General features: G+C 38.0%; 1 pseudogene; it reads left to right on the forward strand.

Moving 5' to 3' along the window:
- Positions 1-38,669: 38,669 nt before the first annotated feature.
- LOC128099730 (TGF-beta receptor type-1-like) lies at positions 38,670-80,243 on the forward strand (annotated as a pseudogene).
- Positions 80,244-144,179: the final 63,936 nt, after the last annotated feature.

A 144,179-nucleotide genomic window follows, 5' to 3' on the forward strand; every position in this document is an offset into this window, starting at 1 on the left:
AAGCAAGCAAGCAAAAATAACCAAACCTAGGCCACCACACACAACTCTTAAACCAGATTCAGGTCAATGAGATGGCTCAGGCAGTAAAGTGCTTGCTTTCAAGCCTGATGACCTGAGTTCTATCCCCAGATTCCGTGTAACAGAAGGAGAGAACCAACTCCTGGAATCTGTTCTATGCATTACGTACACGTGCCATGGTACAGGTATACCCCATACATTTACATGCACACATGTAACACAATAAAATAAGGGCAATAAAAAATTTAAATCAGATTCTTTAATGAGGTGGAGTGCAGATGATTTTCAAATAAAATAGCTGATTATGATATTGTATTGATAGCCACTGCCTTAAAGCAGTGACTGCTTGTGACATTACAGATTGCTGTTCTTTCTTGCCCACTTCACTCTCTTGAGTCACTAAACTAGTACACTGGGTTGTAGCCTCAGCTTTTTTATGTCTTCACACTCTCCCAGGTGATTACAGTTCCAGCCTTTGGACTCGACTTTAGCCCATGGACTTAAAGGATCTTGGACTAAGTATGCTCTAATTATCTAGTGTTTGATTAGACATGCCCTCTGAAGACTGAGAGAATGATGGGCTTTAAAGTGTGACACGTCTTTCCCATTAGTGGTGTGCTAGCATAAAAGTCAAGATCAGAGAGAAACAGAGCAATCAAGGAAGGCATCAGGAGGTTGAGAACTGAGATTGGTCTAGAGGGAAGGGAGTGGAGTCAGACACAGGAAGGAACATGGTATCCCAGAAGAGAACAAACCAGAAGGAGAGGCAAAAAGAACTTTCCCCCTCACACCATACACTTACACTTGATAATTAATGTTGAAGGTATGGTTCTTTAGAGATGATGGCTGCTGGTGATGATTTGGTTTAAAATCCTTTGTTCTTTGTTCATAGAACTGACATTCCTTCATATGAATTCCTGCACACAGAATTTGCTCAAAACAAGCTTTTAAAAGTTTAAAATACTTTGTTTACTTATCTTCTACTTATCTATTTTTACATTATGACAGTAGACTTTAATGTGCCAGATATATAAGGGATAAAAAAGAAGATAGAAATGTGTAACATACTGAAGAATTATCACTTCATCTGTGAAGGACCAAAAAGAAAGTACATCAATGGATAATGAGGAAAGTCATGGATAATATATAGATGCCTATATGACCACTTAAATTGATACCATTCTTAGGTCTGATGTACAAGATGAGGCTGAGGCTCATATTTGGATATAGTCTGATTTTGTTGACTCTTGGTATAGTGAAAAAGATAAGAATTAATTAAGTACATGTATAAATAGATGATTGGCTATTTTGTGAAGAACAATAAAGCAAAACATGGTTTCTGTGTGATGACAGAGGGACTGCTCTTTTGTTTAACATGGCACATCTGGAAAGATTATTCTGGGGATGGCTATTGGTATTGATTCTTCAAGGATGAGTCTTGATGCCATGTAGTTGAATACCAAGAAAGGAGTATACAAAGACTCAAGGGAGTAGAGGTAAAGATGAGGAAGGCCAGTGTATCTGGAGAGAATTCACTAAAGTGACCCAGGTAGGGCTGGCCTACAGCTTTCAGGGGCTAGACATGTAATTACCATGAAGAACCTAAGTGGATACCACAGGTTGTTAAATGCCAAGGCTTTGTAGACAGATTACTCATGTTATAGTAAAAAGAAAATAGAGAAATTTGTTGAGTTGGTAACTGATGGCATAGATTGTTTCCCAATGAGAAAGACAACTCCTCATCCTACTAGAATCCACATGTTCCTGCATTTCTTATTTTCCCTGATGTTGAGACAAAATCCTTAGAAAAACAGCTTGAGAGAGAAAGCCTTTAGTTTGACTACAATTTGAGGGTACAGTTCCTCAAGGTGGGTGTAATGCTTAGTTTTGTCAAATTCACAAAATCTAGAATCACCTGGGAATCTCAATGAGATACGTCTAGACTAGGTTGGTTTGTAGAGAATGGTCTTGATTATATTAATTGGCATGGGAAGACCAGCTACAATGGGAGACATCATTCTCTAGATTTTGGTTCTGAATTGTGTAAAAGTGGAGACAGTGAGCTGAGTAGTGGCATGCATGAACACACCCCCTTCTCTCTACCTTTGATTGTGGATTCAATGTGAGCAGCTGTTTTAAGTTTTTGCCTCCTTGAATTCCCTGCTGTTATTGAGTGTAAACTGGAATTATGAGGTAAAGCATCATTTCTCCTCTAAGTTGCTTTTTTTGTCAGGATATTTTATTGCAAGGACAAAAAGAAAGGAATGGTGGGGAAATCTTGCTGGCAGTAGCTTGCGGCAGCTGATGGCATTGTATCTATAGTCAAGAAACAAGAGCAATGGACTCTCGTGCTAGACAGCTTCCTTGGTTTTTTTTACAGTACATGACCCAAGTACACGACACAAGCCCACAGAATGTGCTGCTCTCTTTTAGAGTAGGCCTCCCACCTCAAATTACCTAGTGGAGGTAATTTCTTATTAGCATACCCAGAGTCTAACTATATTAAATAATCCCTCACAGGTGTGCATGAAGGCTTGTCTCTTAGATTCTATCAAGTTGATAATATTAGCCATTGCAGGTCCACAGGAAAGAAGGGAGAAAGTGCAGGGAGGTAAACAGGGCCTACAGTTACTTCTTGACTGTTTAAAGTTAGGTGCCCTAGTTTTCTTTATGTTGCTGTGATAAATACCATGACCAAAAGCAATTGGGGAGGAAATGGTTAATTTCATTTTATAGCTTATACTCTATTATCAAGGGAAGTCAGGTCAGGAACTGAAGCAGAGGCCATGGAGGGATGCTACTTACTGCCTTGCTCTCTATGTTTTGCTTAGCCTGATTTTGCTCAACCTGTTTTTTTTTTTTTTGTTGTTGTTGTTGTTTTTAGTAACTCAGGACCATCACCCCAGGGATGGCACTGTCCACAGTGCACCACCCTCTCTCATCAATCACTAATCAAGACAAAACATTCACATACTTGCCATAGGCTAACAGAACGAAGGCATTTTCTCAGTTGACTTCCCTCTTTCCAGATGACAGGTACATGTGTCAAGTTGCTTTAAAAAACAAAAAAAAAAACCTAACAAGCACATCAGGCATATCACTGTAAATATACAGCATTTAGGAGGAGGTATTGTAACCTTATTAGTAGAGAAGGACATTTGGGCATGGGAAAACTGAGCAACCATCTGAAAGTTTTCATAGTGTGCCATTGAGTTGGGATTTAACCCTCCTCATTTTGATTCTAAAACTTGTGCTGTATTAAGTGAGTAGGGAGAAATGTGATTTGTTTCTTGCTCAAATTAACAAATCATTTTCTTAGAATATGATGTACATCCAAGGTGGCAATTATCTAGCAGACATGTTAATGTTGTTTATTTTTCCCCACATATCTGACAGATGTAATTAAGCACTTCTGCCTGAATTCCTGAGTATCTGAATCTTCTCTGCACAGAGATGTGAATGAAATGTCTAAACATTTTTCTAGAAGATGTGAAAACTAGACTTGCTCTTGATTAATGTATTTAAAGGGTCTGCTGGTGCCATATAAACTTGGCCCAAGTCTGCACATATTTTCAGTTTGTGCATTTTATCTCTTTTTTTCATGGTAAATTTCTTTCCCTCATAGACTAGAGAATGGCAAACTATTTCTCTAAGGTATCATATAGGAAACATTGTTAGCTTTGTGAGACAATTGTTGTTGCATTTACTTATCTCTGCTCTTGTAGTATGAAAGCGATGGAAAATGTATGTGAGAGCATGTGCATTTTGTGTCTGTGTGCACATGTTAATGAATTAATGTTTCTGTGTCCCAATAAAACTCCATTAAAAAAAGTATTCCAGGTTGGTTGATGAGCTGCACTTTGACACCCAATGTAAATGATATGTCTTAAAGCTATGTTATTGTCACTTATCTGTGTCTCCCCATGTTTTGTTTGCTGTTTAGTTCTGCAATATCACTGTATTATCTTTGTGAATCTATTTTTTACAAGGATGCCTTTTGACCTTATAGTGACTTTTTCCAAGATAAATGGTGAACTTTATTAATCTCTTGTCTGCTCTGTGATGTGGTAAATTGAAGATTACATCTTCTAAAAACGTAAAGAGTGTTATTTTTAGATCCACATACTGTTACAGACACACAAACAAAAATCTCTTTACCTTCTGCTTGAACCTAACTAGACTGGAATTTTTTGTTTAATATTTGAGATATATAGAGTTTTGCTTTGTATCCCAAGTTAGACTTAAACCCATCATGCTCCTGCCTCAGCCTATTGACTAGTGGAATTTTAAGGATGTGTCACTATACCTAACTAGATTGGACTTTTTGACTACCTCACCAGAGAGGATGTTGCTAAGTTCACACTGCAGGATACTGAGTCAAAGTCCTGAGGGGTGGAGTAGATTCCCTTTGAGGTACTTTCTTTGTTTCTCTCAAGATCCACATCCTTGGATCTCAGCCTTCATTTTTAGAGGAATCTCGAACTATGTCAAATGCAATGGCTACATATAAGGGCTTCATCTAGAAATACTACAGCACTGTAGTTAACAGTTATCATTAACCTGATCTATAAGTAACTGAGACTTCAGGGCTCAGAGAGCCAAGTCCAGCCTACTCCTGCTTTTTTGAATAAAATGTTATTGGAAAATAGCCATGCCTGTTCATTTATATTATTCATGGCTTCTGCTACCTTTCAATAGCAGAAATGAATGGTCACAATGGAGACTGTATTTATGGCCCCCAAAGCCAAGAATACTTATTTTCTCATTCTTTATAGAACACTTTCCTGCCTCCTGCTTCTCAGCCTTCAGTTTTCTCACTGAGGCCCCAGGCATCTGGAGTACAGACAGCCCTGCCTGCTGTGCCCTGTCTGAATTTCTGATCTACAGAATTCATGATGCTGAAAAATTGGTGGCTTTATAACACGATCTTTAAGAGTAATTTGCTATAACATCAGAGAGCCTGGAATGGAGGTAAATACAGTGCTTGGGAAAGTGGAAAGTTGTGTTTGTTAAACTAGTAAAAGAACTAAACTGTGTATGCTTCTTTCCTTTCTATCCTCCAACAGACAAATGCATTCAGTCCTTGGTTGTTTTCATATACTCTCTATGATTAAGGGACAGGTCCATGTACTCACCCGTTAGTGTTTGGGGTATTTGATTATATTTTCCTTCCAGAAATTAGTATTTGCTGAAGGAACCATAATGTCTTGCCCAGTCATTGCTTCCATATATCCCAAACTAGTCTAATTTCACAATTACTCTTTGTTTGTTATTCTAGTAAAAGTCATGGCCACTATTGGGCTACTGACAACCTCCAGGGTCGCTGTACTGTAACTGTAGACCATTGTTCATGCAGATAGAGGTGCCATTAAAATATCCCAAACCATATTCCTTATTTGTTTTCTTTTGCCATTCATCAAAATGAAAGATTTTTATGAGACGGTTTAAAGGCCATAAAATAAAATATAATGTTCCTTCTGAAATGTTTCAGGCATTTATTAAAAATAGGGCAGTTAGAGGAAAAAGGTCAGTCAGTAATAATCAATTTCTTTAGCATTGATGTCATTCTTATTAAACATTTATCACCGAGTGTCATTTCCGAGGACTCTAGAAATCATTTTTCACTTTCTATATGTTGTTTTGTGGTTGTCAGTTATCCAGCCACAAAAAACATGTCACCTCAATTCTTCTACACTTTATAGCATTTTATGGACTGATTCCTTGGGACCCTGAGTTCTGAGGAATTGCACAGTAGAGGGACATTTATAACCGGCAAGCATTCTCACAGTTTTATATGAATTGTAAAGAATATTGTGTAAATTCTTTGTTTCAGATTTTGAAAAATTTTGGAGAAGCTACATACTGTTTGCTCCTTTTCTTCAGTTTCTCTTATGAAATTTAAAGAATTTAAGAAATGTTCTTAGAAAGATTATTTCAGACCTGCTTTTCCTATATGAGCATATATATATTACATACATTATATATATATATATATATATATATATATATATATATATATGTATGTATAATTTTTATGAATGGGGTGAAGGGCAGTGGAGAGAGAGAGATGGAGCTACCATGACAGCAAAGCACATTGTACCACACAACACACATTTATGTATAAATCTGGTCCAATTTCTGCTGTTGTTTTTTGGGGCTTCCCATAAGCAGTTTACACTATCAGTCTCCTCTTGTTAATTTCATTAATAGTAATTTCTCATTCTTGATTTGTTCTGTTGCCTTGAGGATCATAGAAGTCCACTTCTAGGACAAGACCTTAGCGGGAGAAGAACAAGGGTTTGATTTGCTGACAAGAGTTTTCAGTCTTTGCCTTGAAATGTTTTAGCTCCTAGACTTTGTTGGATTATACCTCTTTCCACCCTTTATTACAAATTCTCTCTCATTTAAATTTTTTTACTTATATGGATGTTTTGGCTGCAAGAATATCTATGAACCATGTGCCTGTAGTGCTTGTGGAGACCAGAAGTAGGTGTTGGATCCCCAAGACTCCAGTCATAGATGCTGTGAACCACTGTGTAGGTAGGTGCTGGGAATTGAACCTCAGTCCTCTGGAAGAGCATTCAGTTAGTTCTTTTAACTGCTGGGCCTTCTCTCCATCACCTCCCACTTAATTTTTGAGATAGGGTTCCCTAGTGTTGTTCAGTTTGGCCTGGAAGTTACTTCATAGCCCAAGTTAACATCAGACTCACGGTCCTTCTGTCTTTAGCTCCAAAGTGCTGAGTATGCAGGCATGAACCACCATACTCAGCTCAGATCCTTTTACTTTCTAAAACATTCACCCTTTTCCTCAATGTCTATAAAATGGGAATGTCAGGGCTTATATCATGGGGCCTTTCTGAGGATGAAATGAGCTACAGTGCTCTTATTATCGTGCTTGTATGTGGCACACGGTAAGTCATGGTAATGTTTCCTTTTTCGACTTTTTTCTTAACCTCCACTAAGAGCTGAACTACCAGTAGAAAGTATTCTGCCACTTCAAGGAAGCCATTAGAAAAATCCATTTACTCAAAAAGTTTCTTCCATATAAGGTTATATTGTTTATAATTTGATAGCATTCTAATGAGTTTTTCCCTTGAAGGACAATTTCTAGGATAAATATTAATCTGTATATGAATGTTATTCATGAATTGTCTTGTTTTAATTCAGAGGTTTTGAAAGCCAGATCAGATAAAAGTTATGAAGGTCATGGCAAAATATTAGGGTTGCATACCCAGTATTGTGTTTTTGTTTTTAATTTATTACTACATACTGTTTACCTGGTCTTTGATTTGTGTGTGTGCGTGCGCGTGCATGTGTGTGTGTGTGTGTGTGTGTGTGTGTGTGTGTGTGTGTGTGTGTGTGTCTGTGTCTGCTATAAACAGAGACATTTTAATTTCATTCTACTGTATTGTTTCCAAAATATGAAATATTGATTTTATGTCTTAATATTTAGATGATGTTGATTTAACATTAAAGTATTGAAGTTTTAGGATGCCAAGGGTAAGAGCAAACATGATTCAAAGACTTTGGGGAGGTGAACAGTAGAATTTCAGTTGTAAACAGGGTCATTGTATCATGTTAGGTGGAATTGTGACCTCATGAATTTCTTTTATCTAAAGAATAAACATAACGTAAAAAGACACATATGGGTGTCGAGTTGACAGAAAATAGAAATATGATGTTTATTTCTATGATTCAACTTGTTCCTAGGTTTTACAAGTATCTGTTACATATTTCTGAAGAAGACTAATTATGAGGCTGTAGGCTAAGAAGATTGCCTTCTCCAGTGTAGGTGGTTTCAATCCATCCAGTGAAGTCATGAAGAAAACCAAGAATGAACATGGGAGAATTTGTTCTTTTTGGTTCATTCTCTTTGAGTTACATCAAATATTTTCTGCTGTCTTCAGTGCAGGTTTGGATATAGGCTGGATCTAAGCCATCCTTCCTGTAACAGGTTTGCAGCTTGCTAACTGCAAATCTTAGAACTTCTCAGCATCCATAACTACAAGCAACATATATGGGTATTTGTTAGAGTACATCAATAATGCATATCTATCTATCATCTTATATTTACTCTTCCCTTGGAGATCCCTAATGCAAAGATTCTTAGCTAGTGGTGTTTACATAGCTCTCTCTTAGGGGTGTCTCCTGTTCCAGAGTTCCTCTGAGGAATCAGGTGGAAGACAGCCTTTGAAAGACTTTCCACATGAGTTTGCATGAATGCTTACCTGGTTCTGTGTTTGCCAGTCTTCTCTTGAATCCCTTCCTTAGTAAATCACCACATTCTTCATTTCCAGGTCTGCGTTAGAGAAATCCAACCAAAATCAAAATGAAAATAAATGTAAGTTTTTGTTTCTATTATTAAAACACAGTTGATGCAAACCATTTGTGTTTGTTACCTTTGTGTCCCTTTGATAACGTGTCTTGGTGGGTTACCTTCGGGAAGGAAAGGTTTGTTGTGGCTTACTGTTTGAGAGTTTTCATCCGGGATAGGCTGGTCTCATTGATTTTCAACAGTGACAAAGCAGGAAACTTGTGATAACAGTCAAAGCTAAGAAAGAGACAGGGAAGGACAAGATAAACCCTACGAAAATGTGTCCTCAGTGACCTTTCTCTAATCAAGTCCCATTAAGTAATAGCACATTCATCCGTGAACTTATCAATCCTCATAATTGAATCACTTCTCCATAGTGTCACCATTGAGAACCAAGTTGATTGAAAGGGAGAAAATATAAATTCACTGGCTGTTTCAGTGAACACAATGAGGGAGCAGGCCACTATCTGTAAGGAGATGTGGAAACTAAGAAGTGGTTCAACTACCCTCTGTAATAACTTTATAGAGTTTTAAATGATGGGGCTTCTAGAAAGAAAAAAGCAGGTAGGAAGATGGACAAAGACAGGTAGGACTAAGCAACACAGGAGGTTGGAAAAAAAATTCCTAGGGAATTCTGTCCTACATTTCTCCCAACAGGTTTGTCTGTCACTCAGTTCTAAGCTGTTTGCTGCAATGTCAATCTCTCCTCTCAGTTACTGCCTTCATCCTTTCTCTATTATTCATGCAGCATAGTAACGGTGGAGTTAGGGAGCAAGGAACAATGATAAGAGGGTATGATGGCCGTTTTGAAGAGTTCTGGTACAGAAATATTTCATTAAAGTGATTCTTAAAATCAACTGATTTGTTAAAGTAAAAAATGTTCAGCCAGAGGGGAGTACGAGAAAGACATGTACCACCTTCCAAATTCCTAAAGCACTCTGGACAGTAGGCACCTTTCCCATTGTTAATCAAAGCTCTAACTGATTATATTCTAATTATGAAAGATGGTGAATTCTGCTGGCATTTGGACTTTCATTTCTCTGTCACAATAAACTGAAGCTGTAGTTAGCTGTGTAGGGAGCAACTATTCCTAGTTCCTTACCCTGAAGTGTTTCCTTCTACCTATGATTTTTTTCTGGCATAGCCCAAGTAAAGTACTAAAAATAGGGTAGAATGGAAAATTCACTTATTGACAGCATGTGGGGAGCAGGGAGAGGGTGCCTAGAAATAGCCCCTTTCACATGAAGAAAAAAAAAAAGAACAGATTTAATGACCATGATTATAGCCAATTAAGTGCCTGATTCTGCATGAGAACAAAAGGCTATTGGTAGGGTTTTTAACTCCAAACACTTAGAAAACTACAACGGAAAACTTCCCATTGACTATTGGTGTTTATGATTTTGGAAGAGACTAGAAGAGAAGTTTCAATGGTGGATAGGGGAAAAAATGTCCCCAAGGTCTAGATACCCTTAAAATTAAGAGCACTAGCCAACTTTTTTATCCCACAGATTATTCATCTGACCATTGGGCAAACTTCCTTTCCTATTTGTTTTACAAAGTTGTCATGATAATCAATTTAAAGCCTGGCTAGATGAATGAACTCTGCAACAAAGCTGCCCCAATGAGTGGCATACAATGGTTTCCAGTGGAGTGGCTGTTCCTTGCTAACATAAGAACTTGAGCATAGGCCTATCTTTAGTATCACCACCCCAATTTTGTCCTCATTTATGTCATAAGTCAGCTTACCCTCCTTTGGGGGATATAGCTATATCTATATCCATTGTGATGTATTTTGATATTGCACACAGTCTAAACATTTATTAAAGTACAAACCACTGAAATAAAAGCATTGGCTAATTATTGCCAAGTGCACTTTGCTGAAGGTTTTTGGAGAATAATTTCTTTTAGGTTATCGTGTAAGAAATACCTATAAACTGTATATACCTCTGTGCAGATCATGCACTCTTCTTTACCAATGTATCATGGAAAGAACATGGCTAATTAATCATGACATTTCTTGTGTTCATATGTATACTCAGAATCTTCTTCAACATTGGTAACCATAAGAAAAGATCAGAGTTGGCATTTGAACAGAGACTGTTTGTAATCCCAATTCTAAAACTTGGCAACTTCACATTAGAGCATGAATGGGGGTTTAAATCTTTGCCAACATGACAGCTAACTGAGAGCATTTCACGGTAGAAGGAAGACAGAGAATTAGAATAAGATTTTGACTCAAAACAGGGTGATAAACTGCAAGGTGTTCTGTAGTGAGATGACACCCCAAGGCATCTTGGAGGGGAGAGGAAGAATGAGAGGAAAAACAACACTGATTTTGGATCATCAGTATGTAATGAAGTGGCCACTATATGTAGATGTTGTTTGAGCCTTTAAGATGTAGAGAGCCTGATCTGAGATGTGCTGTGTCAAGCATCAGATTAATTTTTAAAGACACATGTATTTTATAAAATTTATTTCTCTGCATTTCAGCAAATGTTGTTATAAACAGTTTATATAGCTGCTTTTCTATGGACTGTGCCAAATTGTGTGACTTTACTGAGTTTTTGTTGCTTTTGGATATTGTTTCAGAATATCATTAGCTTAGATTTATTTTATATAATAATTGCACCTTGGTAATATATTGCTTGGCACACTGCCAGTAAGTGACAGCAATGGGTCCATTTCCTGGAAATGGAATCAGCCCACATGACATCAGGGTAAAATGGGTGACTTTCAAATCACTGCAGTTGCACAGTACTGAGAAATACGTTTTAGAAAGATGAATGATCACATAAATGGTATCTTTTTAACAATATACTTTTCTTACTATCTCTGGATATTCTCCAGTTAAACTAATGCACAATCAGAAAGAATAAGTCACTGTGACAAGGCTGAGTCTAACAGTTGTCAGCAACTGCTGGGGATGCTTATCACAAATATAAAACACAACAGGAGTATTTGTCTTCAAGAAGAGCTGCAATGGGTACTAATACAACAATGTCATGATCAGAACAGAATTGAATTTTTGCTGGTCCCTGTATGACTAGAAAGACAATAAGGAGGCTATGCAATGAGCATGGAATCTGGAATTCTGGAAGGACATGCACCTTTATGTAGAAATATAGAAGATAAAATGCAGAACCCTTTTCCTTGGAAACCAATAGAAGAGAAATCTGATTTTATTGTTCTAGGGTCAAATGGTTAAGTAAAGTCAATGGTTAAGTAACTCCTTAGCTGTTTTATTGTTAGTACCTGGAATGTATTGTTTAGCATTTGAGACAAGTTGTGTCATTTAATGTCTTTGAAGTCCTTACCTGTGAAATTTTTAAAGTAATTATTTGTGAGTATGTACTAAGCATAAGTTTGGCTTGAACTTCATGTTGATATAAATACAAAACGTATCTATATCAGGTAGGTTTCTCTAGAATTTAAGGACTTACACCAGTTACATGAGTTAGTGGTGGTTTAATTTAAATAATACAGGAAAGCACTGGTAATGAATGGGAATGTGGCAGGGATGAGAAGGAAGCCAGGTCAAAGGAAGTGAGTGGTGGGTGCCATAGGAGACTGTTGTTATGACTCACAGTGGTCCCTGGTGAGGGATGAGGAAGCCAGTACCTATATGTCATTGGTCTGAGGACATTCCTAAAGTCAGAAACTACCAGATCTGCTGTGTGCTTAGATGAGGGCTGAGTATCATTCTACAGACAAGAAAAGTCCTGAGTCTTGGAGTTGTGGCTGTGTGCCACCAGACAATGACCATACATTTGAGATGAGTGAGTGTGAAGGGGAGACTGGTGGAACTTACAACTTAAAGTAAGCATTTTCTGGAGGAATGCTGCTGGGAGAAGTTACTCTTGAATTATTTAGTAGTGAACAGAACAGACGTGATTAGAAAGTGATGGTTCCAATGCAGTGGGTTTGTAAGATTATATATAGGAATTTAACGCTATTTTCTTACCATGGGTTTGTTTGCATTTAGACCCATGCAAACTAACACTGTTTTTCCAGCTATTGTAATATGAATGAACACTCACAGGAAAATGGATCTCTGAGTGTTGCTGAACAACCATTTGAAAAGCTATAATTATTATAAAACAATTTGGCAAGGGGAAGGTTTGTTGGTGGAAATGAAAAGCAGTTTTGAGGCCAACAGTTTGTTATTTTCCCACAAACAAGCTTAATGGAAGATAAAATTATTTTCTTTCTTTGGCCAACTTAGAGCAGGAGCTGCAAATTCTATTCCATTAATATAGACAAAAGCAGTCCATGCTTCATATTGACAATCCTAACTTTTATTTTTTTTTAAGGAAGAACTAAAATGCTAATCAAACTAGAAGGGGAAATTCATTTGATTGATTGCCATGTTTACTTTAAAAAATTTGTTCCCCATGAGAAAAACTCAATCATGAGAATGAAAATGGTTTATAAGTAGGGTTGTTGTTTCTTTGTCAATTGGAAATTTGAAAGGAATTGTTCCTCTTTTCATGCATTGTTTTCTGAAATTGCCTCTCATTTTCTTGTCCAAGCTGTGCTGAACTTACCTACTTAGGCTACCCTCCTGCTACAGCCTCCAGAGTTGCTGTGGGATGTTCTGTATGCTCTGAATGTGTTGCTCTGATTGGTTAACAAATAAAGTGCTGATTGGTCAGTAGCCAGGCAGGAAGTATAGGCAGGACAAAGAGAGAGGAATAGGCTGGGAAGTGAAAGGCTGAGTAAGGAGATGCTGCCAGCCACCACCATGAGAAGCGAGATGTAAAGTACCAGTAAGTGCTGTGGGATGGTCTGTATGTCAAATGTGTTGCTGATTGGTCAATAAATAAATCACTGATTGGTCAGTGGCCAGGCAGGAAGTATAGGCGGGACTAACAGAGAGGAGAATTGAGAGAACAGGAAGCTGGGGGAGAGAGACACTGCCAGCCGCCATCAGGACAAGGAGGATGTAAAGTACCGGTAAGCCACAAGCCACGTGGCAAGGTATAGATTTATAGAAATGGATTAATTTAAGCTGTAAGAACAGTTAACAAGAAGCCTGCCACGGCCATACAGTTTGTAACCAATATAAGTCTCTGTGTTTACTTAGTTGGGTCTGAGCGGCTGTGAGACTGGCGGGTGTCAGAGATTTGTCCTGACTGTGGGCCAGGCAGAAAAACTCTAGCTACAAGTAAGCCACAAGTCACATGGCTGTGGTGGTATTGTGTTCCCCGAAATATTGTGCACCCTAATAAACTTATCTGGGGTCAGAGACAGAACAGCCACAATATTAAACATAGAGGATAGGCAGTGGTAGCACACATCTTTAATCCTAGCATTCCAGAGGCAGAAATCCATGTGTTCAGGGATACAGCCAAGCATGGTGACTCACGCCTTTAATCCCAGAAAGTGAGCCTTTAATCCCAGGGAGTGATGGTAGAAAGCAGAAAGGTATATAAGGCATGAGGACCAGAAACTAGAAGCATTTGGCTGGTTAAGCTTTCAGGCTTCTAGCAGCAGTTCAGCTGAGATTCATTCTGGATGAGGACTCAGAGGCTTCCAGTCTGAGGAAACAGGACCAGCTGAGGAACTGGCGAGGTGAGGTGGCTATGGCTTGTTCTATCTCTCTGGTCTTCCAGCTTTAACCCCAATACCTGGCTCAGGTTTGATTTTATTAATAAGAACTTTTAAGATTCATGCTACACGTGGCAACTTATAGATTAATAGAAATGGGTTAATTTAAGATATAAGAACTAGATAGCAAGAAGTCTGCCATGGTCATACAGTTTATAAGTAATATAAGCTTCTGAGTGATTATTTTATAAGTGGGCTGCGGGACTGCGGGAGCTTGGAAACTTCAGCTACACAGAGTAGATAGGAAGACAGCCAGGAGCCATTGTATCTAGCTTCAAATTATTTTTAATTTTTCATTTAATTTGTGAGATATATATATATATATATATATATATATATATATATATATATGTGTGTGTGTGTGTGTGTGTGTGTGTGTGTGTGTGTGTGTGTGTGTGTGCATTGTGCTGGTGTGTTTGCCTATACATGTATAGAAGCCAGAGAAGGACATCAATGTCTTCCTCTATTGGTCTCTACTTTCCCTTATTCGCTTAAGACAGAAACTCTCACTGGACCTGGAGGTCACAGTGTTTCTTTAGGTTTTTTTTAGGCTGGCAGCAACAGCTCCCAGCAGCCCTGCTGCCTGTGTTTCCCCACCACCAGTACAGGTGTAGTGCTATCTACATATGTGGCAACTGGGGATCTAAACTCAGGTCCAAATGCTTACCCAGTAATCTCTTTATCTACTGAACGACTTCCTCATTACCTGTCAGTTTTACTTTTAAGCCTAGAGAAACACATAGATAACCACTGGCACTTGTTTCATTATTTTCAGGAACGTCTCCATGTTTGAAAACTTAGTATTTCAGACACAAAGGCATGGTGCAGTTGACTTGAAGTCTTTGATATAAACAGGGATGTTCAGACTTAAATTGACTGACCTCTAGCACTGAATTTGTACAAGGCAATGGACCACGAAACTAGAAAGGAAATGACCAATAGCATTTTTATTTTATTTCTCATTTATTTTCCCATGAGCAAATTATAAAATGTAATTGCTCTAGTAGTATAACTTTAATTTATTCTAATTAGAGTATCTGAAAATGGTCTCCTTCTTTTTGGAATGAACATTTTACTGGAGCATCTGGAAATATCTATGTGGCATTTTGAAGCTGATTAAACTATGATAATAAGGTTGCTCTCCAAAAAAAGTGGGCATTTCAGGTTTTCTGCTAAGCATTTACTCTAGTCCCCTACCTAGCTCTGTTACCTTCCACTTGGTTATCCTTGGTTTTCTGATGATATTCCAGCTCCCTAGATGTTCTCCTGTTTTCTGTTACTCCAAACGTTCTCTTCTCAGGATTTGCATGTACAGCACTGTTATAAGGCAATTTCCTCTGAAGATTATCAGGGCATGGAGAGTTCCAGGCTACTCTAAGTCCATCTCTGCCTCTACAGACAGGAGGTCTGCCAGCAGGCATGGCTCCAAGCCCTCTCTGTGCCTATGTAGGGTGCCGCCGGGGAGTGTCGAGTCTATTTTAACTAGGTGAAACTGTGGAAGCCTTGGGCTAGAGCAGGGAGTCGGCACTCGAGGAGGGGAAATGCCTCACTCATAGCGGTTTTGCTGGTCTGGAGGTTAAACTTGCCTTGGAGCTGAGATCGGACTAGCTCTTTTTCAGGAATGAAACCCTGTAGGTTTTGCCTGGTTTTATGGAGTTCTGTAGGTGGTACCCTGCAGCTTCAAGTGCCCGCCAACCAGGGAGGAAGCTAAGGGTAGGAGCCACCCAGGCCTTTAAAATTTGCCCCATGTTGGGTGCCAGATATTGGTGAAATTATTAAGGCTACTCCATATAGTTAAAAGGGAGGTTTATTTTGTGGGGTAACTTACAAGTGAAGGGATAGGTTATAGGGTCTGGGAAAGGTGCAGTGCAGTCCAGTGGTGTTCTCTGGAGAACTCTGCTCGGTCTACCTCCAGTGTCCAGGGTCCAGGAACCAAGAGAGCTGGCCCATCTGGATCTCGGGTTTTCAGGGTCCTCTCTAGGTCCCACCTTGTAGGCATGACAGTTACCAAAGCCTCAATGGGGGTTGGAACTTCCAGATCAAAGCTGGAATGGCTACCCACTACAGGAATCAGAAAGTGGTAAAGGGAGGCACATTAAGACTCAAGAAGTAAACAACTCAGAAGATTCAGGAAGTCCCTGAAACTATCCAAAGGCAAGTTATGTAGTGAGCTCCAGAGGTCCAGCTGTCATAAACTGTCACCAAAGTTGGTGTGGGTTTTTGGTGATGTACTGCATTTGGGTTATTCTTGCTCCTATAAATGACCTCAATAATATTGCTTCTAGGTTCAAAGAGTTGGATTTTGGTGGTGTCTTCACTTTAGTTTTTTTGTCAGTTCCCTATCTGGGTCAAGTACACATTTGTTCTCATTTCCCTGGGAATAGTGTCACACAACATATATGCATTGATTGGAATGCTGTCCCCTCTAAACCCCACCCTGACCTCTGCCTCCTGCTTGTTTTGCTTACTTCCCCTGGCCTCCTTTTACTTCCTGTATTTTTCATTCATTTTTGCTTCACACCATTGCAGTTATCAGATGATATATAATGGCCTGCCAGTCAACAAAGGACTATGTATGTGATAGTTATTACGTTACTGATTTTTTTTTCTTTGCTACAGCAACCAACTTTTAAAAGGGAAGGATTAATTTGGTTCATGGCTTTGGAGGTTTAGATATGTAGTTAGCTTTCTCCATTGCTGTGATCCTGTGCTGAAGCCAAAACATCAATGGTAAAAGGAAAGCTGCTTGCCCCATGACAGTCAAGAAGCAGAAACTGCAAGAGTGACCCTGCACTAGTAGACTTCCCCCTTCTTCCATTTTGTTCCATCTGGACTCCTGCCTATTGGATGCTACCTCCTGCATTCAGGGTAGATTTTATTCTCAGTTGTTCTCCCAAATACCTCTCATCTCTGCAAACACCCTCAGAGACATATCCAGACATGTGCTTCACTGATCTAGGTATCTCTCATTCAAGGTGACAATCACAGTCATCCCATAAGATTAGAAGAGTTAAAATGTCCTACCATCCAGGGACATGAAAACCATCATAACATTATAGGACAACATGTTCCTCGTGTGTTTATGGCAATGCTGACCTAAACAACCATTGAGCTGTCAGACATAAAAATGTTTGAAAGGAATCTTTGATCTGGGCAAGATGGTTCCTTTCTATACTCCAGCATGTGAGGCAGGAGGACATGCAAAGGGTTCCCTGGGCTACAAAATGTGATGCTATTCTGAAAAACACAAAGTGAAAAAGGGATTTCAGGCAAATAATCTTCAATTTTCTCTATAATATTTGAACAATATGATGAGTGTCACTCCACTTGGGTGTCAGGTATAAGAGATGTCCCAGAAAAATGTGTGCCCACCAAGAAAGTATTGACTTTATTATTTACATCCATCTAGAAAAGATGTAAAGGGATTTTCATTTAATGGCACCTTTGGTTTGCTGCTCTAGAACTGTTCATTTTTAGTTACAAGATCTGGCTATATGACCTTAATTCTATATCAGAACTTTATGGTTACTGCCTTCTTCATGTGAACCCCTCATCAGGTCTACCCCAAAGCTCTTTGATTACTCGAATCCACTTGTTCTGGTTCCCAAGCTCTTCTCTGAAACCAACCCAAATGAGTGCTGACGAATCCTATGTCCTGTTTTTCCATTTCCTTTACTTAAACCATTTGTAAGCCTATCCATTTCTCTTAGAAAAAAATCTCATACACTAGTCCCTCCAGCCTCATTATTCATGGAGCTTTCCTTGTCTCCTGTGTTTTAGCCACTTGAGCTTTCTTCCAGAAGGATTTTGTTCCTAAGGATGTGGGCTACTCTCTTCTTCACCTGGTTTACTACTATTCCTATTTAGATCTTAGCTATCAATTATCTGTTGAGTGGAACTACGGGATGGTGGATTTTCTGTGTCATCTTGACTAGATCACAAAGTCAGAGGATCACTCATTGTGTCTGAGGGGTTGAGACTGACATTTGAACAGGAAACTCAATAGAGCAGGTTGCCCTCCTGGTGGTAGGTGGACATCCACTTGATTGAAAGCCAGATAGAACTTAAAGTTTAAACAGCAACTTTTGCTTGAACTGGGGCATCTGTCTTTGTACTTTCACTGAAACAGCAGCATTTTATGGGCTTTCTTTTTAACTTGCTTTCTATTTGTAGCATTTCTTTGTCTTCTGTCCAAGAGTTCTTGCTTTGGTATTCTGACCTGTATTCCAAAAATTTAGGATGAAGAATCTTCTTGCATCCAGCAGTCCAATCAAGAGTTCTTTTGTATCCCCAGACTTCAGCTCAATGACTATACTTTGATGTATGTCCTAGAAACACATTCTGAACCAAACTACTTGCTACCTGCCCTCTAGACTTCTCTTCTACTAGCTACAGCCTGGACTTTCACAGGCCTAAAAGTCTCAGGGGTCATATGGAGACACTTGACTTAGTATAGTTTCACTGTTCAAGTTGAAACTTCCAAACTTACAACCTATTCTAGGAAGCAAATTTCCTCTATTCCTGAGACTATGTGGAATGGTCTTGTTTGTTATCAACTGAGCTGCAAGTATGTCAAAATATGCTTCAAGATTCTTCACTTGCATCATATTTTAACTCCTTTTAGGTCAGCATGACATTCATTTAGATTCCTCCAAAAAGAACAGCCTGTTCCCTTTGAAGTTTGCGTATTTCAGGGTGAATGACTTTCTCCCCCTTCATTTCTGCTTTTGGAATCTTAACAAGCCAACTTTGAGTTTCAGAGACAGTGACCTTGTTTTTGAGTGAAGGCATTAATTACTTTTAAATGCCACTGCTAAGGGAATATCAACATTCTGATCTTACTCATGAATTATAGTCCATTTAAAGTATCAGAAAGATTCTATCACTTTCTTTTAATGAATCAGAGCATGGTTTGAGATGTTCCCACATTGCATCAAAATCATATGTATGGTGAAAGGTGGTGGTTAAATCTATATCTTAGAAGTGTGCTGCTGTCCAGGTTATTTGGAATTGACGGGGTCTTGGAATCTGCATTTCTAAGAAAGTATTAGGAAAGTCAACTGACCAAAACCTTCAGTGTTTTCATTATGTGCTGTTGTTAAGAAAGGAAGGCTGGCACCTTTGTATTTAAAAACAATTTTGGTACTATTACACATATTCATCCTCAAAATTAATGGGTTTCATTATGAAGTTTCAGTACATGTGAAATGCAGTTTCTGGCATGACTCCAGGAACTGATGTGACCAGGGAGGCAAAGGAGTAAAGAAAGGACAAACACACAGACATAAAAAAAAACCTGGAATGGGTGGTCTGGGTTCCCTTATAGAGAAATTATAGCACTCTGGAAACAGCATGTTTACTATGTACATGGATCAGAGAGACAAGGTTATTGCATATGGTTGAACGAAGAGGAAAAGTTATTACATATAGGTAAATGAGGAGTCAGGTTTAACTAATGTCCATAGAAACTATCTTTGTAGCCATCATCAGGATATAAATAATATCTGGGCTAAGAAAACCATGTAGGACATTTTCTGTACACACTATTCAATATCCACATGACCATAGCAAGGTTTTGCCATCCTTCTTGAGTCTTACCCTTCCTGTGTGTGTGTGTGTGAGAGAGAGAGAGAGAGAGAGAGAGAGAGAGAGAGAGAGAGAGAGAGAGAGAGAGAGAGAGAGAGAGGGAGGGAGGGAGGGAGGGAGAGAAGAGAGACTCATGGCTGGCTCATGTCAGCAACACACTCCCACTCAGGTCTTTACACACTCAGTACTTTCTCTTTTTCCCACAGAGAATATTGTACTTTGATCTTGACATACCTTCAATTCTACTCTCTTTCCCCTTCCCTCTTCTCCTTCATACTCCTTCCACTTCCAAACTTTCAAGTCATCTCCCCAATCCCATTAGTTTCTACATGTGAAAAAAAAACATATGAGATAGTTGTCTTATGAGTCTGTTTTGTTTTGCTTAACATTATAATCTCTCTTTTTGTACATTATTTTGCACATGGAATAATTTCATTCTTCCTAATGGTTGAATACTATTCCCTTTATCTATTGATAGACACCAAGCCTATATTCCATGTCTCCGAAATTATGAAGAGTGACATGATAAATATGGGTATGCTGTTATCTCTTTTGCATGTTGGCTTCATTTATTTCAGCTAAATACTTCGGGTGGTATATCTGGACCATACATTAGTTTAATTTTATTAAAGAAACTCTGTAATATGTTCTACAATGGCTATACTAACGTATATCCACAGCAACCATATTATACACATGCTAAGGGCTCCTGTTTCTCCATATCATTGCCAGAAATTTTGTTTTTGATTATAGACAGTTTGACCAGGATGAAATATAACCTATATGTACATTTTGTTTGTTTAATTTACAGTTTTTCTCATACTGAGATTGAACTCCGAGACTTAGAAATGGTAAATGAAAGCTCTCTAACTGATCCACATCCCCAGACTCTCTCATGTTTCAATTTTCTTTGTAGACCGGGTTTTGCTCAGTTGTCCAGGTTTCACTGTAGTTTTCATTTGTGTTTCCTCAGTGGCTAAAGATACTGAACTTTTTTTATTGTACTCCCTGCCCCCATCAGTATTGTTTTCCTTAAAAAAAAAAAAAAAAGAGTCCCTCTGTACAGAATCTTGGAGTCTGGCAGTTCTGCATGGCAATGGTAAGAGCCACTGAAGCATGTGTGTGGAGTACCTTACCATCTTTTAGCTGCTTCTCAGCTGCAGCCTGCCAGCAGTCCACTGTTCTTTTTTCCAGAAAGCTGGCTCCCTTATTCTCCTGTTGTTTTCTACACTGAATGGACAGTCATGACTGATTTCATGTTTGCATCTTCCCAGTGTCTTCCCTAAGCACCGCAGCCCACCCTGATTCTTCGTCTCTCAGCTCTCTTTTTATTTATTTATTAATTCCTTTAAATAGCTCTCCTTTGGCACAGAAACAGACAGCGTTTTGAGCGCTCCCTGTGAGTATTTCACCTCCCCACTCAGTGTAAACTCCTGAGGACACAGTCGATGATTTATTCATCCTCTGTTCTAGCCACATTGCCCAGAACACAAGACACTGCAAAAAAGAGTTTGGGGCTGAATTTCACTTTTAGATGAAAGACTAGTGAGCTCTTCAGTTTCTGCTTTTTGAGTCATGTTTACTGCTTTGACTGACTAATTAATTTGCAGTTTTGTTGAACCCAAAGTTTTTAATAATAATATCTGCCACACCCACAGTGGGTAGCATGTATGTACCTTGCTCTGTGCATTTGACAACAAAGGCAACAGACAACAAAGACAGTCAAGCTGTTTCATTGATGAGGAAACTGATTGTAAATAACTAAGCAACTACCTGAAATAATAGACTTAATTAGCAAGATTGGGTCAATTTGTACTTAGGATAGCTCCAAAATTTCAGACTTTGGACTACTGTATTATGGTGTCTCCCAAATTTAAGAGGTAATAAGAAATTCTGAAGTATTAATATATTCACTCACCTGTTAGTTGAATTATCCAGCTAAGGAAACACAATGCTCTCCGAGTTTATCTTGTGTTTAGACTGTGTTGGTCAAGTCAAATGAGAATTATTCTTTGGAGATAATGTGCAGGATCTTTTGGGGGAAACTCCTCAGAATAAAAATTACTTTTCCTTTTATTCCCTGGCCTTCTAAATCCAGTGCATATAGTTTGATGGCTGGATAAATTACAACTCTGGAACTGTATATACTGCAGAATGATATGGAGGCAACATACATACACATTTTTAAAAAGAGTTATTTATTTTTCTTGTGTGAATGAGTGTTATGCATGTATGTATATCTATGTTCCATGTGCATGCAGTGCCTGAGGAGACCTGAAGAGAACACCCTATGGGTGAATGGAACCAAACCTGGATCCTCTGCAAGAGCAGCAGTACTCTTAAGCACTGAACCATCTCTCCAGCCCCTAAATTGTTTTCCATAAATACAGAAACATATGCTATTACTACATGAAGAAAATGTTTTCTTTTTCCTGTGGGGTATTTTTCTCCCCTTTTCTTGAGGGTCAGCCTAGGAGGCACAGACCTACCTTTGTCTCTATAGTCCTTTCTCTCATTGACATTTCCCTTATCACCATCATGACATATTGAAAGCCTTGTTCTTACTGATCATGCTTTCTCATACCCATGATCTCTACCAGGACATTTTCCTTTCTCTGAAGCACCTAAACTCTAGAAAGGCAAAGCGGGCAAATATTTTCTTGTTCAGCTTGTCTTCTCCTTCCCTGAAACAAGGACTACTGCAAGCTAGCCCCATGAGGCTTAATAATGAAAGATGATAAGAGAATAGATGAGAGTAAAAAGTGCAATATTTAGTGCATCAACAAATAGCATGTGTGTGTGTGTGTGTGTGTGTGTGTGTGTGTGTGTGTGTGTGTGCGTGCACAAATGCAAGCATGTGCATGCACACATGTCTCTGTCTTTACAATCCTCAGAAATTTATTTATTTATTGTTTCTGTGGGTGAGCAAAGATTGATCCTCTTCTGGTCAGAGTAGAAAGTAAACATCAACAAAGAGTTGGAAACTATTGAATTTTGGATGAAGCCCACTTTTTTTTATCTGATAGGTTTTATTTTTTTATTAGTCTACCAGCACCCAAATGCCCTGATCCAAAATACTTTCCAAAGATGGAATTTGGAGTTCAGTCTTGCCTGGAATTTCATTACCAGACCATCTGATTAGCCTTCTGAACAGTGTCTTGAAAACTATTACTGAGTTATCTAGAATTTTCTGAGCAGAAAACATGACAGTGTCTCTTAAACATTTTTTTTTGTTGCAATACACAAAGAATCAAAATGGCTTTCTTTGGATAAGTATAATTAGGATCATTTTATTTTGGAGACAGACCTTATTTAATAGATTTTTTAAATAAAAGAAACATCTTGCCTTGGACACAAAGGATCCCAGAGGAGTAAAGGCCAAGGGGGTTTAAGGAAAGGTAATGTATGATTTGCTGAACTTTTCAAGCAGTCAATAAGTAAAGAAACTCCAATGTCAGAAACTAAGGTGATATTTTCTCTGTGTAACTTAAGCCTTTGAAGTGGCTTGAGAGATCTGAAAATGACCAACCGTCTGTTTAGTGTTCATCTCATTAAATTGTTCTCAAGGATTAACAAGATAGGTCTGCCTTCAGCTTTTGTTCAGCTCTGTTCCCAGCCACCCCCTCCCCTGTCTGTGTCTGTCTCTCTTCCCCACTCCCCTTCTATCGTGCTTCAGCATGGGTCCCAGGTGAGCATTCCTGCTGAAATGATGGCCAGTCCTAGCTACAGATCATCCATTACAGGTTATCACTGGCAGATCTTTACACTGAGAAGTTTTCCCACCCAAGCCTTAATGGCTGTTTCTAAAACTATTGACATTTACCAAGCCAGGGGCAATTTGTCTTTTAAGAAAGTGCCAAAATAGCCTCCTAAATGGCACTCAAGGATGGTCCAGAGCATGAATTTGCATTATGGAGAGAGCTGGCACCAAAGTTAGCTAGGAGAGGTGTACAGTTTGGCTGAGGATCCTTGTCATAGATGGGGTCTGTGAGTGAGAAATCTTGAAATGAATGTTGTCAATTCCTTGTCTTATAACAGAAATAGCTCTCTTCTTGATATCTGTGTATTCCTTTTTTTCTATAAGGTTGCTAAGGAAACCTTATTAAATTTTATTGGTTTATTATTTTAATCGTGTGTGATGTGTGGGTGCTCACATGCTAAAGTATTCAAGTGGAGTTCAGAGTACCTCCTCTGTGTCTCCTCTTCCATCTTTGCCTTAGTTCTGGAAATTGAACTTAGATTGATAGGCTTGTGTCAAAAATACCTGTGCCTACTAAGCCACCCCACCAGCCCTATCTGTGTATTTTTATAATTAAAGGAAAGTAAATGAAGAGTCCTTTATTTTGGGGTTCATGTCCACCCTTTGCTATGATATGGCCAGGATTTTATGCAATTAAAAATCTTATTTTTTTCTTTAATTTGTTAGTTCATTTTCCAACAGATAGTTAATAAGCCCTATTACTACAACAATCTTTGTGTAAATCTTTGGGGATAAGATCCTGAGCTCAGTAGTCACACTAACAAAATATTTGGGAAATTTAGTAATTCCTATACTTACTGAGTAAACTGCATTGGAGTAAGCAATAAAGAATTGAACCCAGCATTAAACAAGTTTGCTATTGTGTGTGACATTCACATGACCAAGTTGTCCTTGTAGCAAGGCAAGTCCTTCATTTTGAGGGTGAAGTTTACTCTGCATTGGCCAAACATTAGGCAGCTCTATGAATTCATTAGACCTACAGAAAATGTGTGACATCCACAAGATGTCAAGTAACACTGTGACAAGGCAAAGCCCTTTGGACTGAGGATGAAATTTACTCTGCTCTGGGGAAGATAAGAGTAGAGAGTTTACCTTTGCAAAGTGGGCATGTCTTAAGGATTTTCTTGCTCAAGTTCAGAAGGTTTTTTGCACAACTTTTAAAAAATAACTTAGGTTATTTTAATTATATTCATTCTATGCTTTTCCCTATTTTGTCTCCCTTCTCCTTTCTTGTCTAATTTTTATAACATGTGAATTGCTAAATAAGAACTTATAGTAACATTCATGATCAAATTTCAACAGTGAAATTTACTCATTCATTATTCCCAAATGCATCTGTGGTGGTTAGTTTTGTCAGCTTGACACAATCAGGAATAACCTTGGGGAAGGACTTCTGAAAATATCTGTGAGGGATTATCTTGATTACATTAATTAAAGTAGGAAGACCTACCCACTGTGAATGGCACCATTCCCTAGGCAGGGGGTCCTGAACTATATGAAAGTGGAGAAAGTAAGGTAAGTGTAGTTATGTATACATTAATTCCTTCCCCTCTGCTTCTTGACTATGGATATAATGTAATCAAATATCTGAAGCTTCTGCCACATTGAATAAAACTGTAAGCTAAAACAAACCCATTCTTTCTTAAGATGATTTTTGCCAGGGCATTTCATCACAACAAGAGGAAATGAAAATGAGATATAACCTTAACTTTTTCTATTACATATTTTCTCATGCTAATCCCCCTTCTCATCATTCCTTACATAGCCTTTCCCATCTAGTCCTCCTATGGTCATTTTGAAAAGTGTGATCATAGGCTACCTTCTCTGGGAAAACTTCCTTTAACTTACATTCATTTTGGATACTCCAGCTACAATCTGTTTTGTTGTGTGGACATGGTTATTTCTTACATGTTTCTATGTTCGACTTTGAGAGTGTTTAATGATCTCATAATGAATAGATTATGACTTTTTTTTAAACAATGCTTTGTTTCATAGACTTAAGCTCTTGAGTTGATACTTGCTCATGATTAAGGACTCCATTACTATTTATTGATTATTTTTTAGTCTTAAACATTAATATTCATTTTTATTTTGTCATTCATAGATTAAAAAACAGGTCTGGAGCTGGGATAAAGTTAAATAGCGGGTATTGAAGGATAAATATGATAAAGTATGTTATATACATATTAAAACATTTTAAAATCCTATAACACTAAAATAATGGGCCATTGGGCATAAACTTAAGTGGGAGTGTTTCAATTGTAATGTGTAGGATGGGGATGTTTACAAGAATTCAGTTAGAAATAAAAATAACTCAATAGAGACACAGGGGCATAATTAAAAGACATGCTAACCAAAGCATTAAGCAGTCAGAATTCTAGTTACCATCCAACAGAATCCCACTATACTATACATTTCATGGTTAAATCCTCAGTGACTGCCAGTGCTTAGTGGATACCCTTGAAATATTTGCTGAATGAATGAATGAATGATGAATAAATCATGAATGGGGATTCCAGGAGCTACAGGGAAAACCATTAATTCACAAACTGATGAGTGCTTCAAAGCTTAAAATTTTCTAGTACTACATCAAAGGAAGTGGATCAGATTATTTTTTCAATATATTTGAGATCATTTTCATGATCAATATGATTTCATACTTACAAACAAAATGTCATGGTTGTGAGATATGATTTATGGACTGTTAGAAAGCTTCTGTGTTCTGAAATTCTCTTGGTCATAGTAGCTGGTATTTCACAGCTGAAATGATATACTCTGTGCATTTTAGATCCTTTTCTTTCTTTTGAAATCTGCTCTGAAACAATTAGGGTAGTCTCTGCCCTCATCTAACAAGGCCATCTTGGGGAACTGTGTGGCAAAGGTTTTAGGACTGTGTCTCTGAGTAGGTGAAGCAGAGATGCAAACCTACCCAAGGGTTGGGTTGTGAGTGGGTGGGTGGAGCATAATGGTCCGGGAGTCTAACTGCTGTCCGTGGAGATGTGGGTGTGTTAGAACAGTGTTTCAGGCCAGGGTGCATTCTCTTCAGCAGCTGAATCTGTTGGATGGATTTCTGTTTAACTCGTATTACAGTAGCAATTGAATTTTTCTTAAGCTGGAGTTTGCTGTTGAACATTTCTGTAAAGGAGAGATAGTGTTCTCACCGACCATTTATCTCAAGTAGAGACACTGTTATTGGAAGTTATGGGTTTTTTTGTTTTGTTTTTTGTTTTTTTTGTTTTTCGAGACAGGGTTTCTCTGTGTAGCTTTGCGCCTTTCCTGGATCTCGCTCTCTAGGCCAGGCTAGCCTCGAACTCACAAAGATCCGCCTGCCTCTGCCTCCTGAGTGCTGGGATTAAAGGCTGCGTCACCACCGCCCGGCGGAAGTTATGTTTTAAGGGGGGAAATTATTTGGGACTTACCCTTAAAGCCTTGTTAGAAACAGGATTTCCATGTGCTTATTTCTAGTGCCTAAAAATAGGGTTACATTAAATGCAAAAAGGGATTTTATGGATGTGATCAGAGTTATAAATTTCAAACTAAGAAGATATTTTAGATTATGTAGGTGGCTCCAGTATAATTACATGGATTCTTCAAGGGAGAAGAAGAAGATTCTTCCATGCTTCATGACTCAGCAGAATTAATGTTGTGAATCAATCTACAACTCAACCTAAAAAGTCCTATTCACATTATACCCTTTCTTAGAGCTCTGAGAGTTTCTTCCACAGCAGTCTCCAAAGCTCTAATTATTTTTATGATACCATTTTATTTTTATTAATTTGCTTTTGCATGTATACATGTGCACCATGTGCATGCAATGTCCACAGAGGCGAGACGATGGTGTTAGATACTCTGGAGCTGGAGTTACAGTTATTAGCCACCATGTGGGTGCTAAGAATTAAACTGGATCTTGTACTAGAGTATCAAGTGCTCTTAACTGCTGAACCATCTCTCTAATCCCCAAACTTTGCATTAAAAATTTAACTATAAGTTGGGTGGTGGTGGGTGGTAGTGCATGCCTTTACTCCCAGCACTTGAGAGGCAGAGGCAGGTGGATCTTTGTGAGTTTGAGGCCAGCCTGGTCTACAGAGCAAGATCCAGGAAAGGCACAAAGCTACACAGAGAAACCCTGTCTTGAAAAACCAAAAAAAAAAAAATTAACTCTAACAAATTTTCATATGGCATTTTTATACATATTTCATTTTGGTTGGTTCTCCTATCCTCATTTCCTTGTCCTGCCTTATCCTCTATACCAACTTATCACCAGTATTCTACCTTTCACTTTGTTCTGTTGTCTTCCCCGACTCCCCAATTCAAGTCCCCCCTCTTTTATGTTGCTAGAGTACCTTTCTAGTTTCCTAGCTTTAACCCATATTTATTCCCATCTGGATATGAACACTTAACACTTGGAGCCTAGAGTGTCCATATGAGAGAGAACATATGGTATTTGTCTCTCTGGGCTCAGGTTGTCTCACTTACTGTAACATTTTCCAGTTCCATCTATAGTCTTTATATTTCACAATTTCATTTTTTCTTTGTGGCTGAGAAAAGATCTCTAGTATACATACACCATATTTCTATATCTGTTTATCTGTTGATGGATATCTATGCTGATTCCGTTTCCTTGAATTGTGTAATGAGTAGTGATAAACATCGATGAACAAAGATCTCTGCTTTGGGCTATAGAATCCTTTAGCATATGCCCAACAGTGGTGTAGTGTGGTCATATGGTAGTTCTGTTTTGTAGTTTTATGATCAGCCACTGCTTACCATAGTGGCTGTACCAGTTTACACCCAGTAGCAATGAGTAGAAGTTTGCTTTTTCCCATTCCCTAGCTGCCACTTGTAATTTTATTTTGTTTTTTTTTCCTTTTCTCTACTTTTTTTTGACAGAGTCTCCTTATGTAGCCCTGACTATCCTGGAATTAACTATGTAGACCAGGATAGCCTTGGACTCACACAGAGCTGCTTGCTTCTGTCTCCCTAATGCTAGGATTAAAGGTATGCATCACTACACCCAGAACAATTTGATTTCTTGATACCAGACATCTTGACAAAGGTGAGATAAAATCTCAAAGTAATTTTAAATTTCAATTTTCATTATTCAATGGCTAGAGTTGGTAGAAAAATCTTCAACATACTTAATGGCCATTTGCATTTCTTCTTTTGAGGGGAAATGGCCTGTTGATTGGCAGTTTGTTTTCTGGTGTTTAGTTTTTGCAGCTCCTGTATATTCTAGCTATTACTACTTTATCTGAAATATCACTGGGAAAAATTTCTGTCCCATTCTGTAGGCTATTTTGTCATTTTGTTGATAGTTTCTTTTTCTGTGCAGAAGCCTTTTAATTTTAGGTGATACCATTTATCATGTATTTGGGGCTGTTTCCTAAGCTGGAGTTCTATTTAAAAACTTGTTGCCTATGCCTATATCCTGAAATGTATTCCTTTAGTAGTTCCATTGTTTCTTGTTTTAAATTTAGATGTCAGAATCAGATTGAATTAATTTTTTGTGAAAGGTGAGAGATATGAATCTAATTTTAATTTTCTGCAGGTGGATATCCAGTTTTGACCAAATCCACTTGTTGAAAAGAATGTTTCTTCCCAGGCTATGTTTTTCATACCCTAGTTAAAATTTAGATGTTTATAGGCGTGTGGGTTTTAGCTGTAGGTGTTTATTATGTTTTATTGGTCTGAATGTTTGTTTTTATGTCAGCACTATGCTTTCTTTATCATTATGTTTCTGTAGTATAGAGGTCGGGTAGTGTGTTGACTCTGGCTGTGTTGTTTCTTAGAAATTCTTTGGATATTGGTTGTCCTTTGTATTTCCATATGCATTTGAAGATTGGTGTTGTGGTTAGGGATTTTATTGGTGTGATGAAACACTATGACCAAAAGTAACTTGGGAAGGAAAGGGTTTTTGCTGTTTGCACTTCTATATCACAGTTCACCATCAAAGGTAGTCAAATCAAGAACTCAAACAGGGCAGGAACCTGGAGACAGGAACTGATGCAAAGGACATGGAAGAACACTGCCTATTGGCTTTCTTCTCATGAATTTCTCATAGAACCCAGGACCACCATCCCAAGGTTGCCACCACTCAGTGTAATCTGGGCCCTTCCACATCAATCATCAATTAAGAATATATATCATAGTCTTGCCCACAGGCCAATCTAGTGGGATAATTTTCTTAATTGAAAGTCCCTCTTCCAAAATGACTCTAGCTTCCATCAGGCTGACATAAAACTAGGCAGGGCAATTTGCTTTTTACTAGTTATGTGAAGAAAGTTGTTGGAATTTTGATGGGAATTACACTGAATTTGTAGTTTGATTTGGTAGTATAACTCTTTTCACAGTCTTAATTCTGCCAAACCAGGAGCATGGAAGAATACTAAACTGACACTTCTCCATCTCTTACTCTGATAGTTCATGTGATTACACTGGAGCCACTCAAGCATCTAAAACAATCTCTTGAATTTAAAATTCATGACTTTGATTACATCTACAAAATCCCCTTTCCCATTTCATGTAAGTCCCCTTTACTCTCCAGGAAGAAAGATATTATCTGTCTACTGTGGACTGCTAAACAAGAGTTGTTTATTTCCTTTTCTTCTTTATAATCTAAAGAAGGTACATTGTGCTCAACTTTCCTAGGACAAGTTTTTATGTACAGATACTTTTGAGAGGTGAGGACCAAGAGGAGAAAGGGCAGCAAATGGATCTGTGTCCTTTGCTGATCACCCTTACCCCAGGTAATGGAAGAAAAAAACATGTTTTTCTTGCAGGAAAGTAAGCAACGGATACTTTCATAAGATGTTTAGCTGCTACTTAGAAGAGGTTTAGAGTAAAAGTACAGGTAAGCCAAATAAAGAATGGCAAAATTCTTGTTTTACTTCTAGAAAAAAAAAACTATGAATTGTCAACTAAAATTACAAATAGAACCAAATCTCTTCTTCTATTTGGAGCATGAAGAACTAAACATTGAATAAAAATGTAATCCTTGGTACTGCCAAAGCAATGAGCTTCCTGAAATAGCTCATTAAGATGTCATATCTCCTTTGGTGGGCTGCTATTTTGACATTTTTAAGCATGGAATTTGCCTTTTGTGTATTATACAGTATCTCATCAAGGGACCAACAAAACCTTGTTACAATCAAGCGGATGTATTAGCACCATCAAAAGTAGATTCCCTTGGTTTTTCCGTCAACACTTCATATAAGTAATTAACTCCACTTTTCTAGACAGCAGGCTGGTTCTCAAAGCCAGAGATGCCCACCCACTGCTGCCTTCAGATGCTGTTTTCTGCAAATGGAACAGAGCAGATGGAAATGATGCAGGGATGGAGTATTGAAAAAAGGGAGAAAATTCAATTCAAGTGACATTTGGGTGCTAGGGATTTGAGTTGGTTGTTATTTTTCAGTTTCTTACACAGACAAGCTGTGTACTGCATATAGACTTAGAATATAATTGCTGGTTCAAAGTCACCTTATGCCCCTTAGGTATCGAGAGAGTGTCATTAGTTACCCTGAAATTCTGTACAGAATGAAGATGGCACAAAAATCCTTCTTCTTCGCATCTTAGGAAATTCAAGTTTTTTAAGAAAAGTTGAGACTTCTTAAGAAGTTAGCATGTGAGTCTCATATGGCCTAAGTCCTGTCAATGTTTTGAAGCCTTTTATTTTCTGTTTTACATTTCCAACATTTTTATTATGATATATTTCACTTCATTTTTACTGTATTTAATTTACTTAAGTTTTATTTAAAAGATCTATGGATTTGAAAATCCCTTATAGGTTTTGAAAATTCTCAGCTCTTGGACTTTTCAATACTACTTTTGTTCTATATTTTGCCTGCCATTTTACATATACTATTTTCTCCATATCTTTTATGATAGGGTTTTCTCTAACATTTTCCTCATCACAGTTACCTTCCTGGGAGCGGTGGTGTTGGGAGAACTCTTGAGATATACTCTCAGTATATTTCAAGTACAAAATACATTGTTATTATCTGGGATTACCATATCTTGTATACTCCACCAGAACTCACTCATAAACGCATAATTTTTACCACCATGTCCCCCCTTCCTGCCCTGTGCTCCTTACCTCCCTATTATGGGTAATGACCATTATACTCTGTTATATATTCAGTCTTTGCTTTTACTCTTTCACTGTAGATTCATGTATAACAAGATCCTGCAGTATTTGTTTTTGTATTTCTCACTTATCCTTCTGCCAAGCTAATCCATGTTGTTTACAGTACTTTGACAACTAATCCACTGGTGGACACTTACATTGTTTCCATATCTTTTCTATCATAAATAAAGTGATTAACATAGGACTGCTGACATCATTTCAGTTTACCAATTTTGCTTTTTGATTCTATGAGGTAACCAGACCTTTCAAAGCTGTAGAATGGTATTTGAAATAAAACTCATGGCACTTAAATATGCTTTTTGCTACTTGAAAGTTGCTTCTTCTAGTCTTAATTAGGGTTTCTATTGCTGGGATGAAGCACCATGATCAAAAGCAGCTTGAGGAGGAAAGGGTTTATTTTGCTTACACTTCCATATGTCAGTTCATCTTGGAAAGCAGTTAGAACAGGAACAGGGAAGGAACCTGGAAGCATGAGCTGATGTAGAGGCTATGCCTTGCTTCTCACATTTGCTCAGCCTACTTTCTTTCCCTGCCCACATTTAGTAAACATAGATTCTTTCCTCATACAATATAAACTGATTAAATTTCCCTTTCTTCTATGTCTCCCAGTTCCTCCCCACATTTTCTCCCATCTGTATCCACCCCCTTTCTGTCTCCCATTAGATGAGAACAGGCTTCTAAGAGATAACAACAAAACATAACAAAATGAAATATAATAATATAAAATGAAAACCATCATAAAAGAAGTTGGACAAACCAAGTATATAACAAAATAAAAGAGCCCCAAGAGAAGGCACAAGAATGGAGATCTACTCATTTACACATTCAGCAAATCCCATAAAACTACCAAACTTTTGAAAGCTATAGTATGTATGCAGAGGACATGGTGCAGACCTGTGTAGGCCTTATGCTTGCTGCTTCAGTCTCTGTGAGTTTATATGAGTTTTGCTCAGTTGTTTTAGAGCACCTTGTTCTCCTAGTTTCCTTGGTCCCTTCTCTCTCTCCGACTCTTTCTGCCTCCTCTTCTGCAGGGTTTCTTAATGCTCTGAAAGGAGGGGTTTAATAGTGACATCTCATTTGGAGCTGTGTTTTCCAAGGGCTTTCTCTGTTTGTAATGCCTGGCTGTAGGTTTCTGTGTTTTTCCTATTAGCTGCAGACGGAAGGCTCTCTAATGATGGCTGAATATGAATATAGGAGTCATTTTATTGGTCCTTTTTTGCAATAGTTTTTGGTTCTACTCAGGGTCCCTGGGATATCTAGAGCCTGGTTCTTGCTCACCCAAACAGTGTTAGGTATGGGTTCCACTCATGGAGTGGACCTTAAGTCAAATCAGACATTGATTTATTACTCCAACAAGGTTTGTGCCACTAACATATTTTGCAGGCAGGATGAGGAGGGTGTTGGAGGAACAGAGTATGATGAGAACTGAAGGATCAGGTGGGAAAGAGGAAGTGAGGTGGGATTGAGGGAAGGGATGAGGGGAAAAAGAGCTAGAATGGAAGGGCATTTGAGAGGTGATATGGAAACATAGTTCAGTGAAAACAGCCTATAAATTATGAAGGTGAGCCTAACAAAGCCTCTTAATGATTATGGGGGCAGAACCCCAAATGACAGTTTCTTGTCACCAATCAAGCATCCAATCCCTGGACTGAGTTTCATCCCATTGAGCTGTTTGCCAGAGGAGCCCATGGAAAGCTCCAAACAATGCAGGCTGTTGCCATGACTGTTCTCCAACAAACTGAAGACAATACCCACACAACCCATTGAACATGGAGATGTTGAGTGCTGTGGAATATTAGTTAAAGACGGGTTACATTCGTCTATGCTGTGGAGTATTTGTTTAATGATGAAAAGGTGTGCTGCATTCTTTTATGTTGCATTTGTTTAATTCTGTAAAGCTGTTTCTTTTGCCTGTCTAAAACACTTTATTGGTTTAATAAAGACTTGCATGATCCATAACTAGGCAGGAGAGAGAAATAGGCGGGGCTGGCATACACAGAGAATAAATAGGAGGAGAAATCTAGGGAAGAGAAAGAACAGCAAGGAGTAAGAAAAGAGAAGGGAGGAGGATGCAAGGGGCCAGCCACCCAGCAACACAGCCACTCACAGAGTAAAAAGGAAAGAAAAATATATAGAATAAAGAAAGGTAAAAATCCCAGAAGAAACTGTAGTTAAAGAGAAATAGGATAATTTAAGTTGGAAAAGCTGGTTAAAAACAAGCCAAGCTAAGACCTGACATTCATAAGTAAGAATAAGTCTCCATGTATTATTTGAGAGCTGGGTGGCAGGCCCCCAAAGAGTAAAAAAAAAAAATAACTACAGTTGATCTGGTACCTACATAAAACTGTCACCCCATGTTCTAGTGTCTGTGACATGAAAAGGTACTCTGCAGGCTACCAAAACTAACCCAGCCACAAAATCTTTGATCTACAATCTGTCCAGCCTGCTTTCTTATAGCTCAGAACCTCCAGCCTAGGGGTGGAACCAACAACCACGGACTGGGCCCTTCCATGTACATCACAAATTAAGAAAATGCCCTACAGACTTGCCTATAGCCTGGACTTATGAAGACATATTCTCAAATGAGGTTCCTTTCTCTGAAGATTCTAGCTTGTGTCAAGTTGACATAAAACTAGCTAACACACACATTTATGTAACAACGATCAATGAAAAAACAGGCCGTGGATTTGAAAAAGAGAAAGAAGGGGTCTATGTGAGGATTTGGAGAAGGTAAAAGAATGGTGGGATGGTATAATCATTCTAATCTTAAAAATAAAATAAATTTTTCAAAAAGATAGTACCTGGGATTCTCCAGAGTGATAAAACTCAAGGTTTTATAAACATAGGGTTTACTTCAAGAATTAGCTTCTGTGACTATTGAGGCTGAGAATTTTTTTTTTTTTTTGCTTTGCTTTGTTCTGTGTTAGCTGTAGACCAGGGAAAGGTAGTGGTAAAGTGCTACTACCTGAATGGATGATGGTTTTTTTTTGTCTTAGGCTGAACAGTTTGGGGTAGATCTGTGTCCCAGCTCAACCAACCTGGCAGAAGGAGGGAAAACACAGCTTCCTATACATGTTGTTCTATGCATGTTCTCAATAGATGGAATGATGCCCATGTGCATTCAAGAGGTGATTCTGTTTGCTACTGTTCTGCCACCTATTTGCTGATTTGTTCCAGAACTCTTCTCACAGACACATCTAGGCATCCTCAGCATAGTAGTTAATAAGATGCCTGGGAATGCTCTGGCCCAGGGAAGTTGAAATACAAAACTAACTATTAAAAACTACTTGGTAACTTTCCAAAATATTAAGGCTGCAAAAGACCAAGACAAGCTGAGGAGCTATCCATATCCAAAGAGACAAAGAATGTGTTGTAAAATGATATATATAACCTAACATTAGATTTTGGGTATGAATTTTACTTTTTTCTACTTCAAAAGAAACTCCTAGAAAATTAGTGAAATATGAGCAAATATGTAAATAATTGTGCTATTTTAATGCCAATGTTGTGATTTTGATTGTTTTATTCTGATCATATAAAAGAACTTAATATGTTCTTTTGTCATCAAAGATTTAATGTTATTATTTTATTATTATGTGTGTGTAGATAAGTAATTTTGTGTATGGTTGCCATCCAAAGCCAGAGGCATCATATCTCCCCACAGTTGGAGTTAGAAGTAGTTCCTGTCTTATGTGGATGCTGGGAACTGAGCTCAGGTCTTCTCAGGGAGCAATACATGCACTTAACCATTGATCCTTCTCTCCAGCCCCAGCTCCTTTGTGTTTAAAGGTGCTTTCCCTAAGCACCCTCTTTCCCCATTAATTCCTGCTTTTAAACCTATATTGAAACCTTTTCTTAATAAACTCCAACTTTGTTTCATAAACATACAAAGTACACAAACATTTAGGAATAAAGAGGCATCAGTTTTCAATTTTAAACCCATATGCCTTACAAAAATAATGTTATAGTAATATGCATCAATACATAGACATAAATAAATAATGTCATTATTTATTAGTTCTTGGAATAGAATGCATTTTGCTCCTCTTTCCCCATCTCTTCCATATCCACCTCCCTCTCTCCTACTGACCCAAATTTTTGTCCTCTTTGATATACAAGAGGCCACACTCTTCAAGGAAACATCTTTTAACAATTGCAAAAGTCTTCTTGAAATGGAGCTGGAATTAGGGGTTCTTTGAGCCATTTTACTGCTTTTGTGTCAGTCAATTACTTTCCAATACAATTCTACAGAGCAAATGGTAGGGTTCTAAGAATGAGATGTATGTCTGATGGAAAAGTAGAAGGATTAAGTGAAAGGGGAGAGGAAAGAATATTTGATGAGTCTGCTATTCAGTACATAATCATTTGTTACTCTTCGTGTCACCGTGTCACAGGATTTACTCTATGTGACAAGAGTGCAGCAGTGAGCACAGGGAGAAAGAGTGTCTGTCTATGTGGATCTCATATGCTAGAGGAGCGGTTCTCAACCTTCCTAACGCTGCAACCCATTAATACAGTCCCTCATATTGTGACCCCAACCATAAAATTAATTTTGTTGCTACTTCATAACTGTCATTTTGCTCCCGCTATGAATTGTAATGGAAATATCTGCATTTTCTGATGGTCTTAGGTGATGCCTGTGAAAGGGATTTTTGACCCCCAAGGGGGTTATGACCCACAGGTTGAGAACCACTGTCTTAGAGGGAGGAAATAAATCACAACACAAATGCACTACTAAGATCACTTCTAGAAGACCTGCTTGGAGTTGATTTTGTTGCTTCAACCTGTAATTCATTTTCACCTGGACCACAGCCTTGGTGGTAGACATGGAGGAAAGTAAATGGATTTGGTGAAGTATTTAGTAAATAAAACAGTCACAGATCAATTTACTGGTGTGTGTAGTGGGTATTATCAAGGATTGTTGAAGGACTATTGGTTCCCATCTTTTGGTACTTCTCAAATATTCAATCACCAAAATGAACATAGTACTATAGCATCTAAGCTGAAATATATATATATATATATATATATATATATATATATATATATATATATATATGTGTGTGTGTGTGTGTGTGTGTGTGTGTGTGTGTGTGTGTGTCTGTGTATTTGCTTCTGCTCCAAAGAAACTTTAAGTAAGTTAGACTAGTGATTAAGTAAAATTTGAGATCAGTTGCTATTCACTGAACAGTCTACCACAATGCTCTTTTATTAGTTAGTTTAATTTATTTCTTTTAATGCCATTTTAAAATACACGGTCCACTCAACTTTAAGCTCTCATGTTTCTCAAATATCTACCTCTTTTCTCATATCTACCTACCACTGAAATCTATGGGCCTATGAGGCCATGTTTATACAAACCACCACACCCTCCAACAGAGAGACTTATGTGGAGTGTGCATCTATCAACAGAATTCACTTTCTTATGACAAAAAAAAATGAGGTATTTATAATTGCAATGGTTCTTTAAGGTCATTCTCTCTTCCATGTGGTACCTCAGCAATTCATACACTCCATTCTCCTACAGTTTGACATTGGGAAGAACAGTGAGAAAATCACATACTGATTCTCAGACGCCACAGTGACATATATCCCTTCAGCTCCTAGACCTATTCACACAGTGACACTTAATTACAATGTGACCATGGAGGTGGAGAGCACATGGGTATTTCATCAAGAACTACAGAAAAAAAGGTTAATAGACAAAGTTTCAGGTTGTAATACTATTTAGTCATGAAACAAAATATACTTTTGTTCTGTTTTGCAACCCAAAGAACCTTCATCCATGCCTTATGGAAGCAACTTAAAAACCATACCCAGTTATTACACTGAATTCAGGATCCAGGATCTGAGGGATGGAGCATTGCAGTCTGCCAGTTGTCACCAGCAATGAAGCCTTCTGTTATCTAAGAACCAAACATATGGTGAATATTGGGAAATAAGCCCTGGTAGACATGGAATCCTCTTCCTTCTTCCTGCTTTCATTATGGTGAGATCCAAACATTGCTTGAGTTTTTGGAAAATGCTAAGTTTAGTTTAGATCAAGTTTATTTGCTTAGTTAACATAAATTTCTTAAAACCTCTGACACTTCTCATCTATCTGTTTCTAGCTACTTAACTATAGCACTGACCACATTTCTTCTTAAGAGTTTTTACAGTCCTTGTTTTATTATATACTTTTCACAAAGCTTCATTTTCTTAACTTAATGAGGTTCTTTCGATGATGCCAGCCTTCAGTTAAGGAGTTACTATTTTGTTGACAACGTTAGAGGAGTTCCTTTTGGTTGTACTCAGCACAGTTTGTTAGTAAATATAAGACCTTGCTTAGTCCTGATGTGATCTAATCCATGGAAGTAGTACCTGTGATAATCACCCAACCCCCACCCTACTACAGTCATAATGGTGTCTGATTTTAATTATGTGTAGGTAAGACTGAACAGCATAAGGTCTGAGTCATTCATTCTATAGGATGGCAAACATACACTGTGGTGATAGTTTATTTGTGCTCTAACAAATTAAGCTTGCCTGGGGATCAGAGGAAAAAGCCAGCCACTATATTAAACATAGAGGTCAGGTAGTGGTAGCACATGCCTTTAATCCTAGCATTCAGGAGGCAGAGATTCATCGGATCTCTGTGAGTTCAAGGCCACACTGGGAACAGAGCCAGGCATGGTGGCACACACCTTTAATCCCAGCACTAGTTAACCATAGAGGTCTGGAGGTCTGTACAGATAGACAAGAAGTGATAGAGCTGGGCAGAGAGAGGAAGTAAGATGGCAGGGCACAAGAAGGTATGTATATAAGGCTTGAATATATAGGAAGTAGCTCTATGGGGTTGAGGATTTCCTAGCGGTAAAACTTGTGGCTGGCTTTTTCTATTCCTCTGGTCTTTCAGCTTTCACTTCAATATCTGGCTCCGGGTTTGTTTTGGTGCCTGTCCTGGATCTCGCTCTGTAGACCAGGCTGGCCTCGAACTCACAGAGATCTTTTAAGTTTTGTGCTACATTTGGCACCCAACATTTGTGACATGAATTCATGAAAAAGCCACTTGCCTGTGGCCTTGCAGTCCCCAGCTGAGGCCTAAGCTGTACGTGGACAGTTGTGGTGGTGCACACTGGTAGGATTTACTGAAGGAGGCAGAGGCAGGAGGATCCTGAGTTGAAGGTCAGCCTGGGAGACTTGTTGAGGAGAGACTGCAGCTGGGGCTGGGCTGGGCCTCAAACAGTAGTGGCAGGACCATGGAGGAGGCAGCTACTGCTCTGCTTAGCCAGCTCCTTCTTATCTTGGTAGAGGTGGAGACACAGCTGCTGGAGATGAACGGTTTACTGCTGCTTGTTCAGAGAACAATTGGTAGGACCATCGTGGTACAAGAAAGCATTGGCAAAGGTTGATTTGGAGAAGTTTGGCGAGGCAAGCGGTGGGGAGAGGTTGTTGTGAAGATATTCTCTTCTAGGGAAGAACATTCGTGGTTCTGAGAGGCAGAGATTTATCAGACTGTGATGTTATGCCATGAAAACATCCTAGGATTTATAGCAGCAGACAAAAAAGACAATGGCACATGGACTCAGCTGTGGCTGGTGTCCAATTACCATGAGCATGGATCTCTTTTTGATTATTTGAATAGATACACTGTTACAGCTGAAGGGATGATCACACTCCTCTGTCCATGGCAAGGGGTCTTGCCCATCTTCACATGGAGATTGTTGGTACCCAAGGAAAGCCAGGTATTGCGCACAGAGATTTGAAATCAAAGAGTATCTTGGTGAAGAATGGAACCTGTTGTATTGCAAACTTAGGACTGGCTCCGAGACACGATTCTGTCACAGATACAATTGATATTGCTTCAAACCACAGAGCAGGCACTAAAAATTTTCTGCGGGGAACCATGACCACGCCTAACAGCGACTTTGAAGTCTCCAAAAAGATGATAGGGCCCCACAATGTTGATTCCATCATGACAATGATAACACCAACAAGCTGACAAACACCACCCAAAGATTGGCTTTAGACTACAAACTGCTCAGGATAATTTCAAGGTGGCTAGTAGATATAATCTAGCCTCACAGACCACTCAAGCAAGGACTTGAGACAAGCCTGCATTTTCCCACTATGTAGAGACTGGACAACAAATGATATAGCTAACTCTCCCAGAACTTGACAATTAATCCAACAATTTTTCTTTTCAGGATCCCCTAAAGATGCCTTTGTCCCCAGACAGCAGGAAGTAATTTTAAGAAAACAACACCCACATTCTCAAGAGGTGGAGTGGGTGGTTTTTGGTTATTCAATGGGTTATGGATAATTGTCATTGTTTAGGATAGCTGGTTACAAGTTGTTAATTGTTAATGGTCAGGGGAAAAAGCTAAACAAAGGAAATTAGATTCAAGGTTCTTGTTTGGAAAAAAAGAAAGAACAGAAAAAGAAAAAAGTGGATATAGATAAGAGGCAGATTATTGAATCTACTCTGAAAAAAGATATAGAAATAATAGAATAAAAGGGTAGATTATTGAATCTAGTCTGAAAAGAAAAAAGAGAGGATGTAGATATGTTAACATAAAAAGTAGATTATTGAATCTATTTTTAAAAGGCAACTACTAGTTTTAAATATTATACATTGGATTGGACTTTTGTACATTGTATATAAATTATTTATATTGATACAAATTTGAGATTGATTTTGTTAGAAAATACTGTACATATATTTCTAATCTTGTCCAAGGTATTATACCTATGCAGTTCATTTAACAATGTAGTGCAATTTGCTAGTCCTTGAAAGTTATTATTAACAACTATTTAGGATAATAAAGAAACGTAAGTCAGTAGTTAGTCATTACAATTGAACTTGTAGTCATATTAGGTATGTTTTCAAGGTCAAACAGAGATGTATTTAGATAAACAGATAATCTTCAAACACTTCAGAAATTTACAGAATATGGCATTTAAGATGTTTTAATAACATAGAATTTTTTTCTTTTTTTCTTTCATTCTTTTTTTTTGGGTGGGGAACAGGGTTTCTCTGTGTAGTTTTTTGGTGCCTGTCCTGGATCTCACTCTGTAGACCAGGCTGGCCTTGAACTCACAGAGATCCACCTGGCTCTGCCTACTGAATGCTGGGATTAAAGATATGTACCACTGCTTCCCTTTTTCTTCTTTTTTTTAAAAAATTTATTTATTTATTCATTTTTTGGCTATGAGACATGTCTGCTCCTGGCAGCACCAATCTACTTCAAAGAACATGATGAGCATTGAAGAAACTCCTTATGGAGTTTACTTTCTTTTTGGCAAAAGTTAGCCACTGGACAAGAAAGTGCCCTTGCCTTGACTGCTGACAGTATGCTGTCCAAAGTGGACAAGCAGGACACAAAAGAAAGGACCGCTGATCCTTGCCAAGACAAGGTAGGAAAGCTCTTTGGAAAATCCTGCTTCACAGATGAGTCTGTCAGATATGCTAGGTCTGTAGGCTGAAGATGGATGCCCCAACCTTGCAGAGAAACCTTGGGTGACTGTCCAGACAGCCAGCTGCTTCTGTCATTCCTCACATTTTTTGGAAGTTGTTTGTTTGTACTTCCTGTTTAACTAGGTAATATTATTTCCTTCTCAAGTCTGTAAGAGAGTTGAATATTAGATAGTTATAGTTTTCCTTGTTAACAAATTCAGAAAAGAAACTTACTAAAGAGGTATAAAGTGTATAAGTTTGAAAGACATCAAAAGATAGTTTTGTGTTGGTAATATAAGTTAGGATAGAAAGTGAATTAGGTACAACATTTTGGACTCACCAAGTTAGTATAAATAATGGCGTTTTTTTTTTTAATTTGTCAAATGTTAATAGACTGGACATTGTTAATGTAATTCTTGACTGTATATATTGTATATTCTTATTGTATATAGTTTTTCTTATATTAGTTATAACCTTCTTTTATTATTTTAGAACAAAAAAGGAAATGTGGTGATATTTTGTTTGTGTTCTAACATATAAAGCTTGCCTGGGGATCAGAGGAAAAAGCTAGGCACTATATTAAACATAGAGGTCAGGAAGTGGTAGCACACGCCTTTAATCCTATCATTTGGGAGGCAGAGAATCATCGGATCTCTGTGAGTTCAAGGCCACACTGGGAACAGAGTCAGGCATGATGGTACATGCCTTTAATCCCAGCACTAGTTAACCATAGAGGTCTAGAGGTTTATGAAGACAGGCAGGAAGTGAGAGCTGGGCAGAAAGAGGAAGTGATTTAGCTGGGCAGAGAGAGGAAGTTAGGTGACAGGACACAGAAAGATATATAAGGCATGAGTATATAGGAATTAGCTCTCTCGGGCTGAGGATTTCCTAGAGGTAAGAACTTGTGGCTGGCTTTTTCTATTCCTCTTATCTTTCAGCTTTCACCTCAATATCTGGCTCCAGGTTTTTTCTTTTTTATTAATAAGACCGTCTAGCAATTTGTGTTACAATACACCATGTACTCACATTGCTGGGGAGATTTAGGTGACTTTCTCAAAAAAGCAAAATCCCACAAAAAACACAACTTTGAACTAGGAGGATATCATAGATGGGGTAAAAAGAGGATAAACTGCAGGCACATTTCAAGGTAAATCAGCACTAAGTATCACCTGATCTGTGTTATGACATAGATTAAAAGGGAAATTAGAGTTTCTATGACTTCCTATTTGGTAAACAAGGATGTGGCTTATACAAGAGTAAATAGAGTGGCAGATGGAATATACATTTATTTTACTCTTTGCCCATAACACAATAAACAGCTACAGATATTTTAAAAAGAATACATTTATAGTATTTGAAACAGAAAAGAGAGAGATAGTCTAGGAAGGCACAATTAACTACATATGCCTGAGATAGTAATATTCTGAATTCATAAAGAACTAAGAATGCTTATATAAAGAGTAGAATCCTTACTTGGAAGAAAAGCTGCCATATTTATGTAATTAGAGTTTAGAGAAGGAGATTTAGCAAGGTGGTGACAGTCACATCCTTATTTAACAAATAGAAAAATCGAGAATAGATAAATATAACCATAGCAATTTATATAATTAAAATGATCCATAAATTCCAGAGAATCTTCTGAATGAAAAGATGAATTTAAAAGTAACAATTTGTATAGATATATAATATCTGTAGATTTTGTAGGAGTTAATTAAGAAAAGTTATAGTCATTGCATTTGGGGAGAGGCTAGAGGTTAATGAGGGTGGACAACCTTGGGACTTAAAAGCCAATTAGTAACGTTTGACTTTTAAAACTGTGTGTATATATTACTTTGAGAATATGGATAATTAAGAGGATGTTCATAAAGCTTTACATTTTTTTGAGTTCCTTAAACATTATAAGTATGACTAGAAGTGGAAACCATCCAGGAGAAGAGCAAGCCAATGTCTATGTCATCTTTTGACTGGTGACAGCCATAAGTCATAGCTGTGTCTAATTTTATTAGTTCTTCTGAACAGTCACTGTGCTTGTCTGAATTAGTTTCTGTTCCAACTGAAGTCTCCACTAACCTAGAAAAGTGCTATGATGTGGTCATGGCAATTTAACACCAGTGCAGTGCTGACTTCTTGGCATCATGTCATGAATGGTAAATTAAACATATTAAAAACAAGGCAGGCAGCATTGCCCAGTGATTAACCGTGGCAACTGTCAGGAATTAGGCTGAGGTCTGAATGCAAGAGAGGTGGGATGTTTCTGTATGTCAATGAGAGAGAATGTGGAACATCGTGTGTATAGGCTAACGTAAAAGCATACTAATAGGAGTGACAGTAATGAGATTATATGTATTATAAGCACTGACAATTATGCTCTCATTACTAAAATACACAAAGGGAAATGAGCACAATTATGTTGCAGACACTATGCGATGGTGAACTTATTATGCCATTCTCACTGTATCTATAAAAGTTTGCTGCTAAGTTTCATGCATTATGTGTGTAAATTTAATATTTTTCCTTTCTATAGCCCCATGAGATTTGAGAAAACTAATATTGGAAGAAGTTATTCCAGAAATAGTTTTCTAGGAGCCATCTGGTTCTGTTTTTTTTTCTCCTTAATTCCTTAGATAATTTGAATGAGATATGAACGGTGGGAGAATGAAGGGCTTCCAAGCCCCTCCAGTCAATATAATGGTTGTCTTTACTTTATATAACAATGCCATTCAGCTTAGACAAAGCAGTGTGGAATTCACTGGGCTTTTTTTTTTTTTAATTTATTTTAATTTATTTTGCAATACAATTCAGTTCTACATATCAGTCACGGATTCCCTTGTTCTCCCCCCTCCCGTCCCCCTCACCTTCCCCCCAACGCCCCCCCCCCCCCATTCCCATCTCCTCCAGGGCAAAGCCTTCCCCACAGACTGAGGTCAACCTGGTAGACTCAGTCCAGGTAGGTCTAGTACCCTCCTCCCAGGCCAAGCCAAACAATCCTGCATAGGCCCCAGGTTTCAAACAGCCAACTCATGCAATGAGCACAAGATCTGGTCCCACTGCCTGGATGCCTCCCAAACAGATCAAGCCAATCAACTGTCTCACCCATTCGGAGGGCCTGATCCAGTGTGGACCCCTCAGCCATTGGTTCATAGTTCATGTGTTTCCATTCATTTGGCTATTTGTCCCTGTGCTTTATCCAACCTTGGTCTCAACAATTCTCGCTCATATAAACCCTCCTCATTCTCGTTGATTGGACTCCCAGAGATCCACCCAGGGCCTAGTCATGGATCTCTGCATCCAGATCCCTCAATAGTTGGATGAGGTTTCTAGCACAACAATTAGGGTGTTTGGCCATCCCATCACCAGAGTAGGTCAGTTCGGGCTGTCTCTCGACCATTGCCGGCAGTCTGTTGTGTGGGTATCTTTGTGGATTTCTGTGGGCCTCTCTAGCACTTTGCTTCTTCCTGTTCTCATGTGGTCTTCATTTACCATGGTCTCCTATTCCTTGTTCTCCCTCTCTGTTGTTGATCCAGCTGGGATCTCCCGCTCCCCCAAGCTCTCTTTCCCTCGACCTTCGCCTTTCATTACCCCCACTCATGTCCAGGCTGTTCATGTAGATCTCATTCCATTTCTCTGTCATTGGGCGATCCCTGTGTCTTTCTTGGGGTCCTGTTTTCCGGGTCAGAACATGGAAACAACCCAGATGCCCTTCAACTGAAGAATGGATAAACAAAATGTGGTACATATACACAATGGAATACTACTCAGCAGAAAAAAACAATGGCATCATGAGGTTTGCAGACAAATGGATGGATCTAGAAAAAATCATCCTGAGTGAGGTAACCCAGACTCAGAAAGACAAACATGGTATGTACTCACTCATAGCAGGATACTAGACATGAAACAAGGATGAATTGTCTGCTACTCACATCACCAGGGAGGCTACCCGGAAAACAGGACCTCACTGGGCTTTTTAAACTTTGTTATTTAGAGTTTAAGACCCTAAGAGATGAAGTGGCTTGCCTGAGGTCAAACTGAGCTAGAAGGAGAATCAAACACCTGACTACAGTGTATGCTTCTGATATGGCACTCTGTTTTACTGATTCAATTACAAATGGCTTTGGGCAAGAGCATGCTTATGCTGACCAATACAGGGAAGGACTATTCTGATATTACAGAAGCTGGAAGTTGAAATTATTCTAGAGCACCAGATGAGCTGCACTGTATAACCTGGTGAATGATCCACAAAACCATACTTCAAATTTTTCGGTGTTCATTTATGTTTCACATTTTTATTCTAGTGATAGTTTTATTTTTTCCTTTTATTAAACACAGATTCTTTTCTCATACAATATTATCTGAATATTCCCTCTACCCCTCCCAGTTTCTTTCCATCTCTTCTTACATGTGGATTTACTCCCTGTGTCTCGCATTAGATAAGAACAGGGTTCTAGGAGATAACAACAAAACATAACAAAAAATATAGTAAGATAAAATGAAAACCATCATATTGGAGTTGGGTATGAAAAGCCAAGAGAGAAATAAAAGAGCCCCAAGAGAAGGTGCTGTGGGATGGTCTGTATGTCAAATTGCTCTGATTGGTCAATAAATAAAACACTGATTGGCCAGTGGCCAGGCAGGAAGTATAGGCGGGACTAACAGAGAGGAGAAAAGAAAGGAGGCAGAGGGAGACACTGCCAGCAGCCACGATGACAAACAGCATGTAAAGATGCCGGTAAGCCACGAGCCACGTGGCAAGGTATAGATTTATAGAAACGGATTAATTTAAGATATAAGAATAGTTAGCAAGAAGCCTGCCGCGGCCATACAGTTTATAAGCAATATAAGTCTCTGTGTTTACTTAGTTGGGTCTGAGCGGTTGTGGGACTGGTGGGTGGCAGAGATTTGTCCTGACTGTGGGCCAGGCAGAAAAACTCTAGCTACAAGAAGGCACAAAAAACATAGATTCACTCATTTGCACATTCAGGAGTCCCATGAAAATACTGAACTGAAAGCTATGGTATGTATACAGAGGACCTGGTTCAGACCCATGCAAGCCCTGTGCATGCTGCTTCAGTCTCTGGAGTTCATATGAGCTTTGCTCAGTTGTTTTAGAGGACCTTGTTCTCCTGGTGTCCTTGGTCCTCTCTGACTTACCCCTACTCTTGCCTCCTCTTCTGAAGGGTTCACAGCTGTGTGTTCTGAGCCCCTCAACTACCCCCAGTGCAATGTCTGGCTGAGGGTCTCTGTATTTTTCCTGTCTGTTTCAGGAGGAAGCCTCTCTGATGATGGCTGAATAAGATATTGATCTATGAGTATAATATAATACCACTAAGAGTTATTATATTATTATATACATATATTTTTTTAGACTAGTACTTGATTTTATCCTAAATCTCTAGCCTATCTAGACTCTAGCTCTTGGTCATCTAAGCAGTGTCCAGTATGGGTTCCATATCATGCATGAGGTGAGTCTTAAGTCAAATCAGACATTTATTGGTTACTTCCACAGGGTTTGTGCCACCATTGCCTGAGCATATTTTGCAGGCAGGACAGATTGTGGAACAAAGGTTTTATGATTGGGTTAGTGTTTAGTTTTCTTTCTTGGTAGCCTGCAGAGTACCTTTCCATGGCATAGACACCAGTACATGGGGTGAAGGTTCCTTGTAGGCACCAACTCAACCTCTCCATGTTCAATGAGTTGTGTGGGTGTTGTCTTCAGCTATAGGGGCTTGCTGTTGGTTTTTGGAGAGTGACCTCTATCTTGGCAACTGCCTGGGTTGTTTGAGGCTTTCCATGGGACCCTAATTGGCCAACAACTCAATTGGATGAAACCCAGCCCTGGCGAGACAAGCTTCACTTTGTGACAAAAGAGGGCCAGTAGCCTGCCTCCCTCATCATTATTTGGATACTTCATTAGGATCACTTTCATATATTGTAGACAGTTTCCACTGCTGTAGGTTTCCATACTGTCCCTCAAATGCTCTCCCCTTATTCCCTCACTCAATCCCCTATTCCTTGCCCCTTCCTACCTGATCCTCTAATTCTCTGCCTGCCCTGTCCTGATCCAGTCCACCCATAAAATCTATTCTATTTCTACCTCCCAGGTAGATCCATGTGTCTCCTGTTAGGGTCTGAGAGAAGTCCTGCAAAACACGACCAACAGTCACATATGCAACCAGCCAGAGCAGTTATTAAAAAGACTGACAACATATTGGAGTACCAAACGGGACCCCCAAAGAAGGTTGTAAGCCCCTTTTAAGTGGAGTTAGGGGAAATCCAGGGATGAGGGATTAGTCCAGGCCTGATTGGTAGAGGAAAGATTAGTCTGGGGATGATTGGTTGGAGGCTCTAGTGGTTAGAGTCTTTCTAGCAGCAGGATAGGGAAAACTATCTTTAGCTAGCAGAATGCCAGGAGGGGTACTTTCTGAGCCAGCAAAGGGGTTATGGGGTGCCTGCTAAGCTAGCCGAAGGCTGTGGAGCACCTGCTGATTGGTTGTCCCTAAGTAGCAGTTTTTCTGAGAACTGCTTGCTTAGCTCCTGCCCTTTTCAGTGAACCAAAACTAAGGCCTGGTCTCTGCAGGGCTACTAGGAGTCTGTCATGGCTCTTGTCTGTGCTTCCCTTTCCTCACAGTCCCTCTCACTCCCTTTGTCCCTTCCTCTATGCCTAACCCATCTGTGTCTACAGATTGTAGCTTGGTTATGAATACATATCATATTTATCTTTCTGAGTCTTGGTTACCTCATTCAGGATGATTTTTTTTTCTAGGTCTTTCCATTTGCCTGCAAATTCCATGATGTCTTTTCTTTTTAATTGTTGAGTAATACTTCATTGTGTAAATGGATCATATTTTCTTTATCTATTCTTCTGTTGAGGGTCATCTAGGTTGTCTCCAATTTCTGGCTATAAGGATAGAGCAGCAATGAACACTGTTGAGCAAGTGTTCTTGTGGTAGGATGAAGTGTCCTTTGGGTATATGCCTAAGAGTGGTATTGCTTGATCTTGAAAGAGATGGATTCCAATCTTTCCAAGGAACTGCTGTACTGATTTCCCTAGTGGCTGTTCAAGTTTTCACTCTCCCTAACAATGGAGGAGTTTTTTGCTCCACATCCTTGATAGCAAGAGCTGTCACTTTTATTATTGATCATAGCCATTCTGACAGATGTAAGATTATAAGATAAAACAAAAAACACCATGTAGTGATATATTGTGTACTCTAATAAAATTTGCCTGAAGATCAGAGAACAGAACAAGCCACCAGATTAAACATAGAGGCCAGGCAGTGGTGGCACATACCGTTAATCCTAGCACTCGGGAGGCAGAGATCCATTTGGATCTCTGTGAATTCAAAGCCACCCTGGATTACATGAGATTTATTCAGTATAAGAGAGAAACAGAGCCATACAGTGGTGACACACACCTTTAATCCCAGTATTTGGGAGTCACACGACTTTAATCCCAGCACTTGAGATCTCATGCCTTTGCTACCAGTATTTGGGAAGCACACACACCATTAATCCCAGCACTAGGAAGGAAGTGATGGCTGAGCAGAGAAAGGTATATAAGGCATGAAGTGACAGGAACTAAGGCCTTTTGGTTAGAGGCCTTTCAGCTGAGGACTCAGAGACGTTCAGTCAGAGGATTCATGAAGTTTGCAAGGTGAGAAGTGGCTGTGGCTTATTCTTTTGTCTCTCTGATCTTTCAGCATTTACTCCAACATCTGGTATCAGGTTTTTATTAAAAGACCATTTAGCAATTTGTGTAACACCATCATATTGAAGTAGGACAAGGCAAACTGACTGAAGGAAAAGAGCCCAAGAGAAGGCACAAGAATCTGAGATCCACTCATTTGTTCACACATTCAGGAGTCCCATAAAAATAGTAAACTGAAAGCTATAATATATATGCAGAGGTACTGGTGCAGATCCATGTAGGCCCTGTTCTTGCTGCTTCAGTCTCTGTGAACTCTCTGCCATCTTGGTGCCTTCCTGGAACAGGACTTCTAAAGGGCAAATACATCTGGAAGGCTATGGTGCAAGACCATTTTTAGTTGGCTGTAAGCAAGGTCTCCAGAACCAAAGTGAGCACATGGCTGTTCTTAAAATTGAAAGTGTTTTTTCCAAGATGAAACTGAATTCTACTTAGACAAGATATGTGCTTTTATGTGTATAAAGCAAAATCAACACAGTAACTTCTGGAGGCAAACAAAACAAAACCAGAGTAATCTGGAAAATGTTAACTTGGGCCCATGGAAACAGTGGCAGAGTTCATGTCAAATTTCAAGGCAACTTTCCTACTTGTAATTTTTTGATTATGTAAATGAATATGTGTGTGCACATGAGTGCAAATCCCCACAGACTTTAGAAGAGAGTATCAGTGTCTCTGGAGTTATAGGTGGTTGTAAGACCTGACATTGAGTCCTGGGAACTGAATTCCAGTCCTCTGCAAGAACAGTAAGTACTCTTAAACCAGTGAGACATCCCTCCAGGCCCCATAGTTTCAGTTTTGAAGAATGAATTTATTAAATATGTAGAAAGCCAAAGTCAAAATCATTGAAAGATGGCAAAATGTCCAAGTCCTGTATTCAGAACATCTAGCAGAAATTGACTGGGGTGGTCCTTTTAATGCACTCAGCTGGAGCTGTCAATAGAGAGAGTCCCAGGTAGAGCATGGAATTCCCCTGGGGTGAGGATTCCAAGTAAAAAGAACAAACAAATACAGATAGATAACATCATCAAACAACATCCAGCAGAAGTCCTGTTGAGACATCCCGCTGGAGTTCTCATTGAGGGAGCCCAGGTATCTGCTCTGATAAGGCTTCCAAGTAAAAGAATGAGTAGCAAGAGGTAGAGAGAGCCTGTGTTCACAGCTTCCATTGGAAACTGACTGGGGAAGCTGAGTAAACTGAAATTCCCATTTGAATTTTGCTCTCCATGGATGAACTCCCCAGAACTGAACTTCTGCCTTCTCTTTCCCACTGCAGGCTTGCTTAATATCATGGGATAAACAATAATAATGCCTGTTGGAAGAGATTGTCCCTCCAGCTGTTCTGAAGGATGCAATATCTTTACTCTTGGGTTGTTTGCTATTCTTTATTCCTCCTCTTCACAGAATTAGGAGTTATTATCCTTTCCCTGACAAGAGGTCTGCAGTTGCTTGGCCTGTGCATGCTTGGATCCAAAGTTTGGGGGCAGTCCTTCTACCATAGCCAGTTTCCCAGTGAGCTCCAACAGCATGTGGCAATTCATCCACACAAAGTGCATGATGGCAGTAGTGGACGGTTTTCCAGAGCACACCTTTCTGAGTTATTTTCATCATTCAAATTTTTGAATATCAAAATGGGACTCTGACTTATATAACCTGTGAGTTTCAAGAGAACCTTTTTGTGTGTGTGACTCAAATACCAGCTCTGATGTCAGTGTCAGGGGTAAAATTTCCACAGTGCAATACACATTGGAATGTTCTTTTTAGAATGACTACTTAAAGATAGAGCACATTTTATTTTGATATACAAGGACAAGTATATCTATCAAATCCTTTAAATTTTTTTCTGTATTATTCTTCACAAATAACAAGCTTAAAGACTATCTAGAAGTTATATATGGTGCTTTTCATTTTCAATATTTTATTAGTGTGAGTGCTATGATGCAATGTGGAGGTCAGAGGACAACTTGTGTGAGTCAGTCCTCTCCTTCCACCATGTGGGTCCTGGGATCAAACTTAGGTCTTTAGGCTTGGCAACAGGTATCTTTTCCTACTGAACTGTCTTACTGCTCTTATATATGATACTCTATTTAGAAAATGTCTTTCTGTGTCTTAACACAGAGTAGTGTGGCACATTTTGTAACACATAGCCCTCTTGACTAAGGCCAGGGGCCTGGGTCTCTGTTTTGCTGTCTGAAACTGACCTAGCTGGGTGAGCTTTCAGATACTCTGTTTCTTTTGTTCTTTTTCCTTTAATTTGTGATAGGAGTCACTGGGCTGTTTCTCCCAGCCTTATAGTTTCCTTGATGCTGTGTTTATTTCTAAATGCAAAAATGTTTATAGATGTGTTTGCCTGCTGTTTCCCTATGTTTTAAATTTACAGGGGTTTTCTGGGCCCAAATAGCAGATCTTTAATGGAGGGAGGAAGGAGATGCTGAGCAGACTGGCATAGTTTGAGGCTATACATCCTCTTGGAAGCTGGGAGCAGGGGGTGCATGGCTTGTGTGCATCTGCCTTCCTTTTGCAGGTCTTTGGGGCAGTATTTAACTCACAAAGCAAGCAGTGCCTCCGATGGCTGCAGATGAGACGCAAAAATAGGTTTCATTAGAAGCACATGGCTCATTTTCAGTTGTGCTTGGTGTTCAAGTCGGTTCCTCTCCTCTGCCCTTCAGGCTGCAGGCTCCCCTCCCTCCCTCTCTAGCGATTTCTCAGGCACTACTAGAGGGAGCTCCAAACGAAATTGCTTTCGATTCTTGCATCTTTGTATGTGTCAGATGAGATCAGATTCAAACCAGGTTCTATTCTCTACAGTGCTGATTCAAATCAAACCGAAACATCCGTAACGTGGGACATGATTGCAAGTATATTTACCTTGTTTCGTCCCCTAATGGTGCTGTCATGCAGTTCCTGAGGCAGAAGGGAGCAGAGGAATCTGAATTGCTCTCCCAGTGGGTGGAATCAGTTGCCTTCATTCCGCTTCCAAGTGGTTCTCTGCTACAGCACAGCAGCTTGATGTGACATGTCCAGAACAATAGGGGGGAGATGAGTCCATGCAAAATTCTGACTTTCTGTAGCTTTTGACTTTGAAGTTTTAACTGTAGAGTTTTCTCATGTTTTGCATCGCTGTGCTGCACAGTATGGGAAAAATGTCCCTGAGGCATTTGTACTCAGGAAGGTATAGATCTTGTCCATCTGTGCTGGTTACCTTACTTTCTAATGGGTCTTTGAGAGTCATTATGCTATCTTCTCCTAAACAATAATATTCTTCTTTGTACATCACCAAAAGTAAATGAACTTTTCTGGGTTTTCTTAGAAATCCACAGGGTGTCTCTCTTTCTCTGGAAGGAAAAAAAAAAAAATAAAAGCTTTACCTAAAGTCTGTTCTTTTCCCTTTATTCTGTTTTCACACAAGCACTTTGTTTGTTTTTTCCATTTTTAAAAGTGACTTTTGAGATCCTAAGAAAACTTTGATGTGAATTCCTCTCTTACAATATTCTGATAGAGCTTTACCTACCCCCACCATGTGAGATTGTTTTCCAAAGGGATATATGTGCACACGGCTTTGTGGAAGGTTAGCAAATGTCTGGGGGCTTTGCAGAAAAGTTGGCATCTGTTAAGAGACCTCTACTTCTTCTCTCCTAAAGAGATGATTGCCCTCCTGTGAATGAGGGCAAAAGGTATTGCAGGCCAATCTCCTTGTCAGTTATTGGAAAGCCTCATTGCTTACACGGCCCCGTATTTACTAATGTCACATACCACAGCCTGGAGATAAGAGAGAAGAAAGGGGAAAGTTAAAAACATTGTTCTTTGTTGTCATGGCTGCTGAGCTGACAAGTGAAGTGTACAGAGGCCTCCTGTCCCTGCAGAGGGGAGTGATAAGAACCCCCTAACAGAGATGACTGGCAGGGATAGCCAACTTGTGGTATTGTATCCTAATAAATTGCATGAAGATCAGAGGACTGAGCCAGCCACTAGATTAGACACAGAGGTCAGGCAGTGGTGGCACACACCCTTAATCCTATCACTCAGGAGGCAGAGATCGAGATCCATCTGGATCTCTGTGAGTTCAAGGCCACACTGGAAACAGAGCCAGGCAGTGGTGGCACACACCTTTAATCCCAGTACTGGGAAGCACACACGTCTTTAATCCCAGGAAGTGATGTCTGGGCAGAGATAGATATATAAGGTGTGAGGAAACAGGAACTCACTCTGTTTAGGCTGAGGATTTCATGGAGGTAAGAACTAGTGGCTGGCCGCTCTGCTTCTCTAATCTTTCAGCTTTCACCCTGGTATCTGGCTCTGGGTTTTTTATTATAAGACCATCTAAGATTCGAACAACACAAACTGATAGTACCAAGTAGGAAGTATGCCTTACCTCACTGTTCTTATGAATGGAATCCACTCATGTGTAGACTTAGGATCACACTAATTAATTTCTTGTCTATCAGTACTGGGGAGGCCAATGGGAAGCATGTTAGATTACCCTTTTCCAAATTCTTCAGCATGGGTTTTTTTTTTTTTAACTTACTTAGTATGGTATCTATATTTGTTTTTTTAAGAAGAAGAAAGAATCAAGTAACTTGAGAAAAGTAATTCTAATGGGGGCTTGGTATCTTGATTTATTCTTTCTCCTCTAAAATGGTATGCATAAAAATAAGATGCCACCCCTTTTCCCTTTCTGGTGTACTGTTCTTCAAATCTTGTACCAATTTGATTTTCTAACTGACATGTCATATGAACCGAGCCCCTTGGGGCGGAAAGCAGCACATATCTTGTTATATCTAGAGATGCCCTGAGACAAAGAAGTTCATTTATGACAATCTTAACAGTATCTAAGCAAGTCGAGTAAACTCTTCCCCAGGAGTTGTAGTCTATCATCGTGTTTGTTCTATGAGTTGACAATTCTTGATGCTTTCACACTTGTTCTCTGAATCTACTTGTATCATCCCTCATAGAATTTAGCTTTCTGTTCCAAAGTCTCAAATTTTATCTTCTTTCTGTATTCCTTCAATCTTTGATTGCATGCCTACGTATTATATTAGTCTAGCAGATGTTTAAGGCCTTAGTTGGACCAACGTAAGAAATTAGGAAAGATCCATTGCTTATTTGAGAAACTGCTTCAAGTATTTATGTTATGTACTGTTGACCTGGAAATACTCTTTTCTGAGAGCAAAAGGCTGCTATTTTGGTATGTATCATTGGCCTCTTCTCATGGCCCACTCTTTTATGTTAAAGAAGTTGCTTTCTGGATCTTAGTTCATTTAACTATTGTTCTTGGAACTAGAAAGTCATTTAAGAAAGAAATATTTGTGTAATAAGGAACATGAATTTGTTGACTATTTTCATGATAAACATGTGATGGACAGAAACACAGTCACAGTGATGGACAGAAGGCATATTTTGGCTTCATTTTCTCCTCCTGCTTTTCAATTGCTTCAACACTGATGAGTGAGTGGGGCTTCAATTTCTATAAAGAAGTGATTGCATTTTGCAATGGTCTCTTTTTCCTAGTCTCTAACACACACACACACACACGCACGCACGCACGCACGCACGCACGCATGCATGCACACACACACACAAATCCATTTGCTTTTCATGTTGTCAAAGTACTTTGTCTTTTACCTGAAAACATATATTTATTTTCATCCTTGGGGTCATGTGAATGAAGTCATGTTTGTATTTGGAGTTACACTGATAGAAGTCACTGCCAAATTTCCCACATTAACTGATCGATGCAATGTCAGTCATACAATGAATGGAGAGAGCTTTCCATTTTTTCTTTCATTTTTCTTTATTAAGAAATTTTCTACTCACTCCACATACTATCCACAGATGCCCCCTCCTACCTCCTCCCACCTGAGCTTTCCATTTTCAATCTAGTAGACTTGATGTCATTCGGGTTAACTAATTCATTCACCTTTTGGTTTATAAACTAATATTTGTTGTGTATCTACTATATAACAGTCTCTGCAGTAGACTTTGGCTACATATTTGGTGATGGTTATAAAAATCAAATCTGGCCCTCTTTTAACTTGATGAAAGACTCTTGCATAATCATTATAGTTACTTGTTGGCTTACAAAAATTATCTGAACTTTGCTTATGAAAATAATATACCATATGATGTCATTCAGATTCTGATGATTAGGAGCTATCAGTGCCTTAGTTCAGTGTTTTTGACTCTGTTTCTTGTAGTCAAGCTGTTGGCCAGAGCCACAGGGCTGATGACTTGACTAATACTATGGTGTGTGTCTGCGAGCTAATTCCTGTGGCTTTTAGTGAGAAGCTTAGTGCATCACACTGTGGGCCTCTCCATGAAATATCTCATGGTAGAACTTCCCCTAGAGGAAATGATACTAGAGGAAGAAGGGCCCCAAGAAGGAGTGATAATTCTGCATCTCAAATTTGACTTTGCAATAGGTTGTGTGAGGGCATTAGGAACAAAGTGAGGGGAACAACTAATTTCAGACTAGAGTCATTTATTAAGCCAAGGACTGCATGTTTAATCCTATCACACACACTGTAGCAAAGGAGCTTGGGAACTGGTAACACTCATAAGGAATAAAGTTTCTGAGTGAAAAAAAAAAAAAACAGCACTCTGTTAAGCACAACAAAGAGCAAAGTGACTGCCAAAGGCATCAGCGAGTTTCCAGTGAATTGAGGGCAAAGTAGTAAATACTTGGGATTCTGGCAATTCAGTGTGCATGTGTTGCAAGTTTAGGAGATTCTGCTTATGTGAGCAAAGGCTCCTTTCCCTGCAGGATAACGATTTGCCTCCAGAGTCCTGATACGAATTTCATTTCAATTTGTCTCAGTGTGTAACTAACCATCCACTATGTTTGTGGCATTAATGTGATCTCAGATGATTTCATATGTAAGTTTGAGTTCATAGTATTAGAAATCAATTCTGAGGAAGAAAGTCTTTTGTACTTGTAACTACTTCATCTCTGTCAATTACTCTTGGTACAACCAAGTTTATTTTTTAAAATTCAAATTTTAAATGTAAACATCTATTAAGACAATGAAGTGAAGCACATAAAAATATTAATTTTTAAAGTATTCAGCAAATCAGATATTGGAGACCTTTAGACAGGGGGCAAGGGATGTTGGAGTGTAAAATCAAGAATAGACAAATAAAATAATTGGATTAAGGGGAGCAGAAGTCTTAGCTGAAGCACATAAGCAGAAGGCAACAGTTTCTGATCAGTTAAGCTTGAATGGTAGAAAGTCCTCAGAGTTGATTCATGATTTGTCTAGAATGGAATGGAGTTCTGTTTTGATTTATTCAGAGTCCAGGGTGCTGAAGCTGTCTCTGTCTACTGACTTCCTTCTTAATCTTTTAATACATAAAATAAATGAAAATTTAATATATTTAAAAATTAATGCAAATGTATCATCTTATTCAAAAGCAAACACTAAATAAAATTCTGAGTGGTAATTAGAAAGTAGCCAACATATTATGGGGAATATATGTCCTTTAAGAAATATGGAGATAGAAAGGTTTTCTTTTCTTTCTTCCTTTGTTACTTTTATGCCCATTATGTTTGGAGTTAGCCTTTCCTGCTTAGTCCGTTCCTATCTCAGCTGAATGTACACTTTTGTGAGTGTGTGAGTTGGGGTGGAATAAGCAAATTGAGGTCTTTAGAGTCTGATGACAAGGAATGGAGAAATTTCCTGGTAGGGAAAAGAGCCTGAATTTTGGAGTGGATTTTTTACTTTTTATATAGTATGACAAATAACCTCAAACTCAGTGCCTTCATATGAATAATGGTGTCAGAGTATCATCAGATCTGTAAGTTGGACTGAACTTACAGAGAACAGCCTGCCCCTCTCGGAAGGGATAACTCGCCATTGCTAGGTAAATCTATCTCTCTTTATGTAGTCTCCAGTCTTCCCCTTATCATCTTGCCATCCTTCCCTCAATAAAGTAGCCTCAAGGTCAATGGACAAGACTACTTAGGTCCTCAAATGTGAGTATTCCAGAAGTATAGGTGGAAGCTGCAGATCTTTCATAGTATACCCTGGGGAATTAGCCTACAACTCCTCTGCTGTGTTCAACACGTTGCTTGGTGGCAGCTTTGGTTCATGTAGAAGGAAACTGGATGAAGGAATTGATTGCAGAGGTGGAAATCAATGGAGGATAATGTTGAAGGATAGATATATAGTAGTTACATAGTAGGACTATGTATGGACAGAAGGCATATTTTGGCTTCATTCTCTCCTCCTGCTTTTCAATTGCTTCAACACTGATGAGTGATTTTCTGCATCTAAAATGCTGGCTCTGGACTTTAGGACATATGGCTGTTTGACAAAGCTTGATATCCTGATCAGAAAGATGATAATAGATATATCTACTTCATATTATTATGAGAGTTAAGTGAGGTAGAAGACAATGTTTGGCATAAAAATTACTCAGAGTGAATTCTCACCAATACAGCAATTTACATGGTCATGTGTCTTCTTAGAGACTAATTCTTGTCACCAGCCTCTGAAGACCTATAACCATCCCTTTATCCTGAGTAGGACTCACCCTGCATTTTTAAAGTTCTCTTTGTATTTCTCTCTCCTATTTGCAGTGTTAGTGAGGATGGATTTATCCTCACAGTTTGAGGATACAATCCATCATGGAAGGAAAGGCATGGTGGAATGGATGACTCTGGGCTGAAGTGGCAGGAACATTGTGCTGCTTACGACATCTTTGTGGACAAAAAAGGCAGAGAAGGGACAGGAAATGGGGATGGGCTACAGTCAAGGCCTGTTACTTAGATTTCCACTTCCCTAAGTGAGGTCTCAGATCCAGAATTTCCACAATGTTCTCAACCATCCCATAACGAAGTGTTCTACTATTTTACCTCTAATCTATAACCTTTGTCATTTAAATCAATATTGGAAGAGGTGTTCTACTTAAGATTAACTAGGATGAGGTCATTAATTGAGCATAAGCATCATGATAATATCCTCGAAGACACCTTCTTGGTCTCATGCTTCAACAATATAGACCATGGCTTAATGTAAAACATTCATTGAATATAAAACTCAGGCCTGAGTATTTTGCATGAACTGTCCAGTGTGGAGATGGGCATATTTTCCTGCTCTTTTTAGAGATAGACACTGTGATTTTGAGATACTTTGTCTGAAGCATATACCATTTAGTGTGGGCAATTATGTTTCACACCACATTGAGCATGGCTTCTGATATCCAATAGCACCAGACCTTCATGTGGTCCAGAGTCTTTGTCTTGCAGATTATGTGAACTTGATGCTGAGAATAGTCAAATCCAACTTGAGCTCATTCTGTACTCTGTGATGTTCCAAACACAAACAAGGGCTCCTTCATTGCACCAGCTCTAAGGATAGAGCAGTCAAACCAAATGCTCACTGATTTGTCAACAGCATAGATCAATTTATAGTTCAAGTTACTTACTGATGGTCAGTATAATAAACATACTGCAGTATCACCTGCAAGCCAGCTGGAAAGTATGAAGGAAGAAAATATGAAAGGGATTATGTAACTACAAATTAGATTTTTTTTTGGAGAAAAGGGACTTGATTTATGGATGCTATTCCTTTAGAAGCCTATTGATTCTACATCTGAAAATTAGGACTTAGAAATTATTCTTAGTATCACATAATTTATGAAAAAAAATATTTCTCAATCTCCCTTCCTTTACTTTTAGACTTCCTAGATACCCAAACTTTAAAACATTTTAGGATTTCACATTTACCTGAAATAAAAGCATATTTCACAATTTTATCTGACATGTGCTAGAAATAAAACAAATGGAGCTCCTAAGATGGGAACTCATACAACAATTCATTGTAGGATTTCTGTTTGTCTTTAGCAAGATTCTTCCTTTGCTTTTCCAGGGGAAAAAATGGACTTGGTCAGGCATTAATACTAATCAACCCTAAGTATAATTTTTTTCTCCATAGCTAAGGTGAAGACATCTAATCAAAGTTGTTAATGAAGTGCCCAAGTCCCAAGGGTATCCTGAGCTGGAATAGTTCCTAAAATGAAAAGCCTGTGAATAATTTAGTATTGTGGTCTTCTGGTTGTATGGTTTCCCTTAGCACTATGCAATAAAAAATTTAGTGTGCTTTATCTTAGGAATAGGCAGACTGATGGACTGGTACCAAATGAGAGCCATTGAACTTGCTCCAAGGCTTTTGTCAGCTCACATCCATCAAGATGAAGAGGTTGTGATTTTTTACTTTTTTTGATAAATCCTACAGATAATTTTAGTCAGAATACACAACAATGTTGCCACTATCTATATTAAAAATTAGGAAGCATACAATTTTATAGATGGGATTAAGAATTAAAGCTTGCCTGATCCTCAAATCAAATAATTGGCAGATCATTTATCCAGGAAAGAGCCTGAATAATCATGTTCATGTAAACAATGGGTTTATGACTTTGGCCATGCGTGACAGTCCAGTTTCCATAGACCATCATTAGCATGTGCAGCATGGCTTTCCCTGTAGCTTACTGGGACTGATCCAAGATTTGTTAGCTGGTGACCACATGAGAAAGCATGGGTTTGTTTTGATCAGCAAATTTCAGAGTCTTTTCTCAGTTTGGGAGTAGATTCCCATCTGGCAGAGAAAGATTGTAGGACATATTCTTTTTAACTTGCTAAAAATATAAGCTTAAAAAAACTTAGTTTATGCTGGTGGTTCTCCTTGAATCAGAGCTTCAAGGGGGGTTGAAGATCTTTATCAGTTTTGAACCTGAGGACTGAGATTAATTTTTTATTTTATTTTAGTCTTTTTTTTTTCTCTGACAGAATAATCTTAGAATATTGGGCCTGTGACATAAAAACAACATTTGTGTGTGTGTGTGTGTGTGTGTGTGTGTGTGTGTGTGTGTGTGTGTGTACAAAATGATGGTTGTATTCTTGGTTCATCTGATGACTGGCAATGAACATTCCTAAGAGTGCCCCAATTAGATAGTTTTGGAAGGCCCCAAATGAGTGTTCTATATCTGATCACCTATCTGTCTGTCCACAAAACACTTAACTATTCCTTTTCTCCTTTTTCTCTTGGTCTAGTTCTCACATAATTGATCTTTCGCTTGAATCAGCTTGTTAGGCTTTGTTGTGAGGAATGGAACCTCTGATCAAAGTCAAGAACCATATCACCATATCTGCAGATCCAAAAACATGTATTATAATTTGTGTATTAGTCACCATAGGCAACACCAAGCAGCAGTAACAAATAGACCCAGGAATATATCTATTTGCTGCCTTTGCTTTTCATTTTTAGTGATGGTAAATCCAACATTTCTGGAGTTTCCTTGTTCTTTTTCTCATGTGTATCCACCATAGTTGTGAAGATCACATGACCTTGAGTGGATAATTAGACTGAATATAAAATCAAATATAATGGCCCAGTTGTGTATTCTCTGAAGCTGGATAGTAAAAATGTTAGCAAAGGTATGAAACTAGACAATTATTTTCATAATTATTTTTTGGCTTTATGAAATGTTTGTTATTACAAGTACTATGTATGTTTATATTTGATGTTGATTATTACTTTTAAACATATTGAAAATAATTTTTAAGTGTTTTTCATTTAACTTCTAAAAGAGTGATCATTCATAAAAATGAAAATTCTTTATATTTTTTTCCATGATCCCTTTCTTAGCATTTATTATTGTTTTTATTATTAGTGTAAGTATATGCACATATGTGTGTGAGCATGTATATGTGTGACTGTGTGTTTGGCACATGTGTCCCAGTGCACCTGTGAAGTTCATAGGACAACTTTGGAGCATTGTTTCTCTTTTTCTCCCTTTAGATGTGTTTCAGGATGGAACTCACTCTATTAGGCTTGGTGTAAAGTACCTTTACTCACTGAGCCATCTCTGTGGCTCCAATGATGAAAGTATTTGCTTGTTGTGAGAGCTGTTGCACACGTGAACTGATGGAGGCTGTGATCTTACACAAGACCTGAACAAGATCAAGGCAATGAAATTTCCAGACTATATGGGAGGGGGGGCACACTCACGAAATCATGCCACTAGCTGAGGGGTTATTGGCAACTGATGGCTCCTGGGCAAAGATGGGTCAGTTTTCTTTAAGGATATGGCCTTTGAGACTGCACCCATGCTCCAGGAGATGTTCCTGTGCTCATGTACATATTGGCAGCATGAAATGAACTTAGTGGATTATTAAAAAAATACTATGAAGTCTAGAAGGAAAAGTGGGCGGCATCGGGAGAGGAGGAGTAAGTGAGGAAAGGGGGGTTTGCCTGAAGATTTGCCTGAAACACATTATATGCATATTTGAAATTCTCAGTAATAATCATTAAAATAAACTGTTGTATAATAATAAGGTATTATCAGATTTACTTTGAGAATTTCATTATGTTCTTCCCAGCTTTGTAAGACTATGTAAATAGGTTTGCTTATCATAATACCAATAGCCACCTTATTTAAGCATATCCATCCCTCAAACATCCAGTTTTAGGAATTTCTGGTTGCTCCCTTCTACACTCTTCAACCTTCTCTCTCTACCTTTTACAAAATGCTATGCATACCATGAGATTGTTATGGTTCATCTTTTTACACTGTAGTAACATGAATTAGAAAATCTGAGAATGATTCATACTCATCTTTCCATTACAAATGTTTAGAAATTATTGCCATGTATTCTGTTATTCTTATTTCTGTGGATTTTTTCCATCCTTTCCATACATTCATGTTTCTTTTGTGCCTGTTCTTTTCTCTTTTGCTCATAGAGTATCTTAACTAAGAGGAACCAGTCCAAAACGAATTGAGGTGCTATATTGATGCTTGGGGTAACCATGACGTGATATATGCCTGGAGTACAGACAAAGTGAATTATCATGAAGCCAGTACAATCTTTCAAAAATATTTTAGTTCAAACATTATTCAAAATTGTTTGGTCTATACAATTAGTATCATCCAGATTTGTGAGAGAATACACAAATTTAGATACTTTTTATTCATGACATTATTTGATCTTTCTATTTGATTCTTTGAAATAAACAGTCACTTTGTATTTAAATTTTTATGGTGTTTCTCTTGCTAGTGCAAGAAAGAAATGGACATGAATTTTTAAAGGCCATGTCAATACAATGCTTACCTATTTAACATGAGATTTCATTTAACTCAATAAATAATTTATTGAAAAGAGGTACTGTTAGGAAACCAAGAGGTTGGATGTTACAAATTTAATGCAATTTTTTAAATAAAATAATTCATATAATTTTTTGAAAAAATACCCCTCTCAAATCTTGGTGATTTGAAAAATATATAAATGATGCTTTTCAGTACACATAGATAAGTGATAAAGAGCATTAAATCATGTTTGAGATTTCCTTCTTTCAAAAATAGAGGCATATGTTATATTTTTGAAGTTTCTACCAAGTAGGTCACTTCCTGAATCAGAGTTTAAAGACAGACAGCTATAAACATTCACTGGTTTTTCTGAATGCGATAACAAGTTCTATGAAAATACATACTTTAATAAAATTCTATTTTCAGAATGTTAAAGTTCCCTTTGCTTTAGGTATTTCCTTTTTTTTTTTGGAGACAGGCTTTCATTTTTAACTTCCTTAATTAAAAATATTTTTATTAATTCTTAAAGATTTTATACAATGTATCTTGATCATTATTTACTCCATATTCCTAATCCCCAACTGTTCCCAGGTCTGCCCTCTTGTCCATCACCTACATGTTTTGTTTGTTTGTTTTTAAGAGACTATCTCACAGGAGTTGTCTTGGTCCTCTAGCTCTTGCAATCTTTCCATCCCCATCTTTCACAATGCTTCTAGGGTCTTAAGTGTAGGGCTTGTATTTTAAGTATATTAATTGGGAGTATGCATCCGATGGTCAGTGGACCTCTGTATTTTGGCCAGTTGTGGATTTCTGTAATAGTCTCTATCAACTGCAAGAAGCGGTTTCTATGATATGAGATCCACACTTATCTGTGGGTGTAAGGATGAATATTTAGAATGAGGATAGAGATTATATGGTTAGGAAAGTAGCACTAATAGTTTCTCCTCTAGGATTCATGGCCTTACCAGCCACAGGTAGTTGACTAAATTTACACTGCTAGGCACAGATCACCTCTTATTAAGTGGACCTTAAGGACAATTTTGTAGCTGTTAGTTTCCCCCAAGATATAAGTGCCACTGTTGCACCTTTGAGAATATATTCCTATGCTGGTCATTTTGTTATGATTTATTGACATTATAAATGGATAGGACTATTGATGTTTTTTTTTTTTTTTTGGTTGACAGCTTATATAGCTCCTTCTAAAACTATTAAAATTAGCTTTCTATGAGGACACTTACAAGTCAGATCCAGATTGATTCCTCCTGTGTGTGAAGTATGTGGTGTCTTCAGCAAGAAGCATACCTTCTATTTCTGGAAGGCACCAGGGCAATGGCAATGGCTTACTTGTTTTGAGGTCTCTTGAACTTGGACCAATAGCTTGAAAGGAGATTTCCTGTGACTGACATTGGGTTTTGTTAAATAGGCTATGATTTTTGGAGTAAGCATTGGCACCCTCTCTATTGAGAAAAGTTAAGTTAAACTATATACTTATATATATATATATATATATATATATATATATATATATATATATATAATTTTTTTTTTTTTTTTTGGTTTTTCGAGACAGGGTTTCTCTGTGTAGCTTTGCGCCTTTCCTGGAACTCACTTGGTAGCCCAGGCTGGCCTCGAACTCACAGAGATCCGCCTGGCTCTGCCTCCCGAGTGCTGGGATTAAAGGCGTGCGCCACCACCGCCCGGCCTATATATATATAATTTTAAGGAGACATCCAAATAATAAAATCCCATGCAGCTTTTTCAGACTTCCTTAGCTCTACTTTCCTCCCTCCCTCCATCTCCCTCTGTGTTGCCATTCCTCTCTCTTCTCCAGGTAAGTCTCCCTCACCTGTTTTTTCCATTTCTGCCTTTATAGCATCTGTGTCCTAATCTTCTTCTTTCAATTATTCCTGTATTGCCCCCACCTCCTGCCATGATTAACTTCCATAATTTAAAAGAATAAAGAACTTCAGTTCTGAGGTTTATTGATTAAAAAAATCGTAATTGCAAATGAAATTTGTATTTTATTAAACAATTTTCCAAGAAATTGACTAGTGTTTTAATGGCTTTGTTTATTTAAACAATTAAATTATCATTTAATGAGAAATAAAACTTGTAGCCAATTAAAGACCAAAGTAATATACATGGTGCATTTACCAGCAATTAACTGATAACTTGCTTACTATGGGCTATCTAACAATTAACCAGGGAAACATTCTCAGGAAATAGGAAAGCATTAATGCAAATGTGTTTTGGATTTATTCTTTTCAAATCCATTTACCACATTATCTAATTTGGCATATGCAGAAAATCCTCAAGAAAGATTAATATTCAGAAAACACTTTTTAAGCCTTCTGATGTTAGAAATTCTGATTGTTTTGGCAAAAACAAATTACAAAAGCCAGGAATTTATAATGATTGCTCTTAGTCATCACAGGTACCCGAAGAGAGACAGAACAGAGTTCTCTAGGCATGGCTCTGTATGTTGTAGACCAGCAATTCCTAGGTTATTCTTTACCATTTGGGTTTTTGATGTGCTCATGGCCATTCATCCACAATGATGCTTGGAGCATGAGTGGCTGTGGGAAGCATACCTACACATCACATGGCATGTAAGCATGCCATAAGTAACTTTGGCATTATTAACTTTGAAGTTTTCTGCTTAATCTTTTAAAACGTCATTTATAATTTTTAACTTGACCCTTTAACACATATTAATTCAAAGCTTAATGAGTCTCAAAGTGAGCCATTATATGATGAGAAATTTTGAAATAGAATTTATCTTTCCAATTCTTGTGACTGGGATACATGATTTTCCAGTAAAATATTTAAGACTTGGCCAACTGCTTAATTTTTTTTGGTTTTTTTTGTTTTTGTTTCTTGTTTTGTTGTTGTTGGTTTGTTTTTGTTTTTTGGTTAGTTGGTATAATATTTAACTGCTTGTGAGGAAAATACCACTGGTAGCATTTAAGTAATTGCCTGAACTCAGGGATTCTGTCTCCACACTTGGGGTAGGATGGATGCTTTTAAAGTACTCCCATACATTTTAGCACAGTTAGTATTCCTGGTTTCTGTCCTCTGTATGCCAGGAGCTACCTTCAATATGCCAACCAAAATGTCAACAAAAGTAACTGGGTATTCTCTGTGTGGCAATAATGACACCCCGAGAACTTGGGCTCTAGATTATAAACAAGAACATTCTGCTCGTCTGCATCTTGTGATTGTGTAGGTGAAGCCCCAAGGGCTGGTCACTCAGGATGATTTTTCTCTTAATAACACCTTAAACAGTTATATAATTTCTCAGTTTAAAAATAAAGAAATATACATATAGTTTGGCAATCAAGAAAGTATATGCTATGACAAAAATCACCACTAGGGTGGCTGGTTTCTCTTGTCTCCTGAGATAACAAATAAAGACTTTGACAGTGAAATTTATAGTTGCTAAATTTGGGAAGACGTATTTAGAAGAAAACTCCACTTTTAATGGCAAATTGAATCTGTTTTTTTTTTCCCCTTAGTGATGTGACATTAATCACCAGAAAAAATGTTCTTACACACAGGAGACATCCTTACCTTGAGCTTTTGAGAGAGCAATTGCCAGTTTCTGCAGGAAAACACATCTTGTGTTGACTCATAGTTCATCTGTCTATGGTCATCTTCATCTGGGAAAACAGTGGAGAGGAATTACATGGGCTCTATTATGGCTTGAAGACTACCCATCTGCCCCAATAGCACAGTCACCAAAAGAGATAATTTTTCTCAATATCACCATTACCTTCAGTCTGTGTGAAATTATTACCTCCATCTAAGAAAACCAATGGACCATTTTAACTATTTATTCCACTCAAGTTGTCAAGCTAAAACAGAGTGGGAATGCCAATAATTTACAGCCAGGCCTTAACACACTGGTAGCATATCACAGATGGAAACCTAAACACACAGAGGACAGCTTTCATCAGTGGAAGAAAAATAGCTGTCTAGGCTAAGGCACACCAAAGTCTATGTGCACAAGACCTTACCAAGTGGAATTCACATTTATGTCTTTGAGTAACACATATTTTCCATCCCCTTTTTACTGTTAAGACTTTCTGATACTGTTATGTTTGCACCGTGAAACGTCTAATACTGAGCCTGACACTGAGAAGTCATAAGGGTTAACTGAATAAATTTATCAATCAGTTAACAGGTAATTCTGATAAAACCACCAGTTAAGGTAGCATTGACATCATGGCAGTAAGGCAACTCCAGTTTAAGGAACAGGATAATAGAAAATATATCTGTCAATATTTGTAGTCTAAAAACAGTAAACAGGAATCTACCAGAACAGTATCTTTTTTTTTTGAGTTTTGTTTGTTTGGTTTTTGTTCTAGAATTTCTCAAAGTAAAACTCTTCATATGTATAAAATCCTCATAAGGAGAAACACAAATGGGGGTGAAATGAAGATTGGCTTAGGGATGGAAGTATTTTAAAAAGAAGTATTTGAGAACATCTTTAAGCACAACTTAAATATGTAACATAGTCACAAAATGCCTGGAAAATACTAAGGAACTATTATTAAGAAATTCTACTAATCCATTTTCCAGACTTAATCTATTTATATATCAGCCACCTCTTTACAATATTCCTCACTATCAGTTCACAGAACTCAACAGATAGATCTGCTTTAAGTTCACAATATTAAATGAATTTTCTAATATCATCTAAACATGCTTTGAAGCATTGTGTAAAATTTCAGTATAATGTACATATCAAAACAGGAATCATGGTGTGTCTGTTACTGGCTGATTATGGTATTTTATTATTTCTAAGCTTTAAAATATGGGTACTACACTTGGTAGCATTAAATGCATTTTTGTGCTTTGAACTTGGATATATATATATATATATATATATATATATATATATATATATATATCCTTCTTCCATATCTCTGCTGAGTGTCTAATCTCTCAAATATCTATTTCAGAATGTGACTTATCTTGAAAGCAGCATCACTGCAGATGTGATGAGGTAAGAGCTAGCCCCTGAGTTGAGTGGGTCTTTAGTCCTAGAAGAGTACTTACTGTTTTATTAAAAGCAGAATTGAGGACTCAGAGACAGAATGGAGGGAGATGTGAAAAGACATGAGATGTCCATCCATGAGCTATGAAGAGAGTCCTGGAACAGACCCTTCTCTCAGTGTTTAGGGGAGACCAAACTGGTACACATCTTATTTTCAGATCTATAGGCTTGAGAACTTAGAGGCAATATATTTCTCTTGCTCTTTCCTTCTGTTCTAATGTGGCGGCCACTGAAAGTAAATATACTAATTAGCATGGTATAAAGGAGTCTCCACTCTTCCCAAACAGTTCCAGCACATCTTCACCAACATTTGTAGTAGTTTGGTTAAGACTTCAAAATCTTTCATCTCTAGCTCAATGTACATCTGTTTTCCTTTTCCTGGCTCATGATCTTTATAGTGGTCATTGTGTTATCTAATGATGTCTATGATCTTGAAGTAATTGAAACTAATACTAATAACAACAGCTCAAATTGAAGATTTGTTCGGGCTTCATACTAAATTAAACTCTCCATGTTAATTATCCCTTTAAATACCACATTTATGGACTCAAGGAAATGTGTCCTTTCCATCTTCCACTGTCTTGTTTTGGCTTTGTCTTTCAAATATTTTGTTTTATTTATTTTAGGTATTCACTATCTGGGAATCTGGCAAAAAGTCCTTAATAATGAGAAAATTGGGACAATCAGATTCTCACACTGGTGAGAAAAAACATAGCTTTGAATTGTCCTTTTTTTTCTAGAGGTTGGAGTTTTCTCTGAATGGGTTAGCATTCCATTGGCATTCCCAAGAAATTCGCAAAGATTCCAATAGTATTTCTGCTGGCCGAATGTTATGGCTTAAAGGTGCTTTGTCCTCTTTTGAAACTCAGGTTGACATTTGATTATTTCTGTGGCTGTGATTGGAGGCAGAGCCTTAAGAGGGATGGATGACTTTCTTGCTGACACAGCTCACTCTCATTAGAGTGTTGTCTATTGAGAGAGCAAACTGTTACAAGGCACAAAGCAGAAAGTCACTGTGTCTTGTCTCTTCATCATGTGTCTGCTTTCCTTCCACTCCTGAGCACTGTTATGGTGTAACCTGGAACCCACATCCATGTGGCCTCATTTTTTTTTATTTCCAAACTTCTAGAATTTTGAGCTAAATTAACTCCCATTTATAAGTTACTCAGTTTCATGTACTTGGTTATAGAAACCTAAAACAGACTGAAATACTGAATGCTTCTCCCAACCACATCCCCATGTAGAGAGAGGAGAACAATGGTAAAATATGACCATTCAGATGAAGAAAGTATCAGGTAAGATGCAAGCTTTCCTAAATGATGGGAAATGATAAGGGTCATTGTGCTAATAAATGGATAGATAGATAGATAGATAGATAGATAGATAGATAGATAGATAGATAGATAGATAAATGGGCTAGAAAAATCATACATCAGAGAGCTGAGAGTGTCTAAAGCTGGAATTTCAGAAAATGAAATGTTGATCAGCTGACTGAGGGTGGAATTCAGCAACTGTGTAGGGTTTGAACAGATGCGAGAATACTTAACAAATGGAGCTGGCAGGGTGGGTCAAGAGAGGCAGAACAGAACTTGTCAGGAGTCCATGTGGGTTCCTTTCAAAATATCAGGAAAACTTAATAAGAGGACTGGCTGATAGTCAATGGGAAATGTTGCCATCAATGTTACAGTGGTGAGGAAATCTAGCCACTGTTTAGGGTAAAACAAATGTCAAGGCCTGATGCTAGCAAACCTCTCACATAAGCACACTGTGCAAACACTGCCAAGGGGAGTTTGATGGGGTCAGGGTGGGGTAGAGGTGGAGAATTTATTTTTCCTTCTTTGTTGCTCACACCAATCCATTTCTTACTATCTGAGAATGAGCATTGATTTTTTCCCTTTGAAGTTGGTAAATGACCACATATGAAATGTATGTTCTCATGTCTATAGTGAATGAAAGCTTGACAGAGCTTAAAGAATTCTGATATTTTAAATAATCCAAAGCCCTGAAGGGGTAAGTTCATGAATTTATTTATTCTAATGGGAACCTTCTTCAAGCCTCTGGCCTCAAGTCTGTTAGGTTTAGCTTGAAAGAGTTGATGTTGCTTCATGGGTACCTTTGGACTTTTCCTTGCTATAAAAACAAATGAACAAACAAACCAAAACAAAAAACAAAACAAAAACCAGTAGTACATTTTTCCAAGGATGTGGAATGGATATATGATGCTTACTTGTCTATTACAATGGATCCAGGTTTCTGTCAGGGGCAATGAACTGTCCATTTATGTGTAAATTCAAACATCAAATTTGTCTAAAATGCAAATGATGGCAAAAGATGCAACTCATCTTTGCTTCTACTCTGAGATTGTTATGTCTACTTTCTAGTGGAATATTATGCACTTCAATTTCTCTAGTTTAAATTCCACCCACCTTATTTTATAGTAATCCTCTTACCTTTGTCTTTGTCACTGTTTTTAATCACCCTTCTCTAGTCATATCCAATCCAAGCCCAAACCTTGCAAAATACTTGCAGACTTACCTGTTAGATAACTCTGTTATCAAGAAATACAAGCCGGGCGGTGGTGGCGCACGCCTTTAATCCCAGCACTCGGGAGGCAGAGCCAGGTGGATCTCTGTGAGTTCGAGGCCAGCCTGGGCTACCAAGTGAGTTCCAGGAAAAGGCGCAAAGCTACACAGAGAAACCCTGTCTCGAAAAACCAAAAAAAAAAAAAAAAAAAAAAAAAGAAATACCAATTCTATAAACAGTTGCATGTAGCTAATTAATTACCCCCCCCCTCTCTCTGTGTGTGTGTGTGTGTGTGTGTGTGTGTGTGTGTGTGTGTGTGTGTGTGTGTGTGTGTGTGTTGCTATGCTAAGTTTTGGGAAGCTGGTGTTGAACAAACAGTCTGCCAGCCTGGACTCTTCACTCTAATTTTAGTTAACTGTAGGCTTAAAAGTCTCCCAGGATTTCTGCTGGCAGAAATAACTGCATGATCATTGGCTGCTGGACTTCCTTGGCCATTCAAACTCTATCAGCAGCTCTTCTGGGGAATGTTGCTGTGGCTAACAGAAATGCTGGCCCTGATATATCAAAGGTCTGTATCTGGGTTTTCCCAATACATTGTTAGTGTTTCTATCATGATCTTCTGGCACCTTGCTTGTAATTGGGCACATCTCATAGTATCTTCTCTCTTCTTGCAGCCTGAGAATTTGTCCACGGTAACTGAATTCACAATAAGGAATGTGTTGATGAGGGTCTGCTTACATCAATGAATGTGCAGGATCAAGGTCAGAGGTCATAAATCCCACCTTGGTTTAACATTCAATCATGCTATTATCTCCACAGGGAAGTTCATGGTCTCAATACATAGTAGGCATGCCATTTGACTACAGTGTACTAATCTTGGGTGAATTTGTTGAAAGAATCTATCCATTTGGCTGTTTAGTTCTGTGTAACTGCAGGGCTGTCTATGGGTATATGTTGTTCTCTTTGTCATCATCTTCAGTAAGGATGCAACCTCAGTATGAAGTCCATGAGTAAGAACAGTCCCCTCACACTGCTGGTTCTGTGTACTATAACTTGGAGACACAAAACAAAGAACGTATAGCTTCCCTGTTTTAGTGAGTACAATTGCAAGACTGTACTCTTTGAATAGAACATAAAAATTCAAGAAATTACAAAGAACACCAAAGCCAATGAATTGAAGCTAAGTCTGTGGGTTCCAGTGAGGTTTGATGATCAGAGAGATTCTATGAAGGGTAAATGTTTGCACTCACTAGTCAGTAATAAAATATGTTTATAGCTGGAAGTTTTCCTGAGTCCTGCCTGGTTCCACAGATGCTTGGTCCCAAGTAAATATATAGAGGCTTATATTAATTATAAACTATATGGCCTATGGCTCAGGCTTATTATTAATTAGCTCTTATAACTTAATTCAACCCATTTTTATTAATCTTTTTTGCCATGTGGCTTCATGGCATTACCTGTTCCTCACATCTTGCTTCTCCTGGAGGTGGCTCACAGTGTCTGCCCTGACCCCATCTTTCTTCTATCCCTCTTGGATTTCCTGCCTGGCTCCATTCTGGCCTGCCATAGGCCAATGCAGCTTCATTTATTAACCACTGGGAGAAATATATATTCATAGCATACAGAAAGACACCTCATAGTATAGGTTTGTGTATTTTCTGTAAATATAGAGGGATATTTTGAAGTTGACAGTGGAAATAGTGTGTGCAGCAAAGTGATAGAGGGCCTGTGACAGCAGTTGCCCAAAGCTGGTGTCCTGTGGAACATACAGGATTAAAGAATTTTTGAAGATGTGAGAGTGGAACCCAGACTTGTGAAATCAGATGTCCAGGTAAAGGTATATACAGTGTATATATACATATATAAAGGACTGAAACATTGTAATTTCAGATTGTTGTGACTGGTGGACAAAGATATGAAGGGAAGATTTTAAGAAAAACAAGGGATGTGGGATCTATATCCTCAGGGGCTTCACATGCAACATTGTGCCAAGGATTTGAGTGTCACTTGTATTCACGGAAGTCAGGGATCTCAATATCTGGCTATTCTAATAATTTAAAGATTACAACTAATTATAAAGCACATGTGAAAATAGAAACAGAAAAATCTTGGGGCCATTAATGACATTCTTTTTGTACTTTCTTGCTGAGTCAAGAAAGTGCTTTGCTGAAATCAGCCAATTAGGTCTTTAGTGTATGTGATTCCATTGTTTATACAGAAGAGAGCTTTGGACCATTAACTATCTCAATTAGAAGCTCATATTGTTATGTAAGTTACTGGACATTGTATAGGGCCTGTATTCCATAAATCCATAGTATTCTTGATTTGTTACCAGAAGTAATTCTAGACAGAGAATACTTAATCATAGACCAGGCTACTGCTTTTAAGAAATAATCATGTTATTTCCATATTTACAAAGATAATCAGCTTTCTGTTTTCTTTCTGTTCTGTGTGTCCTTGCCTACACTCTCTACCTAGAAATGGAAGAAAATGAGTCAAAAGCTTCTTACACAACATTTCTTTCTTAATTTGTGTTTGCTACCATGGAAATGGTAGCTAGTGATGTTTACTATATAGTCCAGAAGCTATAAGACTCTCCTAGAATTATGGGTAAAATTGATCACACATGGGTACACCTCTTAAACCATATATCCTTGAAGCTGACACCCAGAAATTTGCTATTTAAAGTTCTTCTTTGAGAGCCTGTTAGTAAATGACTAGGATATTTGAAGTAAGTTCAAATATTTGAACTGGAGAGAATGTTTGGGATGTTTAATCTTAATTTTCAACCTGACCAGGTTTAGAATCATTTAAGAAGTTAAGGGCTGAAGAGATAGCTCAGCAGTTAGCTCTTTCAGAGGACACAAGTTCAATTCCCAGCATCCACATGACAACTCAAAACTGTCTGTAATTCCAGTCCAGGCTTCTGACACTCTCACACAGATATACATGGAGGCAAAACACAAATGCATATAAAATTAAAATAAATAAATAAATAAATAAATAAATAAACAAACAAAGATGTTTAATAAAAAGAAGTTGAGACGCACCTTTGGATGTGTGTAGATGGGAAGCTTTCAGAGAGGATTATCTGTAGGGGCAACAAGATGTCCTGAGCCTGGGTGGTGTCACCTCATTAACTAGGAACTTCGGTGAAATAAAAGAAGGAAAAGGAGAAGGCAGCTGAGCACTGGCCTTGCCTTCTCCCAGTTCTGGCCCCACCGTGTTATGAACCAATATGTCCCACAATGCCTTTCCCACCATTTTTAACTGAATCATCAGAAACTGAGGCAAAGGAGTCCTCTTCCAAGCTGTTTCTATCAGATATTTTATCACAACAGTAAGGAAAGTGATTTTTAACACGGTAACTTAAACTAATGAAATTAATATTGAAAACTTAGACATAAAAACTTAAAATAAAACGTGCATGCCATGCAGCCTGAGACTGTTAGAGTGAACAAAAGGGAGTGGTTCTCATTCTATTAGAATTCCAAGGATTCCGGGGATCTTGGCTTTTGGGGGAGGGAAGGATCCCACATTTATAACTGACTTTATATTCTTATTCTTCATAACACATTAAACTGTGCTACAGCATAAAACTATGTTTTAATCTCAATAACAAAAGTAAATATGCTTAAAATACAATTTTAAAATATTCCAGGTCATATAGTTCTAAAATGTCTTTATTTGATCATTTCTAGTGATTTTGTTTTTTTTTTTTCCCTTGAGGAAAGTTGGTGAGGGAAACAGGAACTAGAGCTCAGTCCTTAGTCCATTGTTGTTCTAGTCTTGAGGTGATGAAGTAAGACAGCACCAGGATGGGGATTTGTCATCAACAATGATATATTCTAACAGTCCAATTCATGGGCATTATAGCTGGTCAGGCTCAAACCTCACTTCCAATTTGAGATCTTCCATACTTTCTTTGTAAGACATGAAGCAATTTATTCAACTCTTCTCAGCAGCAGTTCCCATCCGAGTAAACCGAGGTTAATAAAATGTAAGCAACTGTGTCATGCAGGGATGTTAATGAAATATGTAGAAAGTATTCAACCAATGGTAATTATAGTTACTAAGGCATTGACTTTTAATCTGCCCAACATGTCTTTATCCTTCAGTAATAAATAATATGCTTTATTTTTAAAGCCTTCTCTCACTTCTGTTGCCATTTTGTTTGAAATTTGTACTGGAGATTTAATCCAAGCCCCATATATGTTAAGTATACATTCTCCCATTCACTTATATTCTCAGTACCTCACTTCATGTTTTCTCAATAGGGCTGCCAGTAAAGTCACCTTATCATCTCTGGCTAAGATTGAATACTTGAGCACACAAATGTATCCAGAGTCACTTTCATAGAAATTGAGGATTGGGAGAGTTAAGTTAGGAGGTACAGGCTAACTGGGGCTACATAGCAAAAATATATTCCCAAAATCTGAAAGAAAAAAGGAAATAAGGAAGGAAGGGTGAGAGAAAGGGAGGGAAGAGGAGGGAAGGATGGGGGAGAGAGAGGTAGGGAGGAAGGAGGTAAGATACCTTTAAGACACTCCTTGATGAAATTGTCCATAATTCCTCCTACCTAATTTCTATCTTTTCTCAGATTTGGTGAGATATGAAGTTCACTTTAATACCCTCTTTTGCATCTTGAGAATTGGTTTCTTATATGTGTAGTCAGAAGATCGTCAATGGTGTGTTAGTGTGGTACCCAACAATTCTTGTGTCTCTATATTATGTTTTACAGGTCTTGGTTTTTCATGAAGTTTTTCTTTCTACTCTCTCCCTTAATGTAGTTCATTCATCCTAGTGGTAAAATGTTTTTGCACACATCACTTTTAGTGGCTGTGTGGTATTCCACACAAGGTTCTACTTCAGTTTAACTAGCTTCCAAGATGGGAGATTCAGATGTTGCCCATTTTTGCCATTGTAAGTAATGCATAGGAATGTTTGGTGAGTAATTTCATTGCTGAGTCAACTAGACAACTACAAAATTTTCTGTCCTTAAACCCAATTATGCCCAGAGTGAGAACACTGGAAAGTCATTAAGCTAGTACAGAATAGCCCCACAAGCTTTGGTCATCGAACACTTACCTATATACTTTTCAGTTTACCGCAATTAACTATTAACTACGTGCTTTCTCTCTTCAAGATATGATACCTCAACAATACGACTGACTAATCAAGACCCGAATAATAACAATACAAATAGACATACTAAGGACTGCAGGGGGAAATCTCATGGAATCATCACTAGTCAAAGACCTATAGGTAACCAAAGACTGCTGGAGAGGGAGAATCAATCTCTTCCATGGATAAGATCCATAACTAGTTATCTAATACAAAGTAGTCAGACCTGAAGTCATTGACATACAGGGAACACTAAAGAGTCTCAGCAGATTGTATTTATATTAAAAACAATGATTTAAAGAAAGAGGTCATCAGTCTGAAAGAGAATGAGGGAGCATGGGACAGGTTGGTGGGAAGAAAAGATGGGGAGAAGTGATGTAATTATATCTTAATTAAAGATTTAAAAACAATATAAAAATTGAAAAGCCAAAAATACAGAGAGATGTTTATTTTTCTGAGAATTTACAATGATTTGGATGTTTCAATAGACCTTTGTTGAGTGTTGAATGCTCCTACTAGTACTATTGGAAGGATGACACAATTCTAAAAAAATTATGCTACAACAAATAAGGTTGTTTTTCAAGATTTTTTTTCTAATTCTACCAATCCTTCCAGCTGGCTCTATACTAGGAAATGTAGTTGCATCACTACAGAACCTGAAGGAAATCTCCTGGGGGTTTCACAAAATCACAAGTATCGTAGCACCCACGTGGAGGTCAGAGCACAACTTTGTTGATATTCATCTCCCTCCTAGTTTGAGACAGTCTCTTTCCCTGCAGGCTGCTTCAGATGCCAGGATAGCTGGCCTGTAAAATTCTCGGTATTCTCCTGTCTCTAACTTCTACCTTGCACTGAGAGTGATGGGAACATGAACCTAGGCTTTACGTGGTCTCTAGGGGTTTAAACTTAGGTCTTCACACTCACACAGCAAGCACTTTACCAACTGAGCCATCTCAATAGACCCAGCTTGTGATAATTTCATGCACGACTTTATAAAATTAGATTCCAGAGGGATTATTACTCATACAGAGTAATCCCCAGTGTTCTAGGATTGTGCATGTGAAATCACGGAGTTCTGTAGACATTCTGCAAGGTAGTGGTTTTATAAAGGACAGAAGGTTGAGCTTTGTGTTCAGTGAGGGAAAATGATTTTGCTTTGTTTAAAAAAGTTCTAGAAGTGTTAATGGTACATTTTATTAACATGATGAAAGCAGTTTCTGGAAACATGACTCTGGTACTCTGTTTATTTACAGTGTATCATAAATTCATTTTATTATGAACTCAGATTCAAATTAACTTCATTATCTTCTGTTTGAGAAACAATAACACTTTTATGTCCTGGGATAGTTTAATGAAACCAAATGATTCCAATTTGATTTGATTATTAGAGTTCCCCAAATGAGCATCTTTGTTTGCAACCAGCTTGTTTCCTCTTTTGATGCTTGAGAATTTCCTTGATTACAAGGGCATCATAGCCGTAGCTATGTTTGCCTACTTTAACCAAATTTGACAGTATGTCCGTGATGTTTGTCAGTTTGTTATTTTAAAACATCTTTTATTATTATTTTTAGAATATTTATTATGTTTATGTATGTATCTCTGTGTGTGTGTGTATGTGTGTGTGTGCGCACGCGCATATTATGTGTATCTGACTATCGTTGGCATGTTCTGCAGAGTGCATGTGGAAGTCAGAGTACAACTTTTTAGAGTTTATTTGCTCCTTCCATCCTGGGTTCTAAGAATACAACTCAAGTCATCAGGGTTGCATGGCAAATCCTTGCTGAGCCATTTTGTCAGCCCTAAAATATCTTTTAATCACTATTAGAGAGTGTTGAACATCTGGTGCACTTTGGAATATGTTGTTCCCAAGTATTTTAGCTCTAACAATCCTTTAGACTGAGGAGATGGGTCAAATGTTTGCCAGGTAAGAATGAGGACCTGTGTCTGATCCCTGAAACCTGCATAAAAAGTCAGGTGAGGTGGTGGTGTACGCTTCTAATCACAGCACTGGGAAGGCAGAGACAGGCAAATCTTTGAGACTCACTGGCTAGACAGCTTAGTCTCATTGCCTATCCCTAGCCCATTGAAAGATGCTGTGTAGCATGAATCTTAAAAGGTCTTATTAATAAAAACAAACCTGGAGCTGGGTATTGGGGTGAATGCTGGAGGATCAGAGAAGCAGAACAAGCCACAGCCACCTCACCTTGCCAATTCCTCAGCTGATCCTGTTTCCTCAGACTGGAAGCTTCTGAGTCCTCATCCAAAAGGATCTCAGCTGAACTGCTGCTCAAAAGCCTAAAAACTTAACCAGCTCTAGTTCCTGGTTTTCACACCTTATATACCTTTCTGCTTTCTGCCATTACTTCCTGGGATTAAAGGCATGAGTCACCATGCCTGGCTGTTTCCAGTGTGGCTTTGAACTCACAGAGATCCGGATGGATCTCTGCCTCCCAAGTGATAGGATTAAAGGTGTGTGTGACACCATTTTCTGGCCTCTATGTCTATCTAGTGGCTGTTCTGTTCTCTGACCCCAGACAAGTTTATTAGGATGCACAGTATATATGGGGACACAATATATCACCACAATGCTGCTCAAAAATCAAGAATAGCTCCTGAGGAAGAACATCCATGATTGATCTATGGCCTCCACATACATGCACACACACATGGACATGGAGAGTAAACATAGACATGTGCACATATTTAATACACTACATGAGTATTGTGGGTGTATATGTGACTCTTAGTGTGTGCTCCCACATACCAAAACACCCATGGGGGGTTGGAGGGCAATTTTGGATATTGATCTTCAACACACACACACACACACACACACACACACACACACACACACACACACACACACACACGTGTACCCCCTCCCCCCCATGTTAACAAATAGGCATACACATACATATACACAAAAACTCTAAGGACTGTGTAGACCTTCATGTGAATTTTGATTTTATCTGTCTAATTAAAAATTAACTTGAAAATTTAGAATTTTTCTTTAAGTAAACCCACCATATGCTATTATTAACAATATTGTTCTGTGGAAATCAAACTCTTGTATTCTAAAATAAAAAAGTAGAAGACCATTGTTTTATATTTCACAGCTCTCTTAAATTGGAAGGCAGCTGGATTCTGATCTGTGCCATGGACAATCTGTTGCAATATGTTGTTTTGATGTAAGTGTGTGAAGAGAATCTGACCTCACCATCACATGAGTAGTTAGACAAGAGAAAAGAGTATTTTAATACCCTATTTGTAGACAATTCTGGGTAGTTATTGAGAGTATAATGGAATTGGGCAAATGGCAACAGCTTAAAGGTTAGCGGCAGTGAAATATGTAGAGTTTCATCAAAGAGGTTTGTGTCTCTGACTCGTGAATTTCCTTTGGTCTCTCTCATGTCTTGAATGGATTTTTTATCTTCATGATTTTTTGTGGTGCCATATATTGCTCTTCTGAAGGATACTGGTTTACACTGCTATGGACAGAGTCCAGCAGAGGAGAAAGATTGGGCTCAACTCTGAATATAGCAGAGACAGATGGAAATTTTTTGCCCCAGACTAAGTCAGTGGATGGAAAATTGCTGAGAAGGAAGAAGGCAGATTGGGGGAATCGAGATAACTGACATAATAGTATTCTTAGTGGATATGAGTCAAGAACTTACACATAATATATTGAGGTTATTAAATATGGAAGAATTCTTACTGGACTGACTTAACACTAAGGATACTTGCAAAACCTAGGCAATGTGGAGACCGCGATTAAGGCAGTTGAAAACAGTCCTTATAGGATTTTGACCAAAGTTTAGTTTAGAGGAGAGAGTTGTCAATGTCTTCCTAAGATTGAACATATTTTATTGTCTTATTTCAGGGAATCCAACTCTTGGTGTTCAGCTAAGCTCATGGAAAAACAGGCTTTCAAGATTAGGGAAACTGTCAAGATGACAGAGACTGTAGTTGCCATTTTTCTTATTTTTACTTCTGGGCTCAAATTTCATTAGGTGACATTGAATACTATCCTTTATTTTCCCTTGAAGTGATAAACTCACTTTATTATTTCCATAGAAAATACCAATGAAATGTCTATTTTCTACCTGCTTTCCTTTAGGTGAAAGTAGTGTTCAGTTCATCTGACAGTTAAAATAATTATGCAAGAGCCTTCTCTCAAAACAAGCATTACATGTAAGTTTTGAACTTATGTATATTTTAACACATGCCAAATTAAAAAGATGTGTACTCAAGGGTAAGATTATGCAACTTTTGCTTCTTCCTCAAGGACAGCCTTAGATGAACTTGGTATTTCAAAAAGAATGACAGGGCATTTGGTTGAAGATGCAGTATTATTAGTGTTGGTTTCTCCTACTTTTGGTTTGTTCTACATCCCATAAGCATCAGCCACTGTTGCTTTTGCACAAATTAATGACTATTACCAATTTATTGTTATTAGGAAGATAATTTTGAATTCATGGATTCCATAGAAGAGTCGTAGAGACCCATGGGGACTGCAGAACAGTTTTGAATTTTTTTTAGGTTCATTTTATAAAAATTTGGTAAATGATTTATAATCTATTATATCTTAATCTCTAATTAGTTTATTGAAGACCTTTCTAGAGACCTACCTACCCCAGTCCTATTGATATTAAAAAATATGTATCTGTGTGTTTATTTGAAGTGTGTATGTGTATAAAAAGAAGAAAATAAGGGAGAGAAGAAAAGAAGGGAGAAGAGAGAAGTACATAAAGTGGAGGAGGGGAGAGGGTAGAAGGGAGGGAGGGGGCACAGTGAGGGAGAGACAGAGACAGACTGAGATGAGCAGACAATCTATGAACGGCTGAGTTAATACTGTCTAGGAAAGACATACACAGTTTTATTTTTATTAAAAATAGATTCTTCTCTCATACAATACACCCCAACCACAGTTTCCCCTCCTTTCACTCCTCTCAGCCATTCCCACCTCCCTTCTCCCCCAGATCCATCCTCCCTCCCCCCCCCCTTACCTCTGCACAAAGAGCAGGCCTCCAAGAGACAACAGCCAAACAGGACAAAACAAGATACAATGAGATAACACAAAAGCCCTCATATAGAGGCTGGACAAGGTAACCCAATAAGAGGAAAAGAATCTCAAGAGCAGGCAAAAGGATCAGAGATATACCATTACTACTGTTAGGAGTCTCACGAAAACACTAAGCTAACAATCCTAACATATGTGCAGAGGACTTGGTGCAGGCCAATGTAGGCCCTATGTTTACCACCTCAGTCTCTGTGAGCCCATGTGAGCCATGAGAGAATTGATTGAGTGAACCATGTTTTTCTATTGTCCTCTATTTCCTCTGACTCCTACAGTCCTTCCTCCCACTCTTCCACAGGATTGCCCAATCTCTGAGGGGAGGGACTAGATGGAAACCTCCAGTTTAGATTCTCTTTCCACATAATGTCTGGCTGTGGGTCTCTGCACCAGCTCCTACCCTCTTGCTAGAGCAAGCCTCCCTGATGATGACTGGACATGGTACTGATCTGTGACTATAGCAGAGTATCATTAGGAATCATTTCATTGATTTTTGTTTTTTTAGAGCGGTTGTATTTGGTTCTGCTCCCAGGTCTCCAGACTGTTCAGTCTCCAGTTCCTGGCCATCCAAGCAGTGTTGGGCAAGAGCCCTGTCATGGAGTGGTACTCAAGTTAAATTAGACATGGGTTGGCCATTTCTACAAGTTGTGTGTCACTGTTGTCTGAGCACATCTTGCAAACAGGATAGACTTTAACTAGAGGATTTTGTGACTGTTTTGTGTCCAGATTTTTCTTTCCATAGCCTGCAGAGTACCTTCTTGTGCCAAAGAGACTAGAACGTAGCAGTCAAGGCTCCAAGTTCACACCAGCTTGACTTCCTTACGTTCAATGAGCTGAGTGGAAGATGTCCTCAGCAATGGGGTCCTGCTGTCAGTTTTCAGGTAGCAACCCTCTGTCCTAGCATCAGTTTGGGTTATTTAGGGATCTCCGTGGGACCTCCTCAGCCAACAACTCAACCAAATATAACCCAGTCCTACCACTAAAACTGGAAGACTTGACTGTTTATAAAAGATGACCAGTTCAGATTCTGTATCCTCCATTACTAGAAGTCCTCTCAACAGTTACCCTCATAGATTCCAGGAACTTTCTTTCCACTGCACTAGGTTCCCACACCAGTCCCCAAATGCCCCTCAACTGCAGTTTTTAAAGATTCATTTAGATACACATTTTTAGCACAATTTCTGAAAAAGGTGGAGTTAGAGATAAGTGCTTGTGTTTAGGCATCTGGTATCTGATTCTCTGATATGTCTTATAGAAGTAAGAGAAAAGAAGCAAGGTTTGATTATTTTTTTGATGAGCCTTAATTGTCCCTTCTAAGAGATGGGTGCTGTCTCTGCCAGGGCATTCTGAAGACCCTCAGACCCATTTGCTCAGGAAGAGGAAGGGGAGGCATTTATTCATGGATTTTATTGCTTATTGTTCATGTGTTGCCCCATAACCACACATCACTACACCTCCATGCTGCTTCTTGTTGAGTATTAATGAAATAAGACAAGTTTTACCTAAGTTCCATCATATAGCATTGTAAGCATCTGAAAAATGAAGAAGATCTGAAGGGGCAAGGGTGAAGCTGTGTGATAGTCAGGAGTAATCATGAAGCCAGGTGGAAAGATGTTATACATGCTGCTTTGAACTTTTGGTGTTGGTCCTGCAGAGTGTGTGTGTGTGTGTGTGTGTGTGTGTGTGTGTGTGTGTGTGTGTGTATGTGTGTATGTGTACAAACAGACAGACAGACAGACAGACAGACACACACACACACACACACACACACACACACACACACACACACACACACACACACACACCTGTAGAGGTAAAAAGCCAATGTCTACTATATTCCTCAAGCGCTTTCCATGCTTTTTGTTTATTTGTTTGTTTTGAGAAAGGGTCTCTATGTGAACAAAGAGCTCATCATTTGGGCTCAACTGGTTGGCCAATAAGATCCAAGGATCTAAGTATATCTCTCAGATCTCTTTGCACAAATATTATAAACAAGAGCCAGTGCTCCCAGGTTTTCATGTGGGCACATGGCAAGCACTTTTTTCAGCAAACTGTCTCTTCTCAGTATAGGCCTGTAGCCTTTAGAAGGATAACCTATTGAAACCCATATCTGTTGCTGAGTCTTGGCTTGGCATTTTGGAAACATAGGTGAAATCTCAAAAAATGACTTATGAGAACCTGCTTGGCATCAAGTAAGCATTCTCTTAACCTGAACTGTGGTCTGAATCTCCAGACCAAGGTGCTCTGGCATGACTGTTACAGAGTTAGAGGAGAGTTCGGCTTTCAACAGTTTATGACAACACACAGGAAAAAAAAAACAACAACAAAAAACCAAACAAACAAAAACAAACAAACAAACAAAAAACAACAACAACAAAAAAAACCACATCTGCCAAAGCAGCCAGCTGCAGTTTCCATACCTAGCAACTTTCTGATGTATTCTTAAAGCTCTTTGTTTCTGACTTTCTAAATTTACTTAAGAATCTCACAATTATGGATTTCTATTGATAAGAGGCCCTCAGGGTATAATTGAATTGCCTACAGTTTACATTTTACATTAGTGTTTTCATTTAAAAGCCTAGTCTTCTAATTTGAAGGGCTTAGAATGGCCATAGTCTTTGAAACATTAGTCCTACTTTAGGAATTTATTCTATGAAATCATTCCGAGATAAGTTCATAAATTTATGTATGAGGAAGAATTATTTCAGTGTAACTCATAATCACAACAATTTGAAAATAACCTAAATGTTCCAATACCAGTAAAAGTTTTAGATAATTTATGGTAAATGGCATCATGAATTGTTTTACAGGCATTAAAATTAATGTTGTCAAGGCTGTGGGAATTCTCCTGATATACATGACCTGATATGCACATGGATATAGAAGAGAATATTGAAAGTAACCATTGTGCTAAAAACATAGGCATGAGTAAGAGAAAGAGAAAGACCACACAGCTTCACTCTGCACACCTCAGAGAGGATTTGTGTTTTATATTATGTCTGCCAAAGGCCTCTCTATTTTCATTATGAATATTTTATACACTAATATTAAAAAAAAGACATTGTGAATAAAATACTAGAGGGAAATGCTTTTAAAATAGAGAGGCATTCACCTGGATACTGTGATTGAGAGATCAAAAGCAATCAGCAGATATTAAATATTTAACACATTAGCCTACTTTTCATTGACTGCTTTCTGTCACCCATGGCAGGCTTCAGCTTTAAGATTTTTTTTTTCTTGCATCAGAATGCGTTGTAGTAGAGAAAAGGGGGAAAACACATACTCTGCTTTTCTTGGAACTCTATGTTTTTCTGTGTTTGCTGGGTAGGATTCTGTCACATTTCTGAACTTACAGACTCCAACAGGCTCTCTGGCTGTGTACTAGTCAAGAGGAAGCTCTAGAGCCCAGGGTGAAGACTTTCTCTGTGAAAACCCACTGGGTGCTGATGCTGCAGTCTGAGATCTCTGGGGGAGGCTAAGGATAATCCATAGGCTGGGACAAAGCTAGTGGGGACAGTATATTATGCTGAATGTCTTTGGTTCAATTTCCCTCTATATTTGCACACTGACACTCTACCCTGTGAAGGGGACTACTCTCCTTCATTACCCAAATAACAAGTAGAAGGGCAAGTAGCTCAATTGTTTGATAAGAATTCTTTGATTATCCTCTTGTTCTAAAAATTCAGATTAGATTAAGCCTGCCTTCATTCTTCTATAGTTTACCTTTTCATCTATGCCCTACCTGCTTCTCTGGGAATACACTTATCCCCCCCTTTTGCATGCCATTCCTTTTTTTTCTTCCTCCCTCCCTCCCTCCCTCCCTCCTTCCCTTCCTTCCTTCCTCCCTTCCTTCCTTCATTCCCTCTTTTCCTTTCCCCTGTGGACCTGGATCCTTAATCATACCGCGATCTTTTGTGGATAGCTGGGAAACTTAGTGCTTGCAGTTGCCCCATACAATCAATTTCCTGTGAGTCTGCATATCCTTCAAAAGAGACCTAGGAAATAGGCCCCTCTTTTGCTGGAATTAATTAATTTCTCCCAAAATATGTCTCCAGAGAGCAAGGATGAAAATTAATACAATAGCTGAGAGCACTTACAGAGATCATAACAGCATTCCACTCAAAACATGACCTTGGCTTCTATAGTCCTTCACCTCCTGATCAAATCGTAATTAATGTTGCTTTAGGGTGCATAAGCAGAATTTGTTATCAATTTTCAGCTATGCATATTTCTCATAAATGCTGAGGCTTATGTTTTTTAAAAACCTGCAAGAAAATGCAGGAATCAAGAAAAAATACACACAAAACAGACAATCAAGATACAACAAGAAAGAAACTCAATCTCAAATTAGCAATAGTAGTTACTGTGCTATTAATTTCTGTTTATTAACTGGCCCTTGAGTTCTTATCTTTAAACCAGATATTGCTACATTTCTCAACTCTCATCATAGAAGCTGCTTCTTGCAGTAGATGATGATTAATACAAAGGCCAACAAATGGTCAACTCACAGAGAATTAAGAACTGTAGAGTTCTCAGCTCTGAATAGGACATCTGTATTATATCTCCACCTCCAAGGCTCAGGTGTCATTGTAGAAAAGGGCACAGAAAGATTGTAAGAGCCAGGGATAAAAGACATATTCAGGGGAACAATATTTGCTGGACATAATAGGGCAGAACTCTGAGGAAACTGCAGCAGAGGCACTCTGAGAGGCTGGATTACCTGGACCGCTCATTTTCATTGGTATCAGATCCCCTTTTTCTGAAAACACACACACTTTTAAAGGTAACATACATGTCTGCATTAACACAAGTATGGAATATGTGGTATGCACAAGTCAGTTAAAAATAATTTTGTTCTATATCTGAGTAGCTAAAAGGGATCTGTAACTTTATAAGTCAACTTGGACTACATAACCTAACTGTAATATGTCTGTCCATGCCACATGAAAGAATGGCATATAATACTAGGTCATGAGGACTCTGTAGCCAGCAAGACTGATCATGTCTCATCTTGTCTCCCAGCTGTTCCTATGCAGAGGGATCAGCTTACATGTCACCTGTCCTGTAGTCTTTTATGGCCTCATCCCCCATGTCTGTAACTAAGATATTCAGAGCTCTCCCCCAGTCAAATCTGGATCTCTTTTAATCTGGAAGGAATCCACAGTCTTTCCTGTGGAAACAAAAGCATAACCTCTTCCCCAACATAATACATTTTTTGACTTCCATTTTAAAGTCAAGGCATTCCTAAAGTATATAGGTTAGTTTAATTCAACAGTGTCTTCCACAATCCAGTGTCTCTAAGCAGCTATTGTCTGTTCATTAGCATTCAGAAATTCAAAATTAACAAAGTGCCATATAAGGTCCAAACTCCCTATGTTATAATATTTCCCATCCATATGTGGCTTATTCTTTTTTTATTACCGTACTTCTCTTTTTAAAAACTTTATTATTTTTAAACTATTTATATTTTTATGACTGTCTATACTTTTTTCTTTTTTTTTTCTTAAACCTATGCACGTTGGTAAACACACTGTAATCTGTTTAGAATTTTTTTTTGTCTGAATCTGTTTTATTGTATATATGTAACCTTTTCTGTCTACATGAGCAAAACCTTAAACCACCATGCAGCTTAACTCATGGCATGCTGGTGGCTCAAACTGGTGAGAAGTGGCCAGGAGACACATCTTTTTATTGCAGCAAGCATTAGAGACTGTGGGACTAGGAAGCTGAATTTGGCTGTTTTTGTGTGTTTGGAACCACTTTTTAAGCTTTCTTGGGTCTTATGAGGAAATGCGTGCCCCCATGTTGGATGTCATTTATAAACAGATTTTCCTTTGGGTCACCAGCTCACAAAAAATGATATGGATACTTATTATTAATTACGAAAGCTCAGCCTATAGCTTAGGTTTGTCCCACTGGCTCTTATAACTTAAATTAACCCATTTCTATTCATCTACATGTTGCCATGTGACTTGTGGCTTTTACCTCTCCTCCTGTATGTCTGTTTCCCCTGTTTCTGGCTGGTGACTCTCCCTTTCTTCCCAGAGCTCTCTGTCCCCAGAAGTCCCACCTATACCTCTTGCCTAGCTATTGGCCAGTCAGCTCTTTATTAAACCAATTACAGTGACACATCTTCACACAGTGTAAAGGAATATTCTACAATACAGATGTCATGGCTCATGTTTGTAATTTCAGTACTTGGGAGGCTGAGGCAAGAGGACTGCACTAGGTTAGATGCCAGGCTGAGGGATAGCATGAGACCTTGTGTCAAAGTGACAACAAATCCTTAATTTACCTAGTCAAATCTTGTCTATATAATGTTTATTGACTGGCTTTACATTAAATACCTCATATAATAGGGTTGACAAAATATCAAGAGGCAGTCTTCCATGGTGAAAACATCACATTTCAGAAATATACTGAATTGACCTCAATTTTCTTAAAATTTCTAGCTAGAGTATCGGTTTTGGCTGTGATTATAAACAGAATGTGCTGGGTCCCTCTTTGTATATCCCTAAATTATAATTAAGGAGAATCGTCATGCTTATACATTCTTCTTTCTTTTTCACACTTATCAAAGTTATTCCTTTAAAGCCAAAGAATTCCCATGTTAATCTAGTGCTCTCCATATCCCACCTACAGGCTTGAGCAAGTCTTTCTTAACCTGGAGACCCTCATGTTGGTATGGTAAAGCTCAGAAAACTAGTCCCTAAGATTATACATAAAACTGGATGTTGGCTTAGCATTAAATGTGGATGATAAGACCTCCTGGTGAACGGTAGTTTCTGTTTGTCGTCCCTGACTAGCTATGCTTCCCACTTAGTATTTTTTTTAATTCTTCTCTTATACAGTACGTCCCACCCGTAGCTTTCCCTCCCTCTGCTCCTCTAGTCCCCCTCCTCTGCATACTTCCCTCTCTCCTAGATCCCCTGCTCCTCCATTTCCCATGGGAGGCCTTCCCAGGTAGTTTTGATAAAGACTTGTTTTAAGAACATATGGCTTTCATGTCCTTAAATCATCCATCATAAAAAGATTTGTTTTCCTTCTAGAAATATCTTCTATCTTTTTCCTGCTTTCTTTACTCAGTGCTTGATTTTCAGGTTAAATGTAAAGCCAGTTTCGGTTCACAAAAAGGCAAGACTTAAGAACAGTGCTTCCTCAGTACTACAGATAGGAAATTTAACACCTGCTTTGCTGCTACATCTCTGAGCTTGGAGAATTGTTTCATGTCCCTGAGTTCAGCTGCCTCATGTGTAGAGACTCCAATCCCTTTCTTTCTGTGCTGCTCATTATACATTATAAAAGATAGTTTGCTAAATTCTGATATTAGTGTGTCACACATGATGAGAGGCAACATAAAAGATGGTAATTGTTTCTTTTAATCTAATAATTGCACTTTTCAATAACTTTATTTCAGTAACTGGCTTCTATTTGAATATTCAAACAAATGTAGGTTATAAAGAAATTGACACAGTCCCAAAGTACTCATCAATCATAAATTTCTGTAGCTTGCTGGTATCAGGAATAATATATTCTCCAAGTTCTCAGGGCTTTGGTAAAGAGATACCAAGCAAGGTTCCTGGGGTTTCTATTTCTTCGTTCTCATATCAATGTTACTTACTTACTGTGTTTTGTGATTTTTTTTTAACTATTCTTTCCTAATTAGCCCGCACAGTGATCATGAAACACCACATTAAGAGTGTGCTAGGACTCAGCTGCCATTTCCAAAATCCAGGATACTGTTGTCTCTCTCCTGGGCTGCAGCAAAGATTTGGTTTATAAACTTATACATATTCCTCTGATTCTCAGTTGCACCAATTTGAAATGAAAAAGATACTACCTATCTTATATGGGTGCTTAGGAGGATTAATTAAAAATTTACATACTTCGTAGCTGATTCTTGACTCAAGAGTTTTAAAAACCCTAAATCCTTTTCTCTTGCTAATTATGCGTACTTTTAAATAGAAATCTGCCTCTCTCCTGTATGACCAGCTATCTGGCATACCTACTTATATATAGTTATAACTTGATGTTGATATATACATATTCTGTGACTAGTTCCAGTTCATTCAGCCTTCGGAATTCTCATATTCTAGTGGCAACAGAAGGCACATGTGCTATTGCACGATGCAGTCTGTGGTTACCCCTTAAGGACCCTTACTCAGATGTAGCTGGGATGTTGGCTTAAGCCACAGAAAGAATTTCAAGATAAGTTAGCACCAGACAGTACAAAGGGTTTATTAAGGAAAGGATGGTACGCAACAATCAGAGTATGGACATTAAGAAAGAGACACACTTAAGTGTCTCAAAAATAGCTTTGTATATGGTTGTGTGGTTTTTTGAAGCTACATCATCTAAATAATGTAATTTATGACTAAGTTCACAGATTAGGAAAAGTTGGAAAAGTAAGTAAAATTCTAGAAGCTAACTTAAACATTTCTCTTATCTTAGAGAATTTCCTATGGTGAATGAAATCATAGAGAGTTAGTGAGGCCTATTCATGTTTGCAGATGAGGGGGCATAAGCATAAAGGCAAAGATCACCAGGGTTTGTGACATCCACCTTGGCTTTGAGCATAAATTCTTCATGAGCTTTAAAGCTTTTGTTTGAGACTCTTCTCAGAGGACACGTTGTTGTCTCTGTGCAGGTCATTTTCACAACAGTTTTGATTTTGTCAGTTGTGTCTGAATTGTGACTTCACCAACAACAAATACAAAACAAGTCAATCCTGGTGTGTGTGTGTGTGTGTGTGTGTGTGTGTGTGTGTGTGTGTGTGTATTTGGTGAGTATGTGGTGTGTATATATGTGATGTGCATGTGTGTATGTGTGTGTGTGTGTGTGTGTGTGTGTGTGTGTGTGTGTGTGTGTGTGTTTGGTGGGTATGTGGTGTGTGTGTGTGTGTGTGTGTGTGTGTGTGTGTGTGTGTGTGTGTTTGGTGGGTATGTGGTGTGTGTGTGTGTGTGTGTGTGTGTGTGTGTGTGTGTGTGTGTGGCTTGAGTTTTCCTGCCTGGCCCACAGTCAGGACAAATCTTTCTCACCCACCAGTCCCGCAGCCTCTCAGACCCAACCAAATAAACACAGAGACTTATATTGCTTACAAACTGTATGGCCGTGGCAGGCTTCTTGCTAACTGTTCTTACAGCTTAAATTAATCCATTTCTATTAATCTATACCTTGCCACGTGGCTTGTGGCTTACCGGTACTTTACATCTTCCTTGTTCTGATGGCGGCTGGCAGTGTCTCCCCCCTCAGCCTTCCACTTCCTAGAATTCTCCTCTCTCCTTGTCCCACCTACTTCCTGCCTGGTCACTGGCCAATCAGTGTTTTATTTATTGACCAATCAGCAACACACTTGACATACAGACCATCCCACAGCATGTGTGTGTGTATGTGTTTGGTGGGTATGTGGTGTGTGTGTGTGTGTGTGTGTGTGTGTGTGTGTGTGTGTGTGTGTGTGTGTTTGGTGGGTATGTAGTGTGTGTGCGTGTGTGTGTGCAGGTTCCCATTTAATGCCCCCTTACTTCTCCAAGTCTTTCTCACTTACAGAACAGAGAGGGTGAGGACAGAAAAACAAACTTGTTTCCTCACAGTGCTGTATTCCTAATATTCCCAGCATTTGACTCCTGTCTTGAAACAAGGCCCTAAGGTTAATGGCAAGAAATGATTAGCATTTACATTCTGCAGAGATCTGTCAGTTCCTGTCAAGGAGGAAGGCTGGGGAGGAGTGATTGATAAGCAACTGATTTCCCCTCCCTCCATATTGTAATTACAACTGCTCTCAATGAGTATCAAGCATGTAGCATATGCCTCTCTGGAAGACAGACCCATAGTTCTCCAGACATCGGTTGCAGTAACATGACAGAACTAGTAATCTGCTTTCAGTCTTCCTAAGCACACATGACAGTCACATTCATTCCAAATGATTCAACAAGATTAATGCTATTAAAGGCAGTACCTAGAAATTAATCATTTTGCTATTATTTTAGTGTTAACAAGACCCTTTAGTGGCAACATCTGAGAAAGACTATTAAATTGAGAGGAAAGACACACATGCCAGAAGCTAATTAGCAGTAGAAATTCGACATAGGATTATGAGTTGAGTTTTAGGATTACAGTCTACATTTAGAAACCTCTCTTTAAATTAGTTTTATCTGTTCCTGGCTTCTGTTCTTTTAGGAAACTCTGAAAACCCATTTAGCATACACTATCTACCTGACACCTTTATTTTAAAAAGATAGTTTCTGGGCTAGAAAGATGGCTCATTGGGTAAAGCACATATCCCTGAACCCATATAAAACTGGACACAGCAGTTTGTGTCTGTTATTCTAACACTCCTATGGCAAGATGGGAGGTGAGGTGGATCCTGAATCTTGGGAAGCTTGTTGGCCACCCACACAGTGAGAAACAACAAAAGACCATTTCTCAAACAAAGTAGAAGACAAAAGACTGCTCTGATATGCAAGATTGTTCTTGCACTTCCATGTAAACACTGTGTCATGTGTACACCAGCAATCACAGCAATGCATATGCACATATACATACCATACTCATTCACCCATGGTTTTTAACGAGAAAGGAAAAAATCATTTCCATACGATTAGATATCATCATAGATGACATTTAATGAATTATTATCATGTTGTAGGATTGTGCTTACAATGTGAGATAGAAATAGTGTTAATATCTACAGTCCTCAGCTAAGAAGAAGAGAGAACACTGGTAAAATAATATGCTAAAGCCCACCTCACTTGGTTGACAGCTGACATGTATGAAGTGCTATCCTCAGAGTTCCTTCAGGGCTGTTTCTGTCCATTGTTGGGTTATTCCTTCTTTGGTAGGAAGAAGACTTAAGTTTTTAAAATCAAATAAACAATGAACCAGTAGGTGGCAAAGTCTAATTCTGAAGAGTCACATCTTCCTTTGAACTACTTTATAATTCAGTTCTAGAATCTCTATTTGGTTTGGTATTGCCTTTTGATTTTTCTATTGTTATGAAGATACTTCCCTTTAGCTCACTAAACTTAGTTATGATAGGTGCAATTCAGTCAGAAGTTAGGTATTTGAGGGTGTGGTTGGTTGTCCTTTTATTGAATATTGATTATATATTCCTAGATTTTTATGTTGGGTACTTTTGAACTGCATCCTGGAATTTGTAGACAGGATGTATTCTGAATTCTGTTATATTCCTAACCAGAGTATGTTAACTTCAGTTTAGCCAGCAATTAACTTAGATGGACTCAAAGAATAAACTATCTCCTGGGCAATTACTGGAAATTCAGTTCTGTTGTTTTACCCTAACTTGGTTATTTTTTGTCTGCATTTCACATGTGTTCAGGGGGAGCCAGAGGTTTAGAAAAGAATTTGGTTGTTTCTTTATTTAGCATTTTACTTTCTGTTGTTCTCACCCATGCATCCTGTTCCTGAGGTGTTATAGATATTCAAAAAACTGTCTTCTGGATTCTTAGGCCTAAGAGATAAAAGATACATCTACATTAACACATATTTATGTGTATATGTATGTATGCATACAAACACACACACACACACACACACACACACACACACACACACACACACACACATATATATATATATATATATATATATATATTATATGTAATGTTTGTTATTTGTTGGAATCAAAGTATAGTTATAACATTTTCCCTTTCCTTTTGAGAAAAGCTTTTTAATAGGAGTTGTTGGTTTTCTTCTTATATCTGACTGTGGATTTCCATTAGCATAAAGGCTGAAAGAGATATTAAAAACATGCTTAATGCTGTTACTTCTTATGGGTTTTGATTTCTCTTCCATAACGGCTTCTCCATGCTTTCTTTGCTTGTTCTAATTGTAGTTGAGGAATAACGAGCTTGAAAATGATCCCTTCTCACTCCAGATCTCCTGAGTAGAAATCACAAGATATGTGCAATCAATGAGAGTATGAAAACGTTAAAAGCACGATCAATAATTTGGAAACCTACTAGCATTGATAACTATGGTCTAGACTTGTGCCTAAACAGTTCTTATCCTCTTGACATACATTCAGAATACAAGTTAGTATAGTGATAGTAGTTGAGCTCAGACTCTTGGTATTATATTTAATTGAAATTTAAAAAAACAAAAAACAAACAAACAAAAAACAACAAAAAATTGTGAAAAATTTTCTCTCATTTTCTCATTTAAATTCTGATTTCACTAGGTTTAATTTTTGAAGGCTTTCAAAAATAAAGGACTGAAAAATATTAAAACATCTATAAATATGAAGATGCTTGAGGAAATTTAATTTATCTTTTCTGCCTCAAATAAGCCACATATTTCTAAAAGAAATTAGGCATTTTGTTTTGTTTTGATATAAAATGTATCTGTTGTACAGTATTCTAGTTTTAATGTCACATAATAGCTGAATTGAAGCCTTGAGCATGTGAGGAGGGAATACATGGCACAATCTGCAAGAAGATGACTATTTTAAAATTTCAGCATCTCTTATGTGGGTGTCCATCAGTAACTCTGTAAGTCTGCCATCATTCATTGGCGTATTATTAGAAATATGCTGCACTAAACACCCCTACAGATCCTGAGGGGCTAGAGAGCTTTGGCAATTTCCTGGATAATTCAGGCAATAAGGGAAATATGCAATTTGGGTTTTGAATTATTTGTTCAGGTTTCCTATGTTGGTGCACTCCATCATGGTCATCATTCAGCTTTACTTGTCCTGTGCCACTGTAGGCTGTCATTTGTTCCGTCAGCGCATTGCTGGCAGATTCACAGTTAGTGGTCTGAATGGCCTTTCCCAGTCTTCTCATTTGTATGCGGTGATGATTATGGTAGTAGTAAACATTTATTGAACATTTATGTGCCAATCACAGCTCTAATTACTTTACTGCTCATTCATCCTTTATAACAGCTCTGTGAGGTAGATATTAACATTTCTGTTTTATAGACGAAGGGACTAAGGCGCAGGCAGCTTAAATACCTTACATAGCTAGAATGTAGCAGGTCCAGGACTCAAAATCACTTGTCTAATTCTGCAGCCCTGTTTTGATCAACTACACTGAGAACTGTGAAAAAGAGATTTGATTCAAAGGCAACCTCGGTGCTGGCTTTGGTTTCCACACTACAGCTTGATTGATAGCAGGTAGAATGTAATAGAAAATGATTGGAATACAGCAGCAGCACTGGGTGTGGGATCTGGCTTCCTGCCGGGTCTCATAGGAGTCAGAGATTGCACCCTGCAAAGATGTGAGCCGTGAAAATTGCCCAGTGAAACTAGGAAGGAGAAGAAATCTGTCAGATTACTTTCTTCTCCTTTTTCTTCCATTTCTCCTGTGGACTACCCCAAGATCTGCTTTTTCTTTGCAGTACTTCTGGAAAAGTCCTATGAGACAAGCCAGCATATCTGCTGAGTATCTTATTGGTCTCTTGGCAGTATGTTGTGAAGTGGTGCCAGTGTGGAAACATCAGTTCACATCACTTTCTTTCTTTGTCTTGTTATTTTTTTTCTTATAGCTTGCCCTTACATCCTGAGCTTTTATGTACCAAACGAAATGCTGGTATTCTGAATTGATAGCTAATGTAGTTCTGTGGGTAGTACTTCTTGGAGGGTCTGAGTTAAAATGGCATCAGAATCAGACTCAATTCTAAGTGCTTCAGATGGACCAGGTCATACTAACTCATTCAATACTGACAAGTAGGTACTGTTGGTATTGTCATTCCCATTCTACAGATTAGGAAACGAATGTAAAATGTACACTCTTCTGTGGGATTTAGCACAAAAGGTTATTCTCCGCTCATTTGTTGTATATGAAAAATAAATGAATTACAGCATCAACAAAAGAGAATAAGATAGCAATGTAGAAATTGAACTTCAGTAATTTTCTAAATCTCACCATGTACATTATTGTGTTTACTAAAAGACAAACATAATACATCAATGCAATATTTAGACATTGCATTTGCTGGAATACTCAACACTTATTTAGTTTCATAAGTTCAACTATGAATGAAAACTCTCTTCCAGTATTGAAGGGACATAGATACATAGGAGATAGAAAATGTTTTTATGGCTCCAAGAGCTCAGGTTATAGAGGAGAGAAAGATAGGACCTTAACTTCAAACAAGTCTGGTATAGCTTTTGCTTTGTTTACCTGAGGAGGCTCAGTTGTTGAAATTTGAAGTTCCTTTTGGTAAGACCAGCAAATAAAAGATAAATAAAAGAGTGCTATGAAAATCATCTGGTTCCCCAGAAAAATAAATAGCTAAAAACAAAGCATAATTTCTGTGCTATATGGATTTTCCTTGTCATAAGTTGACCCCTTGTTCATGGTCTTTGTTTCCTGCTTGATGTGTGGCTGGGGGAGTCCTGGCTCCTGTTCAGATATCGACTAGCATATCCTGAGATCTGAGGAAGCTTAAAGATTCCAAGAGAACTGCACACTAATGACTGGCTTATAAACATGATCCAGTGGTTACAAACAGGGTACTGATTCCAGCTTTCTGATGTGAGTCTGCCTTAGATTTCCTCAGATAATTCTGTACTGCTTTTTTTAAATCTCCAATTATTGCAATTTTAAAGGAACAAATTGATTTTTAGAAGAATTGATTTTGTATAAAGAAATACTAGAGTTTGGAGTGAAATTTCAATAAGTCTAGATTATTTCATTATTTTATAGATGGTTTCTTCAAATGGCTTCACCACCCCAGTGCCAGGATTCTAAAGCTTGCTGTTTTCTAGGACACTACAGTCAGGTGTCTAACAGATAGACCACCTTTACACCTGTGAGCATGAGAGGCTGTGGTTGTCTTTCACCCATTGCTGGATATCAGTTGAATCATCTAGTAGTACAACTAGAATATAAATGTTGGTGGGGACTGGCCTATAAATATTTGGATGACAGGGTTGCTCTCCTTCCCCTTTTTGTCCCTTTGAGTGATGTCTTTCTTACTGATAGTGTCAGTAACAGCTGTGCCCATGGCAACTCTCCTGAAATCTTTCCAGAGAAACTGATATCAAAACGCTATCCAGGTGATACATTATCCAATGCCACTCTAGTGACTGATTTGGGAATTTGGCAGATATTCAAAGCAACAAACATTCTAAGACTTCTTTGGCACTTTTCTGTTGGAGCTAGCAAGAAAGGAACAGAAGACTCATAAATATGTAGCTATCCCTACAGTTAACAATTCATTAAAGATTTATTTATTTTAATGTGTATATGAAGGCCTGCATGTATCTGTGAATACCATGTACATTGTTTTGTGTACATGGAAGCCAGAAGAGGGTGTCAGATGCCTTGTAAATGGAAATACCGATAGCTGTGACCCGCCATGTGGGTGCTGGGAAATAAATCTGTGTCCTTTGCAAGTGCATCAAGTGCTCCTAACTACTGATCCAACTCTTCAGCCCCAACTAATTCATTATTTTAAAAGATGGGTTTCTTGGGACTGGAGTCAAGTTGTCAAATTCAGTTGCCAAGAACATTTGTTGCTTTTGCAGAGAATTGAGGTTCGGTTCTCAGCACCCACGGGGCAGCTCACAACCATTTATAACTCCAGTTTCAGAGGATTTAATACCCTCTTCTGATCTCCATGGACACCAAGCACATTTGTGGTGGCATGCATACATACATGCAGAATGTGGTGGGTTGAATGAAAATGGTCCTTTATAGGCTCATATATTTCAATCCTTGGTCCCCAGATGGTGGACATTTTTGAGAAAGATTAGGATGTGTGGCCTTGTTGGAGGTGATGCTACTCTGGGTGTGTGCTTTGAGGTTTCAAAAGCCCACCTCATTCCTGATCTCTCTCTCTCTCCCTAATCATTGTCTCAAGATGTGAGCACTGAGCTACTGCTCCAGTCCCATGCCTGCCTGCCTGCTGTAACACTTCCTGCCATGATGGTCATAGACTCCAGCTCTCTAAAACTGTAGCTCCGAATCTTGTGCTTTATTTTATAATTTTTATTCATCATGGTATGTTTTATTACTATATATATATATATATATATATATATATATATAGAGAGAGAGAGAGAGAGAGAGAGAGAGAGAGAGAGAAGCAAAACACTCATACAGATAAACTAAAACAAATAAATCTAAAAATACTTTTAAAAAGAAGTGTGTTTCTTATTCTTCAGACCACTTGTCTTTGCTGTATTATTCCAGGCATTTTAGCCAAGTTTCAAATTTATTGGCATAAAGGAGTCATGGTGTTTTCTTAGTATTCTATAAATGCCTGGAGTTTCTATAGTTTTCAGTTATAGCATGATCTAATTATTTCTTCTGCTTCTCTTTATTCTCCTAATCAATTTATCTGTAGAGATTTGTCATCTTAATTAGTCTTTGTAAAGAAACAACTTTTGTCTTTGCTGAGGGAATAGTATAATTGCTTTATATAGGTCATTAATTTCTGTTGTTGATGGACACTTTGGTTGGTTCCATAACTTAGCTATTGTAAATAGTTATGTAGCAAACACCTATGAGCAAATATTACTGCAATATGCTCACTTCAAAGCCTTCAGGTAAGGACCTAGGAGTTATATAACTGGATTGCATAATATATTTGTCCTTAGTTTCCTGAGGACTTGCTATACTGACTTCCATCATGGCTAGCTGTTTACATTCTTACCAGCACTGTATGACAGCTCTCTGTCCAGAATCCTTACCGGCATTTACTGTTATTTATTTTCTTAATGTCTGCCATTTTTGTCTGAGGAGAGATGTACCTTTGAATAAACCTAGCTAAAGAAATGAAAGAACTGTATAAAATATTCCAACATTGAAGAAGGAAGTTGTCAATTTCGCCCAGTGGTTGTATTGTCCATACATCACACTACATGATCCAAGCCAGGGAATTTCCAATGGTGCAGTATATACAGAGACCCATGTCCTTTAATCACAGCTTTAGGTTCCTGCCATGTTGATTTCACTGCAGTCAAGGTACAAAATTATTTAATTATCACTGAGACCTCTGTTCTGCCATTCTTTTATAGCCATGTTCATCCACACCTTGCCACCATCCTTCACCCCAGGTGACCACTAAGCTGTATTCTATCTCTGAAATTTTGTCATTTTGAGATACTTTTGTAACTTGACTCACATCCTTTGTGGAGATTGGCTTTTTAATCCCAGCATGATGCGCACACCCATTTGAGATGAGTCTGTTTACAGTCTGTTGCTTTATAACCCTGTGTTGTCATATATGGTATGGGTATGTCACTTTTTGCTTGACCTTTTGCTTGTTGAGGGGAGTGCTTCAGGTTTGGTCCATTACAAAGGCTATTTCAGATATTTGCATGCAGGTTTTTAAATCAACATATGTTTTAGTTTCTTGGATAAATACCCCCCAAACAATTGCATGCTACGGGTGTGCTTCTGTTACTAAAGAAATTGCTGAACTCTTTCCTGAGTAGCTGAATCATTTTTTAATCCACCAGCAATGAGCAATGTACACAGACTCACTTTCCTGGTACTCCTGCTAGCATCTGGTATTGTCAAATTTATATATTCTAATTTTAGCTGTTTTGTACACTTTTGTTCTGAAAAAATAGAGCATACTATTTCAGTATAGGTTTATATACATTTCTCTAATATACATTGATGTTGAACATCTTTTCTGTGCATTTCTGCCATTTGTGTGTCCTTTCAGTGAAATATCTGCTCACATCATCTTTTCACATTTTTAACTAGATTGTTAGAGCTTTACTACTGAGTTTTCAGAGTCTTTTTTTTATATATGCTGGGTAAGTCACTTATCATCTATTTCAACTGTAAATATTTTTACTAATAGGGTTGTTGCTAGAGCAAATATTTTAATTTTTGTTCAAATATAATTTATTGAAATTTTAAAGTTATATTTTATAAGTCTATGACCTAAGAAGCCTAGTGAAATGCTCTCCTTTTCTCCCTTCCTCTCTCTCTCTCTCTCTCTCTCTCACTTTCTCTCTCCCTCTCTCTCTCTCTTTCTCTCTCTATGTGTGTGAGTGTATACGTATAATTATGTTTTCCTATACGTTTGTTTTTTTATCTATCCTAGTTACTTTCTTAATCTTGATTATACTTTTGTAACTATATATAACTTGTATCACTGTATATATTAATATTGTTATAGCTGTTTTTCTTTACATTTTTAAAAATTCATACTTTATAAAAATATTTTCTCTTTCATTCTTCTTGTGAGTTATTATTTTAGAGTTTCCCATGGCAACATATTGCTAACATTTTTATGAATTGATGTTGACATTTTGTATCTTTTAATTCAATAATTAAATTAATTTGAAAATCACTAGGATCTTGGGGTTGGCATCTGTCATCTTATTTTGTCTGCCCCACTTTTTTCTATTTCTCCTTTTTCTGTTCCTTGCCTTCTTTCATTTTATATTTTCTTGTCTGACTCAGATTTCCTTCTTATTTTAAAACTCATCTTGTTTTAGTTATCCTGTTATCTCTTTTTGAAATTATCTTTATTTATGTATGTCTTCACATTTCCACGTGCATAATGCATGCAGGTGCCCAAGGAGAACAGAAGAGGGCACTATACCGACTGAAGCTGGAGATTAAAGTGGTTGTGAGCTGCCAGGTGGGGTTCTGGTACCAAACTCAGGTCTTCTGGAAGACTAGCAAGTGTTGTTAACTGCTGGGCCACCTCTCTAGCCCCTGTAATCTTATTTTATCTGTTTAGATAAAATTTAAATTTAAAACTAGTTAATGTTAAAACTAGTTAATGTTGGCATTTTTTCTCTCTGAAATGTAAAGACTTAAAACACTTTTCCTTTAAGTGTCTGTTATTAGCTACCTCTGCTTGTTATCTTTATTATCTGATACCATTGTACACCGTCAATGTGTGTTGAGACTTGCTTGAATATTTATAACATTCATTAGCAATCAGTTATTCTTGTATTTTATACCCAGTGAATCGTTTCCCTTTTGTCTTTTCTGCCTTTTTCTGAATTCCTCTGATTATGTGTTTTCTGGAAATAGTTCTCTGGTTTCCTTCGTTTCAAAGATTCTTATTTCACTTAAGTTTCACATTATATATTTAAGTGATTATATAATTCTAAGTTAGATTAAGCATTCCAAATACATACAAGATCCTTCAGTTCTTTCTACTTCTTAAGATAACAATTCCCTCTATGTTTGAAAGAATACTCTATTTTGTACTTGACTTTCTCAATTATATTTTGGATGTATTTTCTTTTTATTTTGTGTATGTGTGGACATCTCCCTCTGTGTATGTATGGATGCCACATGCACATGGATGCCAGATGAAGGTGTCTGATCTCCTAGAGCTGGAATTACAGGTGTATGCAAGTAACCCAATATGGGTGGTGGGGACCAAACTTATAGCCTATGAAAGAGCCACAAATGTTCTTAATCACCGAGCCATCTTTCTATCCCCATTGTGTAAGTGATTTTAAGGTCTCTTGTTTTTTGTGTTCTGGATATTTGGTGTGATATATACAAATATAGATTCTATTTTTTTGATATTTTCCCTTTTCTTTTTGCTGGATTTGTATATAGAAAGTGAATTCCATATCTTATGGAAATTTCCGCATTATAATCTAATCACATCTTTACTTCTATTTGTTTATTCTGTCTTTGCTATGGAATGTTGATTGAGTAGAAGTTATACATTTCAAGTCATCTTTTATCCTGTGGTTAATTATTATACTTCTATTTAATTATTATACTTTCATTCAATCATTATACTTTCAACATCTACTGAGATATGTTCTATCTCTCAAGTGTTTTGTCTCATTGAGACAAAGACTAAGACTCCATATTCTTGTGTTATTTGGCATAATCATTATTTTCTTGTATAATCTTCCATTTTGTAATTTTCATCACAAGTTGTCTGAATTGCTCTATTCCTGCTAGCTCTTGATTTGTCTTTACTTCTTATGTGTTTTATGATTTTTTTAAAAGTTTGTTCTTTGAGACTTTAATTGAAACTGGATTCTCCCAGAGATAATTTGCATACATTTTTCCAGTAAAGGTAACAACACCAAACTTTAAACAGAAGTCTAACTTTAAGTTTCTTAGGATTAACCAGAAGTTCAAATCTGCAGAGCCCAATTTGACAATTTAGATTGTCATGGCTCATTTCTTTTTCTTCTACATTTGGTACTATGTTTTAAAATGAGTAGTTTTCTTTGCATTCCCTGCAAATCCGGAATTATTTCTGATTTAGCCCTAAAATGAGGACTCCACTTTAATGCAAAAGTTTCTTATTAGATTCCCATTCCTCTGGCTACTTGGAACAGACTTGTTCTCTCCTGTAAGAATTGAGAATCTATGACATTTAAAATTTAGGTTCATAAGTGTTGCCAAACATCCTCAAGTTTAAATTAGCTTCATGCTCTGATTTTACTTATATTTTTGCCTTTTGACTATTATTTATTTAGTTATTACTTACTTGTTGATACCCTACAATTGTGTGGGTGTGTGTTATTCATGGTATATGCACATGTGCATATGGGGGAGGCATGAGGAATTTGTTCTACTTTTTCCTTTTGAGACATGGTCTTTCCTTAACCCAGAGTTCAGCTCCTAGACATCAAACAGCAGGGAACTTCCTGGGGTTGTAGGTACATATGCAGCCATACCCAGCTTTTTACATCTTTGGTGGGATCCAAATTCAGGTCTTTAGCTTTCATGGCTACAGCTTGGACTCACTTGACCATTTCTATGGTCTTCTTAGAAGTTTTGTTATGTTTTGTTTTAGTAGTTTTATCCATGTTTTACACAAAACTAGAAACAGTCCAAATACCAAATAACAATGAAATGTATACATGTCTGTGTTGTGGTTATGCATTAATAGAACACAGCATTTGGCACAGCCTCTCAATTAAATCACATATCTGCTAATGGGAAAAATGTAAACAAAAATGTACAAAGTGCTAATTCCACTTGCAGGACAATCAGAAACAGGCAGAGAAGCTGTGTTAGCTGGATCCCCTGAGTTGGGAAGGTAAAATGGGTTATTTTTTTTATTAATTAAGGGGATTAAAAAGAAATTTGTAGGGCTCTAGCAATGTGCCAGTTTTGATCTGTGTGATTACATGAATGTACAGTTTATCTAGCAGGACACTCGGGATTAGTGTGCTGTATATGGTTTAATGTGTGTATGGTAGACCTCAATAAAGCAAAATAATAGCCTCCAGTTTTAGTTATTTTGGCTGGGGAGCCTCATCTGCATTACTACTGCAAATAAAAACCCAAGTGCCCTACAAATACAAGGCATTTATAGTCATTACCTACTAGCCACGGCACAACAGAAGATTGGACAGTTATTTAAAGAAGGCAGTGGGAATATAAAGCTATCCTCTCTCCATTTCCAGCAGTACAGTTTTAATATTCTTTACCCATAAGTTAAACTCCATGTTTCTTTGTATTTTTTATAGTTAGTATTTGAATGAGTGGAAACAGTGCCTATAGAAAACATATAAAAACAAAGTATTAAGTAATATAATTGAAGATGTAATTTCTAAAGGTCTAATGAAACTGCTATTTTTACTACCAAAGACTTAAAGATGAATGCACTTTTAATTCTTTAATAAATGCTACTGTGAAGGCCACAGGCAGTTACATCAGAAAGAATATGATTAAACTTTCCAGTGTTCTTATTTCTACCCTTACATACTTAGGACACTTGTCTTGTCTAAGTGTAATTTATCAACATAGCCCTTTCATTTATAGCAGTTTATTAATAGAGAAGGTTTATTTTATTGATAAAGGAAAAGTAGTAGTTAAGTGAGTATATTTACATATTTAATAGCCATTGTTTACACATTTGCTAACAAGGTCATTAATTGTTTTGCAAATGAGGAGCAGGAAGTGGGTAACAAATTGTAGATGAGACAAGATGCTTATCCTCAGCAGAATGAATCTCACAATTAATGTTTATTGGCAGAATGATCCATATGTCTTTATACATCTTTGTCTCCCTCAGCAGGTTCAGCGAGTGCCTAGTAAACACAGGTTCACACTCAGTAATGTTTGCCAGATAAACAATGATAATAAATCACTCCTTCGTTTTATCTGTATTTATTAAAAAAGATTTCATGATTATATATGTGTGTTTTATATATTTGTATAATTACATTTTCTTTGTTTAGTTATTTCCCATACAACTACCAGTAAATTGTAAATTGGGCTGGCTATTTTGTAATTTCCTCTTGTTCTTTTAAATTCTCAGGAGCTAGAGAGTCACATGATACCTGCCAGTATCTGACTCTGGTGTAGTATAGGGACCCTCCTCATCAAATGAGACTGTATCAAAAGACCTTGCATCTTGTAATGGATGATGACAACTTGGTTGACCTCCCACAGTGATTGTTATAGTTGAATAATAATTGCATTTTTCTCCATCAAGTGCCTCACTGTTTACAACAGAAAAAAAATTCCTGTTCCATAACTGCTAGTTATCATCTTATTTCCTTCCCTATTGCCATGTATGTTTATAACAGCTAAGAATCCAGGATTTGGGTCAGACTTGAGATGTTGTCTTCATTCTGTCTCCCAAGAGGACATAGCCTTGTTAAACAGCTCCCTGCCTCTTATCTTTAGAGTTTTCATCTTGATGTCGGGGATGAAAAAGGTTCCTAATGCATTAATTTGCCCTGCTGATTAAAATAATGCATGCCAACTAAGCTTTCATTGCAGTGACTGGTATATCACAAGCATCTAATTAATGTAAGTTCTAATGAGGCCACCTCTCACATGATGACAGTTGTCTCAAGAGATAATTTATCACTATTGTACAGGTTATTTCTGAATTCACAGGGTCAGGGTTGGAGCAGGTTCCTTCACCCCCCTGCAGCACAGGTTGGTCTGAACTTCATGCAAAACCAGATTAGGAAGGAAGATGCAATTGGAGATTGCCTAAGCATGGTGGATGGGCAACAAGACACTTTCTGATCAAGGAAATAGTGGTAGAAGAGGCGAGAAATAGTCCTAAATAAGTAAAGACTTGCATAGAGAATTGTGCAGTAGAACTCTTCTACTTCTAGGCAGCCTGGTAGAGCTCCATTACCTTGTCTTGAAACTATTAGTCATAAATGAAGTTAAAGAAAAAACAATATTCATGAGAAAAACCACACTTAAAGAACCAAGGCATCTCAAAATCTATTTTAGGTTCAAGACTAAGTGGGTTTCTGTTACTTGGACAACAGCCCCCCCCACACCATATCTCATTTAAAACTGTGCCTTTTCCATGACAGCCATGTGAAATCACTGAGATAAGAAAATTTAGAATTGCCAAAATGGTGACATACAAGACTCTGCCAAAAATGCAGAATAAACAGGGCACAATGACTTCATTTGTGCATGCATTGTCTTCTTGCCAGCCCCTAGTCTTCTATTATTCTAGTGTAGGCAATTTGCATAGCTTATTTGTTGTCCTTTTCAGTTTCATTCTTCCCTTGGTAGTAAAATGCCTTCTTTATGGCCTTTGTGCCCCCTGCCACTTGTTTCTCCAAATCCTATTTTCTCACCATAATTTCACTTATGTTTTTGACAGCAGATGGCCTTGTAGACAATGTCAAGTGTTCTTATGTACCAGACATCCCCTGTCATCTGCTAAACACACAGGGATGGGCTCTGTAGTGTACTGAGAAGTGGAAAAGGACCCACTGCAAGAAGGCTGTATTTTCTTACCCTTGTCAGTATCTTACCCTGATTTAGGATCATCCCTTCACTGTTGTCACATAGAGTTTCTTGTGTCACAAAGGCAAATCTAGAAAAGTACACAGTGACCTGGGCTTCTTCCTGTCCTGCATAGCTGATCTTACTGAGATTGTGAAATCACTTGGAACTTGAGTAGAGAGGGACAGCAGCCCTTCTGTAACTCCTGGATGTATTGTTCATCCTAGGCATGTTGTTATAGGGCAGGAAGTAGATTTTTCAAATTAAAGGAGTAGAGTACTTTTCCCCATTTTTACTACTTGACTGCTGAATGCTTTACAGCTTTGTAATTTGGAAAGAATCGTTCTGCTTCTTTTGTGCCTCACTTTATCACACTATATAATTACATCTGCTAAAGCCCAGCATCTAATTCTGCTTTTCAGGCATGCATATTGCACATCATTACAAGTGACATTTCTTTTGGATGGAGCTGGTTGCTTAGCACTTTTTGTTTCTTCCCCATCAGTACCAATCCCAATAATCAGCTTTACGGTGCATCTTCTCATTGTAATTTGTCTTATTCCCATAAAGAAGAGATCATTGCAAATGGTACCTTGTAAAGTCTGCATGTAAAGATTGCAAACTTACTGTGTAGTTCCTCCCTCCCTCCCTCCTTTCCATCTGCTATACATTATACATATTGAATTGTCATTCATGGCTGATATTTTGAAATTGGGACTTTTCAGGAGAGTGGAGTGGAAGCTACTCCTTAGGATGGAGCATACATTTCTCTTTAGGTACCTTCTTGCAGACTCTCTGCCATATTGCTTCATTGATTCATACCCTCTGTCTAATAGAAGAATCAGAGGTTATGATATCCACTGAGCATGTAGCTAGAGTTGCCACTGCTTTGTCTTTGCTTCAAACGTAGACTCTTTCACATGTGTAGATATGCTCCAAGAATTCACCATTCTGAAAGGGTGTTTTCCCCCTAGCTCCTAATGTTGTTGCCCTTTTTCTGAAACCTGTTCATCAGAGGAGTAGTTAATTATCAAATATTTAGACGACAGTATCTTATCTTAGAATCACAACACTAGCACTAACATTGTTTAGCCTCTTTGGCCCAACTATCTTCCTCTTAGAGACTTAAAATATTGCTCTGAAACCCATGTATACTCATTGAATATATTCATTGAGATATTTTCTATAAAAGTCAGCATTTAAAATAGCCTCCAGTTTTTAAATGTTGACTAGACAGACCACATGGAAGCTTAGAACACATGTTAAATTAAAAATGACAAATGTGAAGCAGCCACACACTATTACAAAGAGGCCACCAGGGAGGTATGGAAATACAGAGCTGGCATGCTCAATGTCAGGAAGTGTTGTCTTTTTGAAACAAATTGCTTAGTTGCATTGCTTTGTTTATTTAGTGAAACTTCATGGGAAAATACATTTCATTAAAGTCAAAACATGTCTCCTGGTATAGTTTTCACTGTGGGAAGTTCAGCATAAGAACCATTTATGATTTTTCAGAGGATTCAGACCTTGGCCACACTGAGGAGCTCATGGATAAAAGGCCTCTTTCTTAGGGCCCATCCTCCTTTTCCTCACACATACTTGCAGCCCTGTGTGAAAACGAAGCATTGCAGTAATAAAGCCTACTTCTTCTCCTTCCTGAGTCTGTTTCACACCGTCAACCTTTGATCATGGAGATGACACCACCTTTCATTCAGGAAACATATCTGGAGATCTAAAATATGCTCACAGTGACATCATGAGCATAAGCTCTGAAGGGCAACCACACCTAAGCAGGCTGCAGGAGACCCAAGCTCTGTTGTTCCTGAGCTCTTCTCATTCCTGAGGATATTATGCAGATGCACATGTTTGGAATTGGGCAAGATAAAACTCTCTTTTTTCCCTTAAGAATTAAATGACTAAAAGGAAAGAAAAAATAGAAAGGAAGGAAGAAGGGGAAAGGTACAGTAGGGACTTAAATTTTTTTTTTTTTTTAACGTAGAGCCATTGTGAAATAAGCTAGGAATTGCAAGAGTGTCAAATGGGCAGTATGCATTCTGTAAAGAGAATAATTTAGAGTTAAAATCACTTTCATGAAGCAATTATAATACATGTGTATTTTGGTGTCAATAGGGGTTCAAGGGCCCTCCATAGATACCCAAACCTATGGCAGTCAAGATGCCAGATCCCTTATATAAAGGCCAGTGATTAAGATCATTCCTGGTAACAAAGAAGTATAAAATGTTCCTAAAAATGTAGACTTACTTTAAAATACATTTTAGTATAAATATTAAAAAAAAAACCTCCATTTTTTTAAAACTAAGCTAAGGAACTTGGGTTACAAATAACTGTCTTTTCATTATGTAACAACAGGTTTTCAAGTTGATTATCACATGCTTGGTAGGAAAATCAGACAAAATAGAAGGTTCATTCATTATCAGTTAAAAGTTCTCCTTTGAAAATTTCATCCTCTTTGTTGAGTCTACATTTTAAAATTTTTAAGCAGAAAATAGAAGCATGAGTCTGTGTCTGAGATTTCTTTTCATTTCTGGATTTGTAAAATGGCATATTAACTAGGGTTTTAAAATTTATTTTTCAACAGTTTCAAGTTTCAGTAATTTTTTTGTCATCTGCTGAATTTAGTTAAAGTCACGTATAATCCTTGATCATAGTCAAGGGGGACAGGAAAAGACAATTAAAACTGAAAGTGTTTTATAAAGGATCTTTTCAAATATCTACAGCTTATTAAAATTCTTGACAGTGTGTATTTGTGTGTATATATATGTATGTAGATATATACTAAATATAACTTGTATATAAAGAGATTGGTGAAGTTTGTTGACATAAAGCAAAGTAAAGTATCAAAAGAATTGTTTGGATAATCCAGTCTGAAAGAAGGATATGATGGAGAAGGAACATTCATTTTTAAAGTGAATTATACTAGCTACACAAACTGATTAACTTATTAGGATAATAGAGTTAGGTGTTTCCCTACTCCTTGCCAGGAAGAACTCATGGTTCATGACTTTTCCAACACAGGGTCCAATGAAGTACAGGTTTAAAAATTTTTGCTTGCTGTCATTACCATCTATATACTTTTGTGCATTTCTGTATCGATGTATCTGTTTGTCTGTTAGTCATTCTAGATTTCCAAATAAAAGCCATGCAGTCACAATTCACAAGTTAGTGTAAAACTGGAAACTGAGTTAGGTAACAATAAGGAGGAAGGAGTTTAAATAGTTACAAAGGTCGGACCAACCATCCCCCAGAGTTCACTGCTCAGGTCTATATATAACAGTCTATGGCAGCCTCATCTGATAAACAACAAGTCTCTGTCCAGAGACTCCTCTGTATGTAAAAGTCATCACTCAGTGCTGATCAGTCTCCAAGATAAACCTCTCATTTATCATTCATACACTTATTAGTCCTTGACACCCCAGGCAGTTGAAACACCCTCTCCTTTAAGGACATGAGGCTCATGTATTTAATCCATTGTTAAACACAACTTTTCTCATCAGAAAAACAATTGAACAAGTTAGCTGGGAAGACTACAAATGTCAAATGTTTCTCGTTTGTGAGGATATTTCTTAACGTTTAGCTTTTAGAACATCCCGTATTCTCCTTTTCCTTCTTTTTCTTTGTCTTTTCTTTGAGACAAAGTTCTGCTGTGTAGCTCAGGCTGGTTCAAATTCAGGATCCTCGGCCTCCTGAGTGTTGAGATTACATGTAGTTGTTGCTACAATTGACTTATTTTTCCTTCTTTCCCCTTATCTCACCAATTTCTTTTCCCTTGTCTCAACAATTTCTTTTCCCTTGTCTCTTTTTGTGTGTATTTGTGTGTATATATGTATGTAGATATATACTAAATATAACTTGTATATAAAGAGATTGGTGAATTCTAGTATTCTAGATCATCCTGCAAATATGAGGATGATCTAGAATTCTTTCTAGAGTTTACCATTGTTCTTTTCCTGAGTTGATCAGGCCTCAAGGTTATATTACTATGTGTCCCCCCCCCCCCACCAAATGCTTGTTTCTAGCCTTGCCTTATTTCCAATCTGTGACACAGCTGTCCACTTGAAATTACTGTCAGATATGGATTAAAATATGAATAGAGACAATGGATATTCATATATTTCCATGAACCTCTTACTCTTTAAACATCTTTCCTAAATTTCCTCTTTTGAAAAAAATGTCACTACCTATACCAAAATCCCAAGGATTTTTGAGTACTTTACTTCATTCTTTTATACTCTTTTCATTCACAAGGCTGTTCAGTTGATTTCATTTCCAAAGCATGTCCTGAACTGGAGCTTCTTTTCAAATACACTTATCATCCTCACTTGAGCCATTATCTCTTGACTTGTCTAATGAAATCGCTCCCTAATCCATCATTCTTTTCTGACTCTCACCCTCAATACAACATTCTCAGTGGCCAATAGCTTCTTAAAATGTTTGTAAGATTTATGAACTTAAAACTCTCCATTGACTTCCTATCACCCTTAGAAAACCACTACTCATTTCAACTTCTAAACCATGTGCGTTCTGGTTCTGCCTTCCTTCCGAATGTTTGCATTCACAGTATCTGTGTCCATCACTCTCATATTCTTTACTTGTCATGGCTATTACAGCTTCCTGCAGCTTCAGGACTGTCATTCTTGCTGTTTCCCTACTGGAATATTCTCAGTGCTGATGTTGACATTGCTGAATTTTCACAGAACATGTCCCATCAATGGCAGGCTTTCCCCAAGACTACTTTGAGGAGGAACATATTGCAATACTCTGTCACGTTATCCTCTTGTTTTTTATTTCTGTCATTGAGCATCAGCTGAATCATAAGAAAATGACAGCAATTTTTTAAATGAACGTGTGCTCTCTCATGATTCAGCTTTGTTTAGCTAAGAGTTTCATTTCTTTATTTTTAATTTTTATTTTTAATTATGTGTATGGGTCAGGGATTGTATACATGATTGTGGTGCCTGCAGAAGCCAGAAGAAGGCATCACATATCCTGGTACCAGAGTTACAGGTGATCCTGAGCTGCCCAACATGGGTGCTGGGAACAAGCTTGGATCTTCTAGAAGGGCAATACATCCTCATAATCACTGAGACATTTTTCTAACTCCTATTTATTTATTTTTGATCACATGGTCTGTCTCTAACTCTACTTATTGTAGCCAAGGACTATCCTGAATTCTTGCTCCTCCAGTGTTCTGTTCAGAAGTCCTGAAATTACAAGCACCTGCCATGACAACAAGTAGATTTTATTTATAAGGAGACTATTTTTGTCACATATGTGGCCACCAATGCCCTCAAGTGTCTAGCTTCTATAAAGAACCTAAAAATATGGTTCTTCAAATGAATGGGTGAATAAATGAACAATTAATCAGTGACACTCTTGGCCAATTATAGGAAAATTTAGAGAACTCAGAATGGGGTCAGGAGAGATGGCTTAGGGGGCAAAGCACCTTAACTCTTTGCTTTGAAAGCATGAACACATAAGTTCAGATCTCCAGAACCCTTGTAAAAAAAAAAAAAAAAAAAAAAAAAAAAAAAAAAACAGAAAAGCCAGATAAAGTTGTACATACCTGTAACCCTAACAATAGGAAGCAGAGACAACTGCTTCCTAGTGGCCTCCTGGCTAGCCAGCCTAGCCAACATGATGAGCACCACACTGAGACTACATCTCAAAACTAAGGCAGAGAAGCGATCCAGGAAGCCATCTTCCTGTCTCTCTCTGACCTCCACTTGTGTGTAGGTTGGGAGACATCACCCTCCCCCACAAGAAGTCAGGAGGAATTCCCTGTGGAAGTGATATTTGTATAGAGCTTTTGGTTACTTTATAGACTTGATGTAATTTTTTTCCTCAAAAAATAAGCTGAAGAAAAAGAAACTCTCCCTCTCTCTCTCTCTCTCTCTCTCTCTCTCTCTCTCTCTCTCTCTCTCTCTCTCTCTCTCTTTCTCTCTCTCTCTCTCTCTCTCCCCCTCTCTGTCTCTTTCAGTGTGTGTGTGTGTGTGTGTGTGTGTGTGTGTGTGTGTGTGTGTGTGTCTGTGTGTGTCTGTGTGTGTGTCTGTGTGTGTTTGTATGTGTGTGTGTGTGTGTGTGTGTGTGTGTATACGCATATGTGTATGTGATTTACATGTGTGTATGCATGTGAGTAAGCATATGTAGGCCAAAGGTGGTCTTCCTCAATTGCTGTCCATCTTAAGTACTAAAATAGGGTCTCTCACTTGAACTCAAGGCTTACCATTAGCCAGTGTAGCTAGTCAACTTACTCCACAGATTCTGACTCTGCTTCCTGAACACTGGTATTAGAGGCAGACTACCAACTGTTCAGCATTTACACAAATGTTAAGAATCCAAAGTCCAGCCCTGATGCTTATACGGCAGTAAGCATTTTTCACATTTCCCCAGCCCTACATTAGTCTTTTAGATTGGAATTTCTATATAATACACAAACCTTTATGCCTTGAAGGTTTGAAGCACATTGAAGCCCACTGAACTCTTTTCCTCTGGTTGACCTTTATGGCTTGTATATAGCTTGTCTGTTCAAGTTTTACATTTTTAACAATAACAACAGCAATACCAGAATAAATAGATCCAGAGAGTAACTTTGAAATCAACCCCAGCCTTGTCAACTATTAGCAGAATGATTCATGCATGAACCAATCTCCTCTTAGAGTTGTGAAAATCAAATAGACCCACATACAGTTGTGTCATGTTTGCTACAAGTGATAGAATAACTAAAATTAATTCCCATTATCATTACTATATTTAATATTAGCTTTTTGTAAAAAAACTTCCTAAGTTGACCAAGTCCTAATGTGGTCATTCTATAACAGTGATTCATGATCAGGGTGATTTTGTTCTCTTTTAAAATGTATCTTTATGTGTATATATATAATATAATGTGCGTGTACATGAGTTCATGTGTGTGAGTACAGACAAGCCTATGCAACAGCACATGTTAGGGGCAAGGAAACAATCTTAAGTGTTGATCACCTTCTACCTGTTTAGCACAGGATATCGTGTTGATTACCACTGTGTGCACAAGATTATCTGGCCTGTGAGCTTTGAGGGACACTCCTGAAATTACATCCTATCTTACTGTAGAAACACAAGAATTTCAGTGTGCACAATCATTCTGGCTTTTATGTGGGTTCTGGGGATATGAACTCAGGTCCTCACACTTGTACAACAAGTGCTTTAGCCGTTGTGCTATCTCTCCACCCCCAGTTTTATTTTTTCAAGTGGTAGTTGGCAAGATCTATGCAGAGAGTTAGCAGTTGTTACAACTTGGAAATGTGCAGCATTGGTATCTAGAGAGTAGAGATCAGAGATGCTGCTGACATCTCCAGTACACCAAACATCCTTTCCTATTCCCCAGCAAAAAAATACCCAGCCCAAATGCCAACAGTGACAAGATTTAGAAACTTTACCCCACATCGATCCCTGTAACTTTTCAGTGGCTATGTGAGGCTCAGGGTTTGTCTGTCCTCCCACTTCCTCCTACCTTCTCTGGATCCTACTGTTCCAGAACTAGACTTGGCCCAGAGCACGGTATGTATCTCAATCAACCAAATGCAGCAACGAAGACAGTGTTCATCCTGCTACCCTATACCATTTACCCTTTGCAAGGAATATCTGGTAAATTTAGACTACATCTCCAATTGGAACTTAGAACGAAAATTTTTATATTTAAATTATCTTCCCAGGCTCTCTCTCTCTTAATTTACTAAGCATTAGAAGCAGGACTCAATTTTTAATAACTATAGACCTCTGAGACAAAGGTTTCCTCTCATGTATGCCATCAATTTATCTAGACAGTTAAATTGATTTTACTTCATGTGTTTTCTTCAGATCCCTGTGAGAAAGATGCATTTGGAAGATAGTTTCTGTGTGAGAAGAGAGACTGTTGTTCAAAGTGACCTGCCATAGTCTTGAGGGACGCAATCCTGACTTTAGGAAAATAACAACACGTATTGTACCTGAGGTTAAGGAGCTTACCTGAAGTCAATCGAGACAAATCTATTTGTAGGAGCTAAAAGAAAGCACTTTGGTACTGAGGCTGCAGAGAGCTGAGGTCTGTGCTTCCCAGGCCTTGCTGCATATTAGAATCTCCTGGGGAGACTCCACATACAATTGCCTGGGCTTCAAGCCCATGCAATTTAAGCACATATCTTGAATGAGCTTAGAGAGCAGAGTATTCCAAAACTGCTCACATAATGTCTCTGCATCACTAGGACTGAGAACCATTGGTTAAGCAGAGAAAGTGATGACCAATATAATAATAGCTATTCAGACAGAGGTAAACTAGGCAACAATGCAGCTTCTATTTTTCAATGTTACAATAGACACTTTAATCATCACTGTGCAGAGAGTCTAAAAATATCACCCAACACTGGTAGTGATGCTATTTTTCACTCAATATTGTGATGAACACAAGTAATCCCAAACGTCATGAGGCTGAGGTAGGGGATCTTGAATTCATTGGCAGCCTGGGTTATGTAGCAAGACTCTGAATTCCCTCTGTCTCCAAATGGTACCCTGCATTTGTAATTTTATTGTCAAATTTCAGAGTAGCATTATATTTTAGTTAACTTTTAAATTCATTCTCAAGATTGATCAGAAAGTGTACTTTTTATTGGATCTGTTCTTAGGTGAACAAATCAGTTCAGAAAGCTTGTTTGACCTCTCTGAGTTCAGTTTCATTTCTCCTGTCCTTCCATTTGTTTATTTAATAATACACAGCAAGTGTCTGCTTTATGATGAAGGCTTATGCGTTAACTGGAAATAGAAAAAGAATAAGATAGAATTACAGGCAGTAGAGGAGTTTCAGAAGTGAAGTTAACAGGAATGTGGTATCATCAAACAAGTGAGAAATCAGTTTTCTATTACGTCTTTTGTGGCATGGTGTTTTAACAGGGATTCAATCACACAGGTTTGAATTAATCACAATTGGGATTGACTTCTCTATTTTCTTCTTTCCAGTTTGCTTGTTCAACCTGCATTGTTAAGATACAGTTTTTAAGTCTTATTTCCACCATGAAGCTGCATATCATGTGTGTTTCTGATGAAGCTATCATTTGAAGAATTCTGTCTCTCTTTGGTTACCATAATATCTAAATCACCAAAGGCTGGTCAATCTGATAACTGTGTTCTGTGTTTATGATGGATGTGTTTCCTGTCCTGTGGTTTTCCTTGCAGATACCAAGAGACAATGTATCTCTCTTCCTTATATCATGATCTGTGAGAGGCCTTCTCTTTATGTTCTGCCTCTGGAAGAGATAGCTGTGTCAGGAGACTGTACAGTCATCCCACAAACAAGAGGATCTATAAATAGAACCAGACAATGAGGAGAGCAGGGACTTGGGATCTGTTGTGTTGTGCTCTGGATCCACTTACATCTTGAATTTCCCAGTATGTGAGCCAATAAATTCTTCTTCATATATTAAGCAGAATGGATAATATTTGTCAGTCTTTAATGCAGAAAATGATTATGAAACCATTCCGCCTAGAAACTTAGGCTGCTTGGAAAGAGCTTTCATTGACCAATTTCAGCTCAGAGTGGGGTTGTCATACAGCATTTAAGTTTTAAACATAATACTCCCTGTTGTAGTTTCATTTCTGTTGATGTGATAAAAATACCTGACAGGAAGCAACTTAGGGGGAAAACCGTTTATTTTTAACTCACAGTTCCAGGTTACAGTTCATCATTGTAGGGATGTCAAGGTAACAGGAACTAAAACAGCTAATCACATCACATCTATAATCAAGCACAGTATTCACATTTACTTACTATTCAGCTCACTTTCTCTACTCTTACCTAGTCCAGGACACAAACCCAGGGAGTGGTGCTGTCCATAAAGGGCTGGGTCTTCTGTTATCTATTATCATCATCAGGGCAATCCCCTACAGACATACATACATACTAACATGATCTAAACAATTCCTCATTGAAACTCTCTTCCCAGATGGTTCTGGGTTATGTCAAGCTTACAATCGAAAGTAACATCACACTCCCCTCAACATACTATTCTACTGGGTTATATAGCACATGCCTCCAAGCATTGTTGACTGTGAAGCTGGTTCTAAAGCACTTATTCATATCTTGGGTTACCAGATGAGCATCCTCAGCTGCAGTGGAATCTGCTTAACAAGCTCTCTAGGTAAGTTTGTTCTTTATTCAAATTAGAAAACTGACAATTTAGAGTTCTTACATTATTTTTCTTTAGTTCTTTATAAAGAGACCTAGTTAAGGAATTCCTTTTTTAAACTCTCATGTTTTTCTGTTAAGAAAACAAAGTAATGGATTCAATTTTGGCCTTTTGTTCATATTTTGTTTATTTTCTGGTTGAGAATGTTTTATCAGCATATGAGGAGACAAAAATGCATATTTAAATTTTATTTGCCATATACACTTAAATTTTACTCTTTTGAAATCAATATCTTATTTTCTATTTTATTTCACCTCTTTTTCTTTATTTCTGTTACATATAAACATATATATGTATATACATACACACTTGTATGTGTGTGTGTGTGCGCGTGTGTGTGTGAATCCATTTAGTGTTGCTCACATGTATGAATTTTCAAGGCTGACTAGTTGATATTGGATAACCAATCAGAGGACTCATATCTGGTAGGGGTGGGGGGGTGCTCTCAGCAATCATTAATTGCCCACAGCTTTTCATCTATTGGTGAAGCCTTGTGCGATTTCCCATTTCCATGCTTCAAGTTAACTGGTGTTATCATGTTCCAGGTCTTATCTAGGCAGCCAGATGTTGAGATTTCATGGTGGAGCTTTCCAGTCACATATTAATGATGAGCTCTTGCAGCAGACATCCTGGTCCTCTGGCTCTTACCCTTCTCTTCTACAATGCTCCCTGAGCCTTACTTAGGCATAGGGGTTGTGTTGTTGGTGTATCATTTGGGATTGGGCACCTCATGGTCAGTTGTTCTCTGCATCTTGACAAGTTGTGGCTGTTTGTGATGGTCTTTATCTGCTGCTGCCAAAAGAAGGTTCTTTGATGAGGAGTGAGAGTTACACTTATCCGTGGTATGAGGATATTTAGAATGCAGTTAGAAACATCATTGGTTTAGAGAAGTGGCAATAATAGTTTCTCCTCTAAGCTCCATGATCTCACTAGCCACAGATGATTGGTTAGGATTACAATGTCAGACATGAATTCCCTCCTACTGAACAGGCAGGCCTTAAGTCCGATTAGAGGAGTGTTGGTTAACCCCACAATATAAGTGCCATTATTGTGCCTTTCAGAATACCTTTCCATGCTGGGCATTGTTGTAGTTTCTAGGCACAACAGGCAGGCATGGCTATTGACTGCTCTTCTCCTTTCACATCTTACGTAGCTAGCACTGTTCAGTACTACGAGATGTAGTTTCAGTGAGGAGGCTTCTAGTTCATTTCCTGCTCAATTCCTTCAAGTCAGGTATCTGAAGTGTGTGGTATCTTCAGCAATAGGTCATTGCCTTTGAATCATGGGAGGCAAAAAAAGGTAACAGCAATAGTTTATCTTGTTTTAGTGGAGGCTCCTAGAGCCCCCTGACCAACAAATTGAAATGGGTTTTCTCATGACTGGTACTGGGGTTTTTGTTGGATAATCTATGCCTCTTTGGGGCAGCAATGTCACTCCTATTATTGTAACTTTATGTAAAATGTTTGTGTATGGTCTTATATAGTTTCTAATTTTAGTTAAAGATAAAATAGTATTCCGTGTGTCTTTTTTAATTGTCCTTAGTGTTATTTATTCTTCTTCCTTCCCTGTGTATTTACCTCCCTCCCCACTCCCTGGTTAAAGTCCCAACTCCTTTCCCCATTCCCCCTTCATAGCACCAGCATCCCTGTTTTTCTCTCTCTAGAGTTCCTTGTCTCCCACTCACCTTGGTCTGTTTTGAGTTTCTCAATTTCTGCAGTTACTCCAGGATATATAATGACATCTCAAGTTTTAGAGCTGGGTACCACAAATAAGAGAGAACATGTAGTATTTGTTCTTCAGAGTCTAGGTTACCAATTTAGTATAATATTTTCTAGTTCCATGCATTTATCTGCAAATTTCATAATTCCATTTTTCTTATAGCCAAATAGAATTCCTTTGTGTCATGTACTTTCATCAGCTGAAGGATATTTAGGTTATTTCCATCTCCTGGTTATTATAGATGGTATTTTTCTTGTTTTTTTGGACCTCTTCTCTATTCCCCTAAACCTTCTACCACTCCCTTGCTGGTCCCCTACCTCTCCTTAACAGTCTCCTTTCTGTTCTCAGAAGTATCTTGAAGAGTAGATAAGAAACACTGATCACAAATACACAAAAGTTTCTTTTCTAAACAACTCGCCTGCTGTAGACAACTTGACAATGCTTCAACTTAATTCCTTTAACCATATGCTTTAATCATATAAATTTTACTTATAATAATGATAATAGCTGAAGTTTTTGACTGTCTATTACATACCAGAAGTTTTGCTATTCATTTTGTTTGTTTGTTTGTTTGTTTGTTTTGTGTGTATTACCTTCCTTTAGTTGGCATTGTGAATTTTTTGGTGATATTGCCTCCTCTTCATGTTTGAGGACCCTGATGTCTAGACCTGGATTAGTGACTAATCTGAAGGACTGGACTCTCTAGAGAGGTCTCCTTTGTTTGAGGGGAAAAGGGTTCAAGAGGCTTCTTAGGCCTCTCCTAGTCTCTCAGAAGAGTAAACATCATTTGAAAGAAACAGTTGGAATTCTTTGATGGTGAAAAGGCAAGAAGCAAGAACTGGAAAAATTTTGCAAGTAATTCTATTACTTGCCTGTTAACTGCTTAAGCATGATAAGCCCAGGGGGAATGATGGTGTGTTTTATAAGCCATCTGGTTTTAATACAGTAACTTGAAGCTAATAAAAGTAGTCTGGGAATGAATATGGGGAATGAAGCATTATCTCGTTATCAGTGATGGTTCTGAGCATTTGGAAGAATGTTAGAAAGACTGTCTGTTGTAGTTCCAAATGCTGATACATGCCAGCCAGCTGGTGCACCTGGTTGAAAGTTAAGATACATTGTCATGATATAGACAGGCAGCAGGAATCTATAAGGCAGACATTTCAGAAATGTCTCTAAATCCAAACCATAGTTTGTAAACTGCTTAGAAATTGTTCAGGTAGAATATCTTGTAGGCTACTGGCAGACCATCAGGTTACTGCCAGTTTTATGTTTTATATTTTGATTTTTAATATGATAATTCATTTAATGAAAATGATATGCTTTAAATAATATGATGAAAATGATATGCTTTCCCACAGTATTATTCTGGCTTCTACCTAGCTTAGTTTTGTTGGGTGATTGGGTCAGGGTCTAATACTCTGGGTACAGTGTTCTGCTGCCTGTACCAGAGAGCTCACAAGGACCAAGGACTTCTGAGACAGAGTTGTTTCTCAGAACTCCCACATTAGCACATTAGCACGGACTTACAGGGAGATGGTAATTGGGTCAAGTCCTTTGTGCAATCTAGCCTATGATATCCACTGTTTAAGCTGACCCTTTCTGAATCTGACTTTTTTATTCACCCAAGCCTTCTGAAGGGATATAGTGAAGCTCATGTGTGCTATGTAGTGCCCTTTGAGTGATAGTGAGAAGGAGAAAGCTCAAAGGTATGATCCACTTAGGGTTTAGAGAACAGAAATGTATTCCCCTTTGTTCTTCTGCTTTGGGGACCCCTTCCTGGATCTGGCTATACCTCTTTGTGAAAAGATAAATTAAAATTGGGTTTTTAAATAAAAAATAAGAAAAAGACAACTATTAGTCTCAGATATTTTACATTGGAATAGATTTTGGTATAGGGATACATATTTGAAGTTAATTTGGTTACACTGTGTATGTGTTTCTATTCTTGTTTAAAGGATTTTTGTATATTGATACAAAATTAAGGTTATTTTTGGTACAACATATTGTATATATGTTTCTGTTTTTGTTTAAGGTATTGTACCTATGCAGTTCATTTAAAATATAAGGTAAAATTCTAATTTTTGAAAGCTGTTATTATAAACTATTTAGGATAATCAAAAAACATAGGTTAATGGTTAGTCATCTATAACAATCAAATTTGTAGATATGTATGTTTTCAGGATTGTAGAGATATATTTTAGATAGATGGTCTTCAAATACTTCAACGACCTGTAGAATATGGCATTTCCATGACCTCTGAACTTTGCCAAAACAGGGCAAGATGGTCCTTCAGGTTCCTGCTTCACAGAAGAAACTGCCAGATATTCTGCAGGACACAGAGAAAAGTGACTGATGAACTTTGCCAAAATAGGCAAAATGGTCCTTTAAATTTCCTGCTTCATCAAAAAGTATGCCAGAGACTCTAGGTCTGTAGGCTGAAGATAGATGACCCAATGTTACAGAGGAATTTTGGATGACTGTCCAGGCAGCCAGGTGTTTCTGTCATTCTAGAATTTTGGAAGATGCTTACAGTAAACTTCCTGTTTACTTAGGTAATATTATATCCTTTATGGTCTTTGGTGGAGTTGAAGACTAGATAATTATAATTATAGTTTTTCTTAGTTATGATAAAAGGCAAAAATTAGATATAAAACTTTAAACTTACAAAGATAGGATAGATGATGGAATATTTTCTTTAATTTTGCCTAATACAAATAGACTAGACATTGTAACTGTAATTTTTGCTTGATAACTGTTCTGTTATATGTAATGAAATATGAAAACCTTCCTTTTTGATTAGACAGATAAGGGGAAGTGCTGTGGGATGATCTTATGCTGTGAATATGTGTTGCTACCATGGGTTAATAAAGAAAGTGCTATGGCCTATGGCATGATGGAATAGAGCCAGGCAGGGAATCCAAGAAGAGAGACCAGAAGAACAAAGTCAGTGTCAGGGGAGATACTGGGTGCTGCCAGGGAAGCAAGATGTAATGGAACACAGGTAATGCCATGAATCCATGTGACAATACATAGATTAAAAGAAATGGGTTAATTTAAGATGTAAGAGCTAGCTAGCAAGTAGCCTGAGCCATAGACCAAACAATTTGTAATTAAAAAAATCATGTTTTTTGTATGTGTGTGTATGCATGCATGTGTGCGTGCATGAGTGTGTGTGTGTGTGTGTGTGTGTGTGTGTGTGTGTGTGTGTGTGTGTGTGAAACTCTATGAGTTTACAGATACATGGGAACCAGATGAGACCTAGAAGAAAACTGGTTGTCAGCCACCATGTGAATGCTGGGAACCAAACCTGGGTTCTCTGCAAGAGAAGTGAGCACTCCTTTTTTTTTGTTTTATATTTTTTAGTCAGGGTTTCCATGATATTGCCCTGCTGTCCTGTAACTCATGGAGCCCATACTAGATTCAAACTTATAGAGACCTGCCTGCCTCTGCTATCTGAGTGATTAAGAGCTGTAAGGACTCTTGACCCTCAAGCCATCTTTCAGAAATGGAATGGGTTTTATATTCCTATTCTTAAACAAGGAACACCCTGGTGCATAAAACTCCAGGAAGACAAGCCCATTTCAATGTTTTGGAGAACTAAAGTGTGTTCATTGACAAATGCAAAAAAACAACACATATAAAGAAAAGTACAAAGAGCTCATGGGAAATCATGTACCAGTATATACATAGAGTCTGCATAACACTCCATGTGAACGTAGAGTTTTGGTCACAAAACAAGTTTCTATGTTTCCTGTTGTTGATATTAGGCAGATATCAAGAAAAAATGATTATAGGGTCAATTTCTAACTGGGTTATTTTGCCATTGGATCTCATACTGTGGTTCTCAATTTGTGGGTGTGACCCTTTGGGGGGGGGGTCAAATGACCCTTTCACAGGGGTTACATATCAGATATTATGCATATCAGATACTTACACTATGATTCATAGCAGTAGCAAAATTAGTTATGAAGTAGCAATGAAATGATTTTGTGGTTGGGGGCAGTTACCACAACGTCAGGGTATTAATGGGTATCAAAGTATCACAGCATTAAGGAGGTTGAGAACCACTGATCTACTGTATCATGGAGAGCACAATTTGGGCCCAGTTGCTGACTGTATAACAGTGCATCTCCTTCTGTGATATAGCATTGTTCTACCTTATTTCCTTTCTCTCGCCATTCCTCCCATTCTTCTATACTCTCATTCACTGATTTAAAGACGTGTTTTCATTATTTTTAATTGTTTGTGTATTTTCCATGCCAAGTAGTGTGTTGGATTTCTCTGGAGTATGAGTTATAGGAATTCTGTGAGCTGACAAATATACTTGCTGGGAATTGAACTCAGATTCTCTGGAAGGACAGTGCATGTTCTTAACCACTAGGCCATCTTCATAGCCCCTTATTCATTGATTTTAAGTTACATATTATGAAGTGTTCTTTTTAAATTGATAGAATGTTGAAGTAACTCTGCTGTGTGATACCAAGTCAAGATTGTAAGAGCAATTCATCTTGTTTAGATGACACTTTGCATTATACTATGCAAAGAAAGGATGCGGTAAGATCCTCCAGAAACACAGGAAAAACAAATAGGGTTTCTCCCATAGGTGTACTATACTTGTAATTTTCTTTTAAGAAATTGGCTCACCTGATTATAGAATTTGGCAGGTATCAAGATAAGCATGGTGATTGGTGTGGTAGTTTGAATGTAACTGACCTCCATAACCTCATATGTAGTAGCACTGTTAGAGGGTGGGTCTTTGTTGGATTGGGCATGGACTTGTTGAAGGAAGTATGTCACTATAGGGGTGGGCTTTGAGGTTTCTTGTGTTCAGGATATCACTGAGTGTCTCGGTTGTCTTCCTGTTGCTTGAAAAATGTAACACTCTCAACTCCAGTACCACACCTGCCTGCATGCCACCATGCTATCCCTCATGATGATAATGGACTGAACCTCTGTAACTGTAAGCAAGTCATCCCAATTAAAGCTCTTCTTTATAAAAATTGCTGTGGTCATGATGTCTCTTCACAGCAATGAAAACCCAAACTAAGACAGTTGACAAACTTGAAACTATGAGAGTTGCTGATTCAATTCCATATCAGAGGCAGCTAAGTTTATAGTACTGAAGGAGCTGAGATTTTAGTTTGAATCTAAAGGAAGGAAAGGGCCATGCTCTCCATTAAGGTAGTGAGATCTGAGGAGCCCCAGTTACAAAGGGGAGGATTTGCATTTTTGGTCAATATAGACCTTGAGCAGGTTGGATAAAGCCCACTCTCAGTAAAGAGTACAATGTGATGCATCTATTCTGACCACTTGTGAGACTCTTCTCAAACACTCTCACCTCAATTCCAAAGGTAATATCTGAGATGGTTGGGTGTTCCAGGGCTCCATCAAATTGACAAAATTAACTTCCACAAAGAGCTCAGTTGTAAAGGATATTGCCTTAGGACAAATCCCATCTTTTTTAAGGTTCAAGAGGAATGCTGAGATGGATTGTCCTTTTTGGTAAGAGATTATTGTGAGAGTTATTAATGCCATGGACAGAGAATAGTATAGTGGACCCTCAGAGGAAGGTTCTGGCCCCAACACCATATGTAGATGGACAGCATGGCAAGGATTCCAAGGAGAGTTTAGGACCCAGTGGCAGAATAGAAATTCCTTCTAGGTTTCTAAAATAGGGGAGGTTTCCTGCCAAGTGGCTATTGAGTTTTCTGTAGTAATGCTTGTCATCAGGTTGTCTCCAATTCCCTGGCAGGTAACAGAGGAGGGCAGAAGGAGGAAGTAGTTCTACTAATGTGTGACTTCTGGGACCAGGATGTGAGAAGGAGGGGCACTTTTAGTTAAGGCCTATCCAATTTAGAGGTGGTGGTGTACTATCCACAGTCAGCTAATGTTCTGGACTCTGGTAAACTTTGGGGAGGTAAAAATGGTTCCTGCCATTCCTTCTGCAATAATGACGCTTGTGGAATCTGTTAGGGGTTCAGAGATGCGCAGACAGGTTCTCTATAGAGAGTTTGCCATTCCCTTCACATTGGCCATAAGGAAGAGGCTGGTGTAGTGATTGGCTTGATTTGCCCCAGGTCCAAACCTAACAGATTTCCTCCCTTTTCTCCAAGTTCGTCCTCTCTGCTCCTCTAGGACAGTGTTTCCATTGAAGTCAATATCTTTAGATTCTCAGTGTGGACACATTACTCACTCCACAGAATTGCAAAATCCCAGACTCATTATGTATTTTGCAGGCACAGTTTGATTTCTTCAGGCTTTCCAGAGAAGGATAGATCTGGCATTCTAATTTGTTCCTCTCTGTTCTGAATCTGTAGATCACTTCTTTTTTTTTTTGTTTTTGTTTTTTTCTTTACTTTTTAAAGATTTATTTATTTTATTTGATGTGTATCAGGGTTTTGCCTGTGTGTATATAGGAGCACCACATGCGTAACTAGTGTCCATACAGTTCAGATGAGCGTGTGTGATCCCTTGGAACCGGAGTTACAGTTAGTTATGAGCCTCTTTATGAATGCTGGCAACTGAATCTGTGTCCTTTTCAAGAGCAACAAGCGCTTTTATTGACTGAGGCATCTCTACCTGTGGAGATCACTTCTGAAATGATTTGAAGGGAAACATAACTTAATCCATAAAGATGAATCTTCTTCCATATACTTTTCTGTGAATGGTATAGTCTGTTAAGTCCGTGGGAGGTGAACATATTTCTATGACGGCATTGCTTGCTATCAAATTAGACCTCTTTCTTTTTTGAAGAGACCCTCATCTTCTTCTTGAGCTTTTCTAGAGGGAGGGATTATGTAGCTCAAATTCTAATTGGTCTTAATAATAAAACCTGGAGTCAGATATAGAGGTAAATGCTGAAAGATCAGAGAGACAAAGGAGCAAGCCACAGCCACCTCTTACCTCACCAACTCCTCAGCTCGAAAGGGGGCTGAGCTCCTATCTCCTCTCACCTTATATTCTTCTTTCCATCCAGCCATATCACTTCCTGTTTCCACCTCCCAAATACTGGAATTAAAGGTGTGTGCCTCCCAAGTACTGGGATCAAAGGCATGAAATCCCAAGTGCTGAGATTAAAGGCATGAACTTCCACCACCTGGCTCTGTTTCTCTTTTAGACTGAATCAATCTCATGTAACTTGAGTGACCTTAAACTTCTGATCTTCCTGCTTTCTCCTCCCAAGTGCTGGGATTAAAGGTGTGTGCCACCACTGCCTGGCTTCTATGGTTGACTAGTGGCTAGCACTAGTTAACTCTGATCTCCAGGCACATTTTATTTGTTAGAGCACGAACAAAATATCACCAGAGGAACAAGCCCCAAACCAAACCTTTCTGATCCTTGAAGAAGTAGAGTACATAATATGCATTCAAATATCACAGAAGTCTGTGACTCTGAAACAGTTCATTGATGATGGGTCTTCAAAGCGCCACTTGCCAACTTCCTAAACAACTGAGCCTTGGCAAAAAGTGCTCCTTTCAGTCCTGTTGTTGGACATGATTTTCAGAAAGGACAGTTTTTAATTAAACAAGGCAATGAAGAAAATTCTGCAGAGAAATTGGGAGCATAAAAGATATACAGTAGTTTCTGTCCTATGGGAGTCTGTTTTCTGTTTTGTCCCAACTGGCCATGGGTTTGATTGTAAATTACTTTTGTGGTATTATGAAAGAAAGAAAGGAATATATTTGGGTGGTTTGTTGAGCTCTCTAGCGTAACAAAACTTATGGGAAGAATGTGTGTGTGTGTGTGTGTGTGTGTATATGTGTGTGTGCATTTGATTGATTAAATCAGTACATTAAAATAGTAACAGCTGTTGTGTCACACCTGAGACCCAAGGTGTGTTTATGTTTTTTTGTGTGCTTGTTCCTTGGGTCTCTGACCTTTGACTATGGTATCATTAGCAACCCACAAATAAGAACCGAGCCCCTGACACAGCTATGTAATCAAAAGTAATTTTCCTGTTGCAAGTATTCCTGAAAGAAAAATAGAACATTTGAAGCGGTTGAGAGTCTTTTGCTATCCTACATTAGTATTCTTTTCTAAAAATTGTCATATAAAAATATAGCAAAGCTGAAATAATAATATACTTTACATTTTCTTTTGCATTTTTCCTGCAACATGCTTCTTGTTTCTTTTCAATATTCCCACCATACTTTTTTGTTGCTTGCTGGGTGGATCTTTCCTCAAATCAAAGAAGTGGATTTTCTTGTTATACCTCATGTACTTTAGAGATTCTATTTTGTCTCCTGGACCCCTTGCAACTAGGTAACAGTCCAGTGAGCTCCAGCCCACATGAAGAGAAAGAAAATGTGTGTCTGTGGGGTCTTGGGCAAGGCATCAAAGGCTTAAGGCCTGGGACCACACCTCTGCTGGCTTTGATTCCAAGAGTAGTGACTCAAAGAAGAACATAAACACATGTCACAAACAGAGATGGTTTGAGTTTGTTTCCAGAAATGGGTACCAATATTTCTTTTAGTAGAAACAAATAAAACATAAGAATATATTTAAAATAGGTACTTCTCACTTCAACCACACATGAGAATGTGGCATGTTAGAATATCAAGGTAGAAGCACACCTGATTATGGTAGGATGTCAGGGCAGCAGTCATGTTTGGGGATTTACTTCAGTCAGAATGTGGGTGCTTGTGCTATAAGGAAGTTGAAAGAAAGAGCTAAAATAGACTTCTTGGATGTTGGAAATAGATTCCACAGATTAATAAAATGGACTTTATAGTTGGGGTTGTATTGTACATATTGAAGTCATCATCTCTTAACTTGGGAATGATGCAGTTGTAAATGCATATGTTACATTTACAACTGATCTGCAAGATAGTGGCATTTTTCTGTGCCTCACATGATAATAACAACAACAAAATTGCCCTTTTCTGTGCATTTGATATTCTGTCTGTTAGGCACACTAGCAACAATTACTCAAACAAGCATTGATATCTTCCAAGCACTGGCCCTGGGCAGATTTGCAGGTTGTTCACCTTTGAAACTGCTTTGGTGTCCAATTATGAAGGCCTTTTAACTGGATTGTTCTTCAGTTTTCTCTTTACCTCTAAAGATTCTTTGGATTATACACTTTCTATTGTTATTGTTCCTCTGACACTACCTGCCTTAGACAGGGTCTCACTGTTTAGCCCTGGCTGTCCTGGAACTTACTATGTAGACTAAACTTGGTCTTGTAGTTACAGAATTCTGTCTGATGCTGCCTTCTTAGTGCTGGTAATAAAGATGAAGCCACCTTGCTCAGCGTCTGTTGCCATTTTTGGTGCATTCATTCATTTCCTCTCTTACTTATGCTTCTATGTACAGAATCTATGTATTACTGTGTCTAAGGGTAGTGTTCAAGGGATAACTTAAAATAAGTTGCTGGGGACTGGGGACATAGTTCAGGTGGTAGAGTGATTGCCTAGTATGCAGGAAGCCCTGGGTTCAGTCTATCACTACAAAAAAAAAAAAAAAAAAAAAAACAAAAACAAAAACATGTGAGGTGGTTCATGCCAATAATCCCAACACTTTCATATAGAGGCAGGAGGATCAGAAGTTCAAGGTCATGCTCATCCTCTGGTACATATTGAGGAAGAGACCAACTTGGGATGTACAAGATTCTGTCTTGGAATAAAGAAAAAAATGAAATAGGTTAGCATAATTCAGTTCATCATTCACATAGCCTGTACTAAACCAAGGAAGTCAGACAGTCACACTCAAAGCCTAAGTTAGAGAGGGGTATTTGTGAAACGCTTATTTTATTTAAATTATTATTCTTTTTCTCAAGAATGGAACCAACCCAACAATAGATTAAAGGTCAATTTTCTTATGTCTCCATCTCAAGGGAACCTTGCTCTTCCAATCTGTCATAATTTTAATCCATTAAAACAAACCATACAGGACTCCGGCTAATCTGGGTCCAAGAAACCAAAGATAGAAGTTATTAGTCCTCCATACCAGGGAGAGAAAGCATGGATCTGTCCCTTTCCAGCTCCGGTCTCATGATGAGGGTCTGAACTACGCCCAAGCACAGAAATTTCTAGTATTTTCCATTTCTAAGGACCTTATGGGGAATGAAATTCGAAAGTTAATTATGAAGCTTACCTAGCCACATGTGATTATTCTCTTTTTTAATGCAAAATTCCTAGGAAAATGACACACAGCCGACTCAGAAGCTAGCTAATCTAAACTTGTTCAGATGTAGTTGATTTTTCCATCACTCATTCTTTATAGCCCTTTCTCTTTCCACTGATTTTTTCCTTCCATTGTTGCTCACAGTGGTCCTTTCTCTCTGGCACCTCTACTCTGCACATTGTTCTGACATCCTCTTCTCTGATGAGGAATGAACTCCCCTCTAAACTTCCCTCTTTTAAGTCCCTCCTTCTTCCTCAGTTACTTCTTCAATCATTCCCCCTCCCCCCACTTTTTTTTTTAATTCTGGGCTCTCATTTGCCATGCTCTTTATCCTTGAGGGCAACATTCACTCCTAGAACAGTGTTTTACACTTGATACAATTTTTCCTGGTACCCTGGAATTTTCTGGAGTAGAGATGTTGAAGTCAAATAAATACATCAATATGTGCTTGCTGTTTGTTGTTGGGAGAGAGGTGGTGTGCATAAATCAAACCAGGCATTTCTGTCATGACAACTTTAGCAGCAATGTTCTGTCCTTGAAGTGTTTATTCTCATCTAAACCTGCCCCGGCATTTATGAGCTCATATTTAAATATTGCAAGGCTTGTCTTCTACTTTATTTGAAAATAGTAAAGTGGTGGGTGATTTTATCTTTTTATTTCCAGGCAGGGGTAGAGCAGGTGGTACCTACTGTGGTCTAGACAGGTGTATTACTGGAAGATATCTCCTATTTTTATGACCTGTGGTTTGAAGCTCTCATACATTGCTAATGGGATAGAGTCACAAGTTTTCCTGTAGTTTCTGATGTGCAGTGATTTTCAAACCATTTATAGGGTTGAAACTATCCCTGCAACAAGATTCCTTGGATGCTTACTTCAGTGAGCTTAACATTGTTTTCCTTCCTTTCATTTTCTTCCTTCCTTTCCTCTTTTTCCTGTTCCTCCTCCACATCTCCCTTCTTCTTCCTCTTTCTCTTCTTTCTTTCTTTCCTTTCTTTTCTTTTCTTTCTTTCTTTCCTTTCTTTCTTTCTTTCTTTCTTTCTTTCTTTCTTTCTTTCTTTCTTTCTTTCTTTCTTTCTTTCTTTCTTTCTTTCTTTCCTATCCTTTTCGAACTTCCATAGGTCAAGCATCTCTCATAGATTTTAGTTTGCTTTCAAGACAATAACAACTGTGACTTTCTGTTGTGGGATATTTGTACACTGTGTGAAGATATATTGCTGTGATTGGTGTAATAAAATGCTGAATGGCCAATAGCTAGGCAGGAGGTATAGGTGGGACTTCCAAACAGAAAGAACTCTGGGAAGAAGAAAGGTAGAGTCACTAGCCAGAGACATAGAGCAAGCAGGATGTACAGGGGGATAGGTAATAGCCATGAGCCATGTGTCAAAATATAAATTAATATAAATGTGTTAATTTAAGTTATAAGAGCTAGTTAGAAACAAGCCTAAGCTAAGGGCCAAACTTTCATAATTAGTAATACGTCTCTGTGTCATTATTTGGGGATGGTAGTGGAAAAGAAAATCCAACTACAACTTTCAAGTTTCAAGGAGGATAGAGTATGGAAAGCCAGGAAGACTGGCAATAGCATCTTATACTTGGATTAGGAGCTAAAGAAGATTTCAGAAGAGACAAGAGATTTGCCAATCAATTTCCTTCTTTGAAATGCACCTTAATGTGTCTTTTATGTCTATCAACCTAATTATTAACAGTACTCTCTCTCCTAAATTAAAATTTTGAAAAAAAAAACACAAATGGAAGAGAAAGAAGCAGAATCATTTTTGTATTAACTAGACCTTAGCAGTGAGATAATCTATAGAGGAAGAAGAAGAAGTAAGAACATATTTTTTGAAATCATTGTTCTCAGTTTTATATTAGAATTGAGCTACAAGCTAACAATTCAAAATCAGTTACTACTTTTGTAAGATTTTGAAAGCAGAAGGAATCTCTAACTGGCTTTCCGGCCATGATTTAATGGTTTAGTCATCCTTGTTTTTGACATAATGTAATTTGCATTATTTTTTGGGGAAAACCCCTGTATATAAGGAAGCTGTTTTTAAAAATTCTTTGAGCTCTGTTCTTGAGCATTGCACTAAACATCATGGAATATGCAAAGGAATAGAGAACAGGAAAAAGAAGAGAAATAGGAGAAGAGAAAGGAGAGAGGGAGGAGGAAGATGAGAAGGAAGCAATTGGGTCTATGATCCATATATACTACATAACTTAGGACATAGCATAGGGACTCAAGGGTGACATCACTGTAAACATTTGGGACAATTAAGGAAGAAAAGACTAGTAGGCCAATTAGAGATGCATTGGTTACTGCCAAAGTAAGTGTCACCCCCTCGACAAGAGGGAAACCATACCTGGTACTGAAACCTAGACAACTACCCAGGGCTAGGAGAAGAAACTACAACTACCACTTTACTAAAGTAGCATAATCTCTGACTTCATTCTGCATATTTGTTCTAATGCCAACAGATAAATGTAGTCCTCACCCCTCATATGTATTACATATGATATTATATATATATATATATACACTATGTATACATATATAATATATATATATGTATGTGTGTGTGTGTGTGTGTGTGTGTGTGTGTGTGTATGTGTGTGTGTTTGTGTATGTGTGTATATACCCAATAACAATTAATGAAGAAAGAGGCCATGGATTTGAATGAGAGCTAGGAAGGCTATATGGCAGGGTTGGGAAGGAGGAAAGACAAGAAAAAAATGATGCAATTATATGACAATCTCAATGATAAAATAAACTGTTTAAAAAGGTTTCAAAAAGGACCAAGAGAGAAGAGAACCTTAGTCATGGAAAGCAGCCTAAGGCTACCCTGAAGGTGGGTGAGCTCTGCCTGTTCTTAGGAAATACAGTGCAGATTGTTCCTAGATGACAGATAGGATGGTTTAAAGAGTGGGCAGGAATAAAAATGCATAGGGTAGGTGACAACTAGTGTATTCTGTATATGTCTTTAAGAACTGATGGAACAAAAATAAGTGAGTTTTGATACTTTAGACTTTCACTACCTATTGAAACAATAAAAAAAAAATCAATGATCACAAAATCAATGTTAAGCCTCAATATTGGGAGTTTTGAGATCTCCTAGTGGCGATGAGAAAGAGTATCAGATAGGTGCTAGTTCTACAAATAAACACTGTCTTTTTTCCAATATAGCATGCAGATCAGAAAACCAGATTCAGGCACTTTGTATAGATGTTATAAGAAAAACTTATTCCTATGGGGTCTTCATTTATCATGGTCTCTTTTTCCTTGTTCTCCCTCTCTGTTCTTGATCCAGCTGGGATCTCCTGTTCCCCTAAGCTCTCTTTCCCTTGACCCTTGCCCTTCATTAACCCCCTCACGTCCAGTTTGCTCATGTAGATCTCATCCATTTCTCTGTCACTGGGCAATCCCTGTGTCTTTCTTAGGGTCCTGTTTTCTATGTAGCCTCCCTAGAGTTGTGAGTAGCAGTCTAATCATCCTTTGTTTTACATCTAGTATCCTCCTATGAGTGAGTACTGCAAAGATCCATGGCCAGGCCCCAGGTGGAGCTCCAGGAATCCAATGGGCTAGAAAGAGGAGGGATTGTATGAGCCAGAATTGTTGAGACCAAGATTGGAAAAAGTACAGGGACAAATAGCCAAACTAGTAGAACCACATGAACTATGAACCAATAGCTGAAGAGCCCCCAAATGGATCAGGCCCTCTGGATAAGTGAGACAATTGATTAGCTTGATCTGTTTGGGAGGCACTCAGGCAGTGGGACCAGGACCTGTCCTTAGTGCATGAGCTGACTGTTTGGAACCTGGGGCTTATGTAGGGACACTTCCCTCAGCCTGGGTGAAGGCAGGAGGGGACTGGACCTGCCTGGACTGAATCTACCAGGTTGAGCTGAATCCCCAGGGAGTCCTTGCCCTGGAGGAGATGGGAATGGGGGGTGGGCTGAGGGGTGGGAGTAGGGAGGACAGGGGAATTCATGGCTGATAAGTAAAATTAAATCAAATTATAAATAAAAATAAAAAAATAAGAATGTTGCCAATGAACTAAAAAAAAAAAAAGTAAAACTTAAATGGCAAAAATGTGAGTTATCTTTTCTGAAAAATCAAGTTCCAATGCGTTTTGACTCAAAAGCACTGCTCCTTTCACCCAAGACACTCAGCCCAAACGTTGTAGTTGATAGTATATGCTTTAGAGAAACTTGGGAGACAGAAGAATGACGTGGAAAAAAAGAAGTTTCTTGACTGTCTGGGAAGCATTTATAAAAACACACACCACCATTTAGAGCAGCATAAGCTCTTCAGATACAAGCTTCTGTGGATTCACAGCCAAAATCATTTGTTTGAGGGAATCTGGTTTCTGCTGATAATTGGAAGAAGGATAAGAAGGTTATAAACAAACAATGGGCTCAGAAGTAAACAACATTCAGAGAGCAATTTCGCTCAGTATCTCTATTTCTTATAATTAAGCCTCAGTGCAGTAATTTGTTTGGAATTCAATTTTGAATAATGTTTTGCAAGTCATAAGATGCCAAGTCCATAGTTACTCTAACAATGGCAACCTATGTGAATACAAGGATATAGAAATGAAAACAGCCATAGTGATGTTCTCACTATCAAACCCTATCTACATTGGAAAGTTGTCATATATAGACAAAGGAAGATAGACTGCTTCATTTGCCGACATGGTGAGTTCAGCATTGATCCATCCATCTTTCATTACATAGTTGAGTATCTTCCATTTGTCAGATCTTTTTTGTATGTCTCTAAGGTTTTTGGTATCAGACAAGTCTTTTCTTTGACAGTGTCCTGAATAGTTTTGTGTCAACTTGACACAAGATAAAGTCATCTGAGAGGAGAGAACCTCAATTTAAAAAGAATGCCTCTATAAGATCAGGCTATGGGCAAGCCTATAGGTCATTTTATTAATTAATGATTGATATAGAAGCACCTAGCCCATTGTGGGTAGTGCCACCATCCCTGGCTGGTAGTCCTGGGTACTATAAGAAAGCATAGTTGAGGAAGCCATGGGGAGCAAGCCAGTAAGAAGCACACATCTATGGCCCCTAAATCAGCTCCTGTCTCCAGGTTCTTGCCCTGTTTGAGTTCCTGTCCTGACTTCCTTCAATGATGAACAGTGATATGGAAATGTAAGTCAATAAACCCTTTCCTCTCTAACTTGCTTTTCAGTCATGATGTTTTATTGGAGAAATAGAAACCCTAGCTAAGATACCCAGTTAAATAATTTGTAATATTGTGTTGAAGCAATAATGATGCTGACTGGTATTTATTTTGTAACTACTGTATATGAGGTACTTTGTTTTGAGTATTTACTAATTATATAATCTTATTATATTCCTTCCTTCATGATTGAAGTAATTGAAGCTTCAAGTGAGGAATAAACTCTGTAATATTGCATAAGCCAGGTGATGTTCCTATCCAGCCAGAGTCTAGACTTCTACAAACTTTATAAATATAGTACCTATTTTATTCATAGATTAACAAAAATTATAGCTATTTTTTTCATTACTGTGGTGAACACCTGATAGAAATCAATTTAAAGAAAAGATTGATTGTGGTTCACAATTTAAGGTGGCTAATTTGGAGTGTTTTTTTAATTCACATTTAGTTGTTATTTGTTACATATAAATAACAATATATACATATATAAATACAAATAAATATACATATATATAATAAGTGTGTATTTGTGTGTGTGTATGTGCACACATATGAGCACATGCCTCACATTGTGTGGGTACAGAGTTCGGAGGACAACTTAAGGTGGTCAGTTCCCTCCTTTTCCCATATAGAACATATGAATTGAATTCAGGCTGTCAATCTTGGCAGTGAGCATCTTTATCTACCAAGGCACCCCACCATCCTACAATACTTCTGTTTTTGAAAAATTATCCTCCTATCATCTTAGGATCAATTACCCCAACTTTCTGATCCCACCATTAATGAGTTGATACATCCCTGTCATGCACCCATTTGATTTTATAGAGTTAATTTTAAGTTTACATTTGGATACTTGCTCATCAGAACTTTAATACAAATTTATGTATGATATAAACTTTTGTTTATATGTAATCAGGTAGATGTCACTTTAAATGCAAGATAAGTTACTTGGATCTTTCATCAACCTTATATTATACTGTTGTTATCCCCATATAGAACTGGAAAAAAAATAAACAGAACTAAAGAAGTTGAATATCTTAAAATCAGGTGATATTAGAAACATCTAGAAGGGTTTGAAGTCAAATAATTGATTCCAGAGACCATTGTATTATTTCCCACTACATAAACCCATTCAAATATATGCTACATATGATACCTAACATCCTGTTAGTTACATTGATATTAATCAGCTAACATCTAGACAGTAGGCTAAGGGCAATAATTATTGCTTGTTGAGTAGATACCACATGTCAGACACTGTAACACTTTGTACATCATTTCTCACTTAATCTCCATATTCTCTATGGTACAGTTATATGCCATATGGTATAGTATTGTGATAGTCAAAAAAGAAGGAAACAGGGATTAGAGAAATGAGGTCTATTTAACATCACACTATAGGGGAGTGAAGATATTTCTGATCTACAAGATACCAAGGCCATCTATCTTCTTAAACATTGTATCATATGGCTTTAACTTGACTTTTAGAAGACATTATATCACTAAAATATCCTTATAGTGGTAGACATTGTTCCAGATAGAAGAAAACACTGTCCTAAACAGTCTACTCATTCACAGAGTTCAACATAGGGTCAACCTAATGGCTCACCCATGAACAAGCATATCCTAGATCCTATAATGTGAAAATACTGACAGTTTTAAATAAGCTAACATTTTAGTCATTCATTATTTATGAGAAACTATGAACAGACATTTGGAGATTGTTAACAAGTGATGAGAAGGAGACAGCAAACAGAATAATTTGTTACCAGTTAGAGCAGGAAAATTGAAGGTCAATGTTTCCTGTCTGAAAGACACTGAACACAGAAAGCCATCAAGAATTCTTGAAGTTCTCTATTACTCACACTCTGTTTCTGTCTCATCAGTGCCAGCACATAAGCACTGTCTTTCTCTCCACTCACTTTACATGGGCTTATCTCTACACCACATTTCTATGTACCATGCAGTTCCTTGTCTGCCTTTTATATCACTTCTTAATGCCCCACTGATCTAAAGCCTACCCATTCTTCAGGGCTTGACTCAAAAGCCCAGCTTTTCTTAGAAATTCCAATGCTCATTCATCTCCCATTTTCTTACATGTTTAACAAGGAGTCTCAATCAATTTAAAAATCTTCCTGGTCATTTATTAACATGCACATTCCCCAGCACATCCTGAAGATTAGGAATCAGCATGGTCAGTGATTTCGAATTAAAAGATTTCAGTAGTTTTTCTTTAAGTGCTCTGGAGACTCGGTTTGGGAAGTCCTGTTCTAAGCATTTAGTGTTCAAAGTAGAACATACCCAGAACTCTTTTCTTTACTATTGTCAGTTCCCAAAATTTTCATGAAACAAAATCAGAAGCCCAGGTATATTGAAAAACATAGTATTAAATAGGAAAGAGAAAAATAAAAGTTTCCCTGTTGGAAGCTCAAAGAAAGCCAGAGGACGTTGAACATTATTCAACTTCTTTGGAAAAAAATATCCACATACATAGTGAAAACTAGAAGAGACAATGAAGTGGAGTCAAGAAAGAAAAAAAAAATGTAGAGAAGGAAATAAGCAGAGCTGAGTGAAAATCAGAGGCAGGATGAGATATCAGACTCTTGGGGGAGACATCAAAGTTATCTGAAGAATTATTGTGAGCTATGGAGGATTCCCTTTTCATGCTTTCCAAAAGAGTTAGTAAAGAATAGGAACAAAGTTAAATGACATATGTGTTTAAAAATACCATAATGAAACTATTACATTGTATGTTAATTCAAATAAATGAGTGAATAAATAATCATTCAGAAAGAACATATAAAAAACAATAATAGGATTTCTTGGAGATTGAACAGTTAGGTCTCACAAAATTTGTAGATTAATAGGATTTCTTGGAGATTGAACAGTTAGGTCTCACAAAATTTGTAGATTAAAACCTTGTCCTTATTGTCATTGTGATGAGACCTTTGAAGGGTGATGAGGCTAGATGATTTATCAAAGCCCTTATAAAACAGAACCTGATGGGCTATCTTGCCTTCAAAACACTGGTATAAATGAGTGTAGCCGGAAAGTTTTCCTGTGTCCCACCTGGTCCACAGCCACTCAGACCCAAGTAAACACACAGAAGCTTATATTAATTAAAACTTCTTGGTCATTAGCTCAGGCTAACTACTGACTAGCTCTTACACTTAAACTCAGCCCATTTCTGTTAATCTATACGTCACCATGTTTTCCATGGCTTTACCTGTGTGCTATTACATGCTACTCCCTGTATGGCAGGCTGGTGTCTCCTGACTCTGCCTTTCTCTTCCCAGAATTCTCCTTGTTTGCCTATCCCACCTATACTTCCTGCCTGGCTACTGGCCAATCAGCATTTTATTAAACCAGTGTACAAAAGCATTATCCCACAGCAGGCAGGATCTGTCTGGATCTCTATGAGTTCAAGGTGACACTGTAAAGAGAGCCAGGTGTGGTGACACATGCCTTAAATTCCAACATTAGTTAACCATGGAGTTCTGGAGGTCTGTACAGACAGACAAGAAGTGACAGAGCTGGGCAGGAAGAGAAAGTAATGTAGCTAGACAGAGAGTAAATCAGATGGCAGAACAGCAAGGCATCAAGGCATGGGTAGACAGGAAGCTGCTCGCATTTGGAAGCTGTAGAGTTAGTGAAGTAAGGTTAGCTGTGGCTGTTCCTATTCCTCTGATTTCTCTCAGGCTTTAACCCCTACATTTGGCTCTGTGTTCTTTATTTAATAATAGCGTTTAGAAATTCATCTACAAATTGAGCACCAGCACTCATCACTTTCTTCTTTCTGACTGCAGAAGCAGTGTGACTAGCTGCTTCAGTTTCTTGCTGCCTTGGCTCTCCTAATATGATGGACTGTACCCTTGAAATGTGAGCCAAAATAAAGTCTACTTTCCTTAAGTTGCTTTTGTCAGGGTATTTTATTACAGCAATAGAAAAGGCAGCTATGATATAATTACATTATTCTTACCATCCAGTAGTAGATGTAGCATAGTGCATTTACCCCCTCAGAAGTTTAAAAAGTGACCTTGTATCTCAGTCTTATTGTATAATAGGTAGTGAATACTTTCACAACAGCTAGTTGTTGGCATTCACAGAAAGAATTCTGTCAGGCTTAGGGAAGTACCAACATTGTTGGTGACTATGAGGACTATATCTTCTCTAACTTTACATCCTTCTGGCCAGGAGAGTGACTTGATATCTACCTTGTCATGGAATGGTTACTGGATTCATGTCTCAATTAATGTCAAGTTGAGTTTTTTAAGAGTCTTGAGTCTTTGTTTTACTCAATGTTATAAATATATGATAAGGAACTTATCTTGCTGATCTGAAAGTTTTTAATGCCAGAAAGGTTTAAAGAGGCTCACAGTAGCATTTTTTAAAACAGTAGTGGTTTCCATGAGAAGGCTCAGAGTGGGATGATCCCTAGATATGAGCGAATTCTGTCAGGGTACCATTGAACCACCTCCTCTTCCTTCCATCGTATATAGAAAATGAACTTCATAGGAATGAAATAAGATCATTTGGAAAATACTTTGTTTCAATAAAAAGTATAACTCAAAAGAAAGAGGAAGTAAGAGAGGGAGGGAAGGAAAGAGGGGAGAGAAAATAGGGAAGGAGGCAGGGAGAAGGAGAAAATAAGAACGGATGATCAATTCGTATCCAGGGCACATAGTATGCTCAGCCTGTGAATCACCTTAATTCATCTCTGTCTGTGACTCTGATGGGATGATAGAGTGGTTCAGTTAAATTGAAATTGAGTTAACTTGGCAACCAAAGAGTGGCATTGTTACTGGCGGAAAAAATCATTAACTTTGATGTGATAAATTCCTTTATAATGGGGGCACTTTCATTATCTGTGGTATTTTTTTGTTTTGGTGTTTTTTTTTTTTTAATAATGTCAACATTTCAAGTAAGCTGGAAAAGAAATGAAATGGCCTTACATTTCTCTTCATGTTACTTTAAAATTTCAAAAGCTCCTTGTTGTCCTAGATTTCTTAATATGAAATGAAATACTTACAGAACCAAGAACACAACAATATTGTGATTGTCATGTAGTGATTAATTCTCAAATTCTGTCAGCATCTAAATCAGGGTACACTTGTGAAGTACACTGTGTCTGGAAATCATTTGGCTATTTAACCTGACTGGGTGTAAGAATCAGTCATCTGGTAATCTCAGAGAATTGGGGGCCTGGTGTATAATTAGCATCTTTTTGCCAAGAAAGTCAGTGATACATTCCTTTTCAGGCAGTGGTTGCCAGCCTTGGTTGAATATCTTATCTCCTAGGAAACTTTAAAAACACTGCTTGTCTCTAGAGATTTGTATTTAATTAGCGTATGATGCTATTAGGTAATGGTTGAGAAAGAGAGGGAGAGGAAGAGGGAGAAGGAGAGTGAAGGAAGAGGGAAGAAAGAGGGAAGGGAGAGAGAAAGAGAGAGAGAGAGAGAATATTAAATTCCATATTGTCTTTACTATAAGTAGTGACTTACCCTTTTATGTGTTCAATCACCAACTCTGAAGGTTGGAATCAAGTGTGTTAGCTGAAAAATTACTCACATAGAGTAGTGTGTAGGCTTCCTATTGCATGGCAACTAGATAAATTGGTTTTGGCTGCCTGGAATCTGATATGGAAAAGGTTATAAAAGCCATAGGATTTCATACTAGAAACCATTGCTATAATCTTCTAAGGATTGTAAGGAATGGATGGTGGTGGAGGTGCCATTGACCAGTGCAGGATTTGCACATATGGAAGTGTTTAACTTACATATCCTCTTTAAGGTATAATTTTTGTATTCTTTTAAAGCACAATATTTTTTATTAATTCTTTGATAAGTTCATGTGATGTATCACTCCTTCCCTAGTTCTTCCCAGACCCACCCTCTACATCTTTGCCTCCTTATCTACCTAGTATTGAGTTTAGTTCCTCTCCCACATCAAGTCAAGTTTGTGTTATTCAACTACTGTACTATAGTTGACTACATTGTTAAAGAAAGCTAACTTTTGACTTTCCTTCTACCAGCAGCTATCAAATGTCAGTAGATACTCAGATGTGGGACTTTGTGCCTGCCTCAGCTCTTCATGCTGGGATTTTGTATGGCTTGAGCTCCTACAAGTCTTGTGTATGCTGTCTAAATAGCTATGTGTTCATATGCACAGTTGCCTAGTTGTGTCTTGAAAACATTGTTTCCTTGTAGTCCTTCACCACCAAAGACTCTTACAATCCTATAGCCCCCTCTTGCATGATGCTCTCAGAACCTTGTGAGGAGGGGGTGTGATGCTGATCTTCTATTTATGGTTGAACACTCTGGATAAATCAGCCTGCCTTCATCTTGGGCTTGAAAGGTATCTTATAATAAAGACAAACTAGATTCATTCCTGTTCATGATTAAATCTTTGTTTCTCAAAGAATGGACTATTCCCTACTTGAAACCTTAACTACAAATGGTCCTGTACTGCCTCTTCCAGGAAATAGCAATCATATCTTTATTTTTCAGAAAGCTGTTATGATCACCTTGCAACCTTGCCTTTGTTTTAGGAGGTTGTTATAACCATCTTCCACTCCTGCCTTTGTTTCAAAGTTTATTATGACCACTTGTTATAACCACCTTGTTATGTTCTGCTTCTGTAACCGTGCATATTTTCCTACCAAATCCTCTATTTGGAAACCCCCTACCCTTGAGCTAGGAAAGCCTTATCTTCTTCACATCCAATGCTGACCTCTTGAACCCTGCCTTAGGAGGAGGCAGCCTATGTACACAAATAAAAATGCTTGCTTTTAATTAATTGCTTGCTTTAATTAGTTTGTCCATCGTAATTTGGGTTGGTGGTCTTTCTCCTTGCATCTTTGGGATTAACAATTACTCTGTCTCTTACTCTCTGTCATGTTGTCTCTGGTGCTGGAAGGGAGTCTCTGAAGAGATTCAGAAGCCACATAGCCACATGGCAGAAATAAGGTCTATTCTTTTTTTTTTTTTTGGTTTTTCGAGACAGGGTTTCTCTGTGTAGCTTTGCGCCTTTCCTGGAACTTACTCTGTAGCCCAGGCTGGCCTCACACTCACAGAGATCTGCCTGCCTCTGCCTTCCCAGTGCTGGGATTAAAGGCGCGTGCCACCACTGCCTGGTAATAGGGTCTATTCATAAACATTCTGTGGAAGTGGGGGCGGGTGGTGTTTCAGGAAATACAGTTAAGATACATTCCCTGGATGGGCTAGGAATGCACTTTAGCAGACTGATGTCTTAGGTTTCTAACTTTCTAGGCCACTGTTGTTCTTTTCAGTAAGGACACTCAGGGCTATTGTCTTGCAAATGCACAGAAGACTGTTTATCTCTTCAAATAGCACCAGGGAGCCTAGAGGAAACTGAGGATTGTGAGCAGCTGCAGTTTTGGGGTTTAGCATTTCCTGCAGTCCAAAGGCCACAGGGAATCTGTCATAGGCATATTCCCAGTGGGGTGCCTGTTATCTGAAGATGGCAGGGAGACCAGGTCTGATTATCCTGTAGCTCAAACCTAACAGAACATCTGGTACAAAGTTGAACTTTTTTTTTAAGTTCTGATTCAAATGAGTTTCTTCAAATATTTCTTCATTCAGGTTATTATTTGTTATTGCAATTATTAAATACAAACTTTTTATTGTGAAGGCTGCTTTATTCAATTTCCAATTAGCTAGAACATTTGGAAAATCATGAAATCACTTTGAATCTTGTTGAACATCTCACCTATGCATTTGGAGATTGTATGAACAGAGTGTTGAATTCCCAGAGGAAGAAACCACACTAGTGAGTACACACTGGCATATTTGTGTCTGTGCAAAGATGAAAGCAAACAAGCCTGCTATCACAACAGCTGGGAAGGTTACATTTCAGAATGGAAATTCCATAAAGAATCTTCACTGTTATTGCATTTTATGAGGTGAATATTTTAGGGAGATAAATCTTACCATCATGCCATATGTTCCAAAAATCACTTGCTACTCTTAAATGGGGATTCATTCTGTGGAAGTTTGGGAAATACTATGTAATCTGTCCTACAACCTACATTATGATACTAAATAAAAGAAGTTATGAGCGAAAACTGTTGAGACCAAGGTTGGAAAAAGCACAGGGACAAATAGCCAAACGAATGGAAACACATGAACTATGAACCAATAGCTGAAGAGCCCCCAACTGGATCAAGCCCTCTGGATAAGTCAGACAGTTGATTGGCTTGATCTGTTTGGGAGGCATCCAGGCAGTGGGACCTGTCCTCAGTGCATGAGTTGGCTGTTTGAAACCTGGGGCTTATGCAGGGACACTTGGCTCAGCCTGGGAGGAGGGGACTGGACCCGCCTGGACTGAATCTACCAGGTTGAACTCAATCCTCAGAGGAGTCTTTGCCCTGGAGGCGATGGGAATGGAGGGTGGACTGAGGGGAAGGCGGCAGGGGTGGTGGTGGTGCAGAACAAGGGAATCTGTGGCTGATATGTAAAATTAACTTAAATTATAAAATAAAAAAAAAGAAGTTATGAATTTGAGAGGAAGGGGATATGGGAGGAGTTTGTGGTAAGGGGGTGAGAAATGACATATTTTAATAGCACCTTAAGTTAAATATATTTTAGGTTCATAATTATATAACACATTTGAAACCAGAAATATTTTTATGAAGATTTACTTATTGTTTGTATTTATGTGTGTGGGCCTGCACCATATGTATGCAAGTGCTGGAAGAGGCAAGAGGGCAGCAGATCTCCTGGAACTGGACTTAACAGGCAGCTGTGAGCTGCCTGATTGGGTGCTAGAAACTGAATCTAGGTCCTCTGTATGAGCAGTAAGCACTCTTAACTTCTGAGCCATCTCTTCAGCACCCTCTACTGAAAATCTTAATAGATTTTTTTTGGAAATGTATTAAAGATTGTTCCTTTGGAAGTCAATACTACTGTGCAACATATTTGCATGTTAGGGAAAGGAAGAAAAGGAAGAAAAAATAGAAGAAACATTCAGAAATGATACTGAGTTTTAGAATATACTACACCAGAAATATGGAACCATTATACAACCATAGAGAAGTTAGAGAAAGGTGCTTCATTTGCTTAGAATTAATATATAATTAGGATGTCTTTGAGTATCTCATGTTATTTCCAGCGAGTCATCAGATGTAGAAACGTCATCAGATGTATTTACCTGAAGTTTGGAGATAAAGTGGAGATTGGAGAGTTATGCATACAAAACTAATTGATGAACCTAGGATTGACAGTGGGAAAATGGTAACAAGACAGATGGTTGCTTAAACTCTTGGGAGGCACAACTGTAGGGAAATAAATGGAAATCAAACAAAGTAAATGACATGAGTGACCTAGAACAAGGGCAGGAACAAAAGTAAAAATCAGACAATAATTAAGAACACACAGCAAAGGATTGTGTTGTCCTCAAGAACAGTAAGGGATGTTCAAGATTGGCTGAAGAAGGGGGAAAGTGCTTTGATTGTTTTCTTAATAGAATTCCATTTCATTTTATTTTGGAAAGCTGTGCTATCTTCTTAAGCAGATTTGGTTTGAGCTTTGAAGTGTAGCCTTTTCTAAGGACCTCTGCTACACTGTGGGTTGTGAGTTAACTCAGGAAAATCAGGGTGCCTGTACCTGATCACTCCTTTAACCCAACTGTAAAAAATAGGGAGGTGGACGAGATGTTCATTTACAGATGGATGCTCCCCAGTTCACTGCCACAAGGGAGTTATGTACCATCTTGATAACACATGCAGCTAGCCTCAGAATCTAATTTGAATTAGTGAGTTGAGCAGTAATGATCTCTTCTAGCTCAGAGAGCATGAAAAGCATTAGCTTATCAGCATCCATAGCATGTATCAGAGCTTTCCAACTGAGAAGAGAGATCATAGATGTCTCCCAGATGCAAAGAGTATGCTTTATAGATAATTGTTGTCCAGGGCTGTCTGGTAAACAGTTGGATAATTGAAACAACTCAGTACTGCCAAATAAACTTTCACTTCTCATTAGTGACACATCTCATGCATTTCTTGGCGCTATTCACAAGGATGCTTCTGACATCGCTGCAACTTATTCGGATCAGAGAACTACTGTGGTGAGCATCGACAAAGCCAGACAATGGGAATTGTGTAAGAAAAGCTGAGTCAAATGAACCATTGGGTTAATTTCATGAGAACAGCACCCAAATTCAAACATCAGCAGCAGAGCAAATAATGCGTTGTCAAAACCTTCCAGTTTCTCTGGGTCTAGGTGATTTATCTCCCGAGAAGCATTTATAAATGGACCATATTTTCCCAGTACAATAAAGAAAAATGGAGGGAACCCTTATACTCTTACTGTGTCAGAAGGGGGAAAATGATGGAGAGGCTTACTTAGGAGGAAAGATTAAAAGTGCTTAGGGACAAATACAGGGGGAAATAATGATAGCCTGTGAATATTTGAAAGAAATAAAAACAGATGAGAGTAAAATTACAGTATTTAGGAAAGCCCAGTGGGGGCAACTAGTAGTAATGGGATGAAAGTAATGGAAACAGTTAGACTCTACTCAGTGACATCTTGCCAGCAGCATTAGATGATAGACTCATTTCCCAAGGAAAGTGACAAAGTCACTGTCACCTTGGAAGTTTGAAAATGTCATGGAAAAATATGTAAGTTTGGTGGCAGAGAGCAACTTTGCAGTGTCAAAGACATGGAGTCAGACTCATCTTTCTTCTCCTGAAATGTAATTGTTAGAACAAAGAATGACTCAAATGGCGGTGCTTGGTCACCTTCCCATGCTTCTACAAAGGTTTCATGGGTATCCTCAGAGAAGTAGTTGGCTGCCCACATGTTCTTTTATAAGTTACTATTTTTCTTTTATTGATGCTATATATCCAACTTGACATATGGATCATAGGCTTCTGAATATAATGTGAATCCCTACATACATGCAAGTGGGTATGAGGGTTCTATTTCCTGTGTGATGTGTGATTGTGGTTGACGAGAACTAGTTTAGAAACCAAATGTAGATACATGCACACAGGATTATCATCTGGTGCCAGTTTATAAAGAGCCCAGTAACCTACTGAAGCACAAGCCTGATTAGACTAGGTAACTAATGAAATTCCATTTCTTCTAGAAGAATTTTCAGTACCATGGGAAAATATGAAGATATGATGATGTTTTGGGTTACACTCTGATTACATTTTTTTTGATTTGTTTAATTTAAATTTTATTTAATATGTATGAGTGTGTTTGTGTGTGTGTGTGTGTGTGTGTGTGTGTGTGTGTGTGTGTGTGTGTGTATCATGAGAATGCCTAGTGCTAACAGGGGTCAGATGAAAGTGTTGGAGCCCCTGAAAATGGTGTCATAAATGTTTGTGAGAAACTGTGGGTACTGAGAGCTGAACCTAGATCCTCTGCATGAGCAGTCAGTACTCTGAACTGCTGAGTCATCTCTCCAGTTCCATGTTTGTTTTGTTTAATGAATTTATTATATTTGTGCAGGGGATTAATTCTCTCCTTATAGCATTAAGAAATGTAGGAAATGGCCGGGCGGTGGTGGCGCACGCCTTTAATCCCAGCACTCGGGAGGCAGAGCCAGGCGGATCTCTGTGAGTTCGAGGCCAGCCTGGACTACCAAGTGAGTTCCAGGAAAGGCGCAAAGCTACACAGAGAAACCCTGTCTCGAAAAACCAAAAAAAAAAAAAAAAAAAAAAAAAAAAAAAAGAAATGTAGGAAATGATCCAGAGGCCAATTTGCAAGTCACCCAAAATTCAATCCTGCACTCCAAGAATAACTTTAATAGCTATTAGGTAAATGCAATTTGAAATATCTCTGTGCATATGAAAAATTGTCTATGCATCTAGAATATTGCTGCAATGATACAGAATTACTATTAAAGTGCCACCACTATATAAATACTAATTAACAGATTTAGAAATTCAGTTTTAAAAAAATTTTAGAGGAATAAAAACTATCTCAGAGTAATAGAAAGAATTGAATATCAAGGAACTATTTTCCATAAGCAATTGTCTTCGCCAATGATTCCTCTAAATTAAAATTTATAATTATCTGGAAAGCATGAAGAAATTGATAATGCTATTATTTTAAATTTCATTATAATTCTATATTTTAATTTCTATCTAAAACTATGAGAATTTTCAAATTCTACTTCTTTTATACCACTTCCCAATTTCTTAATACAACTTCATTCAAAATGTGTCATGATCATTACATACTCAGGCAGACAAATATTCCAGCCTGGATAGGAGAGGTGGGCATGAAGCCCCACCCCTACCTGAGGAGCATTTTTCATTTGACACCTACTGGAAGGGGAGAGGCAGTTTTCTTTGAGAGTCTGAATTCTGGTATGTTCCATACCCAAAAGGATTTGAGCAACATAAGTTTCTTTCAATAGGTATAAAAAAGAGAGAGAAAATACAAAGTTAGGTGGATAAGGAAGTTGGGTAGAATTGGAATGAACTAGAAAAGAAGAAGGTAAATATGATAAAAATATATTGCATAAAATTTGAAATTCTGAAGGACTAAATGCATAATTATAATTATATGTACATATATAATATGTATAACCTTGTCTAGGTGTTCTTGTTTTGTTTAATTTACATAGTTAATTAGATATTTTCTAGTATAAAATATTTAAGAAAGGATTTTCTTCTACTTTTTGTATTTCATATAGTTTTGGATGGGTAGAAATTCATACATATTTATAATATACGTAGTCATAACTTGAGATATAAATTAGGCTAACCAGCAGTTATATCTTCTCTAGCACCTATTGTTTATATGTGTTGTAAATATTTCTATTCTTTTGGAGTATTCCAAAAATTGCTTAGATGACACTGACTCTACTACAGAACACAAGAATGAATTTTTCTTGTCTCTTTTGAGATCTATCCCAGATTGGATTCCTGAACTATTATTACTGTTCCACACTACTGGAGGAAGATACCAGTCTAGTTCTCTTTATTTTCATTTTGTTTGTAACTACTGTGGGCAGACCTACTAGATATCACGTGTCTTCTGGTAATACTAGGATGATTTCTTTTTTACTTTTTCCTACCATACGTTAGATTCCTTTCCACCATGAACTAGCTTGAGAGGAATATATTTATTTTTTGTTATTTTAGTTCAACAACACAGGTTAGGATGGATGTAGATCAGAGCTGAAGCTTGCATAATCTTTATTAGGGCATACGTACTTTTTGCTTTTTCTGTTCTGCAGTTATATCTTCAGTCCCAGAGTTTTCGAATCTCAGAATTAGCAGTGTCCATAGCTGGGGTACAGGAACAGTATCTGCCTTGCCCTTCTACTGTGATATAATCTTTCTTCAGCAAGTATACCCAACTCTTTCTATAACACAAGAACTCCTCTTCTTTCTTTTGGCTCCACAAATATTTCCCTTTATTTACAAATTCTTTGATTTCTATTTAAATGTGGTTTTAATTTCTTCCTGAGTTCTATGATTTTCTTGTGTCTGTGTATCTTTTTTCTGTCAGTTAATACAACAGAGATTTTTATATCTTCATTTCAAACCAACACAAAGGAGGATCCTATCAGTGTAATTAACAATAGTATTCTCAATGAAAAAGACTCTCTCTAGCTTCTCTCATTTGTCACTTCCCAGACTATGGATTGGGTCCTTTTAGATCTCATGATCTATTCATAACAACACAATGGGCTTAACCCTTTTCCTCTTGCATAGCTGGTAAGCAGAACCATTAGATAAAAGAAGAAAGAAAGATTACTTATAGGAAGTAAGGGGACACTGGGGATAATTTTCAAGTAAATTTTTTTTTCTGTAAAACATTGGGTCAGTGGTCATTGGAGACATTTCTATTTATTTTGGAAAGATATCATCATATCCAGAAGTGGCGCCTA

This window comes from Peromyscus californicus, unplaced genomic scaffold, assembly GCF_007827085.1.
Source record: "Peromyscus californicus insignis strain IS unplaced genomic scaffold, ASM782708v3 Scaffold_6__1_contigs__length_162567912, whole genome shotgun sequence".
In the NCBI taxonomy this organism is placed as follows: Eukaryota; Metazoa; Chordata; class Mammalia; order Rodentia; family Cricetidae; genus Peromyscus; species Peromyscus californicus.